Here is a 144,179-nt window from a genome sequence, read left to right as displayed (position 1 = left end):
GGAAGTGAATTGAGCAATTATGGTGGCCGTTTGGTAACGACGAACAGTTCTGTAAGCGCTCTGATTGGTGGAAACCAACTACAACGCGTGAAGTGTCAACTACCGAGTAATTTTTACACGACTTGTAGTGTAAGTGAGCTGTTTATGTTTTCTTTATGTAAGTAGGCTGTTTATGTTTTCTTATTGGCAACGTTACGTAGCGCTCTGTATGAAAATCACTGGCTGTGCTGTGTGCAGTCTGTGGCTAGTTTGCATTGTTGTCTGCCATTGTAGTGTTTGGCAGCGGCAGCTGGATGTGAACAGCGCGTAGCGTTGCGCAGTTGGAGGTGAGCCTCCAGCAGTGGTGGATGTGGGGAGAGAGATGGCGGAGTTTTGAAATTTGTTATACTGGATATTATGAACTGCTATGTATATTATGGTTTTTCAACACTATTAAGGTAAATACATTGTTTGTTCTGTATTAAAATCTTTCATTTGCTAACTATGCTTATCAGTAGTTAGTGCCTTCCGTAGTTTGAATCTTTTATTTAGCTGGCAGTAGTGGCGCTCGCTGTATTGCAGTAGTTCGAGTAACGAAGATTTTTGTGAGGTAAGTGATTTGTAAAAGGTATAGGTTAATGTTAGTCAGGGCCATTCTTTCGAAGGGATTTTTGAAAGTCAGATTGCGTTGCGCTAAAAAAATATTGTGTGTCAGTTTAAGCACAGTCTTGTATAATTGTTCAAAGGGGACGTTTCAGTAGTACGACCATTTCAATAGCGTGGCTCCACCGCTTGGAGTCGTCATCAATTACACTGGTAGAATTGTGACGGATTCACACGAAAGTGAACTGTAACGGAAATCTATGGAAGAAAACCGACGCTATCTATTGCGAAACGCTGTTGAGCAAATTTAGACAACCGGTGCTCGAGATGGTTATGCAACACGCCTGCTACTTGAATCTGTGAAGTCATTTTAGACGACAGGTGCTCAAGACGGTTATGCAATATATCTGCTACTTGAATCGTGCATGTCGCGTAAACACCACGGCAATAAGATAAGAGGGAACTCGCCGAAGCAGACAGACAGACAGTCGTTTCTTCCTCGCTCCGAAAGCGGATGGGAAGTCTTGGCAGTTGATAACATTGCTAGAGAGTACCCTTTCTCAAACACTGTACAGTGGTAGCATGCAGAGCTTGATTTTTCCGGTACTGTGACCTTCTGACCGGGAGGGGACGTGAAATGCAGACTACTTAAAATGTTACACTACTGGCCATTAAAATTGCTACACCACGAAGATTACGTTCTACAGACGCGAAATTTAACCGACAGGAAGAGGATGCTGTGATATGTAAATGATTAGCTTTTCAGAGCATTCACACTAGGTTGGCGCCGGTTGTTGTGATGCCTCGTGTAAGGAGGAAAAATGCGTACCATCACGTTTCCGACTTTGATAAACGTCGAATTGTAGCCTATCGCGATTGTGGGTTTATCGCATCGCGCCATTCTGCTCGCGTTGGTCGATACCCAATGACTGTTAGCAGAATATGAAATCGGTGGCTTCAGGAGGGTAATACGGAACGCCGTGCTGGATCCCAACAGCCTTGTATCACTAGCAGTCGAAATGACAGGCATCTTATCCGCATGGCTGTAACGGATCGTGCAGCCACGTCTCGATCCCTGATTCAACAGATGGGGACGTTTGCAAGACAACAACCATCTGCACGAACAGTTCCACGACGTTTGCAGCAGCATGGACTATCAGCTCGGAGACCGTGGCTGCGGTTACCCTTGACGCTGCATCACAGACAGGAGCGCCTGCGATGGTGTACTCAACGACGAACCTGGGTGCATGAATGGCAAAACGTCATTTTTTCGGATGAATCCAGGTTCTGTTTACAGCATCATGATGGACGCATCCGTGTTTGGCGACATCGCGGTTAACGCACATTGGAAGCGTGTATTCGTCATCGCCATACTGGCGTATCAGCCGGCGTGATGGTATGGTGTGCCATTGGTTACACGTCTCGGTCACCTCTTGTTCGTATTGACAGCACTTTGAACGGTGGACGTTATATTTCAGATGTCTTACGACCCGTGGCTCTACCCTTCATTCGATCCCTGCGAAACCCTACATTTCAACAGGATAATGCACGACCGCATGTTACAGGTCCTGAACGGGCCTTTCTGGATAAAGAAAATGTTCGACTGCTGCCCTTGCCAGCACATTCTGCAGATCTTTCACCAATTGAAAACGTCTGGTCAATGGTGGCCGAGCAACTGGCTTGTCACAATACGCCAGTCACTACTCTTGATGAACTGTGGTATCGTGTTGAAGCTGCATGGGCAGCTGTAACTGTACACGCCATGCAAGCTCTGTTTGACTCAATGCCCAGGCGTATCAAGGCCATTATTACGGCCAGAGGTGTTTGTTCTTGGTACTGATTTCTCAGGATCTATGCACCCAAATTGCGTGAAAATGTAATCACATGTCAGTTCTAGTATAATATATTTGTCCAATGAATACCCGTTTATCGTCTGCATTTCTTCTTGGTGTAGCAATTTTAAATGCCCATAGTGTATTTTAATGCTTTTCTGAGCATTTTAAAATCTTGAATAGAACATCTGTACCACTAAAACACAAAACTCTCATGTGCATTAACAATCTTTTACTACATTTTTTATCAATGAACTTAGCTACACTGATAGAAAAAAATCGCAAGACCAAAAATTATTAATGTAGAGTAATGAAACTTCGGGAATACATTTATCTCGGAAACACATTCAAGTGATTAACATTGCGAGATGACAGTTTAATGTAAGCGCGAAATAAGTCTTTGAAAGTGTGTAATTCTAATACATTAATAACTGATGTAACCGCGAGAATGTTGGATGTAAACACGCAAACGTGCATGCACTGTTTTGCACAAGTAATGGATGTCTGGGGGATGGAACTCCACGCCCATAGCACTTGATCGGTCAGTAAAGAGACGGTTAATGCTGTTTGTGGATGATGCTGGAGTTGTCATCCGATGATGTTCCATATGTGCTCGAATGGAGACAGATTTGCTGGTCGAGCAGGTCGGGGCAACATGTCGACACCCTGCAGAGCACGTTGGATTACAACAGAGGTATGTGGGCGAGCGTTATGCTGTTGGAAAACAGCCCCTGGAATGCTGTTCATGAATGACAGCGCATGTGATGACCTCAACACACAGGAAAAATAATTATCTAAACCTGAACTGTGAAGTCATCCAAAATTCTAGTTGGAAAACCACACTCTTTGTTATACTTCTCATTTGGTCACGATCCCACTTTGTTTATGAACTGAAACTCTAATATTCACGAGAAACTGCTCTGAAATTAACCTGAACCGACAAAATTGTGTATACAGGGTGAGTCACACCTAACGTTACCGCTGGATATATTTCGTAAACCACATCAAATACTGACGAATCGATTCCACAGACCGAACGTGAGGAGAGGGGCTAGTGTAATTCGTTAATACAAACCATACAAAAATGCACGGAAGTATGTTTTTTAACACAAACCTACGTTTTTTTAAATGGAACCCCGTTAGTTTTGTTGGCACATCCGAACATATAAACAAATACGTAATCAGTGCCGTTTGTTGCATTGTAAAATGTTTATTTCATCCGGAGATATTGTAACCTAAACTTGACGCTTGAGTACCACTCCTCCGCTGTTCGATCGTGTGTATCGGAGAGCACCGAATTACGTAGGGATCCAAAGAGAACGGTGATGGACCTTAGGTACAGAAGAGACTGGAACAGCACATTACGTCCACATGCTAACACCTTTTTATTGGTCTTTTTCACTGACGCACAAGTACATTACCATGAGGGGTGAGGTACACGTACACACGTGGTTTCCGTTTTCAATTACGGAGTGGAATAGAGTGTGTCCCGACATGTCAGGCCAATAGATGTTCAATGTGGTGGCCATAATTTGCTGCACCCAATTGCAATCTCTGGCGTAATGAATGTCGTACACGCCGCAGTACATCTGGTGTAATGTCGCCGCAGGCTGCCACAATACGTTGTTTCATATCCTCTGGGGTTGTAGGCACATGACGGTACACATTCTCCTTTAACGTACCCCACAGAAAGAAGTCCAGAGGTGTAAGATCAGGAGAACGGGCTGGCCAATTTGTGCGTCCTCCACGTCCTATGAAACGCCCGTCGAACATCCTGTCAAGGGTCAGCCTAGTGTTAATTGCGGAATGTGCAGGTGCACCATCATGCTGATACCACATACGTCGACGCGTTTCCAGTGGGACATTTTCGAGCAACGTTGGCAGATCATTCTGTAGAAACGCGATGTTTGTTGCAGCTGTTTGGGCCCCTGCAATGAAGTGAGGACCAATGAGGTGGTCGCCAATGATTCCGCGCCATACATTTACAGTCCACGGTCGCTGTCGCTCTACCTGTCTGAGCCAGCGAGGATTGTCCACGGACCAGTAATGCATGTTCCGTAGATTCACTGCCCCGTTGTTTGTGAAACCCGCTTCATCGGTAAACAGGTAGAACTGCAACGCATTCTCTGTTAATGCCCATTGACAGAATTGCACTCGATGTAATTGCTGATGTAGCGACACATGAAACGGGTGAAAGCGGTGACGATGTAGTATGCGCATGACACCACTTTGACTCAGTCCACCGGCTCTCGCAATGTCCCGTGTACTCATGTGTGGGTTCATGGCAACAGCAGCTAACACACCAACTGCACCCGCTTCTCCTGTGACGGGCCTGTTACGGACCCGTTTGCGTGCTACGACCATACCTGTTGCATACAGTTGGCGGTAGATGTTTTGCAATGTGCGGCACGTTGGATGCTCTCTGTCCAGGTACCGTTCTGCATACACATGCTTCAGCTGCATTTCGTCTACACTCGCCATAGATGAGTATCATCTCCACCTTTTCAGAGTTCGAATACACCATGTTCATAGTTCCTACAACACTACACTATCACAGACGTCTGGTAACACGGTGTACAACAGTTGGTCTGCGTGCGGAGACGAATGCAGAATAACAATAGCAGCAAGCGCCACATCTGGACACTGCGACAGCTAGACCAAACCACAACAGTCCACTACAGCCACACTCGTAAACACGGTCGTCATCGTAAACATGTCCCTGCAGATGCTGCTCGCCGACCGTGGCCCGTGTTTGTTACAACACGCAACTGAGCGTCGGAGGTTTCAAGCGTCAACTTTAGGTTACAATATCTCCGGATGTAATTAACATTTTACAATGCAACAAACGGCACTGATTACGTATTTGTTTATATGTTCAGATGTGCTAACAAAACTAACGGGGTTCCATTTAAAAAAACGTAGGTTTGTGTTAAAAACATACTTCCGTGCATTTTTGCATGGTTTGTATTAAACAATTACACTAGCCCCTCTCCTCACGTTCGGTCTGTGGAATCGGTTCGTCAGTATTTGATGTGGTTTACGAAATATATCCAGCGGTAACGTTAGGTGACTCACCCTGTATATTCTCTGAAACTTCAAAGACATCTGAGACAATATCTGAAAGGAAGTAGAAAAAGTGACAAAATTTCGTGAATCACACACAATACTGTTAACAATCGCATGAACACTGGGGGGTTTCACCATACATCTACCCACTTTTGAGTATAGCCAGTGTCTCTTAATACTACGACTCGTAGCAATACAACATCAAAAGCTTTTATTACTGGCTAAACAGTCCCTACGTGATTTAACAGCTGACATTTATAATTCCCACTCACATCAGGAAATGCACCAATACGGGAATAGCAGCTTTTATGTTATTGGTCAGAACGCAAACAATTATGGCGGTCGCCGTAATTTTCGCGCAAAGCCATATTTCGCGATAAAATACTCTTATTAGTCACTGTCATATATCTAATCTCATAACAATACATAGAACTACATAAAATAACTACAATAATTTTGACATGCAAGGAGAATTAGTTCTAATGAGAGGAAGAAGTTTATATTTACTGGTGTTTCAACAATGACTACCAGGCAACTTTTAATTCACTGATTGTAATTTCATTTTCGTTACCAGAAAGCAAACATAAACTAAACAAAGAATTTATTTAAATGGAGTCTGTAATTCTTATACTTTTAATATAGAAAGAAAGTTCCTAGGTCAGGGGATAGCGTTCGGCGAAATCTCTTAACTTTTTGTTGCATACGAAGCGTTGCGTTGGGCAGCACGATGTCGGCGGGTTACGATGATGAGAGCAGGATACAGGCAGTTCCGCTGGTTAATCTTCGCCGGCGAAACGCAAATAAAGTTCCGGCACAGCTGTATCATTAACCCCGTGGTGATTAACAAACCACAAGACGCCAGTATACGACCGTTGTTGACATGTCCTCTCAAAGTACATGACGTAGACATCGCTCGTTTTTACACTTTATGCACTGTCCGTGACGCTATCGCCCATAATTACACAGTTCGTCACATTCATATAGTCTTAGCCACTAATACACAGTTCATAGAATTGTTCTTACGTGTGAAGCACACCGTAAACAATGTCCACTGTGTTCTCGCATTTCAGTCTTCGACAACATCACTGAAAGTATTTTTATATTGCACAGTTAATTAAAGTCTTCACTCTCACGGCTTGATAGAATGTGATATACAACAGTTCCACCACCCAAAACCAATACCAGCAAAGTTCATTCGAATAAAAGCACAGTTCGTGTCGGCCACAACAGAGTAATGTTAGCGGCACTTTCACAGTCCGGTTTATTTGCTCTTAAAGTTCGCTGGCGATGGCATTACATACCGCAGTGGTAAAGAGAATTAACAATCTGATAGTTCAGTATCACTGTCCATACAATTGCGTATGCTTTTCATAAAAAAACAGTACTATTTTCCCGCGCGCGCTTCACAGACACACCATCCACCATCCCCTCTACTACACCACAACCTTTCGACTATCGATATCACTATCGCTGTCTCCTGTCTACAGATGTTATATCTTTATCGTAAATTACATAAACCTTTATAGATGTTATTGACTGCATTTTTCACAATTAATAATATTCCAAAAAAAACCTTTACCACAGGTACAAAGCAAGAAATATACTTATCCATTGGCAAATGAAATAATCACAATTACATATTTACAGTTAAAAACCACAGTAGAATGTTACATAAGCACAATTAGAAATGCCCATATGAACAAAAGAAAAAGAATAGAAATCTAAAGAAAATCACGAAAAAAATTTTATATGTGTAATTAGCAATGCCTTCGCACGCAACAGGTCGAATCACCAGACTGAAATACAAATGTGCAGTCAGGGTGCGAGGGTTAACCACGAGAATGCTGGTGCTGTCATACGAAATCGTACCTCAGGCCAGGTGTGGTCCAGTAGGTAGGTAGATAGATATCCAGAGATCACAGGCCCTGCAGACCACGCGCTGCTTCCACAAACTGCCTCCATTCCTTCGTGTTTTGTGCCCGGTTCCTCCAGGTGTCTTCAATTCCCAGGACTGCTAGGTCCTTCGCTAGGTCCATCCACCTGTGCCTTGATCGTCCAATGGGGCGTTTGGTGTTTGGTTCCCCCGCTAGTGCCATCTTCGCCTCCATCTGGCATACGGGCTACGTGGCCCACCCATTGTATTCTTTGGCTGTTTATCTTCTGTAGGTTAATTGGTTGTCACATCAGAAGGTAGATTTCCTCGTTTTTCCTCCTCCTCCATTCTCCGTTATCTAAAATTGGTCCCCGTATACTCATTACTCTTCTTTCAAATATTAATAGTTTTTCCCTTTCTCGCTTAGTCATGTTCCGTGTTTCTGAACCGTACATTACTGCTGGGCATATCACTACGCTGTAGATTTTCACCTTAGTGTTCACTGAGATCGATTTAGAGCCGAGCGTCTCTCTGAGGGAATGCACACATTTCATTCCCACTGCATTTCTTTCCTTGATGTCCATTCTTATGTTGTTGTCCGTGGTAAACCAAGATCCCAAGTATTTGAACTGGTGTACTCTCTTGAACATCTTGTCATCTATCTCAAGAAATTCTTCCTGCTCTTGTCTTCTTCCTAATCGCATGAACTCTGTTTTGTCTCGATTCACTTTCAGCCCTACCTTCTGTGCATAACTGTCCATTTTCTGGTACATTTCTTTCAACTCGTGCTCTGATTCACTTAGTAGTACTATGTCATCTGCATATACGAGACAATTGAGGTTACCGTCCATATGTACTCCAGCCCACTCCTGTTGCCTACACTCTTTTATTACCTTCACTAAGTTGACATTGAACAGAACACATGAGAGAGCATCTCCTTGTCTGAGGCCTGTCTCAATCTAGAATGTTTCTGATGTGGCTCCTCGGAAACGTACTGCTGCCTTTGACCCTACCATACAAGCATGCACCATTCTCACAAGCTTCTCGGGGATTCTGAAGTCACACATTGCATTGCTAGGCTATTCCTGTGGATACTGCCATATGCACGTTGAAAACGATGACCAGGCTGTAGATATCTTTATCATATTCCCAGTGTTTTTCAAACAATTGTCTTAGTGTGAAAATGTTATCTATTGTCGATCGGTTTGGTCGAAAGCCAGCTTGGTACTCCTGTATGTTGTTCTCTATGACTGGTTGCAATTTTCTGAGGATAATGATGGACAGTACCTTATACGTTACATTCAACAAGCTGATTCCTCTGTAGTTACTGCATTCCATTTTGCTTCCCTTCTTGTATATTGGACATATTATAGCCAATTTCCATTCTTCTGGCAGTGTCGCCTTCTCCCATATCAACTGGATCAGTTTATATATCTCTAAGTGTAAGCTTTCACCTCCCTCCTTGATTAATTCTGATGTTATTCTCTCCTCCCCTGGAGCTTTGTTGTTTCTTAGAATCGGAATTTAAAAGAGCTTTGGAGGACTTACGGTCAAATAAGGCAGAAGGGATAGATAACATTCCATCAGAATTTCTAAAATCATTGGGGGAAGTGGCAACAAAACGACTATTCACGTTGGTGTGTAGAATATATGAGTCTGGCGATATACCATCTGACTTTCGGAAAAGCATCATCCACACAATTCCAAAGACGGCAAGAGCTGACAAGTGCGAGAATTATCACACAATCAGCTTAACAGCTCATGCATCGAAGCTGCTTACAAGAATAATATACAGAAGAATGGAAAAGAAAATAGAGAATGCGCTAGGTGACGATCAGTTTGGCTTTAGGAAAAGTAAAGGGACGAGAGAGGTAATTCTGACGTTACGGCTAATAATGGAAACAAGGGTAAAGAAAAATCAAGACACTTTCATAGGATTTGTCGACCTGGAAAAAGCGTTCGACAATATACAGTAAAATGGTGCAAGCTGTTCGAGATTCTGAAAAAAGTAGGGATAAGCTACAGGGAGAGACGGGTCATATACAATATGTACAACAACCAAGAGGGAATAATAAGAGTGGAGGATCAAGAACGAAGTGCTCGTATTAAGAAGGGTGTAAGACAAGGCTGTAGCCTTTCGCCCCTACTCTTCAATCTGTACGTTGAGGAAGTAATGATGGAAATAAAAGAAAGGTTCAGGAGTGGAATTAAAATACAAGGTGAAAGGATATCAATGATACGATTCGCTGATGACATTGCTATCCTGAGTGAAAGTGAAGAAGAATTAAATAATCTGCTGAACGGAATGAACAGTCTAATGAATACGCAGTATGGTTTGAGAGTAAATCGGAGAAAGACGAAGGTAATGAGAAGTAGTAGAAATGAGAACAGCGAGAAACTTAACATCAGGATTGATGGTCACGAAGTCAATGAAGTTAAGGAATTCTGCTACCTCGGAAGTAAAATAACCAATGACGGACGGAGCAAGGAGGACATCAAAAGGAGACTCGATATGGCAAAAAAGGCATTTCTGGCCAAGAGAAGTCTACTAATATCAAATACCGGCCTTAATTTGAGGAAGAAATTTCTGAGGATGTACGTCTGGAGTACAGCATTGTATGATAGTGAAACATGGATTGTGGGAAAACCGGAACAGAAGAGAATCGAAGCATTTGAGATGTGGTGCTATAGACGAATGTTGAAAATTAGGTGGACTGATAAGGTAAGGAATGAGGAGGTTCTACGCAGAATCGGAGAGGAAAGGAATATGTGGAAAACACTGATAAGGAGAAGGGACAGGATGATAGGACATCTGCTAAGACATGAGGGAATGACTTCCATGGTACTAGAGGGAGCTGTAGAGGGCAAAAACTATAGAGGAAGACAGAGATTGGAATACGTCAAGCAAATAATTGAGGACGTAGGTTGCAAGTGCTACTCTGAGATGAAGAGGTTAGCACAGGAAAGGAATTGGTGGCGGGCCGCATCAAACCAGTCAGTAGACTGATGACCAAAAAAAAAAAAAAAGTCCTTTGGTTGCGATCTTCACGTCTTTTTCACTAACTTCCCATTCTTCTTCATCTTTCTTTTCCTCCGCAGTGTTTGAAGGTAATATCTCATCTCGGTCTGGGCGATTCAACAGTTCTGAGAACTACTCTTACCATCTTTCTACAATTCTTTCCTTGTCATTTATCAAGTATGTCTGGCACTTAGATAAGTTGAAGGCCCAACCAACGGGCACCACTGCCACCAAGACAGAACCAGCTTCCATCAGAAACACGAGAGACCTCCACTCTGCCCTCCAATGAGCTGTATCATGGCACCATTGAAGTCGCAAGTGGCAGTGTTTTCAGGTCAATGGAATAAAAGGTACAGGGGTCTGGCTCGGAGCAGTCCTTGAAATAACTGATTTTTGATACTTCGTAGTCTCCCTGTGGAGTAAACTGCTCCTCAAATTTCCGCTGCATATGCAGTGCGGTGCGCCAGAGCCGTACATTGAACACTATGGACTTCCCTCTCGGCAGTGTCACGTGGCCGCCTGGATCCCGCTCTTCCTGTGGCCGTACATTCTCGTGAGCACGGCTCCCGGCAGTCACGTACAGCGGCTACGTTCCCGCCATATGGAACTTTAGCCAAGAGTCCTGTTGTCTCTGCTATACTCCATGTTCTCCAACACAGAATATTTGCATCTGGAAATGCTTCAAGGCCACCGTAGTCACAGTGATTGCCCCACACTACAGCAAGTGTGAGCCATGTACTACCTCCAAACAGAGCCTGTACATCACATGTAACGTTCGAACGGAGGCCTCTAAACACATTAGGGCCTCCAATAAGCTGTTGTTTATTGAACTGTCCAGCCAGATCAATGTCTATTGCCTTCAGTGCACGATACACTGGAACGCTGTGCCGCAAGCGACGTCGCCAAGCACGTCGCCGAGGCATTGCTGTGGCACGTTAACACAAGTTCTGCAGTATCGCACAAGGAACAACCAGCTTCTCGTAGCTCTATTAGGCGACCTCGTTCAGACTCAGTGAGGTGCTGATAATGAAGTCTCTGTCGCCTCAAGGCAACATTCTCATTCAAGTGAGCAAAAAATAGGCAGAGTTCTGAATTTTTTTTTTCTAGACAATAAAAAGACATACAAAGAACCTGTTTGGGGGATTATGATGGATCATACTTTGAACTTTATTGTAGATTTGCAATACAGAGAAAACGGCGCCCGCAATTATGTTTTGATCAAGGGCCTGCGACTTTGAAGCACGTACACTGCGTGCAGGCCCCCAGGACTTACGTGAAATCAAAAATGGATAACACTAGTCAATACTACATTCAGTTCATCGGAAGTTATACCTAACCACAATGAAATAACCTTAAATTTAACAATATGGTGCCACTCGAACTACGATTTAGATTTTGGGGTCTTTTTCCATTTTCATGACTTTGCAAAAAACAGTCAATATTAACAAATTTCATTCACTACTGGCCATTAAAATTGCTACACCACGAAGATGGCATGCTACAGACGCGAAATTTAACCGACACGAAGAAGATACTCTGATATGAAAATGATTATCTTTTCAGAGCATTCACACGAGGTTGGCGCCGGTGGCGACACCTACAACCTGCTGACATGAGCAAAGTTTCCAACCGATTTCTCATACACAAACAGCAGTTGACCGGCGTTGCCTGGTGAAACGTTGTTGTGATGCCTCGTGTAAGGAGGAGAAATGCGTACCATCACGTTTCCGATTTTGATAAAGGTCGGATTGTAGCCTATCGCGATTGCGGTTTATCGTATCGCAACACTGCTGCTCGCATTGATAGAGATCCAATGACTGTCAGCAGAATATGGAATCGGTGGCTTCAGGAGGGTAATAGGGAACGCCGTGCTGGATCCCAACGGCCTCGTATCACTAGCAGTCGAGATGACAGGCATCTTATCCGCATGGCTGTAACGGATCGTGCAGGCTCGTCTCGATCCCTGAGTCAACAGTTGGGGACGTTTGAAAGACAACAACCAGCGTGTATTCGTCAGCGCCATACTGGTGTATCACCCGGCGTGATGGTATGGGGTGCCATTGGTTACACGACTAGGTCACCTCTTGTTCGCATTGACGGCACTTTGAACAGTGTATGTTACATTTCAGATGTGTTACGACCCGTGGCTCTATCCTTCATTCGATCCGTGCAAACCCGTACATTTCAGCAGGATAGTGCACGACCGCATGTTGCAGGCCTTTCTGGATACAGAAAATGTTTGATTGCTGCCCTGGCCAGCACATTCTCCACATCTCTCACCAATTGAAAACGCCTGGTCAATGGTGGCCGAGCAACTCACTCGTGACAATACGCCTGTCACTACTCTTGATGAACTGTGGTATCGTGTTGAAGCTGCATGGGCCGCTGTACCTGTACACGCCATCCAAGCTCTGTTTGACTCAATGCCCAGGCGTATCAAGGCCGTTATTACGGCCAGAGGTGGTTGTTCTGGGTACTGATTTCTCAGGATCTGTGCACCCAACTTGCGTAAAAATATAATCACATGTCAGTTATAGTATAATATATTTGTCCAAAGAATACCCGCTTATCATCTGCATTTCTGCTTGGTGTAGCAATTTTAATGGCCAGTAGCGTATATTATAGGTATAAGCTCCCAACAAAAGTGTTTGCTTTTTGTGGGTCAAAGGCAGAAGTTAATAGGTTGCTACATTTTTATTTTATGCTGCACGCAGTTTTGAAAAACTGTTTCTCGAGAAAAACATGTTTGAAGTTCAGGAAACACTTTTCAAATATATTATTAGTTCAATTTGTACAAAAACAACAAGTTATTAAATATTTTTGATGCCGCTGAACACAAATCTGAATTTATTTTGACCAGTTTTCACCCAAATTTGACCAAAAAAAGTGTTTTCGTTACTTATGTTTTATCTGCAATTCCAGGACCGTGTATCAACACTTCCTCTAACTCCAATTGTTCCTGGAGAGCAAAGCCTCCTTCTTCTTGGCGGAAAAAGACGATCTGGCTTAGATAGATATGCTACGTTCGGCAGCCTGCACACGTTGTTCATCAGGTTTTTCGGCGAGTAAGTTAGCATGCATGCTGCAATATAAATCATTTTGTGAAAGTGCGTCACGGCAAGACAAGTTTTCTACCTGGGGCGGGTGTCCCCGCTGAGAGCGTCACACGGCGCCCGCGACACTGCTTCGAACAAAGGGCGGTAGAAACCTTAGTAACGCACAGATTAAAAAAACACGTGTCCCAACATTCCAGACAAATACACCTTACAAAAATGCAATAAGAATCGAATTTTCAACCATTTTCAATGGCAACCTGGCCTTACAAGCATTCTGAACTAACATCATCTCGCCAACTCTAATCTGAAAGGTATAACTAACACCCACGACCATTACAGCGTGTATTTAAAGCAAACCTGATTTACATCAACATAGAGGTGCGAAAACTGATTAGACACCATCTTTCAGATGCAGAAACACGCCTACCAACTTTCGTTTATGTCGCGCAATTCCTTCTTGGTAATGTGATTTTTGTCCGTCAGTGTATTATTTCTCAAAAAAATGTTCAAATGTGTGTGAACTCTTATGGGATTTAACTGCTAAGGTCATCAGTCCCTAAGCTTAGACACTACTTACCCTAAATTGTCCTAAGTACAAACACACACACCCATGCTCGAGGGAGGACTCGAACCTCCGCCGGGACCAGCCGCACAGTCCATGACTGCAGCGCCCTAGACCGCTAGGCTAATCTCGCGCGGCGTATTATTTCTCAGTTCACGATGTTCTATAAAAATGAAATTACAGTCAAGTGAACACACTGAAATTCGAACTGTAAGATACTGAAAAAGGGAAAATCCTATATGTTTTAACTTTTTCTTTTTAGTCATCAGTCTTCTGACTGGTTTGATGCGGCTCGTCACGAATTCCTCACCTGTGCCAACCTCTTCATCTCAGAGTAGCACTTGCAACCTACGTTCTCAATTATTTGCCGGATGTACACCGATCTCTGTCTTCCTCTACAGTTCTTGCCCTCTACAGCTCCCTCTAGAGCCATTGACGTTATTCCTGATGTCTTAACAGATGTCCTACCATCCTGGCACTCTTCACTGCCGATTCAGCGCAGAACCTTCCCGTTCCGTACCTTTAGAGACCACCTAATTTTCAACATTCGTCTGTAGCACCACATCTCAAATCCTGCGATTCTCTTCTACTCTCGTTTTCTTACAGTCCATGTCCACTACGTACATTCTCAGACATTCCTTCCCTAAATTGAGGCCTATGTTCGCTACTAATAGAATTCTCTTGAGCAGGAATGTCAATTTTCACAGTGCTAGTCTGCTTTTGATGTCCTCCTTGCTCTATCTGCCATGGATTATTTTACTGCCTAAGTAGCAGAATTCTTAACTTCATCTACTTCGCGATCACCAATTCTGATGTTAAGTTTCTCGCTGTTTTCATTGCTGCTACTTCTCATTACTTTTGTCTTTCTCCGATTTACTGTCAATCCGTTCTGCACCCAACAGACTGTTCATTCCATTCAGCAGATCCTATTATGCTTATTCACTTTCACTGAGGATAGCAAAGTCATCAGCGATTCTTATCATTGATATCCCTTCATCTTGAATTTTAATTCCACTCTTGAACCTTTCTTTTATTTTTTTTCCATAATTGCTTCTTTGATGTACAGACTGAACTGTTGGAACGAAAGACTACATCCAATCTTACACCCATTTTAATCCGAGCAATTCGTTCTGGTCTTCCACTCTTCCTTGGCTCTTATTGTATATTACCCGTTTCTCCCTCTAGCTTACCCCTATTTTCCTCAGAATTTCAAACACCTTGCACCATTTGACACTATCGAACGCTTTTTCCGTGTCAACGACTCCTAAGAACGTGTCGATTTTACTCTTACTTCTATTATCAACCGCAACATCGTAATTGCCTCTCTCGTACCGTTACCTTTTCCACAGCCAAACTGATCGTCATCTTGTCAGAAACTTTCATGCTTGAGCTGTTAAGCTGATTGTGCAATAATTCTCGCACTTATCAGCTCTTGCAATCTTCGGAATTGTGCGCGATGCTCTTTTTCCGAAAGTCAGATGGTATGTCGCCGGACTGGTATATTCTACACACCAATGTCAATCGTCTCTTGTTGGCACTTTCCCCGATGATCTTAGAAATTCCAATTTAATGCTGTCCAACCCTTCTGCCTTATTTGATCCTAAATGTTCCAAAGCTCTTATAAATCTGATTGTAATACTGGGTCCCCTATCTCTTCTTAATCGACTTCTGTCCCTTCTTCTATCACGTCATCAGACAAGCCTTCCCCCTCATAGAGGCCTTGGCTGAATTCTTTCCGTCTATCCGCTCTCTCCGCTGAATTTAACAGTAGAAGTCCCATTGCACTCTTAATGTTACCAGCCTTGCTTTTAATTTCATCGAATGTTGACTTTTCTATACCCTGAATCAGTCCTGCCGACAATCATTTCTTTTTCGATTTCTTCACATTTTTCCTGCAACCATTTCGTCTTAGCTTCCCTGTACTTCCTATTTACTTCTTCCTCAGTGACCTATATTTCTGAATTTCTGAATTTTCCTGAAAATTTTTGTACTTCCTTCTTTCATCGATCAGTTGAAGTATTTCTTCTGTTACGGATGGTTTCTTTGCAGTTGCCTTCTTTTCAGCAATGTTTTTTTTCTTTTCAACTTCTGTGATTGCCCTTTTTATAGATGTTCATCCCTCTTGACCTGCAGTGTCTACTGAGCTATTCCTTAATGCTGTATCTATAGACTTAGAGAACTTCAAGCGCATCTCGTCATTCCTTGGTACTTCTGTATCCCAGTTCTTTGCGTATTGATTCTTCCTGTCTAATTTCTTAAACTTCAGCCTATTCTTCATCACTACTAGATTGTAATCCGAGTCTATATCTGCTCCTGGGTACGCCTTACAGTCCAGTATCTGATTTCGGAATCTCTGATCATGATGTAATCTAACTGAAATCTTCCCATATTACTTGACCTTTTCCAAGTATACCCTTCCTCTTGTGATTCTTGAACAGAGTATTCGCTATTACTAGCTGAAATTTATTACAGAACTCAATTAGTCTTTCTACTCTCCCATTGCTTGTTCCAAGCCCATATTCTCCTGCAACTTTTTCTTCTACTCCCTTCCCTACAACTGCATTCCAGTCCCCCGGTGACATATTTTCATCTCCCCCTTTCATACTGTATTATTCTTTCAATATCCTCATACATATTCTCTATCTTTTTATCTTCAGCTTGGGACGTGGCATGTACACGTGGACTATCGTCGTAGGTGTTGGTTTTGCTGTTCTGATACGAACAACCCTGTCACCGAACTGTTCACAGTGACGTACTCTTTGCCCTACCCTGCTATTCATAACGAATCCTACTCCCGTTATACCACTTTCTGCTGATGCTGACATTACTCTATACTCATCTGACTAGAAATCCTTGTCTTCTTTTCATTTCACTTCGCTAGCCCCCACTATATCTAGACTGAGCTTCTGCATTCGTTTCTCAGATTTTCTAGCTTCCCTACCACGTTCAGTCTTGTACGTTCAATCTTCTGACATTCCACGCCCCGAGTTGTAGAACGTTATCCTTCTGTTGGTTGTTCAATCTTCTTCTCATGGTCACATCCCCCTTGGCAGTCCCTTCAAGGACATCCGAAAGAAGGGCTATTCCGGAATCTTAACTTACAGTTTATAAAACTGTCCCTCCTCTCCCTCTTTCCTTGTTGTTGGTGACCACAGCGGAGTGCCGTCACGAAACAACCAGGACTCCTCGTACCTTGAAGCGCCACAACGAGTCTGCGGTGGACCATTCAACTTCAGAAAAAGCAGTGAAGAAAGTTTTTGTTAACAGAGAGATCCTAACGTCAGTAATGATCATATTCATTTGGCAAAACCCTCTTTCACGTTCACTAGATCACAATGGAATTGTTTTGACAGTAGTTGTCAACGGAATCAGACCTGTGGGATACTTTTTTTTTATTTCACAGCTTCCAGAAAAGTCCATGTAAGTGTCAAAACATCTGAAATGCTTAAACATATCCAGTTTGTCCAAGCGATCTGCAAGTGACTCAACATCTTTTTCACCAAAACTATTGTATTAAATGTCTTTGGGCCAAGTGCTTATGTCAATTACACGGGTTGAATTGGCCATAGTCACCTCCCACCACACGCCACTGCGCACTTTTTTTTTTTTTCCATCGGAAGTGTCGATACACGGTACCAGTACGTACCGTAATAAATCAAGCCCTGGCAGCACGACTCGACGCACTGATGCACAAGGGACTATGGATGTGGAGTGTTCCCGTAACTTATAACCACACAGCACCACCATTATAAACTGGATTTAAATATCACAAGAGAATAACAGTCATAACACGACTCTGTTGGATTAAGTTTGATGATGACTAGGTCCAGAGCCTTTGTGAAACTTTTAAACGAAATCATTTCGCTTTAGGCTCTTAAAACATTATTTATTGCGATTGCATTTTCGACACGTGGTCATTTTAAAGCATTTTCAAGACAATGGATGACAAGAGCGTCAAAGATGTAAACATGCATACAGTGCTTCGACCATAGATACTAGTAGACTGGCCTTGCTGTGCAGAAGCTATAGCGCTGGTGTGGCTCCAACATAAACCACGTGACTGTTGGCAAAACGTGGCGGGATTTCAAATCAGCGGTCTGCCATCCTATGTTTGTATCGTATTTTACCCACATTTCTCAATTGACTGCCAATCGCTTCCAACAAAAATTACTTTTTTATTTGCGAAAAATTATGTCAGAACTACATTTGACCTGGATTTCTTGACAGTACAATTTATAAAATCTAACAAATATCGAACGTCCCTTTGGTGGGCAGTGGGACGAAATTACTATAAACTATCAATTAAAGTAAAATGTCGTTAAAATTCTTTCAGAACAGTAAGAGTGGGCTCGTGTCAAAACTTTAAATATTGGATTCGCCGCGTTTTGAGCTCTAGTCACTTATAAAAGAAAATGGGATATGGGAATTATGTCAACTACAGGTGCCAAAATTGTCGACTTTAGGAGCAGGTCCATTTTAGAGTATCAATTTTAGGTGCACTTCAAAGGTTCAGTTCCTACTATTTTTACAAAAGTTTAAACTATAAGTTTTAAAAAAATGATATTTTAGATGAAAGATGAAACTTTGAAGTTTCAGAAAATAATTTTCGAGCCTACATTTATTTAATAGTGTTAGAAGGTAGAAAAAAATTCTCTTCATGTGTCGACTATAGGTCCTCTTACCTTACTATAATCTCACTTGTATATACAAAAAGACGCGTATGTGCAGATGGCTTAAAATTTCTCCGTTTCAGGGCCTGTATCCAAAGCTGCCTTCGGTTTTCATCCTTAGTGAACCTATGAGTAGGAACGGGAAACAGTTATACTTACTTCTGTAACCGAATTATCACAGATACTTTCCAAAATGTAGTATGAGTCTGACTTTACAGGCATCACTTTCAACACTTTAATTTACGTGATACTCTATTTCAAGTATAAAAAACATATAAAAGTCTCGTCAGCAGATTTCCATTAACGCATCTGCACTATCATAGAAACACACGTGAAATGTAATGCCATTTCCCCCGACAAAACGCTGAGTACAGCCATAAGCACAACACGAAACGACCATGTTTTGCCAACATTCACGTGACTTTAGCCCAGAGATGTTGGAGCCACGAAAATGACGTCAGGGCCAGTCTATTATATGTATGGTCGAAGATACAGTGTGAACTATGCAGTGGAAAGATGCTAATATGTGGAGTCGATATCCACAGACATACATTATTAGACTGGCAAAGACGCATCTTTTACTGAAGACTGGTGTGTGGTAAGATAAGATGGTGGCACCTGGAAGTTTGTGTAACGTACTATAACGATTTTCTGTAAAGAAATGACGTTGTAAGCTGTACGAAGCGATCTAACCAAGTTCTGCAGTTGAGCACATATTTGCATACTAGTTGAGTTTAACACACACATTGTAGAATCGTATTATGTGGAGAAGATCAAGCTACGTACACACACGTTTAAAGCGGATTGTAGCTTTCGTAAGAACACTCAAATGAATGAAGAACTTATTATTGACAAGTAGCACTTTCTAGTTATGGAACACTTTTCGAATAAAAGCCGATATCGATCAAAACTAGTTAAAACACGTCACTAAGCTACGTCTGTTAATACTTGATTTATTAAACCCCTTAAAACATATACAAAATGACAAACTGTCATGTAATTGTTTACGCTTACAGACACTACAAAAGTAAAAATACGTGAAATGTATCTTGCACCAAGCCAAGTTTCTTTCCTTGTGTCTTCCGTTCCAATACTTAAAAAATTACAGTCAAATACGACGCATATATTGACTACTGTGTCAAAACTCTAAAGGTAACGTAGTTACATCGATTTGTTTCCCTTTCTTACGACTGTTTTATCAATAAATAAACAGCTGTTTGTTTACACGTTCTTTGTGCTCGCCGCCGTATTGCAGTTCTAAAGCGACACCAATGATGCTGTACACAGTTTTGCCAGTCTAGTAATGTATCTCTGTGTCGACATCAAATGATTTGTGTGCGTAGAAGGGAGAAAATTGACAGCAATATATGCTACACTAAAAACTAAATCCACAGATGATACTGAGAATATGGATTAAAAGTAGTGAAAAAAAGATGAAGTGACTTTCAAGTCGCAATAAACCAGTACCCACAAATAAAATGTATAGAAGAGGTTCTAAAATCTCATATTCACAGGGTATGCCCGTAAGAGCGTGCAAAGACTGAACAGGACGTAGAGAATGCTTCACTGAACAATTTGAGGCAGGGAACCTGGGGTCGGACAAGCCAGTTTAAGGAGATAATTTGAATAAAATCACGTTACTGTGTAGCTGTTTATTTACATTAGTTAGTTACACTTAACTGCAAATACCATCATTGACACAATGATCGAACTATTTGTACTGTGTCTTACAAAATGTACTGAAACTGGCGGTCATCAACCTCAATGCAAACATGAGATTGGATAACAAAATTCTGATGCGCCCTGACAAATGTCCCTGGAGTGTTTCGAATCACATCACAGGCAACTACAATTCTGGCAACTAATTCCATCTCCATGTCCACTGGGGTCTTACACACAAGTAACTTTACATATCCCCTTAGGGAATAATCAAGAGATGTATAAAATGTAATAATCAAGGGATGTATAAAATTTTGTTTTAAACACAAATATCAACCGGTTTCAGTCATGGACTATCTTCTCAGATAAGAGTTAAAATGGTTTAAGCCACCACATTACATTTGTCATTACTTACATAATATGTAGAGTGAGACGCCGTGCTAAACCTGCAGGACAGGACAGGTAGTTTAAGTTGCGGAAAGGGACCAAAATAAGCGGCTGTCAGTTATACTCGAACTTACAACCTTTTATTTGATCAAACATTACAAGAGCCAAGAAAAAATTAAAAAAAAAACCAACACAGATTTAGTTTTGGAACTTAATTAGTGGCTGAATGCGCCGTACAATCTCACGCCTTAAGGGCAACACCACTTTAATTTAAAAACGGCTTAAGGCCAATAACTTGAAGCTCAACCAAGGCCTTCAGCCTAATTTAAGTACTGTTTTATGAAAAGCCTTTGGCATTTTTAAAATTGTCTGGAACAAAATTTCTACATACATACAAACGCAAACAGTTACGTAAATTTTCATTATGTTTCCTCTTAACCGAGACTTATTAATTTTCATAACAGAAAAAAATCTCTCACAAAAGTATGTCGAGCCCAACATTGACTATCTTCATGGCTTCACGATGGAGACGAGGAAACTGTTGCTGTGAAAAGTCGTGATAAAGATCTATTACACGTCTTGCCAAAAGGAACTTATCTCTCAGACGAGAATTACACTGTAGATCTATTAATTCCATTTGCAAACTGAGATGAATATCATCTACAGAAACCAGATTCTCTCGAGAACTATTCAAAACCTTGGGATAAGTAAGATATATCCCCAAATCGCTTGAGAAATTCCTCTTTTATTGCACTAAGAACGTCAACATACTGAAATTTATTATAATGGCGTTCAATATTAAACTTCCGCTCACCAGCGAGAATACTGTCACATATTATACATTTCCAATTTTCACGTTTTTCCACAGAGAACAAATGATTCTCCCATTCCTTTTTAAAAGATAGCAAATCTCCAATTCTCCGTTTCCTTGATTCACTCTGCATTTTCCGGTTCTTGAAATACAACGTTCACTACGTAGTGGTCGCTTCGCTTTAACGTCCGCAGCTTAGCCTGGCACTACACTGCCGCAACCTGCAGGCTGTCGCCACTGTCCCGTTCGACGGTTGCACGCGAGCAGCACACGTGCAGCGCTGTGCGCTCATGAGCCGCGTGCAGCGTTTGCCCGCCCCTGCCTTAAGGGCAAAACAACCTTAATCTAAAAATCAACTAGAGGCCATACAAGTACAAACAACAAAAGGCAGTACACCCAAGGGCTCTCAGAAGTTCCGAGTGTCGGCCTGGAATTGAAACACTAACGCTCGCTTAGGTGAGACAGGCAGTCGGCCCAACCATTGTCGATCCGACGGCAACCCAACCGACAGATAGTCAACAGACCCACCGAAAAGATAACCTCCGCTTCACCCGACCAGCACACAACAGGGAGTTCAATGGAACAACATAGAAGGTATTGGCGCCCACAACCAACCATACATTGAGCTGTCAAACTACACACCATGCTGGACAGCGACAACACGATGAGGAAAATACACTGCCTGAATTTACGTCAACGGCCAGGGCAGGTAACCGGAACGTTAACGGCCACAAGGCAGAAGATTCCGCTGGTGCACTTCAATTCAAATAACCAAGTACAATTAAACTCCACCGGAGGGTGGCTACAATTTGCCAACTTGAAAACACACGTTGTTGCTAGCGGGAATATCCCAACAGCCGACAACGAACTCCAAACGACACAATGTGAACAGTCGTGACTTACTGGTTGATTAAGGGGCTCCGGAACGCCCTATACTTGCAATGTTAAAATAACGCTTATAAATTACATCTTTCCTCACAAAGTATTTGAGGTAGGAAGTTGAACTTTTTACAGATTATTTATTGGAATATGGGCTACAACTTAACACAGGGATTTTACAAAATTTTAGTTCAGTCATTAAAGATGATTTTTTTTTTCAATTGTAATGAAAATTCACAACATTTTTTGCAATTTTTTATTTATATATTCAAAAATATACAGTTTTTTGGAAAAAGGCTGTGTTAAATTATGCAGAAGGTACTGTGTAACATTTACTGAAAGTTTGAAACAAATATGTTTGGAAGATCCTTAGAAAACATGTAATTAGTATGAGAAAATAAAAGTTTTGGGAATCGAGCGACAAAGATTGGATTAACTTTTTAGTGCATTCCAGGTCCATAGGATGGATTATCTTCATCCTCTGCAAACTGCTCCTCCAGCTTCCTCTTGTTCCTCCTCCTGTTTACTCTTGCTTGTATTTCTAGACTCTTTACAGCCCTGTCTGCAGCCCGAAGGCGTTCCTTGTCTAAAGCAAGCATCGCTCGTACCATGTTAGAATTTTATTATTTACAGTAATAACACATACCTTTGGCTTTCCAACATTTCTCCTTTACTTAAAAGCCTTCAGAGGATTTCTAATAACTTTACTTTTACTCATTATTATACTTCAACAAAACAGAGACTCAAGAAACAGAATTAATTACGAATATTTTCGAGATAACGACAGAGTAAATAAACATGAAACAATCGACAATCACACCAGCGATATATATTGAACCATCACAGGTTAGCCACAACACATACTGTATCTCACGTCACTAAAATGTACCTGATGAACACGGACATTAATAATAACACCATTTGACAGCAGTTTAACAGCTCCACAGTGGGTCACGCCCATGTAGAACACATTTCAAAAAAAATTTAAAAATAGTTGTAGTCTTCGGAATTGAATAAATTATATATCTATTAAAAGGTAATAGTCTGCAGATTCAGAAAACGCAAAAAAGTAAAAATTGAACTTTTCATGATTTTGAGCCTTTCCGGAGCCCCTTAAGTCAAAACTCAACCTTCGTGCCCAGGATCGGTGAGCCACGAACCTCTTAGCAATGGGAACAGCGCCACACACTCCGACACAGCATAGAGGCCGCCAGCGGGCCCGGCCAAACTGAGCGCCGTGGAGATTTACTCGCTGCTCCACGCCAACCGACCAACTGCCCACACACAACCCAGCCCGAAACTATAATCGCCAGGCCAAAGATATTCCAAGGTACGAACATCGATACACACCGCTGCTCCCACCCGCGGAAAGTGAGAATAACAGCATAATCGCCATCACCGCGGGAGACTAAACACAGAATAGCAACAAAGGTTTAATCCAACGCATAGCAAGAGCCAGGAATGGCTCATAGAGTATGTCATGAATATAATTACGACACAGGACTTCTAGAAGCAAACACATTAAATGTACACAGAACAGTACTGATGAGAAGATCAGGACTGATCATTTAGTCGAATTAAATCTCTTTCTTTGAATGTACGGAACAGCTGAAGATCGGAGAACTGATTTTTTTAGTCACTTGGGGTCACTTGAGCTGGATCGACTTTAGACATTCTTCTATATCCAAACTTAGGGATAATTATGGTAGATGGAGCCCAACACCTGAAATCTGCTAATTTTAATAATGGACAGGGCAAACGTGGCGGTGGCAAAAGATTAATTTGTTTTGTGGTATTGTGGGTTACTCATTGGAGCTCGGTTACAATAAATGCGTCGGTTAACTGACTAATAAATCTCGTGCTGCGTATTAATGTCAAAGAAGAATTTAAAATTTTTCTTATTCTCTCCGTAGTTAGATTCAGTAGACGTGTAGTTGCTTTTCGCCAACGGCCTTGCCGCAGTGGTAACACCGGTTCCCGTCAGATCACCAAAGTTAAGCGCAGTCGGGCTGGGCTAGCACTTGGATGGGTGACCATCCGGTCCGCCGAGCGCTGATGGCAAGCGGAGTGCACTCAGCCCTTGCGAGGCAAACGGAGGAGCTACTTGATTGAGAAGTAGCGGCTCCGGTCTCGGAAACTGACATACGGCCGGGAGAGCGGTGTGCTGACCACACGGCCCTCCATATCCTCATCCAGTGACGCCAGTGGGCTGAGGATGACTCGGCGGCCGGTCGGTACCGTTGGGCCTTCAAGGCCTGTTGGCGCGAAGTTTAGTTTTTAAGTAGTTGCTTTTCCCCATTCATTGTTGTTGTTGTGGTCTTCAGTCCTGAGACTGGTTTGATGCAGCTCTCCATGCTACCCTACCCTGTGCAAGTTTCTTCATCTCCCAGTACCTACTGCAACCTACATCCTTCTGAATCTGCTTGGTGTATTCATCTCTTGGTCTCCCTCTACGATTTTTACCCTCCACGCTGCCCTCCAATGCTAAATTTGTGATCGCTTTATGACTCAGAACATGTCCTACCAACTGGATCCTCCTTCTCGTCAAGTTGTGCCACAAACTCCTCTTCTCCCCAATTCTATTCAATACCTCCTCATTAGTTATGTGATCTACCCATCTAATCTTCAGCGTTCATCTGTAATTTCGAAAGCTTCTATTCTCTTCCTGTCCAAACTATTTATCGTCCATGTTTCACTTCCATACATGGCTACACTCCATACATATACTTTCAGAAACGACTTCCTGACACTTAAATCTATACTCGATTTTAACAAATTTCTCTTCTTCAGAAACGCTTTCCTTGCCATTGCCAGTCTACATTTTATATCCTCTCTACTTCGACCATCATCAGTTATTTTGCTCCCCAAATAGCAAAACTCCTTTACTACTTTAAGTGTCTCATTTCCTAATCTAATTCCCTCAGCTTCACCCGACTTAATTCGACTACATTCCATTATCCTCGTTTTGCTTTTGTTGATGTTCATCTTATATCCTCCTTTCAAGACAATGTCCATTCCGTTCAACTGCTCTTCCAAGTCCTTTGCTGTCTCTGACAGAGTTACAATGTCATCGGCGAACCTCAAAGTTTTTATTTCTTCTCCATCGATTTTAATACCTACTCCGAACTTTTCTTTTGTTTCCTTTACTGCTTGCTCAATATACAGATTGAATAACATTGGGGAGAGGCTACAACCCTGCCTCACTCCCTTCCCAACCACTGCTTCTCTTTCATGGCCCTCGACTCCTATAACTGCCATCTGGTTTCTGTACAAATTGTAAATAGCCTTTCGCTCCCTGTATTTTACCTCTGCCACCTTTAGAATTTGGAAGAGAGTATTCCAGTCAACATTGTCAAAAGCTTTCTCTAAGTCTACAAATGCTAGAAACGTAGGTTTGTCTTTCCTTAATCTTTCTTCTAAGATAAGTCGTAAGGTCAGTATTGCCTCACGTGTTCCAATATTTCTACGGAATCCAAACTCATCTTCCCCGATGTCGGCTTCTACCAGTTTTTCCATTCGTCTGTAAAGAATTCGTGTTAGTATTTTGCATCTGTGACTTATTAAACTGATAGTTCGGTAATTTTCACATCTGTCAACACCTTCTTTCTTTGGGATTGGAATTATTATGTTCTTCTTGAAGTCTGAGGGTACTTCGCCTGTCTCATACATCTTGCTCACCAGATGGTACAGTTTTGTCAGGTCTGGCTCTCCAAGGCCGTCAGTAGTTCTAATGGAATGTTGTCTACTCCCAGGGCCTTGTTTCGACCCAGGGCTTTCAGTGCTCTTTCAAACTCTTCACGCAGTATCGTATCTCCCATTTCATCTTCATCTACATTCTCTTCCATTTCTATAATATTGTCCTCAAGTACATCGCCCTTGTATAGTCCCTCTATATACCCCTTCCATCTTTCTGCTTTCCCTTCTTTGGTTAGAACTGGGTTTCCATCTGAGCTCTTGATATTCATACAAGTGGTTCTCTTTTCTCCAGAGGTCTCTTCAATTTTCCTGTAGGCAGTATCTATCTTACCCCTAGTGAGATAAGCCTCTGTATCCTTACATTTGTCCTCTGCTTAGCCATTTTGCACTTCCTGTCGATCTCATTTTTGAGACGTTTGTATACCTTTTTGCCTGCTTCATTTACTGCATTTCTATATTTTCTCCTTTCATCAATTAAATTCAATATTTCTTCTGTTACCCAAGGATTTCTACTAGCCCTCGTCTTTTTACCTACTTGATCCTCTGCTGCCTTCACTACTTCATCCCTCAGAGCTACCCATTCTTCTTCTACTGTATTTCTTTCCCCCATTCCTGTCAATTGTTCTCTTATGCTCTCCCTGAAACTCTGTACAACCTCTGGTTTAGTCAGTTTATCCAGGTCCCATCTCCTTAAATTCCCACCTTTTTGCAGTTTCTTCAATTTTAATCTGCAGTTCATAACCAATAGATTGTGGTCAGAGTCCACATCTGCCCCTGGAAGTGTCTTAAAATTTAAAACCTGGTTCCTAAATCGCTGTCTCACCATTATATACTCTATCTGATACCTTTTAGTATCTCCGGGACTCTTCCATGTATACAACCTTCTTTTATGATTCTTGAACCAAGTGTTAGCTATGATTAAGTTATGCTCTGCGCAAAATTCTACCAGACGGATTCCTCTTTCATTTCTCAGCCCCAATCCATATTCACCCACTATGTTTCCCTCTCCCCCTTTTCCTACACTCGAATTCCAGTCACCCATGACTATTAAATTTTCGTCTCCCTTCACTACCTGAATAATTTCTTTTATCTCATCATACATTTCATCAATTTCTTCATCATCTGCAGAGCTAGTAGGCACATAAACTTGTACTACTGTAGTAGGCGTGGGCTTCGTGTCTATCTTGGCTACAATCATGCGTTCGCTATGCTGTTTGTAGTAGCTTATCCGCACGCGTATTTTTTCATTCATTATTAAACCCACTCCTGCATTACCTGTATTTGATTTTGTATTTATAACCCTGTGTTCACCTGACCAAAAGTCTTATTCCTCCTGCCACCGAACTTCACTGATTCCCACTATATCTAACTTTAACCTATCCATTTCCCTTTTTAAATTTTCTAACCTACCTGCCCGATTAAGGGATCTGACATTCCACGCTCCGATCCGTAGAACGCAAGTTTTCTTTCTCCTCATAACAACGTCCTCTTGAGTAGTCCCCGCCCGGAGATACGAATGGGGGACTATTTCACCTCCGGAATATTTTACCCAAGAGGACGCCATTATCATTTAACCATACAGTAAAGCTGCATGCCCTCGGGAAAAATTACGGCTGTAGTTCCCCCTTGCTTTCAGCCGTTCGCAGTACCAGCACAGCAAGGCCGTTTTGATTATTGTTACAAGGCCAGATCAGTCAATCATCCAGACTGCTGTCCCTCTTCAGGAACCACACGTTTGTCTGGCCTCTCAACAGATACCCCTCCGTTGTGATTGTACCTACGCTGAGGCACGCAAGCCTCCCCACTAACGGCAAGGTCCATGGCTCATGGGGGGGGGGGGGGGGGGTCCCCATTCATAACAAGAATAAAAAAGAGAATATTGATATAGAGATAAAAAAGAAAGGAAAATACATATAACTTTTGAAAATAAATTAAATTTGTTCACAGTTTTCTTTTAATTGTAAGAGGTAGAGTGGTAAACAGAGTGTAGAAAAAATGCTCAATTGGAGATCGGCATGCATTCCTCGTCCAGAATCAAGACAAAAGTTTATCTGACAAAATCAGATCGGATGCTTTTTGAAAACAGATGAATGCAAACAAAGAACTGGCAACAGTCACATCGTGTAGCGCATAGGAACTTACAGAGGAACGTAAGCCATCGTAGCTTAGTGACACCCCTTTTACGTGGCGCTTCCAAAGCCGGGTTTCGTAAACCGATTTCCCAATACCGCTTCTGGATGATCATGTAAACACTCCAAAACCGGTTGTGGAAATCCGCTTCTAGCTGTCGGTTTTCCAATTCCGCAATCGATATTCGCTTCCATGTAAACGCAACCGGTTTTGAAATGTGTTTGGATTGTCAAGTTACGTCTTGTTTTCTGCATATTCCGCTAATATGGAATTATTATGCAGTGTAGCAGAGGCAGAAGTATTAGACTGTCTACCTGTAATATTTAAGTGAAGAGAAATAACGATTGTGGTCACTAAATCAGAAATTGGATCAGCTGTTTTCCTGGCGTTACGTTTTACTGCGCTAACAAATCCGCTTCAGACATGTAAACACGACAGCGAAAAACGGTTTCCGAAATTTGGTTTTCGTCTTTCGGAAGTTGTGTCGCATGTAACGTAGTGACCAGTTGTATCTGACTGTCAGTGACAAAATCCCCACGACCACTAAACTGCTTCGAATACAACTCACAAGAAGTTCCCAGCGGTGAGATTGATATTATCTATGTAGTGATGTACATTATCCCAGGTATCACACGCAGGCGGATCCCTGTTTGCGAGCAATAGACGAAAATAAAAAAAATCGAAATTGTGTGTGACACCCAATAGCGCTAAAACAGTTGCGTCACATAGAGTGTGTGGTATAATGGATAGGATAAGGTTGCGGGTTCGAATCTAGGCAGATGCACTAATTTTTTTAATCTTAATGGAAATTACTTCGATCATTATTTTTATTCAATTAATTGGTTTGAATGCAACGTTTTATTTCTATTCCATTGTCATAATTTTAATTATAATATCAACTTCTTCATTTGCTCTCAATTTTCTCCCCATCGTTCTTTCTCAACTTGAAACCTTTGTTCATGTTTATTTAATTAATTTTATGTATTAATTTCAATTTAATTTCATTTGTTTTATCACCCTGTTTTTTCGTCAACATTATTGCGATCATTATGTTTCTCATTTTCTTGAATTTTGTTTTTCTTATAAACCTGCCTTTCATTTAAATTTTCATTTGCGTAATTTTTCCCATACTGCAGTAGGTATTTAGGTTACGTTTTAAATGTTTGGGGACAATTACCGCGCAAAAAAATTGCGCATCTGGTAATAAAAATCCGTTTTTATTTCGTCTTAGTTTTCTAACTGACTGATCGGAATTTTCAAATAATTGAATATTATAATAGATACATATAATTAAATTCACATTAAAAAAAAATTCCGACGGCCGCGGTGAACGAGCGGTTCTAGGCGCTACAGTCCGGAACCGCGCAATTGCTACTGTCGCAGGTTCGAATCCTGCCTCGGGCATGGATGTGTGTGATGTCCTTCGGTTAGTTAGGTTTAAGTAGTTCTAAGTTCTAGGGGACTGATGACCTCAGATGTTAAGTGCCATAGTGCTCAGAGCCACTTTTTTTCAAAAATATTCCGATTGTAAAACGACTGATATAATGAAAAAATGCAACAAATGAAAAAGCTCATACGGTGATTTAAGTGATGTGACAAAGGAATAGAAATTAAAAATTTTATTTAAACCAATTAATTGAATAAAAATAAAGATTGAAGTACTTTCGATAATGATTTACAAACAAAAATAAAAGTAGTGTACATGATGAGATTCGAACCCACGACCTCCCGCGCGTGTGTCATCCATTATACCACGAAAGTAGATTACGTATTACGATATTTTATCGCTAGTGAGTGTCACACAAAATATCGATTTTTTTTTCGTCAATCACTCGCAAACGATAGCCAACGAAGGTGAATGGCTGCAATATGTAATATCGGGGATCTTAACCTAAATCACAGTATAGGTAGCTTCAAAAAATCGACCGCGCCACTGGAAAGCTCTCCATGTGAGTGCAACAAGCGCCTGCCACAAATACGGAAACGGTTAATCGCTCGCGCACAGATTTGTTTGCGGAGCAGCGGAGGGAATGTGGAACTTTCCCAGCCAACCGACTGGCAATCACCGATAAGACGAACGCACGCTATCTGAACGCTAGTGAATTGATGCGGGCTGACCGCCTGCGATACCCATTTACTAAACAAAATGCAGCACTATGAATGATCGGACACGCGTATCATAATCAGGGGAGCCCCACAACTGAGCTCCATTACGCGACTTAATAGATTATCGACGGAGCGTAAACGCAGAAACTATAGAAGAATCTCTTGCGTTGCTGTAGCTATCCCATGTAAGTGATGCAGGTGTATGAGTAGGAATAGAAGTCGGCAACAAAGGAAAAACAAGTAAACGGAATCATTGGGAAAATGAACACGCAGCAACAGAAGATTGCTTTTATTTAATTACAAGAAAAAATTCATGGAGAAATACATTTTAGTCAGCCAAGAGTAAACTTGACTTAATACAGTTTACCATTTACCATTACTAAAGGAAATTATTACTTCATGCTGTCGGAAGAACATGCAATCCTATTTATTTCTTTATTTCAATATTGTGGTGGTTCAAATGGATCTGAGCACTATGGGACTTAACATCTGTGGTCATCAGTCCCCTAGAACTTAGAACTACTTAAACCTAACTAACCTAAGGACATCACACACATCCATGCCCGAGGCAGGATTCGAACCTGCGACCGTAGCAGTCGCGCAGTTCCGGACTGAGCGCCAAGAACCGCGAGACCACCGCGGCCGGCATTTTTTTTTTTTTTTTTTATTTCAATATTGTGCACGTACACAACAAAGGCACTGATACCTGGCCAGTGAAGGCACTTTTGCTGAGAGAAAGGAAGGGGTATAAGGGGAAATGCGAGGTCCACTCAATAAATAAATAAAAACAAATAAATAAAAAGACTGGATAGACATTGGGGCTATGATCGAATCCTCGTCTGGCTCGTTTTTGCACTTTTCAGACCTTCGTTCCCTAGTTCTCGCTGTTTACAAGAGGGCATCGTTTTGTCACATGAAAATAGCTTATCACATGAGAATAGGATCCATTAATGTGCATGCATGTATCTACTAACAGCGCAGTGCACAACAATAACTGGTTCTGTCGAATTCATGTAGGGCGACTTCCCGGTGGAGAATGCAGACGGTGAATACGTCGATGTGCTTTTCATGCTGGGAACATCCGCTAATCAAGCTGCTGCTGCAGCTCGTGCGTATGCTTCACGGTATTCTCAAAGGCGCCATCCCGATAAGAATGTTTATCGTCGCCTGGAGAAACGCTTTCGGGAAGCCGGTAATCTCCGTCCGCTAGTGATGAACAGAGGTCGGCCAAGGACTAGACGTACTAAACAAACAGAGGACGCTATTCTTGAAACCGTTCACCTCTGAGCTCGGCGGATTACCCGTAATAGCCGGCCGTTGTGGCCGAGCGGTTCTAGGCGCTTCAGTCCGGAACCGCGCTGCTGCTACGGTCGCAGGTTCTAATCCTGCCTCGGGCATGGATGTGTGTGATGTCCTTAGCTTAGTTAGGTTCAAGTAGTTTCTAAGTCTTGGTGACTGATGACCTCAGATGTTAAGTTTCAAAGTGCTTAGAGCCATTTGAACCATTACCCGTGATATTGCAAGGCAGTTATCTCAAAGATTGGTTGTTGAAGCGCTGTACAGTGAAGAAATGCATCCATATCATTTACATTACATGGTAACACAACAACAGCATCCAGAAGACCACATTGGACGAGTACAGTTTTGTGAATGGCTTTTGCACCAAGTGGATAGAAAATGGAAGTGAGCGTTTGGCGTCATTGGCACGGGAGTCCCCTTACGGGGCAGGTCCGGCCGCCTTGGTGCAGGTCTTATTACATTCGACGCCACATTGGGCCACCTGCGCGCCGGATTGGGATGAAATGATGATGAAGACAACACCACACCCAGTCCCCCAGCAGAGAAAATCACCGACCCAGTCGGGAATCCAACCCGGGCTTGTAGGACGGCAATCCGTGACGCTGACCACTCAGCTATCGGGGCGGACACCAAGTGGGTGATAGTGTACATTTTATACAGGGTGTTTCAAAAATGACCGATATATTTGAAACGGCAATAAAAACTAAACGAACAGCGATAGAAATACACCGTTTGTTGCAATATGCTTGGGACAACAGTACATTTTCAGGCGGACAAACTTTCGTAATCACAGTAGTTACAATTTTCAACAACAGATGGCGCTGCAAGTGATGTGAAAGATATAGAAGACAACACAGTCTGTGGGTGCGCCAGCCATTCTGTACGTCGTCTTTCTGCTGTAAGCGTGTGCTGTTCACAACGTGCAAGTGTGCTGTAGACAACATGGTTTATTCCTTAGAACAGAGGATTTTTCTGGTGTTGGAATTCCACCGCCTAGAACACAGTGTTGTTGCAACAAGACGAAGTTTTCAACGGAGGTTTAATGTAACCAAAGGACCGAAAAGCGATACAATAAAGGATCTGTTTGAAAAATTTCAACGGACTGGGAACGTGACGGACGAACGTGCTGGAAAGGTAGGGCGACCGCGTACGGCATCCACAGAGGGCAACGCGCAGCTAGTGCAGCAGGTGATCCGACAGCGGCCTCGGGTTTCCGTTCGCCGTGTTGCAGCTGCGGTCCAAATGACGCCAACGTCCACGTATCGTCTCGTGCGCCAGAGTTTACACCTCTATCCGTACAAAATTCAAACGCGGCAACACCTCAGCCCTGCTACCATTGCTGCACGAGAGACATTCGCTAACGACATAGTGCACAGGATTGATGACGGCGATATGCATGTGGGCAGCATTTGGTTTACTGACGAAGCTTATTTTTACCTGGACGGTTTCGTCAATAAACAGAACTGGCGCATATGGGGAACCGAAAAGCCCCACGTTGCAGTCCCATCGTCCCTGCATCCTCAAAAAGTACTGGTCTGGGCCGCCATTTCTTCCAAAGGAATCATTGGCCCATTTTTCAGATCCGAAACGATTACTGCATCACGCTATCTGGACATTCTTCGTGAATTTGTGGCGGTACAAACTGCCTTAGACGACACTGCGAACACCTCGTGGTTTATGCAAGATGGTGCCCGGCCACATCGCACGGCCGACGTCTTTAATTTCCTGAATGAATATTTCGATGATCGTGTGATTGCTTTGGGCTATCCGAAACATACAGGAGGAGGCGTGGATTGGCCTCCCTATTCGCCAGACATGAACCGCTGTGACTTCTTTCTGTGGGGACACTTGAAAGACCAGGTGTACCGCCAGAATCCAGAAACAATTGAACAGCTGAAGCAGTACATCTCATCTGCATGTGAAGCCATTCCGCCAGACACGTTGTCAAAGGTTTCGGGTAATTTCATTCAGAGACTACGCCATATTATTGCTACGCATGGTGGATATGTGGAAAATATCGTACTATAGAGTTTCCCAGACCGCAGCGCCATCTGTTGTTGAAAATTGTAACTACTGTAATTTCGAAAGTTTGTCTGCCTGAAAATGTACTGTTGTCCCAAGCATATTGCAACAAACGGTGTATTTCTATCGCTGCTCGTTTAGTTTTTATTACCGTTTCAAATATACCGGTCATTTTTGATACACCCTGTAAATAACAGGATATGGATTGACGAATGTAGCTGCACTCGGGAAGGTAGTTTCAACCTCCACAACAGCCATTATGGGGCGTAACACAGCCTACGTATCAACCGTGAACGTGGGGTTTAGCCTCGCCGTGATATAAACCTGTGGGCTGGAATCGTGGGAAGAGTGTTTTTCGGCCCTTACCTATTGCCAGACAAGCTGAATACGTGCCTGTAACGGACATTTCTTTGCAATACTTTGCCTGACCCATTTGAAAACGTTTCATTTTATGTTCGGCGTTAGCTACGGTTTCAGCATTATGATGCACAGTCACACTTTGGAATGGATGTGCGAAACTATTTAAACGAAGCGCTTCCAGGTAAATGGATCGGTCGTGAAGGTCCAATGTTCTGGCTACACGTTCCCCAGACATTAATCCATTAGATTTTTATTTGCAGGGACACTTACAGGAACAAATTTATAGTGTGTGTGTGTGTGTGTGTGTGTGTGTTAAACAGGGGGCCTAGAAACGCCGGAGAGGCTTTGTCCCGCCGTAGCCCTCAGTGGTTCACAACCCCACAACAGGCCGCCACAGTAGTCCACCCACCCACCGCCGCCCGACACCGAACCCAGGTTTATTGTGCGGTTTGGGCCCCAGTGGACACCCCCTCCGCCCTCCCCGGGAACGTCACGCAGCAGACGAGTGTTAACCTCAATGTTTGCGTGGTAGAGGAATTACAGTGTACGCGTACGTGGAGCAGCAATTGCCGACATAGTGTAACTGAGGTGCAATAAGGGGAACCAGGCAGCATTCGCCGAGGCAGATGGAAAACCGCCTAAAAGCCATCCACAGGCTGGCCGGCACACGGGACCTCGAGCCCAATCCGCCGGGCGGATTCGTGCCGAGGACCGGCACGCCTTCCCGCTCTGGAAGAAGCGCGTTGGACCGCGCGGCTAGACGGGCGGGCCAAGTTTTACAGTACTTCACCCAGGGGTGTACACGACCTAAGGCCCGTTTCACACTGGGACACTGGTGACCGTCACCAGCGACGGTCACCGACAGAGATACATTCGTTTGAACTGAAGCATTCACACCGGGACACTACACCAGCTCACCGAGCCACTGAGACCCAGCAGTGACTCACCCTCGCCACATGTGACGGACACCGTCTCTGTGTTCACAGCAGTCACCGCCGGAGGTGCGTTAGTTTGAATTGGAGTGTTCGCACTGGGACACAGATCACAGGCACAGCGCTGCAGATTTGTAAACAGACTGTAGTTGTTTCTGAGACAGTGACGCGAAACATTCATTGTCTATTATACTGTAAACATTGTAGCCATGAGTTAAGATTTGATTAACACGGAAGACTTTATAAGTGAAGCAGAAAATCGCCCTGCTATTTGGCATGTCAAAATCGATGACTATAACAACAAAATGGTCAAAACGAATACTTGGCAAGAAATTGCAACGAAGCTTGTGCCTGATTTCAGTGAGAAGGGCAGGGATGAAAAAAAAATACCAAATTGTTAGGTTGTATGTTGTCTTTCAAATTTAATAGACTACCTTATTTTTCGGACCATAAAAGAGTAGCGAAATTTAGTTGCTACACCTGTAGAGGCTAGGAGGATAGTAACCTTCAAGCACATTTGCATCCCTCACCACTTTTCTTTTGCATTTATCAGTATTAGGTGTATCTTTACGCAGTCTTAATGCGATGAGAAGGGACAAAATGGATGAGCGTGGAAACCATGAACTCACCCCTACAGGGCGAATGAAGAATAAACCTAAAAAACATACTTATATTTCAAAATGTTCATAACAAAATTATGTGTGCGTCTTATCGCCTTAAGGCGTGCCTTATGATCCGAAAAATACAGTTAAATTATTATTCTCCATTCCTGTGATTTCTTCTTTCACTTCTCCTAGAAGATCATCAAATGAAGTTTTCGACACTCGAAAATACTAAAAAACTTCTTCTCATCTTGTCTTAGATTGACATAAAGAGTATAAAACAATATTTTCTCCAGCCGACCTCGTAGCAGTGGATGTAAGTGTAACGAATGTTTTGCCTTCATTCTCCTCCTCCTCCTCCTCGCTCGAGTCCATTTCACTTGTTGGCGATACCTGCGTTGCCGGACACCCGTGATCCAGGAGTGTTCGTTTCAATTAGCGGTGACCGTCACCGGTGACCAGCACCAGTGTCCCAGTGTGAAACGGGCCTAATAGTTCGCGTGAATGCCGCTTGGGCAATGGTGGATGCAGCTATGTTGCGCAGGGTCCAGTAAGGTATGATGCAGCGAGCGGCCGGCGAAGTGTCTGCAAGTGTAACGTAACAGCTTTGACCATCATCTCTATAGTGAACGTTTCTCGTACGTGTACGTGTATGTACCGGCTCTATGAAGATCAGCCTGGACGTCAAAAAGTAAAGAATGGAATTATTGTGCGTAGTAGAAATAATTCAAAAGCCAAGGTCGCTTAAATACTGTTTACTGGATGACCGGTTTCAACACACTTAAGGTGCCATCAACGGATCTGAATGTAGCTTAACATTTATAAACCATTTGGATATAACAATACATGTGACAGGCCAGCTGATATAAAATCATTGTCGCAGAAATGTTCAAATGTTTGTGAATTCCTAAGAGACCAAACTGTTTAGGTCATCGGTCCCTAGACTTACACACTACTTAAACTAACTTAACGCTAACACTCACACCTATGCCCGAGGGAGGACTCGAACCTCCGGCGGGAAAAAAAAAATGGTTCAAATGGCTCTGAGCACTATGGGACTCAACATCTGAAGTCATCAGTCCCCTAGCACTTAGAACTACTTAAACCTAACTAACCTAAGGACATCACAAACATCCATGCCCGAGGCAGGATTCGAACCTGCGACCGTACCGGTCTTGCGGGTCCAGACTGCAGCGCCTTTAACCGCACGGCCACTTCGGCCGGCCCGGCGGGAAAGCCCGCACGAATAGTGACTGGCGTCTCTAACCGCGCGGACATTGTCACAGAAATAAAAAATAAAATACAACTGCTCTCATGGTCATGACAATGATTTTATATCAGCTGGTCTGCCACATGTATCGTTATATCCAAATGGTTTATAAATGTTAAGCTACATTCAGATCCGATGATGGCACCTTTAGTGTGTTGAAACCGGTCATCCGATAACAAGTATTTAAGGGGCTCCGGGACGCCCTATACTTGCAATGTTAAAATAACGCTTATAAATTACATCTTTCCTCACAAAGTATTTGAGGTAGGAAGTTGAACTTTTTACACATTATTTATTGGAATATGGGCTACAACTTAACACAGGGATTTTACAAAATTTTAGTTCAGTTATTAAAGATGATTTTTTTTTCAATTGTAATGAAAATTCACAACATTTTTTTGCAATTTTTTATTTATATATTCAAAAATATACAGTTTTTTGGAAAAAGGCTGTGTTAAATTATGCAGAAGGTACTGTGTAACATTTACTGAAAGTTTGAAACAAATATGTTTGCAAGATCCTTAGAAAACATGTAATTAGTATGAGAAAATAAAAGTTTTGGGAATCGAGCGACAAAGATTGAATTAACTTTTTAGTGCATTCCAGGTCCATAGGATGGATTACCTTCATCCTCTGCAAACTCCTCCTCCAGCTTCCTCTTGTTCCTCCTCCTGTTTACTCTTGCTTGTATTTCTAGACTCTTTACAGCCCTGTCTGCAGCCCGAAGGCGTTCCTTGTCTAAAGCTAGCATCGCTCGTACCATGTTAGAACCTATCTTCATTCCCATATTTCTAAATACCTTGCACCTTACAATGTTGCCATCATTGAAAGTCGCAACAGCATCATACACACCAAAGTGAAGTGTTTCTATTCCAGTAAATACAGTCTTGGGGATTCTCGACCATATAACACTATTTACACTTTCATTGAGGTTTTGAGTTTTTCCGTGAATACACTTTTTCAACAGTTCAGGTGCTGCTAAGTCTCTGAAAATAGGTTAGCCACAACACATACTTTATCTCACATCACTAAAATGTACCTGATGAACACGGACGTTAATAATAACACCATTTGACAGCAGTTTAACAGCGCCACAGTGGGTCACGCCTATGTAGAACACATTTCAAAAAAAATTTAAAAATAGTTGTAGTCTTCGGAATTGAATAAATTATATATCTATTAAAAGGTAATAGTCTGCAGATTCAGAAAACGCAAAAAAGTAAAAATTGAACTTTTCATGATTTTGAGACTTTCCGGAGCCCCTTAAGCGATCTTGGCTTTTGAATTATTTCTACAACAGAGTGATCGCTCCACGGGACACTATGTGTTCACTGCAAAATATTGTGCGTAGCATAACGTGCAATCTAGTGTAATCTACTTATTGTGTTTTTTGTACCTCGTCGGATATAGACGATGGTAGTGTATCCACTATTGTTTTTTATTGGCTTTATTTGTGTCGTGAACGGAAAAAAGTGGCCGTTTACGTCTGAAAGTAGTTAATGTAACGTATTGCTATATAAATAAATATTTTCTGTTAAACCTATTGGCGAGACTAGGTTTTGCTAGATACACTTGTTCTGAAATGGCATGAGGAATCGCATACCGACCGCCAAGTGCGGAATTTTTCGTTCCATCTGCACATCACGATGACAACCGCAGTCAGATATGTGAAACAACGAAATTTTATGTTGCAAGAATAATTTATAAGGCAATAAACTAAAAAGATGTATGACATCAAAATACAGAAATATCAGCATATGGCTAATAAAGTAATACAGACACGAATTAAGTAATCGAAAGCTGAGCTGTTGCATCTCTGACTTTTGCGGTGATTTGATTTCTGTCTTTCTGCTACGTGTAAGAAAAGAAATAGCGCTTTATGAAATTTGACAACGAGTGGTTCAAATGGTTCAAATGGCCCTGAGCACTATGGGACTTAACTTCTGAGGTCATCAGTCCCCTAGAACTTAGAACTACTTAAACATAACTAATCTAAGGAAAGCACACACATCCATGCCCGAGGCAGGATTCGAAACTGCGACCGTAGCGGTCGCGTGGTACCAGACCGTAGCGCCTAGAACCGCTCGCCCACCACGGCCGACGGCAACGAGTGTTTTTACTAGCATCATCTAACGACAGTTTCCACGAAAGGTTTCAAACTAACATTTCAAGACGGAAAATTAAACTTGCGAGAAAAAAAAAAAAAGAAACGGAACACGTTTAATGAGTAGAGACAGGACGTTCATATTCACAGATATGTACATTAGTACTTTCCGCAGAAATGATGAGCATATTAGTCACCTCGTTTCAGTATGTGACCTGTTTGTTGTCTGGTACGCATCGGGTAGCCATGGGCCCTGGTAACTTGTTCCGTGCGTGACAGCATTACGTGCATAAGGCACGAATGGTGTCCTGTGGAATTGCCATGCATGCTGCATTTACAGGGTGTTTCAAAAATGACCGGTATATTTGAAACGGCAATAAAAACTAAACGAGCAGCGATAGAAATACACCGTTTGTTGCAATATGCTTGGGAGACAACAGTACATTTTCAGGAAGACAAACTTTCGAAATTACAGTAGTTACAATTTTCAACAACAGATGGCGCTGCGGTCTGGGAAACTCTATAGTACGATATTTTCCACATATCCACCATGCGTAGCAATAATATGGCGTAGTCTCTGAATTAAATTACCCGAAACCTTTGACAACGTGTCTGGAGGAATGGCTTCACATGCAGATGAGATGTAAAGCAATCACACGATCATCGAAATATTCATTCAACCACGAGGTGTTCGCAGTGTCGTCTAAGGCAGTTTGTACCTCCACAAATTCACGAAGAATGTCCAGATAGCGTGATGCAGTTATCGTTTCGGATCTGAAAAATGGGCCAATGATTCCTTTGGAAGAAAAGGCGGCCCAGACCAGTACTTTTTGAGGATGCAGGGACGATGGGACTGCAACATGGGGATTTTCGGTTCCCCATATGCGCCATTTCTGTTTATTGACGATGCCGTCCAGGTAAAAATAAGCTTCGTCAGTAAACCAAATGATGCCCACATGCATATCACCGTCATCAATCCTGTGCACTATATCGTTAGCGAATGTCTCTCGTGCAGCAATGGTAGCGGCGCTGAGGGGTTGCCGCGTTTGAATTTTGTACGGATAGAGGTGTAAACTCTGGCGCACGAGACGATACGTGAACGTTGACGTCATTTGGACCGCAGCTGCAACACGGCGAACGGAAACCCGAGGCCGCTGTCGGATCACCTGCTGCACTAGCTGCGCGTTGCCCTCTGTGGTTGCCGTACGCGGTCGCCCTACCTTTCCAGCACGTTCATCCGTCACGTTCCCAGTCCGTTGAAATTTTTCAAACAGATCCTTTATTGTATCGCTTTTCGGTCCTTTGGTTACATTAAACCTCCGTTGAAAACTTCGTCTTGTTGCAACAACACTGTGTTCTAGGCGGTGGAATCCCAACACCAGAAAAATCCTCTGTTCTAAGGAATAAACCATGTTGTCTACAGCACACTTGCACGTTGTGAACAGCACACGCTTACAGCAGAAAGACGACGTACAGAATGGCGCACCCACAGACTGCGTTGTCTTCTATATCTTTCACATCACTTGCAGCGCCATCTGTTGTTGAAAATTGTAACTACTGTAATTTCGAAAGTTTGTCCGCCTGAAAATGTACTGTTGTCCCAAGCATATTGCAACAAACGGTGTATTTCTATCGCTGCTCGTTTAGTTTTTATTGCCGTTTCAAATATACCGGTCATTTTTGAAACACCCTGTACCTTGTTTCAAAGTTAATCTGTGGTGACTGGCACTGGGTCACAGCGCTGTATCCGTCGTTCCACCACATCCCACACATTTTCGATTGGCGGTAAGTCCGGTGATCTTGCGGGCCAGGGCAAAAGGCTGACATCCTGTGACACCGAGAAGGCACGTGTTCATTAAGCAACATGTGGTCTTGCATTGTCTTGCTGAAAAATGGCGTCTGGGGTGTTGTGCAGAAAGGGTATGCATACAGGCCACAGGACGTCATTCACGTATCCCCTACTGCTGACAGTGCTCTGGACACACAACAGCTGTGATTTTTTGGTTGTACCCGGTAGGACCTCACACCGCAAGGCCTTAAGATGACACTGTGCGTCTTGTTCACATGCAGTCACTGTGGTGCCGCTCCCCCTGCTGCGACGAGCCAAAATGCGGTCATCGTTTTCAAACAAAAAGAACCTGGATTCGTCCGAAAACACTATCTGATGCCATTCCTCTCCCAAGTGACGTCATTCCATACACCATTACCGTCTAGCATGTTTCTGCACATTCGTCAAAGGTAAGCGGATAGGACGACGCGCAAGTAACCCATACCGTAATAAACGCCGATGGACCGTCACACCTAATAGTGTACGATTCTAATGTGTCGATCTTCTCGGGAGGGGGGCGGGGGGGGGGGGGGGGGGGGGGGGAGTGTCTGCGTCGTGCGACCTGACCCACCTCGTCGTGTTCCACGGCCTTCTGTGAACCATTTAGCACCCACCCATCGCACTGCCGAAACTTCGTCGCCGGCCGCGATGGTCTAGCGGTTCTGGCGCTGCAGTCCGGAACCGCGGGACTGCTACGGTCGCAGGTTCGAATCCTGCCTCGGGCATGGGTGTGTGTGATGTCCTTAGGTTAGTTAGGTTTAAGTAGTTCTAAGTTCTAGGGGACTTATGACCTAAGATGTTGAGTCCCATAGTGCTCAGAGCCATTTGAACCATTTTTTTGAAACTTCGTCCTACACAAGCAGTAATTTCCCGCATGGATGCATTACATTCTCGCTTGCCAATAATGCGTCCCCTTTCAAACTGACTGATTTGACGGTTCGCTTCGCGCATACGTCTGCTGTGCTGTGACTTTCTTTGGATCATTGATTTTCAGCAAAACAAAATATATTATGTTCTTGTTATTCTGGATCTGGCATTCTATTAAAGGAACATTGTTTCGTTACTGTAACTAGCTATAAAGTTCAACAATCTTCCTTACTTTACAGTTATTGAAAAGGGTACTGAAAATTATTTCTTTATCAATACTGATGTTACAGTACGCAATGTTTGTCCAACATCAAAATTTTGCAGTGGATTTTTGTTAACAGTAAAACACCAATAAGTACCACGACTAACACGAGAACATGAGACTATTATCAGAGAAACAAATGTTTTTACTATAATGTTTGCCAGACCAGAACTACGCACAGCAAGACTTCTTTTGTGCCATGAAGGTAAATTATCTTTTTGCACTGTTAATAATATATCATCCGCAGCCCGCGTCCACCTGTAAAACACATCATAAAATCTGCTGCTCTGCCCTGCAATCCCGAAACCTGAAAGAAATAATTTTAGTTCATTTTAGTTCACTATTACCTGTCCGCTTCTTTGCGGTATGATTGGTTTCATTTAATGCAGTTTGAATGCGCCGCGGTTATGTTATCTTCACAGAGCCGGTACGTATACGTGCGAGCAGCGTTCACATTAGAAAAGATGTTCAAAGCTACTACGTTACATTTGCAGACACTTCGCCACTTGCTGGGCCATACTTAACTGGAACCTGCGCAACACAGCTGCGTCCACTACTGCCGAAGACGCATGCACGCGACCTATTAGGTCGTGTACATCCATCGGTGAAGTACTGCATACTCGACATTTCAGTGTCCCCACTAATAAAAATCTAATGGATTAAGGTCTGGGGAACATGTATCCAGAACAATGGATCTTCACGACCGATTCATTTCCCTGGAAGCGCTTCATTTAAATAGTTTCACACATTCATTCCAACTTGTGAAGGTGCACCATCATGTTGAAACCGCAGCTACCTCCGAACATCAAATGGAACGTTTTCAAACGGTTCGGGCAAAGTATTGCAAAGAAACGTCCGTTGCACGGACGCATTCAGCTTGTCCGGCAATAGGTAAGGACCCAAAACCACTCTTCCCACGTCTCCAGCCCACAGGTTTATACCACGGCTCGCTTGAAACCCATGTTCACGGTTGACATGTGGGCTGTGTTCCGACCCATAATGGCTGTTGTGGAGGTTGAAACTACCTTCCCGAGTGCAGCTAGATTCGTCAATCAATATCCCGTTATTTATAAAATATTCGTTATCATCAACTTGGTGCAAAACCATTCACAGAACTGTACTAATCGAATGTGATTCCGGCTGCTGTTGATGAGTTTACGTTTAATGTAAATGATATGGATATAGCTCTTCATCGTGCAACGCTTCAAAAACCACTCTTCAGGATAACTGCTTTGCAATATCACGGTTTCAAGAATAGCGTCCTCTGCCTGTGGAGTACGTCTATTCCTTCGACGACCTCTGTGCATTACCTGCGATCGCAGATTACCGGGTTCCCGAAGGCGTTTCTCCAGGCGACGATAAATATTCTTATCGGGATGTTCCTTTGAGGGTACCTTGCAGTATACGCCCGAGCTGCGAAGCAGCTTGGTTATCGGATGTTCCCAGCACGAAGAGAAAATCGATGTATTCATCTTCTGTACCTCGTCGGGAAGTCTACCTACATGAACTTGACATGACCAGTTATTGTCGTGCAGTGCACGGTTTGTAGACACATTCATGCACTTTAATGGATCCCATTTTCATGTGACAGGCTACTGCGATGTCACAAAATGATATCCTGGTTATAAATGACGAAAAGTCGGGAAGGGACGCTTAAAAAATGAAAGAGAAACCTGACGAGGATTCGAACCATGGTGGATGTAGTGGGTTCAAGGTCCCAGCAGTATACTGTTTTCTTTTATATATAGCCCCTTCTCTCTCTCTCTCTCTCTCTCTCTCTCTCTCTCTCTCTCTCTCTCACACACACACACACACACACACACACACACACACACACACGCACTCATCAAAAGTGCGTTCATTGGCCAGGCTTCGGTGCCTTTATTGTGTACGTGCATATCCAGATGATAATAAGATTATAATATTGAGATGAGGTAATAAATAGGATCGCGTCGTTCTTCCGACTGCGTCAAGTTATAACGATAAATGATGATCTGAATTTAGACACGTATTACTCTGACATTATGGAGGAAAGTAAAAGATTTTTTTCTTGTAATTAAATAAAAGCAATCTTCCTTTGTTGAGTGTTTTTCATCTTCCAAATGATTCCGTTTACTTCTTTCTCCTTTGTTGCCGACTTTTATTACTACTCATACTTCTGCATCACTTACATGAGATAGCTATAGCAATATAAGAGATTCTTCTACAGTTTCTGCGTTTACACTCCGTCGATAATCTATGACGTGACGTAATGGAGCGCACTTTTGAGGCTTCCCTGATTATGATATGCAGCATATTGTCGTCCTGCGCCATCCGAAAACATTCCCCTTCAGTGTAGGACAAGTATTTGGGGAACATTGCATCTCGGTTCTCAATAACGTAGGTGGTTGCATGTCCGATCATTCATAGTGCTGCATTGTGTTTAGTACATGGGTATCGCAAGCCATCATCCCGCACCAGTTCACTAGCGTTCAGATACCGTGCGTTCGTCGTATTAGCATGGGTAGTCGGTGGCTGAGAAAGTTCCACATATCCTCCGCAAACAAATCTGTGCGCGGGCGTTTAACCGTTTTCGCATTTGCGGCAGGCGCCTGTTGAATTGACATGGAGGGGTTCCCAGTGTGTGATCGATTTTTTTGAAACTACCTATACCGTGATTTAGGTTAAGATCCCAGGTATCACATGTCGCAGCCATTCACCTTGGTGGGCCCTCGTTTGCGACTGACGAAAATAATACTAAATTTTGTGTGGCACTTATTAGCATTAAAATAGTTGTATTACGTACTTTACTTGCGTGGTATAATGAATAAGATGGCACACGTGCAGGAGGTTGTGGGTTCAAATCTGTCCATGTACACTACTTTTTTATTTTTAAATCTTTATCGAAATTACTTCAATCGTTATTTTTATGCAATTAACTGATTTCGACGATATTTTTTTTAATTTCTATTCCTGTGTCACATTTTGATTACCGTATTAACTTTTTCATTTGTTTCAGCTTTTCTTTATACCATTATTTTTACAATCAGAATTTTTTAAATATGAATTTAATTATATTTATTATGATATTCAATTATTTGAAAATTCCGATCTGTCGGGAAACAGAGAAGAAATAATCTATTTATATCTGTGCAGTAATGTGAAAAACGTATTTTTGTTACCACATGCGGAATTTTTTTGCACGGTAATCGTCCTCAAACATTTAAAATATAACCTAAGTAACTACTGCAGTACGGACAAAACAACGCAGAAGATAATTTATATAAAAGACGGGTTTGTAAGTAAAGAGAAATTAAAGGAAAATGAAAAATAGATACAATGATCGAAATAATGTGGACGAAAAAACAGATTCATAAAACAACTTAAATTAAATTGCAATTAATACATAAAATTAAAAAAAAAACTAACAAATCTGTGCATTTGTAAGCGAGAATTTGTCAAAGTCGACCTGAATACCGAAGGGCTCGTTCCTGGTCGATCCTCCGCGACAACGGCCCAGCCCACAAAGCAAATATCTTGCTCAATTATTTGGCCAGCAAATGGATCACAGTCCTGGATCAGCCGCGATATTCACCGGATTTGACCTCGGCCAACTCCTGGCAATAAAAGGACACCATTACGACGCAATCAAGAAAACTGTACAGCAGTACTAAAGGCAATTCCAAGAGATTACCACAGGGACTCTTTCAAAACACTTAAAATGATTTCAGCTGTGCATTGATTCAGGCACAGGCCGTTTTGAATAAATTAGTGATTTTGTAAAAATGATCCCTTACTTTTGTTTTTTATAGCCACAGCACAAAAGGAAGCTGGACACATGTGCGTATTCTATATAAAAGGAAAGATTATACACTGGATTTTTGCTTCAAAAGTCACATATTAATGTTTGTGAGAGGATTGTGCCGTGCCTCATTTAGGAAGAGCAATGGCTATCAGCACATGTCGATATCCAATAATGGCAGGATTGTTGCCAATCAAGAATGCATTTTATCACATGCTGTATTACGGCTCGCATCTATTGTGACACCACAACTGTTGTGCAAGTGTAAAACTGGTTGGTGAGGATGGCCATACTCAAAGCCACACTACGTCTCTGTGACACACATAAAGAACAGAATATTTTTCAATCCTGCACACAGGATTGTACAGCCATATTTGCATATCCTGAGTTAGAAAGTTGGCTGGTTTTCAATTAGAAGTATCAACAGGGACAGTGTGAGCAGTCTAGAGCACCACAGTTGACAATGACCACTGTTGGAGCTTCCCTAGATGTGGCAGCAGAAGGGCCATGCAGGACACGGTGTCTTTTGGAAGGGTCCCGGTTACGTGAACAGTACCACGATGAACATATCTGTATGTGAAGGATCTGACAAGAAGTAGATTGGCCAGACTCCATTTACAGCACCTGATGTGATGGTAGGGGCACCATAATCACCCCTGATTCACACAGCCAGCAACTTTTGACAGCAGCCATTATATCCGTAATGCGTTAAGGCCAGTGGCCACGCTACATCTTTTAGGTCCCCATAATCTTACCTATTGACAAGATAACACAATACTGAACGATGCCTGTTCAATGATACAGAGGGCGTCAAACTGTTGCCCTGGCTAGCCTGTTATCCAGACCTCTCCCTCATTGAAAACGTCTGGTCACAGGTTACCGAGAGAGACTGGCCTACCACTGCTTCCAAGCCACAATATTTGATGAACCTTGCTGGGAATGACACCACCGTATCTCTCATCGAGCTCTTGTTCCGCTCAGTGCCCAGCAGAGTTAGAACCACTGTTGCTGCCAGAGTTGGCGGCTGACTGAACATAATTTCACTCCCTGTATATAATCTCAAATCATTTACCAATTTAATGGTGTATTTTTCCTACTATACTGCCTGCACAAATTAACTTATTACTATCCTTCCTAGTACTGTAATTTTAATGGCCGACAATTTACATAAATTTCAACAGGTCCCCTACAAAGTTACCAAAATACACTGCCAAACAAACCCATCTAATCAATTTTATCATGATATTAAGAGGCAGCTCAAAATCGTGATTTTTGAAAGCACAAACCACAGGTCACAACAGCATAAACTCTGCAGTTTTGTATGTTCAGGGACTTGGTATTGTATTGTCCTGATCATTTGCCCATTGGCGTGCAAGTGAATGAAATGGTGTCAGACTAGTTGGCTAAACAATCCCAGATAGGGTATTCTGACCAAAAACATCATACGATCATTATAACCAAATCGCCTACTTTGGATTTAGCAATTTTAGAATCTACCATCTTGATCTTATTATACACAGTAGACAAAAGACTGTTACCTTTCACATCAAAAGATTTCACAATAATTGTTCTGTATTTTGTGTATTTGTGCTGAATTACTAGTTCTTCTACATCATCATTATCTTCTTCTCCTTCTTCTTCTTCTTCTTCTTCTTCAGTAGCGCTACAGCCCTTGGTGAGCCTTGGCTTCTTCAACAATCTTCCTCCACACTTCTCGGTTATGTGCTGCTCTTTTCCACCTCTCGACTCCCATACTGGTGATATCCATTATTACCTCGTCGATCCATCTTCTTCCAGGTCTCCCTTTTTGCCTAATTGAATGGATCATACCTTTCATTTTATGCTGTTGTGACCTGTGGTTTGTGCTTTCAAAAATCACGATTTTGAGCTGCCTCTTAATATCATGATAAAATTGATTAGATGGGTTTGTTTGGCAGTGTATTTTGGTAACTTTGTAGGGGACCTGTTGAAATTTATGTAAATTGTCGGCCATTAAAATTACAGTACTAGGAAGGATAGTAATAAGTTAATTTGTGCAGGCAGTATAGTAGGAAAAATACACCATTAAATTGGTAAATGATTTGAGATTATATACAGGGAGTGAAATTATGTTCAGTCAGCCGCCAACTCTGGCAGCAACAGTGGTTCTAACCCTGCTGGGCACTGAGCGGAACAAGAGCTCGGTGAGAGATACGGTGGTGTCATTCCCAGCAAGGTTCATCAAATATTGTGGCTTGGAAGCAGCGGTAGGCCAGTCTCTCTCGGTAACCTGTGACCAGACGTTTTCAATGAGGGAGAGGTCTACCCTCTGCCATTCTCTCCAAGTGTCCTAGCCATCGTATTCGCTGTGATTTCACAAATTTTACTATGTCCCTGCCTCGTATTAACTCTTGTAATTCAACATTGTAGCCTATTCTCCAGCCTTCTTCCTCCCTTATTGGCCCACAGATTTTGCGTAGTATTTTCCTCTCAATGCATTTTTATCGTTTTCTGTCAACGTCCAAACCTCTGAGCCATATGTGATAACTGGGCGGACTAGGGAATTATATATTAGCAATTTAGTTTTTCTTGTAACAAGGCTATTTTTGAAAAGTTGCATATTTGCAAAGTAAGCTGTGTTTCCTGCTTGTATTCTTTGCCTTATAGCCTTTCCAATACTGTTATCATTTGTTATTACGGCTCCCAAGTAGTTAAAAAGAGGACACTCTTGTGAAGCATTTCCCATTGATGTTGAGGTCTTTGGGGTTCCTCTGGCCTCAGATTGTGTCATTACCATATATCTTATTCTGTTTTCATTTACTATATGGCCAATTTTTAAGGCTTCTGTTTCCATTGCCCGGTATGTTTCTAGGAGTGTATTGGTATTTCTTCCTGCTACAGCAATGTCATCAGTGTATGCACATATCTGGCTAGTTTTCATAAATATTGTGCTTCTTTTGTGGATCAAAGCTTTCACTTGTTCTGCGAAGGACCTTTACTTTTCCTCTTGTCTCTGTAATTGTCATTCTGATTAGTCTTAGTAATTTAGCACATATACCAACTTCTTTCAGTACTCTGTATAGTTCTTGCCGATTTATGCTGTCAAAGGCTTGTTTGAAGTCTATGAATAGGAAATGCATTTCATAGAACTTTTTCATCATTTGTCTTATCACAAATATTTGATCAGTTGTTCCTCTGTCTGGTCGAAAGCCACACTGATATTCCCCTAGTATGCCTCTACTACATCCACACTCCACAACCCACTGTATGGTGCATAGCAGAGGGTACCCTGTATCACTATTAGTCATTTTCTTTCCTGTTCTACTTGCAAATAGAGCAAGAAAATAATGATTGTCTGTGTGCCTCCATGCGAGCCCTAATCCCTCTAATCTTATCTTCGCGATCCTTACACAAAAGGTACATTGGTAGGAATGGAATCACTCTGCAGTCAACCTCAAATGCCGGTTCTCTAAATTTTCTCACGAGTTCTCATTGAAAAGAATGTCACCTTTCCTCCAGGAAATCCCAATTGTACCTCCATAATATTTGTGTGTTGTTTGAATGGTAACAAACCTATGAGACCACCTCTGAATTGCATCGATGTCATCCTTTAATCGGACCTGGTGCAGACCCTAAACACTAACAGTACTCAACAACGTGTCACTCTAGTATTCTACACTGAAGACCCAAAGAAACTGGTACACCTGAATAATACTGTGCAGGACCCCCATGAGCATGCAGTAGTGCTGCAATATGACCTGGCATGGACTCAATTACTGCCTGAAGTAGGGCTGCGGAACTGACACCATGAATCCTTCAGGGCTATCCATAAATCTGTAGTAGTATGAGAAGTTGGAGATCTCTTCTGAACAGCACATTGCAAGGCATCCCAGATATCCCCAATAATGTTCAAGTCTGGGGAGTCTGGTGGCCAGCAGAGGAGAGTTTCTGGAGCCACTCTGTAGCAATTCTGGATGTGTGGGGTGTTGCATTGTCCTGCTGCAATTGCCCAAGTCTGTCAGGCTGCACTAAGGACACGAAAGGATACAGGTATCAGACTGGATGCTTACGTATGTGTCACCTGTCGGGTTCATATCTAAATGTATCGGGAGTTCCACATCACTCCAACTGCACACAGCCCACATCATTACAGAACCTCCACCAGTTTGAACAGTCCCCTGCCGACACACAGGGTACATGGATTCACGAGGTTGCCTCCATACCCATACACATCCATACGCTCGATACAATTTGAAATGAGACTTGACCAATCAAGAAACATGTTTCATCAGTCCAATGACAGTGTTGACAGGCCCCGGAAAGGCGTAAAGCTTTGTGTCGTGTAGTCATCAAGTGTACAGTTCCAAAAGACCGTATCGATGATGATTCATTGAATGGTTCGCATGCTCACACTTGATAGCCCAGCATTGAAATCTGCAGCAATTTGCGAAAGGGTTGCACTTCTGTCATGTTGAACGATTCTCTTCAGTAGTCATTAGTCCCATTCTTGCAGGATCTTTTTCCAGCCACAGCACTGTCGGTGATTTGACATTTCACCAGATTCCCGATATTCATGGTACACTCGTGAAAAGGTTGTAAGGGAGAATCCCCAATTTCTCTCTACCTACGAGATGCTATGTCCCATCTCTCATGCACCAACTATAACACTACATTCAAACTCACTTAAATCTTGATAACCTGCCATTGTAGCAGCAGTAACCGATCCAACAACTGCGCCACATGCTTGTCGTCTTATATAGGCGTTGGTGACTGCAGCGTCGTATTCTGCCTGTATATATATCTTTTTATTTGAACGTGCATGCCTATGCCATTTCTTTCAATCTTCATTGTATATGCAATCTCCTTTTTCCTAACATTCTTCCAGTAAATGGAAGTCGACCATCCACTTTCCCTTCTACAATCCTTACACGGTCATTCCATTTCATACTGCTTTGGAATGTTATGCCTCGATAATTGACATGACTAACATGCAGCTGCGTTCGAACATTATGGTATTGTTTTCCTGCATGCAGCTGTGTTCAAACGTTATGGGTTTGTTTTCCTAATTCTGCCATAACTGACATTTTCTGCATTTACAGCTAACTGCCATTCATCGTACCAACTAACAATTTGTATCCTTCTACAGTTCTTCAATGATGACACCTTCCCATACACCACAGACTCATCTGCAAATAGCTGCAGATTGCTGCTTAACCTGTGCACCAGAACATCTATGTATATAGAAAATAACACTGGTCCGACAAACTTCGCTGTGGCACTCCTGATGAGACCCTCGTCTCTGATGAACACTGGCCGCTGGGAGAAGTATATTGGATCCTTTTTCTTACGAAGCCTCTGAGTCACTCAGATATCTGTTAAGCTATTCCAAATGCTTGTACCTTCATTAACAGGCACAGTGTGGCACCGTGTCAAATGCTTTACAGGAATCCAGGAATATGGAATCTTGCACCTCATCAATCCATTTGAAAGAAACTTGAGCAGTGATACATTTAAACATCATACCTGAAAGAGTTATACTGAATCGTTCCACAAGTGAAGCTTTGAAAATACAAAATGATTAGTTGGAGTTAATGTCTTGTATCTGTATTAGATTCTGGAAATATGTGCTGTAAAACTCCTTACCTACATCTGTCTGTAAATGATTTGGGATCCTACTGTTTCTTCTGTATAATTTTCTATGTGTACGTGCAAGCTTTAGTCTTTAGAGCAGCAACCTATGCATATTTGTAAGTCACATCATTTACTGTTTTACATAGGAGAAGGAATCCGGCATGGTTGGAAACAAGACAGAACAATATTTCCTACAAGCATTTTAGGGAAACTATGAAGTAGGTAAATCATGGTCATCATACAGTGATTCGAAATCGAGTCTTCCAAAAACTAAATCCTGGACTTCCACCACTTTGCTTGCTCAGGTATAAGTTAATGAAGAAGAACACATAAAGCAAATATATCGAAACATGTACCCCACCATGTCAATATGAGTACCATTAAACAGTGGAAAGGTGCCTGCAAGGTCCGAAGAAGAATGAAAAAATGGTTCAAATGGATCTAAGCACTATGGGACTTAACATCTGAGGTCATCAGTCCCCTAGACTTAGAACTACTTAAACCTAACTAACCTGAAGGACATCACACACAGCCTTGCCCGAGGCAGGATTCGAACCTGCGACCACAGCAGCAGCACAGTTCCAGACGGAAGCACCTAGAACCGCTCAGCCACAAGAATGAAAAGTAGAAATTTTCTTCTTATGTGCTTGCATTGTTATCATTAGATTATGTGCTCTTTAAAATATATCCGACAGTTTCTGCTAATTTGCCCGATGTGGATTTTGTCACAGCCATCACATCTAATTATGTCTGTGACTAACTTATTAAATGCGTCATTTATAGGTGATACCTCTTCCAGTATTACCATTATTGTTTTCAGTGTGCATGCCATTTTGATATTTGTAAGTTTGGCTATCTTATTAGAAACATTTCCATTATATGGCAAAACTACAAATTTAGTCTTGTTTGGCTCTCTCTTTCTCAGGAGTAGTTTTGCATAACTTTTGGTTTTTGTCTGTATATTTCTTTAATTAACTGTGGCTCAGAATAATGCACCTTGATTAAATTTTCTACCATTACTATTCCTTAGATAATCTCATCTTCATCAAGTTGAAAATTTATCATTCTCCGTATCACTGAGAGGAAGTATACCTACTATAGATTACTGGGTGGCATGATTTATTGATTAATGTGTCTGTAGTGACTAGTTTCCAAAAAATTCCAAATGTGCATATAAATATTATTTATATACGGAGATAGTAACTGTTCTTGAAAGAACAGATACCATTGATGACCGTGCAGCTTCTCTAGAATAAATGGTAATTAATTGAAACCCTAAGCTACCGACAGGTGTTGTTGACATATCTCGATGGGGACAACTGAAAACGTGTGCCCCGGCCAGGACTCGAACCCGGGATCTCCTGCTTACAAGACAGACGCACTATCCATCTGAGCCACCGAGGACACAGATGAATAGCGTGACTGCAAGGACTTATCCCTAGCATGCTTCCTGTAAGACCCACATTCCCAACTGTCCACAATCTACATACGTAATGTTCCCAACAGATAATTTGCTCAGCCACTCGTTACTCATGCCCACTTAAGTTGACAATTCCGGTAAGCCGTCCCCTTCAAGGTATGTCAACAACACCTGTCGTCAGCTGATAGTTTCAATTAGTTATCATTTAAATATTATTTGTTATGCAGTGCGGATTGTCTGTTGTCATTACTTTGTGACCAACTGATTGATGTGCGAGAGATGAATTTGGGCAGCATGGAAGAATACAGGAAAATAACTTGCAGCAGGGATACGGACATAGAAGTAAAAAACTGACAATTGAAAAATATAAATATTTTTTTATAAATAAGTAGAAAACTTTGTACAAAACAATAACAGCATCATTTAACAGGCACTTGTATCACAGTTTTCCTGATCGTGAACTAAATGGAGCTTACAGTCCCTGTCAAATTGCAGTCTCTGCAATCTCCTGTCTCGTCTGCATTCAAGTAATGGAAGTATCTGCTTCAAACAGTGCAGAGTGGCTGGAACAAAAGACAAAACACGCATCAGGCACTTTCAGAATATAAAATGGTAGAAATACTGACCACTGCTTTGCAATACATCCAACTTCACTATACGATCAGAAAAACGCACGTAGATAGTGCGCAATTGATCAGTATATATCCCGAGAGGTGGACCTGACAGAACAAAAGGTGGCAGGGAGTACTGTGTTGTCACTAGAGAAGCAGTAACAGTAGAGTTGGTCAATCATAAGAGCTCAGAAACTTCGAACGTGGGCTAGTCGCCGGATGTTAGCCGAATAACAAACCGTCTACTGCATTACGACCCCCCAAAGCTGCACAAGTTGACTGTGATCCGATTGTGAAATCGAAATACAGAGGAATAACCACAGCTATTCCGAGACCAGGCGTACCTCATATACTGATCGGCAGGGGCAGTCTAGCGTCGTGAAGAGTGGTTGCAAAAAATCACACAAAATCAGGGGAAGGAACTACTGGCAGCAGTCCAGCTAGCACAGCTGCTGTGCACAGTGCAATGGGATAGAATGGTGGAGCAGTTCGTCATGAGTCACACATGTCTGCAGTCAGTGCTAAATAACGCTCACGGTGGTGTAAAGACTGACACCACTGGAAGTGAGTTACGACTGGGTACAAGTGGTTTGGAGTGTCACATGTAGTGGTAGCAGTGAATTACGCAGGAAATGGAGTTATGGTATGGGGGTGAATTTTATGACACACATTGAGCTATTCACTCAATGTGTGCCATAAAACTCCTCTTCCATCCGACTGGACTCGGAAATATCTTCCGACCTTGCTGTAGAGGTGTTATTAATTTTGACTGGTGTGTCTTGTCTGAGATAATCTTTGAGTATTACATAGGTGGTTTTGTGTGCTGCCGTGGCTAATGTAGTATTCTAACATCACAGCTGCACCTGCCTGAGCACATTACCTCCTCTTGCAGCTTCACCCAAGAAGTCGGCCCTCCAGGGCATTGTCTGCATACACCACTACCTCATTGACAGTTTCCCACAAAGAGGAGAAACAGCAGCAGTCCAGTAGTTAGGTGTCTGAAGATAGGACCTCTTGTAGAGCCTTTCAGGCAGGCATTAGTAAGCTTTTAACTACTTTTTATTTCTGTGCATACCATTCAACAGTATGTCCAACACAATCGTGGAAGCTTTTATGCAGACACTCTAGGAACTGAAGATACCTGAGACACTGAAACAATGAAAATTAGGCACAAGTTTGTGTGAACCAGCACCACAAATTACAAATTGCCGTCACATGCCATTAATGCTTACCACAAAGTTATCTTCAATAACGGGCTTTGCAGGGAGTTTGTGGGTGCGCTGGCTGCAGTTCGAGAACTACTGGTCCATCCTTAGATGAGCACAGAGAAGCACAATCCTCAGGCTTACCGGAGCCTCAGGTGCAACACCTGACAAGGCACTACTGGCACTACCGTGGATCTGCCCCACTGACTTTCAAGAACACTTTAGAGCAGCACCCTGCTGGTTTAGTTGAGGCAGACTCTCGAGAGTGAAAGTGATAACAGGTGTAAATGCCAATTACGCAGTCCAACTCCAGTACTGGAGAACAGATGAACGGCAGTGTGAGAGGAATTTTAGGATCATCAGTTTTATGTCTAAACTTTTCATATGCATCAGAGCGACTGTTGCACCTGGATGACCTAACAAAAGAAATTGTGTGCTTAATCACTGGACATATTCCTTGCCCTCTTCACAACAGAGAACAGGGAGACAGGCAACAGTTCTGTGACTGCAAAGAAATAAGGAACTTGGGGTGCTTCACTGTAATTTACACCACGTTGGACAGGATTGGTAATGCAGCAGCAGCAGCAGCAGCACAGAACAACCATCCTGACAAGGTGATTAACTAGAAAACAATGAGGAGGAAAGCTCATGCAACATTCTAAGTTCAGATAGAAATGATGATGATGACGACGACTTCAGTCCCAATTGCACATTTTTAATTACATGACGTGTTTCAGTTTTTAGATCAACTTCAGATCTATGAAGCTGCATCAGCAACCCATCTTGCCTCTGCCAGATCATCATATCAGTATCCTAATTAAAAATGTGCACCTGAGGCTGAACAATAAATAAGATTTGTTTTAAATATGAACACACTTGCCGATTCTCTTGGGGTGTATATGTTTGCAAAAATAAGAAAAAATAAATAAAATAAAAAAATAAAAAAAATTATCACAGTAAAAATGCCAAAGACTGTGATGCAGTATTTGTCCCTTACTGTTCAACCTGTACATTGAATAAACTATGACAGAAATAAAGGAAACGTTCAGGAGTGGGATTAAAATTCAGGGTTAAAAGGTATCAATGACAGGATTCAACGATAAAATAGCTATACTCAGTGGAAGCGAGAAAGAATTACAGAATCACTGAACGAAATGAACAGTCTACATATCACAGAAAAGAGACTGGGGAAACCAATGAAAGTGATGACAAGTAGCAGGAATGGGATTAATGATAAATTTAACATCAAAATTGGGGACCACGAGGTAAATGAAGTGAAGGAATTGGGCACCTTGGGAGCAAAATAACATGTGGAAGACTCAAGGAGGAGATGATAAGCAAACTAGAACATGTGAAGAGGGCATACCCGACTAAAAGAAATCAACTAGTATCTAACATCAGCCTTAATTTTAAGGAAGAAATTTCTGAGAAGGTCCATCACATTGTACAGAAACTGAGTTATGGGGCCTGATCAAAAGAGTATTCAACTTTTATTTATAAAATCAACTTTTATTTAGATAATCATTTGACACCAGTCAGCTTCAAAGTAGTCCCCTTCAGCTTCTACAAACCTCTCCCAATGCTGCTATCCTGGTGAAAGTATTGTTGGAGGGTACTGTGCGCAGCTGCTTCATTCAATTTGGCATCAAGCTTTCCCTGCTCAAAAATCTGGTCCCTTAAGTCACTCCAAGATAGTTCAGAGGAATAGGGAGAATGACAAACCAGTCATGATGCGTGTGGCCAAAAGGCTCTTAACTAACTGAGAACACTGAGCAGGTGTGTTGTCATGGTGTACTTGCCAACAACCCACTGACCGAAAGTCCAGCCATTTGTCTCTCACTGCTTTACAAAGGCAATGCAGAACCCCTTGATAGTACTTCTTATCAATGTTTGTACCTTCTGAGGTGCACTCGTGATGGACCAAGCTGCCGGAGTCAAAAAATACAGTCAGCACGTCTTTCACATTGCTGCAGACTTGCCTCACTTTTTTCGGTCTCAGGGATGATGGGTGCTTCCATTGATGATAAACTACTCTGTTTAAATGATTAATGGAAAATCTCATATAAAGATGTGAAACAAATACTAACAAAGAGATAGAGGGGCTGGCCAGTACTTACCTCAGCTCAGTACAGCCGATAGATACACATAAAACAGAACCGAAAATTTACATTCCTAGCTTTCGGAACAAATGTTCCTTCATCAGGGAGGAGAGAGGGGGAAGAAGGGAAAGGAGATTCAGTTACTCACAACCCAGGCTATGAAGCAACTATGAAGAGATCTTTAACCAGGGCAGTGTGGTTGAATTTAGGTGTGGGGCTAAAGGTTAAGCCTTTTGATAGAACAGATGTCTCTGGAGGAGAGAGGGATCTGGATGAGAGGTTTAGGACTGAATTGGGACTAGTGATATGTGGCATTTGACTGTGGTTATAGTTGAGATTTGGTCTGTGTGGGGTATGTGCTGGGATGGGGAGATTGAGTAGGGTCAACTGGAAACATCACTTCACTACCCAAATGCAACTGGAAACATCACTTCACTACCCAAATCAACTGGAAACATCACTTCACTACCCAAACTAGCCACCCTAGCCGCTCCACAACTGTCGTACTTGACCGTGTGGAGTATGTGGCAGAAGGACTGCGTCAACTCTCCGACACCTCAACCTACAACCTACAAAGCTGTTACCCAGGATCCCATTCCCTCCATCCAGACTGAGCTGCAAAAAATCCTAAAAATCCAAGGTCCCTCACAAGGCCTTCCATAGACTTACTCATTCCACCTGAGCCACGTACCCCTACCTTCTACCTATTACCCAAAATCCACAAAGAGAACCATCCTGGCCGTCCCATTGTGGCAGGCTTCAAAGCCCCAACCGAACGTATCTCAGCTCTGGTAGACCAGCACCTCCAACCTATCACCCGCAGACTCCCATCCTACATCAAAGACACAAACCACTTCCTAGAACGCCTCAAATCCATTCCCACGCCTCTCCCACCTGAAACCTTTCTTGTCACCATAGATGCTACATCCCTTTACACAAACATCCCACATACCCATGGTCTCTCTGCCCTTGAGCACTACCTCTCCCAACGCCCACCCGAAGATCTTCCAAAAACCTCGTTCCTTATCACACTTACCAACTTCATCCTCACCCATAACTACTTCACTTTTGAAGGCCAGATCTACAAACAAATCAGGGGAACGGCCATGGGAACCAGGATGGCTCCGTCCTATGCCAACCTCTTCATGGGCCGCATGGAGGAGGCTTTCCTGAAGACCCAACAGCTGCTTCCCTTGGCCTGGTATAGGTTTATAGATGACATCTTTGTGGTCTGGACTCATGGTGAAGAAACACTCCTTAATTTCCTCCATAACCTCAACTCCTTTTCGAATCTGAATTTCACCTGGTCCTTCTCCAAAACCCAAGCCACCTTCCTGGATGTTGACCTTCATCTTGTTGAAGCTCACATCCACACCTCTGTCCATATCAAACCCACAAACAAACAACAGTACCTTCACTTCGATAGCTGCCATCCATTCCACATCAAACGCTCCCTTCCCTACAGCCTAGGTATTCGTGGCAAACGCATCTGCTCCAGTGATGAATCCCTCAACAATTACACCAATAACCTGACCAGTGCTTTCCTCTCCCGCAACTATCCTGCAGACCTTGTCCACAAACAGATCTCCCGAGCAATACATTCCTCCCCGTCCAACAACAATGTTCCTACCCCCAGACCACACAGAAGCATCCCCCTTGTCACCCAATATTATCCTGGCCTCGAAAACATCAACAAATTACTCCGCCAGGGATATGACTTTCTCAAATCAACCCCTGAAATGAGATCATCCCTTGACAAAATTCTCCCCACACCACCCAGAGTTGCCTTTCGTCGCCCCCCTAACCTCCGTAACATCCTTGTTAAACCCTACAATATTCCCAGACTACCTTCTCTACCCAGCGGTTCCTACCCCTGTAACCGACCCCGCTGCAAAACCTGCCCCATGCATCCCCCCACAACCACCTACTCCAGCCCCGCTACTGGTAAAACATACACAATTCAAGGCAGGGCCACGTGTGAAACTACTCATGTCATTTATCAACTGACATGCCTGCACTGCACAGCCTTTTACATCGGCATGACAACAACTAAACTGGCTGAGCGCATGAACGGACACAGACGAACTGTCCGCCTAGGAGATGCCCAATACCCAGTAGCGGAGCATGCCCTCCAGCATAATTCTAGGGACCTAGGAACCTGCTACACCGTATGTGCCATTTGGTTTCTCCCACCCAACACCAGTCCCTCTGAACTGCGGAGATGGGAACTTGCACTCCAACACATCCTCTCATCCCGCCATCCCCCTGGACTGAACCTACATTAAACAACCTCACTCCCATTTACTCTTCAGTCTTCTCCTCTTTCCCTTTCATCTTTAGCCATTCACGCATCTTTTCATCCTACATAGTTGTGTTTATCTTTATACTATATACTTCTGCATGCATCCTCTTTGGTTTGAAGCTGGCACAGTACTTACAGTAGAATATCTTTGGCTTCCCTCTGACAACCATGCATCCATCCTTGCTACCCTCCCTATTTTCCTTTCCCTGTTGCTTCATAGCCTGGGTTGTGAGTAACTGAATCTCCTTTCCCTTCTTCCCTTTCTTTCCCCTCTCTCCTCCCTGATGAAGGAACATTTGTTCTGAAAGCTAGGAATGTAAATTTTCGGTTCTGTTTTATGTGTATCTATCGGCTGTACTGAGCTGAGGTAAGTACTGGCCAGCCCCTCTATCTCTTTGAAACTACTCTGTTTCTGTGCTACATCCATAAGCCCAGGGTTCATCACCGGTGTTCATTGTGTTAAGGTTGGGATTACTGTTCAAAGTATCTTGCATATCTGGTGTGATCTCCAAACTAAGTTTCTTCTCTTCAGTTGTTACCGAATTTGCTGAGAACCTCCTGAAGTCCAAATGCTCTGTTAAAATGGAATGAATGGATCCAATATTAACTTTAAACTTGTCTGCAATTTCTCCAATTGTTATTGGTTTTCCCTGAGTCACCAGAGTTCTTACATGCCTAATAACAAGCTCACTTGCAGATGCTGAGGCCCTGCCTGAATGTGCTTTACTCATCCCTGAGGAGCAGCCATCTTTGAAGCGGTTTTACGACTCTTTCATCTATGTGGTACCCATTGCTACGTCCTCCAAATACTTTAATCTTGCAGACTGTTTCAACCACAGAATCACCAGACTTTAAACAAAACTTGCAATATCACTGATCCACTTTTTCTGCTATTTTCTCCACAACATATATCCGAGGACTACCACTTACACACGCTCATTAGTCAATAGCTAGCCAGCAACTGGTAGTTTCCACAGTTGTAAAAAATCAGGAATGTACACTAAGTATGTCTGCAAACAGAAAGCACGTGCACCCTGATACCACTGTTGGTTTCAACAATAAAGAATAAGGTCCAATACTTTTTGAACAGCCCTCGTATGTAGTGTGAGAAAAATGGAGAAGAAGAAAATGAAGGCCTTTGCTGTGTGGTGTTAACCTTCCACTGTTGTGGGAATGTATATATGTCCTGCTATGACTTTCCTCAGATGATGTGGATTTGTACATGTGTGCCGCTTGGATTTCTCTACAGTGCAATGGACATCTGAACACATCCCGAGCCGCTAATCTCTCATTGCTGCAGAAGATTTACTTCCAATGTTGTTGAATAAATAGGTTTTCAGCATTTATTACACAACATATGTGCGTCATTGTGTGCTGTCTTTTGCAAGAAAACCCTGTTTCAATATCTTGAATCGTTTACAGAGTATGACAATTGTTATAACCACGTGGTTTGTGACATGCATGGACATGAATGGGCACACTGTGCGTGATTGTGCTAATGATACAAAACCTTATAACTTGAGAGCAAAATGAGATTTCCTTCTTCTTGCAATTATAACTAAAGTTTCGATATCTTATTTATGTTTCATTTACTGCAATGTACGAGCTAAAACGAGGTTTCTTGCAAAGGGTAGCACACAAAGAGGCACATATGTTGTGTGATATTTATTGACTGAGACAGGAAAGTAACTCATCTTCAGCTCTGCAGCAGTGAGAAGTCAATGAAATGGGATGTGTAAACACATCAGTAGCACTTCCGGATATCCCATGGGCCACATTTAAAGACTTCCTTAGCATCTGGGAAGTGACAGAGCACGATGTGTTAACTCGTCCACCGCAGTTAAAGGGTTAAAGAATGCCATGTGGAAAGGACATTTGTAACAGAAGAAGTGAGAAGCCTAACAAACATAATGGACAATAATAAGATAAGGCAAGAGAAATAACCGCGTCAGTAGGTGGGTCAAGCCAGGAGCTTGTGGGAATTATTCATGCAACGACGGCTACTTGATCCATTATACTGAAAGCATTTAAGAGGTGGAACAGCACCCATTATTCATCAGAGGGCAATCTCTGAAACAGATAATAGGCTGCAGTAGGAAAAGGGGCTGACTGCACCTAAAAGCAATTAGAAGAGTGTAAAACAGGTATGACAAAGGCAGCTGAGTGAGGAGGTAGCATTGAGGGTCATTCAGACCCAGCATGTGGCAAGAGACAACCCAATCTTAACCACTCAGCCCCACCTTGAAAGTGGTTTAAAACGTTATATCTGATACTGAAAATCTCTTCTTGGAGAAAACAAAGATTCAGACCAACTGTCTGAGTTGTCTGCCTAAAGGTAGAGAACCCAGATGCTCACAACTCGTGTTGAGAGCCAGATGGAGCGGGCATTCCACTACTATGTGAGTTACTCTCGCCAAGGCTCCATAACCACAAAACGGGGGTTATTCATTACGTAAGATAAAACTATGAGTTAATCTTGTATGACCAATGCAGAAGTGGCATATAATAGTGGATTCCTCCTGGGAGGAATGGAAGGAGCACCGTGAGGCTGTGGTCGCCTGATAGTGCTGAGTTTATTAAAGCAGGGAGTAGCCCACTAGACATTGTTCCATCACTGGCTGAGGAGAGCTGCTGTTTGCACCCACAAATCTGTCAGTGGATGTTGGGGCAAGTGATTGCTTCTCTAGGTAAATCCTCCAGGACATCCACACCACTTGGGAACCAGAATAAGGCAACTGAAGAGGTTGTACCAACTACGGATTTAGAGAAAATCATTAATAGCAGATAACACATGATTACAAGAGTACTATCTATTCATAGCCTGGAGGCTACTCATTGAGGAACTACATATTAAAACACAGTCTAGGGAGGCCTAGTTAATAAAATGTAGGGCTCTGTTAATGGTTATCACATCCACAATAAAAAATGCTACACGCTCGCGGCAACAAATGTTGTTCTTGATCAGCAGGAGATGTGAAAGCATATTCCATTCTATCCATGCTTTATGAGCATTGAAATGACAATAGCATCCTGCTATTCCTGAAGAATTGACGTCGAAAGGGCATGGGGGCGACAAACTTCAGGTCATCAAAAACAGATTGGTCTTAATTCTGTAAGTGAGCGGAAATTGTTACCGGTGGAATTGAAGAAGTACGATCTCCATTTCAGGAGACTGTTTACAGGACTAGTCTGGGAGGTGCCAGTGGCCATTCTTACTCCACAATAATAGGCTGGACCCAATAATTTCATAGCCACTGTGCCACAAGCCTCACAAACATTGTCATATCATGACAAAACTCGGAAACAGTAAGCAGAGTTCTGGCTCAGAATATAGGTATCATCAAAAAATAATGGGAATTTTTTAGTTTAATGGGCTTTAAATACTCAATTTTCAATGTGATGACAGCCACAAAGGTTGTGTGTGTTTTTGAGTGCTCATAGAATTTTTACTTTTGAAGAAGATGGCTGAAAGAATTTGCATTAAATTTTGCTTGAAAAATGGAATAAAGCGCAGCACCACATTCAAAATGTTGGCTGTGGCTTTCGGCGAATCTACTATGAGGATGACAAGAGTTTACAAGTGGTAACTGCCTGAAGTGTCAAGACCAAAAAAGTTCGACAAGTACGATCACATGTGAAGGTTCTTTTCACCGTTTACTTCAATTACAATGGGATAGTGCATCACAAGCCCCTGTCTTATGGCTGAACAGTCAGTAAGGAATATTATCTGGAGATTATGTGCCATCTGCACGAGGCAATCTGACAAAAATGACCAGACTTGTGGTAAAACCACTCGTGAAAATTACATCACGATAATGCTCCCGCTTACACATCAACAGTTGTTCATAATCTTTTTCTGGCAAAAAAGGAAACCATTACACTGCCTCAGCCACTGTATTTGCTGGACATTGCTAAAGAGAACCACGGAAGGACATAGTTTTGCCATCACTGATGAGACAAAAAGAATCACTGAAGGAGCTGAATCCCATAATGAAAAGTGAGTTCCAGAAGTTCTTCCAAGTTGACAAGTGTATTATATGAGAGAGTGATAGACTTGCATTTTCGTGGGAGATAATTGGAAAAGGTCTCAATTCGAGAACCCAGCATATTCATTGGGCTACCATCCTTTCACAAAGCTGGCACAACACAGTGAGGCTCATCAGTTGCTATCTGTCAACGGACATGAGGGTTTCTGCTGTTTAAGAACAGAGATGAAGACACTATCTCGTCACTGTGAAGGCAAAACACCCTCTATCCAAATATGGTTGAAGACCCTGAGTACCGTTCATGCATTGGATCATCTGATTATGAATTTAATCAAGGTCTTGGGCCATACTGTGTGTGATGAGTCAACAGCCTGAAGCAGTTCCCAGTCAGTAATAGGTTCATTATATAAGTCGACATGACAGAGGAGAGGGGAGGGGTGGTGTTAAGGATAGGGAGATGTCTTCAACTTGTCTTCTACGCATTTGAAAGATAGCCTGTTAGAAGTGGACATTGACGATGTGGCCAAGAGGGTCGAAAGCTGTACAGCAAGAACCAATGCATCAATACAAATGCCACTCTGAAGGAGGAGACCCAGAAAAGCAGCTCTACAGGCTATGGAACTTTGGGATGAAGAGGCGCACATTCCAAGGAAGAGATGTAGTGCTCCCAGCATGCCTTGTTACTGCATTTAGTTAGATAGCAAGCCTTAGTGGAGAACTGCTGATAAGTGGTGAGGATGGTCTGTGAAGAGTATCACTCGAAATGTCGCACGACCATTCAACAAACAAGTATAGTTGTTGCAATGTCTTCTGGTCTACCACGGCTCCAACTGACTGGCAGTGGAGAGGAGCCTGTCGAAAGGGGAATAGCAGATCCAATGAAGACAGTGATCGAGTCAGAAATTTCTCCCACAACCCTGTCAGTGCAATCGGAGAGAGGGGATAAAGGTGACAGCAATGCAATACAACTGCCACATGGCTCTTCAAAGACCCCAATGTGGTAACTGATCCATCAAGCAGTGACAAGGAAGTAACAGTATCACCAGAAAATGATGACTGGCACAAAAATGTCAGAGGCCACGGGCTCCACTGAAGAGGGTAGGAGTACTGTCACTGAGGAGGAGGAGATTAGTGTTTAATGTCCTGTCGACAATAAGGAAATTACAGATGGAGCACAAGCGACTCCAATTAGGGAAGGATGGAGAAGGAAAGTGGCTGTGCCCTTCCAAAGGAACCATCCTGGCAGTTACCTGAAGTGATTTACAGAAATTGCTGAAAACCTACAACCATTTCCGACCAACATGTACATACTTCTGTTGAATGACTTCTGTCATTTGAATGCGGTCGCACTGTGGGCCTGTGGGAAGCTTGACAGACGTACTGACAGAATGCTGTACATATTGGGCAAAATGTATCAGTGGTACTTCATTGTTTTTAGCAGTGGTCTTCCCAACATTTCCACAACCACATACTACACACTGGGTGCCTGCATAGTATATGCACACATCAAGACCACTGTATTACGTGAGCAGCAGTGGCCGACTGAACACTCAGGGCCAAAATCCAGCCACATGTGGCATCTGTTGTGTCACGGGGGAACATTGGGAACCATATGCTTGCTGCAGCACTAACATCATGTGTGCCTCTGGCCAGGGTAGCACTTACATCACCACACTACCAAGTGTGGTTATAATGATGTCATGAAAGAGTTGACTGGATAGTGGAATGGCATTCTGTTTTCATCAGTGATGAGAGTAGGCTCTGCCTGTACGTGAGTGATGGATGCACATGTTTATGGCACACACCTGGTGCGATGCTTATTCGAGACACACAGGTTCCACCCCAGGATTGACGTGGTGGGGACACAAGTTGCAGCTTGCAGCCACTTCTGGTGTTTCTGCAGGGTAAAGCAATAAGTGTCCACTAAATTGCACAGGCTGTTTGGTGCTACTGTCATTTCTTTAGCAAGAAGGTAATGTGCATTTCCAGAAGTGCAACAAATGTTCATCATAGTTGCTGTGATGCAAAGTGCTCTTTGTGGTGTAAAACAATTACCCTAGCCAGCAAGATCAACAGCTCTCTAACCAATTGAACACATGTGGTACACTGTGAACAAGTAACTTACACATTCTCCACATCTGAACAGCAAAAAAAGGCACGAGATTCTTGGAACAACCTTTCTTATCATTTGCATGTGAGAATACATGCCTGGTTGCTACCAGAGGGGTGTAAACTGTGTACTAATGTGACTGTAAACCCTTTATTGAGAAGCAAGTCTGAATTTGTTGTTATATAGTCCTATAATGATGACCTATCTGTCATCACTTGTCAATAAAATGGTGTGGCATACTTTTTTTCCTCCCAATAATTTATCACGGTCAGTAAGAAGCTGGTCATTCAGGAAGCTCCTATCAGACAATGTTGTACATCGCCACAGGCAATGGTGCACACTGAAGTCCCCAAGTAAGGGAAACAGGGAGAGGCAGGCAGGCAAGGGAGTTGGACTGAGGTAATCTTCTCAAAGTAAGTTCCTGACCTGGAGATAAACAAACATACATATGGTGACCACTGGGTTCATCTGCACTTGAATTGCTTTTGCTTCCAAAACAGTACAGAGGGGAATAAACTCGCCGACATCTGTGCGAAGTAATCCACAGACCCCTGGAGATGTTCTCTCAGGACCAGTAGATTTGGTAATCTCGGTGGGGGAATGGTAATCTGAATTGTATTTCTCGGAGAGTGACATACATCACAGAGCAATTGACAGTAACATCCACTACAACTCCATTTACTGCCATGTTAATCGTACCCTGATTAGGTGTGAAAGGGCTGGGGGAACAGGTCATGCATCAGGATCACTGTATATCACCGTCTCAATAATATGAGGAGGACAGTTGCTACTCACCACATAGCAGCGATGCAGAGTTGCAGATGGGCACAACAAAAAGACTATCACAATTACAGCTTTCGACCATTCGCCTTCGTCAACAACACACACACACACACACACACACACACACACACACACACACACACACGACTGCTGTCTCAGGCAATTGCAACTACACTGCGACCATCAGCACCAGTGCATCATGGGAGTGGCGACTGGGTGGGGGTAAGGAGGAGGTTGGAGTGGGGAGGGGGGGGATAGTATGGTGGGGGTGGTGGACAGTGAAGTGCTGCAGATTAGACAGAGGGCAGAGGAGAGGTGGGGAGGGGGGAAGGGGGGAAGGAAGTAGTTGTCTGTCCACATGAATGGCCACTGACAAACTGTGACCAAGAAGCAAGTGGACCACCCTGTTGCTGAACACGCTGCCAAACATGATATTCTTATTTCAATGACTGCTTCACAGCCTGTGCCATACTGATCCTTCCCACCAACACCAGCTTTTTCTGAACTGCACAAGTGGGAACTTTCCCTTTAATACATCCTACGTTCCCGTAACCCTCCTGGCCTCAACTTTTGTTAGTCACTGTCCTCATCCATCCAGCCCCTTCCCTGCTCCCATTCTAGCAATACACAGCCGTCATTCAACCACCACATACAGTCTCTTTATTTCTCACCTTTTCCACTACCTCCCCCCCTCCTCTCCCCTGCCCTCCGTCTAACCTGTCCATAAGCCCCACCATACTATCCCTCCCCTTCCCACCCCAGCCTCCTCCTTACCCCCACCATGGCGCCACTCCCATGATGCACTGGTTGCAGTGTGTGTGTGTGTGTGTGTGTGTGTATTGTTGATGAAGGCCAATGGCCGAAAGCTTTATTTGTGAAAGTCTTTTTGTTGTGTCTATCTGTGACTCAGCATATCCGCTATATGGTGAGTAGCAACTTTCCTTCTCATAATACTGTTACTTTCCATCCTGGATTTTCCATTGGTTGTTTATCACTGTCAGTCACAGTGGGGATAGAACAACAGCAATTAACACTGGTTCAGAGTGCAAGGCATGTGGATATTCTGGAGAGCACACTGGCTGACCGTTTGGCTAGAGAAGCAGTTACTTACCAAACATTCACTTTGATAATCTGAAGTGCAGATTTGTGGGTGCAAATAGCACCTCTTCTCACTCTGACCTTGAACAACATTTACTAGGCTACTGTCTGCTCTAATACACTACACACTATCAAGGAGATTACTGCCGCATGGCGTTCCATTCCTCTCAGGAGAAATCCACCGCCCTATACCGTTCTCCATTAATCATATCAGATTAGTTCATAGTTTTAACTTATGTAATGTATCAACCACATTTTGTGGTTATGGAGCCTTGCAGACAGCAGCTCATTCCTTGGTGGAATGCCCCCTCCTCCTGGTTCTTCACACTAAGCTTGGCTATCTGGATTCTCTACCTCTCATGTTGGCAAAAACTTCAGATAGTTGAACTGGTTCTTAGTTTTTTTCCAAGAAAAGTGGTTTTCATTCTCATACATAATGTTTTAAGCTACTTTTGGGTTTGGGGCAGGGCAGTTAAGTTGGGACATCTCCTGCCACATGCTGGATCTGAAGGACCCTCAAACCTACCTCCTTTGCCAGCTGCCTTTGTCAATTCCTTTTATCCTTTTTTAATTTTTAGATGTAGTTAGCCCTTTTTTCTGCTGCACCCTATTATCTGTTTTACAGAGTGTCCTCCAATGAAAAGTGAGTGCTGCCCCCCCTCTTCAATACTTTGACTGTAATGGGGAGATCTGGCATCTTCAGGGTTACTGGACTAGCCTTCTGAGATTTCTCCTTCTTCTCTTTCACTGCTGTTGGCAGTTATATATCTAGCAAACATTCACATAATGTGACAAATATTATGAATGACTTGTTACACTGTAAGAAACCCGTGCAGGTATAATTAACGTAATACAGACACAGTTGGCACAGTTTAGTCAAATAGAACCATCCCTGGCATTTTCTGTCATTCTTATGGATGGTAAGATGGCTCCTACAAGGTACGAGTTATGCTTATCGGAAATGTCTTAACTGTGAGTGGAATAAATGAACAATCGGATACCCATTTCATGGTACATACTTATGTATAATAACACCACCTGTACATTCAATCACTGCAATGAAAATACAATATATTTACTACTGAGTTGTTGAGATATTCACATTTCATGAACATCTATTAAGTATTAGACTGTTAAGCATAAAGTTCTAGAAGTAGCGTAAAATACCTTTAACTTTGTGCCAATATTGCTTTGGCACCCTACGTTGCACTAGAGAGTAGAAAATCACTGCAAGGAACTCTCCTGTGACACCTTCATCGTATGCCTTTCCAATTTCTTTCCACCTTATGTTCTGCCAGTACTTTATCTTGGCTTTCCTTAACCTGGAAAGCAGTTGTATGTTAAGAGTACCAAAAGCTTATCATGTAAAACAGGTTACATTTTAATATAACTTTAAAAATTCACTTTACACTGCATGTACAAAATCACTCAACATTAAGAAACTAATCCCTCCCAATACAATCTCAGTTCGAGAATACCAAATGATGGTGAACTAACCTCCCAGCAAATACACCGAGAAAAAATGAGACCATGAAGGAATTATCCATATAGGACAGAAATCTGCAGATCTGATGTACATGTACAGACAAACAAATTATTGGTTTTAGAAAAAATTGACAATTTATTCAGGAGAAAGAGCTTCACAAATCGAACAAATCAGTAAGGCATTGGTCCACCTCTGGCCCTTATGCATACAAGTATTTGGCTTGCCATTGATACAGTAGTTTGGTGTTCTCCTGTTGGTTATCATGCCAAATTCTGTCCAATTGGTGCATTAGATCATCAAAATCCCAAGCTAGTTGGACAACAATGTCCATAACGCCCCTGAAGTTCTTAACTGCTAATTGGCATGCATGAAGACAAGCAGTAGAAGGTCTTGCTATGTGGGGGAGGGCATTACCTTACCGAAATGTAAGCCCAGGATGGGAAGGGTAACGAAGCGGGGCACAGAATATCATCGACATACTGCTGTGTTGTAGCAGTGCCACGGATGACATCCAAAGGGGTCCTGCTACGAAAAGAAATAGCATCCAAGATCACCATTCCTGGTTGTTGGTCCGTACGGTAGGTGACAGCCTGTTTGTTACCCCACAGCTGTCCAGGGCATCTTCAGAGAAGTCTTTGCTGATCACTGGGGATCAATTTGATGCAAGACTCATCACTGAAGACAATCCTACTGCAGTCAATAAGATTCCAGGCCAAAGACGTGTCTGGAGACATGCCAGACAGCAGTGGGATACCAACCTGACTCACCTGTCATACAGCCCAACAATCACGAGAGATGGTCTGGGGAGCCATTTCATTTCACAGCAGGATCCCTCTGTTATCAGCAGCATCTTTACAGCACAGCAATACACTGACAATATGCTACTAACTCTTTTGTTGCCCTTCACGGCAAGCCAATCTGGATTTACAGTTCAGCAAGATAATGCCTACTTGCATGCACAAAGCAAGAGTTTCTACTGCTTGTCTTTGTGCTTGTGAATCCCTACCGTGGGGTTGCCGGATCTCTTCCAAACTGAGAACTTTCAGGGCATTATGGGCAGGGCCATCCAACCAGCTCAGAAATTTGATGATCTAACACACCAAACTGGACAGAATTTGGCACAATATCCCTCACGAATACTTCCAACAACTTTACCAATCAATGCCAAACCAGATAACTGCTTGTGTGAGGACCATAGGTGGACCAATGAGTTACTGACTTCCTCAATTTGTGAAACTCTCTCCCTTGAATACGCCATCAAATTTTTCTGTCATTGTAATCGTTTGTTTGGTTGTACTTGTATATCAGATCTACCAATTTTTTGAACCATTCAGATAATTCATTCTTGGTGCGTTTCTTTATTGTCTTAAGAGGTATATGCAAGGTAGCAGAGGGTTTTAGTTCCAACGAAGTCTCAGTACTTTTGAAACACTGTACTCACTCTGGCAGGGTAAGAAATCAGCTATTGCACAGTTGAATGAAGAAGCCCAAAATTAATTAGAGAGAATTTACAGGAGCTTAAAGTGAGATCACTAGTACAGAGGGATCAGTACTCTTCCTAAAATAAAAAGAAAAAGATTAGGGTTTAACTTCTGTGACAAGGTCATTAGTAAAGCCCAGATTTTTATGTAATTACACGTTCTTTTCCTTCGTTCCTGCATATATGAAAAATGTAAATGTTTACGTATTATGTTGCTAGCACTGAAATATTTCATTGTAATGTTACATATTTTTTATATTTCTGTACGATTACATGTTTTACATATACTGCATGAAATTATATATTATTGGTTTTTTACCCTTGTTCATATTTCCCCAGAGTCTCTCAAGAGGCCAGTCCCTTGGAAAAATATCCACATCTGACTTACCACAGAAGTAAATAAAGTACTTTCATACAGTATGAATGTATCTCAAAGCCCCCCCATCATGTTTCACTAGCGCTAAATTTAGTGTTGTCCCAAATGACTGTCCAAATGAAATGGGATATGTGGATCAAAGCTGTTGGTTTTTATAATGAACTTTTGCACGCCATGTAATCAATGCTTGATGATTACTTTCAAAAGGATCTTCAGTTCCAGTACAAAAGGCAAAAAATGCTTTCACTGAACTTAAAACAATAATGCTCTGGTATACAACAATAGCATTTTCAGCTTCCTTGCTAACAACTTTAAAGAATTAGAGTCTATCTTGTTACCTTTGCAGAAATCATTAGAAATTGTTGAAATTTCAAATGCAAAGTGACAGACATTAGAGGTGATTTGACCACAAGGTAGTGAATGAGTCTGACACTGTTTTAGTTAGAAATCCAGACAAGTCAACTTTTGCTACTATTTGCTGTATTATCAGTGGAGGAGAAGAAGACAGTCCACTGGACAACATTTCATCTCCTAAAATTTTCACCATCAACATCCTCTGATGTGGAAAGACAGTTTTACTCCTACAAATTAATTCTTTTGATTGGTGACATTCAACAACCGAAGAAAAATCTGGAGAAGTACCTCGTTTATTGCCCTTCCAACAAGAGATAATGCACTGTATGCAAGCAATTTCAGTGAAGATAGAAATTTTAGTAAACAGAAGTGAGCAAAAATAATTTTCTTTTATTAGCACAATACAGACTTCCAAATTACAAATTAAGTAACATAAAATTTACCTTCTTAATGTACAATTCATGTTTCTGGTATGTTTGTAATACAATAGGTTATGGTGTACTTGAGAAGCTGATTTCAACTGAAATTGTTTCTGTTGTTCATTGCATTCAACTGGATTCTGCCAACATCTGTCATGCAAAACCCAACTCGCTCTTTTCTCACACAATATCATGAAGCCGTGGTTGAAGGTTATAAAGTGCATTAATTATTTTTGGACTTCTTGGAAGTATATTAGTCAGTACCAGATCAACACTTATTAACAGGACTGCTATCAGATGGAGTACCATATGAAATCAGTCAGATATTGAGGTAAGTAATTGCAGAATAGGAAATCAGCTAAAACTGTCCAGCAGAGGAAAGACAACTGGATCGGATGAGACACATGTGGGGTTATACAGAGATTATGAGATAGACTTCAGTCCCCTTCTGCCAGTAATTTAACATGGTTGCTGGAGCAATGGAAGGTAGCTAGCAATTGGAAAAATGTGCAGGTCATTCCCTTGATCAAGAACAATCATCAGGTAGACGTGCATAATTGCTCATCTACATCGCAGACGTCTGTCCGTTGTATGATGCATGTCCAGGAAGTAAGTACCATTTCATTGTGACGAGAGCACTAAGCGTGAGTAGTGCTAAGGCTGCATGAGTCATTCTAGGATAGTGCACAGGCCATGTTTAGTGTTAAAGACAGTGTGCTTTTAATTTTACTTGAGTAACTTATGATTTATTCTGTGGTGTCCATTTGAAGGGGCTGTGACTTAGGTGTCTTGTATTATGGGTTTTTATGATCTTGGTTAGGCAGACTTGATGCCTTTTATTGACGCCTGCCTGTAAAAGTAAAGAATTACGAGCTGTAAGAAGTGAATAAGTTTCCATGCTATTTGTTTGAGGTCTTGCATGTGTTAAGGGTATTAAATTTAAAGGGGTTGGCATATGTTAAAGTGTACTATGAGCAGCAGGCACAATCAGTTCCAGATTGACTAATACAAGGGGTGGCACTTTTATTGACGTAAGTCCGGCAGTTAGCTCGGCCAGCTACATTTTGGAAACGCTCGGCGCTACTGGACTGTATCCTGTCAGTCGCTGCTCACCACAGTTGTTGACAGAAGTTAAGTATTCCCTCTTGTAATTATTTGGAGATTCTTCTCGTTAAAATGTTTGGGCTGTGCCAAGATGCGTCCCATTCCAAGTATGGTAGTTCGCTCACTCTTGTATTAGGGTGGTCATCCGCTGGGGTTGTGCCCGCTGTTGCATGGAACTTAAACTGACTATTAAGATAACTGTCTTTTCTGCCTAAATATTGTTAAACTTGAAAGGGATTTCATGAGTGACTTCAGTGGAATAAGTCACTATATAACTGGTGGAATTCCATTGTACTAAAGTTCCCATTGGGGAATTTGATCTTTTACTTAAAATTTGTTATTTAATATTCTGTAGTGTTGCTTGTTTTACCAATGGGCATTTAGTCCCAGTAAATTCCTGTTAAATTTGTGGGCAATTATGCTTGTCATCTATATTTATCTGGGGCTATTTGTTATTTAGTTAAAAGGAAGGATCTTTATTTTTTTCATTCCATATACTGTTGTAAAGACTGAATAAGGTTTTTAATTATATTTGTTACTGGTGGCTATTGGAAGGCCAGTTTTGTAAAAGATTTTTTAAAACTGTTTTTGGGGATATGAGTAATAAATCTTTGTGAACTACAAGTCTGTGTTTGCGTTTTCTTGTGATTACTCTTTGTGACTGGTGTGAGGATTGTAAATTTTACATCACAGTCGCCAAGATGAGCAAAGGCTTGATCAACACCAAACTCCACCGTATCTAACTCAGAGTCCACTTCACCAAACTTGTCTTGAATGTTTTCCATCACGGGGCAGTGAAAGTGTCCCCGGCAGTCCTGCTGCACACCACGTCGTGGGGAAAGGGGGTGCACTTCAAGCCAGTGAGCCCTGCTCTCCTTCCAAGACATAGCCAGGGAAGGGAAGAGTATTAGACGCAGCACTGAAAGATCCACTGCCAACAAAACAGACTGCAGTAGAGACAAAACCAGTTTTTTGAAGCTTAATGTGTTACATATGCAATGTGTCTGCCCTGATACCATCCACTCCAATCAGCAGCTCTCCCTATGGGTGCCATCCAGAAACAACAAGGGCCACCAGGCACAGCAGCCATTGCCAGTTGTTCCGATGCACCAGAATGACAAGCAACCGCTGCCAGGCATACATGGGGAGATATCAGAAGTCTGATCCCTATATTGTCCGGGTGCTCAACCAAGAGAGTACATAAGAACACCACCTCACAGTCTGGCTACCATGCTGGCTATACAGCATTAAAGGACAATGGGGTCAAGGGAAAGATGGAAGCAGCAGCTCTTCCGCAGTTTGTCCACACTACAGAGAGAAAATTTAGAAGAGATGGTCAAACCCCAAAGGGGGACCAAAACCGTCAAAAAGGAAAGGTGAAAAAGAATATCAAAAGGAATAAAAACTGGAAAGAAAACCAGAAACCAGGAGGATAGCCAGGCCAATCTAAGGAAGTTGCGAAGCAACTCAAATCGCTTGATACGGGCAAGTCTTCAGGTCCAGATTGTATACCAATTAGGTTCCTTTCAGATTACGCTGATACAATAGCTCCCTACTTAGCAATCATATACAACCGCTTGCTCACCGATAGATCTGTACCTACAGATTGGAAAATTGCACAGGTCGCACCAGTGTTTAAGAAGGGCAGTAGGAGTAATCCATCGAAATACAGACCTATATCATTGACGTCGGTTTGCAGTAAGGGTTTTGGAGCATATACTGTATTCAAACATTATGGATCACCTCGAAGAGAACGATCTATTGATACTTAATCAGCATGGTTTCAGAAAACATTGTTCTTGTGCAACGCACGAAGTAATGGCCGCTATCAACAGGGGATCTCAAGTTGATACCGTATTTCGAGATTTCCGGAAAGCTTTTGACACCGTTCCTCACAAACGACTTCTAATCAAGCTGCGGGCCTATGGTGTATCGTCTCAGTTGTGCGACTGGATTCGTGATTTCCTGTCAGGAAGGTCACAGTTCGTAGTAATAGACGGCAAATCATCGAGTAAAACTGAAGTGATATCAGGTGTTCCCCAGGGAAGCGTCCTGGGACCTCTGCTGTTCCTGATCTATATAAATGACCTGGGTGTCAATCTGAGCAGTTCTCTTAGGTTGTTTGCAGATGATGCTGTAATTTACCGTCTAGTAAGGTCATCCGAAGACCAGTATCAGTTGCAAAGCGATTTAGAAAAGATTGCTGTATGGTGTGGCAGGTGGCAGTTGACGCTAAATAACGAAAAGTGTGAGGTGATCCACATGAGATCCAAAAGAAATCCGTTGGAATTCGATTACTCGATAAATAGTACAATTCTCAAGGCTGTCAATTCAACTAAGTACTTGGGTGTAAAAATTACGAACAACTTCAGCTGGAAAGACCACATAGATAATATTGTGGGGAAGGCGAGCCAAAGGTTGCGTTTCATTGGCAGGACACTTAGAATATGCAACAAGTCCACTAATGAGACAGCTTACACTACACTCGTTGGTCCTCTGTTAGAATATTGCTGTGCGGTGTGGGATCCTTACCAGGTGGGACTGACGGAGGACATCGAAAGGGTGCAAAAAAGGGCAGCTCGTTTTGTATTATCACGTAATAGGGGAGAGTGTGTGGCAGATATGATACGTGAGTTGGGATGGAAGACTTTTTTGTCTTGTTGCGAAATTTCAGTCACCAACTTTCTCTTCTGAATGCGAAAATATTTTGTTGAGCCCAACCTACATAGGTAGGGTTGATCATCAAAATAAAATAAGAGAAATCAGAGCTCAAACAGAAAGGTTTAGGTGTTCGTTTTTCCCATGCGCTGTTCGGGAGTGGAATGGTATGGAGATAGTATGATTGTGGTTCGATGAACCCTCTGCCAAGCACTTAAATGTGAATTGCAGAGTAATCATGTAGATGTAGAAAAGGGGGGGAAAGAGGGGTTGGACCATGAAAGATCCTTAAGCCCCAGACAGGTGGTGGTGGTGGTGGTGGTGGTGGTGGTGGTGGTGGTGGGATTGGGGGGGGGGGGGGGGGAGGGTTGCAGCACTCTGTTTCTCAGTCACTGATAGATCCTCTAATGCTTTTATTCCTAATGTTATTTTATTTATACTTTTGTAAGGTTGATCACAGAAACTTCATTTCATGTGGCTATGACTTGCTCAAACCTGCCTTGTTAATTATTTACATAGAACTCCAAGCTGTATGGCACAAACGGTTGGAGATAATGTTTTAAAAATGATACATTTGGTTCTCATAGGAACTCCTTGTCCCATACAAGGTTCTGCACTTGCTGAAAAAAATTAGAGCCCTTTCTTAAAATGTTTTCTACTTCTTGTCTGGCAGTTCCATTTCTTGTTATTCTACTTCCTAGATAACTGAAAGTGTCCACACATTCAATTTTCTCTCCAACTCTAATCATGTTGCCTTGGGCAGATACCCTGCTCATAACCATTTCTACAGTTTTGCTCCTGCTTACTGTCAGCTGGTGCTCTTTAAACTTGGAGTTCCATTCCAGAAATGTTTAGTACACTATTTGTGACAAATTGCTGGAACAGTAATTACTATAAAATACCTAGGAGTTACCATCTGAGGCGACCTCAACAGGAATGACCACATAAAAGGAATTTTAGGAAAAGCAGATGCCAGGCTGAGATTCATTAAAGGAATCTTACGGAAATTTGACTCATCCACGAAAGAATGTCTTTCCAAACATTTATTTGACTGACTCTGTACCCTTACCAGGTGGATTAACAGAAGAGGACGTCTAGCAGACACAAGAACCATCGCAGGTCCGTGCAACCTCTCTCTCTCTCTCTCTCTCTCTCTCTCTCTCTCTCTCTCTCACACACACACACACACACACACACACACACACACACACACATCATTAGTCATTTATCAAAAATATTTAGCATTGCAAATACTTTTTGGAAACCATTATTGTTCTCACAGACAACATTTAGTACTTTGTTCAAAGCAGAATGTTAGTTCACACCATAGTACAATTGTCTATAACTTGATATAAAGTTCTGAGTAACTGCTCTATTAGCACACAGCCAGATCGCTGTTGTTGTAAGCAATGATTACAAGCAGTCACTGATTACATAGAGACTGGATGAGCGGCACAGTGCTGCGACATGAATAACTCTCCGGCTGTGGCAGTGCAAGAAAATAAATGGAGGAATGTCTACACTGATGCCTCCGATTCACTGACGCGTCTGTCACCAGCTGTCTTTACTTGTGGTGCCATCGTGAGGTACCAATTTTTACACAAAATCTCAGTCTGTGGACACCACCACAAAAATGTGGTGCCATTCATCATGGGACTGTTTACTCTGCATGAGTGCATTACTCAACATACTCCAGCAGCAGACACTAAAAAAGAAGCATTGTCCATTTCGGAGAGGTTTACTGTTTGTATTTTAAAAGAACATTAATGTTTTTCCTCCCACCTACAAATCGTGAAATGACCACCATGAAAAGTCTGAGCTCTACAAGCTTTACTAACAATCATTTTTCCCATGCTCTATTTGTGAATAGAAAAAGAAAAGAGAGAACAGACACTGGTAAAAGAAATACCCCTGAAACACATCATAATGTCGATTGTGGAATACAGCTGTAGACAAATCTTGTAATCAGTTGCCTGTCTGATTCTTACTGATTTTTAATCTTTTATTTGAATTCTACATTTATTATCAAATGGAAACAATAAATGACAAATTTGAAAAGTATGTTTTACAAGAAAAATGCTTTTCATTTATAATTACCAATCACATGAAAATGCAAGTATTAGCAATAAATTTAAATCTGGAATAAAAATGCAGATCATCAAAAAGAAAATGAAATACTTTAATGCTCGTGATTGAGCAGTACTACTGACATTAATTGACAACCAAAACGAGTAAGCACCCAAAAAGGTTAGGAGGAAACGGAATCAAGAAACATGAGTGTAGAGGATATATGACACTACTTTAGTGGTTACAAAACTTAGTCAAATTTACAAAGAACTTGCAGTATGAGCCCACTTCTCAGTACGATGTAGCACCCCCTCTCACCTGGATGCATGTTAAGATTCAGTTAGGGGGAGTGTCATGAAGTAATTGGACTCACAGCTGTTATAAATTGTCATGACATACAGGAATGAAGATGGAGTTTACCTCTGAGCTGGTCTCGCACGTTCTATTAGGGGACAAATAAGGAGATCTTGCTGGCTAAGGGAGTACCTCAATATTATATAGACAGTTCATACATATATATGCCACATATGGACTATCATTGTCCTGTTGAAAAATGGCAGAGCCAACATCAGGACACAGGATGCCCACGACTAACAATTGTGGTGTCAAAGACTAACAATGCTGGTCCTCTTCAAAACACTGGAAGAATGAGACCTGTCAATGTCGCTGCTATGCTGACTGGTAATCCAGTGCAGTGCAGAACTGCGACACATCATTGAGCACAATGCAATGCCATTCATCAGCAGTCCATTCTTCCCACTCATGCCACTATTCCAAACGGTGCCCTTTGTGTCGCGATCTTAATGCCAGCCAAAGTAAGGAAGAACACTGCCCTTGTCCCGCAGCTGCTTATCTCCAACCAGTGGTGTGGGACGATGTAGAATGTTTTGAGGAGTCCATTACTTGTTTTCGGATGTCAGGCAGACGCGAAAGTGTCACAAAGTGCTTAAGGTCCTTTCAAACTCTCATGTGTCAATAACATTGTCTCACACGAGTATGTGGCACACATGTGTCCTTGACAGTGACCATTCAACATCTGATGCATTCCATACAACTTATACTACAACTTATACACTGACGAGGCAAAACATTTTGACCACCTACTTAATAGCGTGTTTGTCCATCTCTGGAATGAAATATATAACTGACTCTGCATATCAGGAATCCGGCAGTTTGTTGGTAGGTTCCTGCAGGTATTTTGCATTATATGCCTATGCACAGGTAGTGTAATTCGTGTAAATAATGGTCCACTGATTTGCGTATTCAGTGACGGCACCTGACAGCAATCTGGCTGGGTTCCACAGGATTTACTTTAGGTGAATTTGGTCACTGAGACATCACTGTGAGTTCACTACAATGCTCCTCAAGCTGCTGTAGCACAGTTCTGGCTATAAGACACACACACTTGTACTGCTGAAATAAGACACACACACTTGTACTGCTGAAAGACGACATTGACATCGGTAAAGACATCAAGCATGAAGGGATGCAGGTGGTTCGCAGCTGTCAGCTGGTCCCATGCAAGCACAGAAAAATGTGTTTCATAGCATAATACTGCTCCCAGCAGCCTGCGTCCGTGTAGTGTGCCGCACATATCGAGCTGCTGTTCACCTCGATGACGCCGTTTTTGGAGACGACCATCAACGTAGTGTAGCACAAATGTGATTCACTTGAAGAGACAACATGTTTACACCAATTGATGGTCAAATCCTGATGGTCCCATGCCCACTGCAATCATAAATGACAATGTCGCTGGGTCGACATGTGAACGCTTAGGGGATGGTACGCTGTTGATCCCCGTGTTCAACTATGACGGTGAACAGTATTCTGCGAAACAGTTGTGCATACACCAGTATTGTGCTCTTTCGGCAGAGATGCCGCAGATCATCTATCCTACTTAACAGAGCAGACAAGCCTCCGAACTCCACATTCTGTGAAGAGTCGTGGACGTCCAACCATTTAGAGCCTAATGGTAGTTTCACTGTCCTCCTACCTCTTTCTATAGATGCTTATGATAGTAGCATGTGAACATTTGACCAGATTCACCATTTTCGAGATACTCGTTCAGAGGCTCTGCGTAATAATAATCTGCCCTTTGTCAAAATAGCTTATCTCAATGGATTTCCCCATTTGGAGCCCATATCTTCCCTTGAGTGATCCCATCTGTGCCTGCCCGCTTTACATACTTTTGTTACCATGTCACGTGCCTGCAATGCCATCAGGCAGATTCAAGTGTTGCGGTGGGCAGTGATCATAATGTTTTGGCTTATCACTGTATACCCTACCAGGCCTGGCTAGCAATACTAACACTAATGCATTATTGTGACTGTTCTACACGTCCCAGGGGATTGCAGCTCTAATGATTTACATACCCAATGATGAGTGTATGTGTACAAAGTTACAATACTATCTGACAATGTCTTTGGGGTGCTTCACTTTGTCAGGCTGTGTATATATTTTCTTCATTTAAAAATAAGACATTTCACATTTACGTATCAGATATTAATTGATAATAAACAACATTTTTATTCTGGTAAATGTGTTTCGGGTCTCCTCATAAGCCCCTGGATCGGTTTCAACCAAATTTGGCACACAAACAGAAAACTTCGTAAGTATCAGCAATGTGGGGTTTATAACCTCTTAGCTCTGACAGAAGCAGAGATGTGGGCAAAAAAAAAAAAAAAATAAATAAATAAATAAATAAATAAAAATAGACTGCCCTGTATGACAGGCATGTTGTGTGGGAATAGTATCAGCTTGCTTTACTGACATGCTTTGCAGGGCAGCCTATATATCAGGGGGGCAAGAAAAGGTTTACTAGCACCTGATGTGCATGCTACCTTGCATAACAGGTGTGTTGTGTCAGCAGTATTGACCTGTTTTACTGACCTGTTTTGCAAGGGCTACAAGTGGGCATGGGCACAGCTGGGAGAAAAAAGAAGGAAGATTAAGGTTTAATGTCCCATCAACATCGACCTGTGAGAGGGTGGGGTAAGGTTGAGATGGATATAGTAGATGGTGGACAGAGAGGGGGGTGAGGAGACAACGGACATAGAAAGGGGATGCTGTTCATAGGAGTTAAGCGCTACATGCTTGGCTACAGATGACTATCAGCACTCTGGAAGGCTTTCGTGGCCACTTGTTGACAAACTGCCTATTGGCTTCTGTCTCGGGTTCTTCAGCCGACGTTCATCTAATGATTTTTCTGACGTTTCGCCAGCACGAGTGGCTGGAACTCTCACTGCTGACAAGACATCACCTCTTGCAGAACTTTGGCTGGAACCAGTTTGACTCCCCCTCCCATACAGCTCTGATCTTACCCCTAGCAACTTCCTTCTCTTTCTGCACATGAAGAAGTTTCTTGGTGGTCAAAAATTTCAATAACGATGAGTTCAAAAAACTTGTTACAGTAAAAAACACACAAACACACACACACACACACACACACACACACACACACACACACACACACACACAAATTTCAAGCTTTCGCAACCCAAGGTTGCTTCATCAGGAAAGAGGGAAGAAGAGGTAAAGACAGAAGGATGTGGGTTTTAAGGGAGAGGGTAAGGAGTCATTCCAATCCCGGGACCGGAAAGACTTACCTTAGGTATACTTACCTTAGGTATACACTCACACACATATCCATCTGCACATATACAGATACAGGCAGACATATGTAAATGCAAAGAGATTTCAAGCTTTCGCAGCCCTTTGCAATTACATATGTCCGCCTGTGTCTGTATATGTGCTGATGGATGTGTGTGTGTGTGCGCGCGAGCGAGTGTATACCTCTCCTTCCCCCCCTATAATTTAAGTCTTTCCGCTCCCGAGATTGGAATGACTCCTTACCCTCTCCCTTAAAATCCACATCCTTCCGTCTTTACCTCTCCTTCCCTCTTTCCTGATGAAGCAACCTTGGGTTGCGAAAGCTTGAAATTTGTGTGTGTGTGCTTTTTTTTATTGTGTCTATCAACATACCAGCGCTTTCTCGTTTGGTAAGTTACAGCATCTTTTTTATAATATAGCAGAAATTCCATCCCACCACCAGAGAGAATCCAGAATCTAAATAAACCTGAAACACAGTCATGAGCCTGTCTTCCAAAAGTCTCGGTCCCGCAGAAGTATCAGCCCTTTCCAAAAGTCTCAACTTTTGTCCCACACCCAAATTCAGTTCAGAAGGACCTTGGATAAAACCCACCCTCCTCCTCCTAATTCCTACAGAGGGTACATTTTTCATCACCAACTCTACCAATTGGACTTGATCCAAATACAATATTGAACCCTGCCTGACTCACTTCACTCCGCCATCATACTGTGATTCACCCTCCTGCCACTGAACAATCCCCATTAGCTTTCCAGAATTTCCTAGCCTACAACCTTGCCTCACCACGATCCCCAAATCCCTCAAAATGGAAACCAATCTTAAATTTGCAGAAAGAACTGCACTCCACCACCTAAAAACTGATCTCCACCAGTTTGTGCCCCAGTGATCCAAATCCAGAAATACAGCAGGATCTCCAGTCCCTTTTCAAACCCTTATGCTCATCCCAGAACTTCCGCCCCCCCCTCCCCACCTCCCTCTCCCTTCCCCCACCCCTACCGCTCCCCACACTCTTATCTTCTGCATGCTGTCCTCGGTCTATAACACAACCACCCAGGATGCCTATTGTGGCTGGTTACTGTGCCCCCCTCAGAAAGAATCTCTGCTCTCTTAAACCAACACCTTCAGCCTATTACCCATAAGCTACCTTCCTACGCAATGTGATCAAAAGTGTCCGGACACCCCCCAGAAACATTTGTTTTTCGTATTAGGTGCATTGTACTGCCACCTACTTCCAGGTACTCCATATCAGTGACCTCAGTAGTCACTAGGCATAGTGAGAGCAGAATTGGGAGCTCCGCAGAACCCACGAACTTCAAATGTGGTCAGATGACTGGGTGTCACTTGGGTCATATGACTGTACACGGAGATTTCCGCACTCCTAAATATCCCTAGGTCTGTTTTCGATGTGACAGTGAAGTGGAATTATGAAGGGACACGTACAGCACAAAAGTGTACAGGCTGACCTTATCTGTCGGCTGACAGAGACTGTCAACAGATTAAGAGTGTCGTAATGTGTAATAGGCAGACGTCTATACAGACCATCAGACAAGAATTCCAAACTGCATCAGAATCCACTGCAAGTACTGTGACAGTCAGGAGGTGAGAAAACTTTGATTTCATGGTTGAGCAGCTGCTCATAAGCCACACATCACGCCGCTAAATGCCAAACGACACCTTGCTTCGTGTAAGGAGCGTAAACATTGGACAATTAAACAGGGGAAAAATGTTGTGTGGAGTGATGAATCACGGAACACAATGTGACGATCCAATGGCAGGGTGTGTGTATGGCGAATGCCCGGTGAATGTCACCTGCCAGCGTGTGTAGTGCCAAAAGTAGAATTTGGAGGCGGTGGTGTTATGCTGTGGTTGTGTTTTTCATGGAGGGGGCTTGCAGCCCTTAATGTTTTGCGTGGCACTATCACAGCACAGGCCTACATTGATGTTTTAAGCACCTTCTTGCCTCTCACTGTTGAAGAGCAATTCAGGGATGGCGAATGCATCTTTTGCCATGATCGAGCACATGTTCATGATGCATGGCATTTGGTGGAGTGGTTACATGACAATAACATCCCTGTAATGGACTGGTCTGCACAGAGTCCTGACCTGAATCCTATAGAACACCTTTGGGATTTTTTTGGGACGCCAGCTTTGTACCAGGCCTCACCAACCGACATTGATACCTCTGCTCAGTGCAACACTCCAGCACTCCATGAAGAATGGGCTGCCATTTCCCAAGAAACCTTCCAGCACCTGATTGAATGTATGCCTGCGAGAGTGCAAGCTGTCATCAAGGCTCAGGGTGGGCCAACACCATACTGGATTCCAGCATTACCGATGGAGGGCACCACGAACTTTAAAGTCCTTTTCAGCCACACGTGCGGATACTTTTGATCACAGTGTATATAAGATGCCACAGTTTCTGTTCCCTTACCACTCAGCGGCCTTCTCATTACTCCTGATTCCGCCTCCCTCTACACTAACATCCCCAATGCCCATGGCCTTGCTGCTGTTGAACACTACTTTTCCCAACAACCGACTGTCTCCAAACCTATAACGTCCTTCCTGGTCAGCATGACCAACTTTAATTTCACTCACAATTACTTCTCCTTTGAAGGCATCACTTACTAACAAATCTATGGTACAGTAATGAGCACTCACATGGCACCATGCTATGCCACCCTATTCACAGGCTATCTAGAGGAATCCTTCCCAACCCTCCAGAATCCCACACTCCTCACCTGGTTTGCACTCACTGATTATATCTTTGTGATCTCGACTGACGGTGAAGACACCCTATCCACATTCCTCCAAAACCACAATACCTTCTCCGCCATTAGCTTTGCCTGGTCCTCCGTAACCCAGCAAGTTACCTTCCTCAACACCCGCCCCTGGTAGCTGGGTGGTCAGTGCGACAGAATGTCAATCTTAAGGGCCCACAGAATGTCAATCCTAAGGGCCCAGGTTCGATCCCCGGCTAGGTCGGAGATTTTCTCCGCTTAGGGACCGGTTGTTGTGTTGTCCTAATCATCATTATTTCATCCCCATTGACGCGCAAGTCACCGAAGTGGCATCAAATCGAAAGATTTGCACCCGGTGAACAGTCTGCCCAAAGGGAGACCCTAGCCACCCAACATTTACATTTATTTACCTTCCTCAATGCTGACCACCTCAAGGATGGCTACATCAGCACCTCCATCTCCATCAAACCTACCAAACACCAGCAATACCCTCCACTGTGACAGCTGCCACCCACTCCATCCCAAGAAATCACATCAGAAATAACATGAGAGAGATTGAATTTAATTGATGAAAAGAGAAAATTTTAAAATGCAGCAAATGAAGCAGGCAAAAGGGAATACAAACGTTTAAAAAATGAGATCGACAGTAAGTGCAAAATTGCTGAGCAGGAGCGATGAGAGGACAAATGTCAGGATTTAGGAGTAAATTTCACTAGGGAAAAGTTTAACAGGGCTTACAGGAAAATTCAAGAGGCCTCTGAGGAAAACTGAAGCAGCTGTATGAGTACTAAGAGCTCAGATAGTACACAAGTCCTAAGCAATGAAGGGAAAGCTGAAAGTTGGAAGAAATACACAGAGGGCCTATACAAGTAGGATGAACTTTAAAGCAATACTATAGAAAGGGAAGTAGATGTACATGAAGATGAGATAGGAGATATGATACTGCAAGAAGAATTTGACAGAACTCTCAAAGACCTAGGTCTAAAGTAGGCCCTGGGAGTAGACGATATTCTTCAGAATTACTGATAGCCACAGGACAGAAACCCATGACAAAACTCATACATCCGGTGTGCAAGATGTTTGAGAGACAAATTTTTTACAGAAGAACAGAAAAACTGGAAGAAGCCAATCTTGGGGATGGTCAGTTTGGATTCCAGAGAAATGTGGGAATATGCGAGGCACTACTGACCCTATCCTTATCTTAGAATATAGGTTAAGGAAAGGCAAATCTACATTTATAGCACTTGTAAATTTAGAGAAAGCTTTTGACAATGTTGATTGGAATACTCTACTTGAAATTCTGAGGGCGTAAAATACAGGGAGCTAAATGCTATTTACAGCTTGTACAGGAAACAGACAGCACTAGTAAGAGTCGAGGGGAATGAAAGCGAGGCAACAGTTAAAAAGGGAGTGAGACAGGGCTGTAGCCTAACCCCGATGATGTTCAATTTGTACACTGGGCAAGCAGTAACAGAAACTAAAGAAAAATATGAAAGGTAGGAAGTCATTTCTGAAGGAATTTGTCTGGAGTGTAGCCATGTATGGAAGTGAAACACGGACGATAAACAGTTAAGATACAATGAGAATAGAAGCTTTCGATATGTGGTGCTACAAAAGAATGCTGAAGATTTGGGGAACTAATGAGAAAGTACTGAATAGAACTGGGGAGAAGAGAAATCTGTGGTACAACTTCACCAAAAGCAGGGATTGGTTGATAGGGGACATTCTAAGACATCAGGGGACCACCAATTTAGTATTGCAGGGGAGTGCATGGGGTAAAAATTGTAGAGGGAGTCCAGCAGATGAAAACTGTAAGCATATTAAGAAAGATGGAGACCACAGTAGTTATTTGGGGGTGATGAGGCTTGCACAGGGCAGAGCACCATGAAGAGCTGCATCAAACCAGTCTTTGGACTGAGGACAACAGCCTAGATTCCCATGGTCATCGCATCTGTTGAGATGAGCAGTCCCTCTCCAAATATGCCGAAGGTCTCACCGAGACATACACAGACTAAAATAACCTACCAAACCTTGTAAAGAAATAGATCTCCCATGCATTGTCTCTCCTGTCACCTCCTTCCTCCCACATACCCATTGTCTCATCTCTTGACTCAAGTTCCACCCAGGAATCACATTCTCCACTAGAGTTTCAGCTACCTCCCGTCATGCCCTGAAATGAGGAATATCCTACCCTCTACTCTTCCCATTCCCTCCACAATGGCACCTATGGAACATCCTTGGCCATCCCGACTTCACTGCTGCTCCCAAACCCTTGTCTCATAGCTCATACACCTGCAACAGATGTAGATGCCAGACCTGTCCCCCACACATTGTCCCACTAGCACCTACTCCAGTCCACTCACAGGAATCTTCTCTCCCATCACAAGCCGAACTCCCCCTAAAAGCAGCCATATGATCTACAAACTAAGCTGCAATCATTGTGCTGCTTTTCATGTGAGCATGACAACTAACAAGCTGTCTGTCTACACGAATGGTCACATCGAAATTGCAGTTACAAGGCAGCTGGTCCATCCAGTTGCTGAACATCCTGCCCAACACAATGTACTTCACTGCAATGACTGATTCACAACATGTGCCATCTGGATCCTATCTACCAACACCAGCTTTTCAGAACTGTGCAGGTGGGAACTTGCCCTACAGTATATCATTCATTCCTATAATCCCCCTCGCATCGACCTTCGCTACCCCCAGTCCTCCAGCTCCCCTTCCCTGCTCTCCTCCATCATTACACACACCTTATATTATGCCAATGCATCCACTCATCCCTTTCCTGCTCCCCCCCCCCCCACCTCCCCAACACAGAATCCCAAATGGGGGGCAACTAACAGCCCTATCCTGTCTACACCACATCCTTTCATGCTCTCGCAGGTAGCATAACACCTCCTGTCACCTCTAGCTTCCTATACCTCCCCAACCCACGCCGTCTCCCTAGCCACCTTAGACTGCTGCTCGCAGCAGACACAGTCACAGTCCGGCCACAGTGCCCGGAGACTGGCCGTGTGTGTGTGTGTGTGTGTGTGTGTGTGTGTGTGTGTGTGTGTGTGTGTGTCAATTGTGGGAATGTGGAATGTGAGTGTGCTTTTTATTTCCAAAGAAGGCTTGCAGTCTTTTGATTGTGTCTGTCCGCAACTCAATGCCACCTCTATGTGGTGAGTAGCGACCCATCCTCTTCATAATGTTACTATTTCATTCTAGTCTTTCCATTGTCTGACATTATCACAAGGCTGACACACACAATGCAATGTTCTATGAGGAAAGCATACAAAGGCATGTGCCACACTATGACAGGTGCCTACAGAACTTCCTTTCTGGATGGGGCTTGTGTGATTTTCTTACTAATGTACTATAGATGCACTTGAAATTTCCAATGTTTTGTTTCCATCTGCAGAAGATCCCTTCAGAAGAGCAGAGGGAGCTGTAGGAGGATGAGGTGATGTGGAGAAGGGGAAGGATAGGTGGTTGGACTGTGGCTTTCTACTGTCATAGACACAGCCAAATGCACTTGAATCTCAAGATTAAGTGACATCACATCTACGTATGGATGTAGACTAATGGGGAAACACTTCAATGAACAGCACATCACATTATGCTGAAGTCATACCTTGAAGCCAAACACCTCTCCATAAGGGATCCTCTGTAGATGGATATAAAATGCTAAGGCATAACAACTGAGACTGAGTAAAATTCAAACTGAAATATACAAAAAACATACTTTTCTCGCATATGTGCAGCTTACCAATTAATTATGTGAATGGATACACCATTACGAGTGATGGGTCTCTTTGCAAAAATCTGTGTATATAGCTTGCACCTCCAGAAGCGAACTAGACGAGCTTTCGGTAAACCCATACGAATGCCAACAAGATCCCAAAATTGATGTTTGATATTCAGATGTCCACGAAATTCCTCCACATGGTCAACACCACAGACAGTTACCAGCAGACGCACCATTTCCTCCACCTTTTCGTACGTCCAAACAATTTTTTCTGAAAAACAAAAATACAGTTTCATCAATAATGGGAGGGGTAGTGGTGGCAAATGACACAGATTAAGTATTGGATGGAAAAGAAAAGTCACTAAGTGTTTTAGTTTCTGCCAACATATAAAATGTTTAAATAACTTATGGGACAGTAGCCAGGTGATATTTACAACAACTGCTGACATTTCAACAGGTACACATCACCACAATCAAGGCATAAATACAATAAGAGAGCAGTGAGTGAGGAAATTTAAGCCCTCAGTAGATACGGCTATTCCAACTAAGAACCGTAACACACAACACGGGCGCAGGCGCGCACAGTGAACTACTAGCACCACCACAAAACCTAAATAACTAGCACCTGCACACGCAAGATAGATCCAGAATCAAAAGTTATTGATAGCTAATATCAACTACCAATGTGTGAGGGAGTGGAATTAACTTTACCCTCTGTATGGACAGAGAAAGAGCAGGACAATGAGCAGAAATTGGGCAAAAACCTCCACCTCTATTTACAAGATTCCTTGCTAACTCACTCTCAACTGCATCCTTAACAACTCTGTCCCAGCAACCGGAAGTGCATAACAGGAACTCTATTATATTCCATAAGATGTCTGGTACCAATGCAATGTACTACAATAGCAGATTTTCTCGGTTGTTTTCAGTGTGTGTGGCACTTAGAAACAATACACTGGACCTCCACGGTCCTGATGGTCTGACCAATGTCGTGACATGCCAACACTGCAAGAATATGATAGACAGCCACCTAACATAAACTGAGATCATCCTTTACAGAACCTTAAAGGCCTCTAATCTTAATTGGTGGTCAGAAAACACACTTCAAACTATGTTTCTGCAGAACAGGAGAAAGTCTGTCAGCAATGCTATCTTCATAATGCAAAAAAACTGTAGACTTATGTGCCACCTCATTATTTTCATCACACAGCTCAGACAATCACCCAGCATCGGCCTGGTCTTTACCAGGGTGTACGTGCAAACCCTAACTGTCTACTTGTGGTTGAGAATTACGCATTACCCAGTCACCTGTTACGCGTCAAATATGTGGGACCGCTTTCAGGAGTGCAAAGGGAGGAAGCAGAAACAAAGAGAAACCTCAAATGCCAAAGCATAGAAAGGGGAGAAGATGGAGAATGAAGAAAGAAAGAAAGAAAGAAAGAAAAACATATGAGGGACTGTTGCAATGCCAGGCTATCTAAAGTGCAACAAGCATTCCTGAAAATATCCAAGACAAGTTCCCCAAGGAGGGGAAAAAGAAGAGCAAGAGGATGGATACGCAGCACAGAAAGGGAAGACGTGCTTCAAAGGCTAAGGGCCCACGGTAGCCAAGCACGAACTCACCAAAGCACTGTGAGCTAACAGGGGGCAACAAACACTGTCTGGGTGGTGCAATCGTTAACTCATCTGCCTAGTAAGCAGGAGATCCTGGGTTCAAGTCCTGGTCGAGCTCCAATTTTCACTCATTGCTTCTGACACTGTATAAAGCCCCGATGCAGCTGACATTAGTTGCTTCTCTTTCCTTTCCTCCCATCCACATTCAGTTTACATAATAGTGGATAGTGTCTTGAGGAGAGATTGTAAAACAAATTCAGTAAAAGTAAAACAAGGGTAACAGAATGTTGTCTGATTAAATCGGGTGATGCTGAGGAAACTGGAATGGGAAAAAATAGAAAGTAGTAGATGACTTGTGCTATTTGGGCAACAAAGTAATCGAAGATAGCCCAAGAAGAGAGGATATAAAATGTAGATTGACTATAGAAGGAAAAAAAATCTGAAAAACAAGGATTTGTTAATATCTAACGCAAGTTTACATATTAAAAACTCTTTTGTGAAGGTATTTGTCTGGTGTGTAGTCTTGTATGGAAGTGAAATGCGTACAATAAGCAGTTTAGACAAAAAGATAGAAGCAGCTTTTGTCATGTGGTGCTACAGAAGAATGTTGAAGATTAGATGGGAATATTCAATAACAAATGAGGTACTGAACTGAATTGGGGAAAGAAGAAATTTGTGCCACTACTTGAGTAGTACAAGTGACTGGTTGAGAGGACACATCCTGAGGCATCAAGGAATTGTCAATTTTGTATTGGTGGGAAATGTACAGCATAAAAATTGTAGAGGGAGACCAAGAGATGAATACAGTAAGCGGGTTCAAAAGGATGTAGGCTGCAGTAGCTACTCTAAGATGAAGAGACTTACACAGGTTTGACCGGTATGGACAGCTGCATCAAGCCCTTTTTGGACTGAAGACTGCTACTACTAGAACATCAATTTTTTTCTACTAGAGAAGTGACAGGTCACCATACATGTAATCTGCCCAACACCTTACTGGATAAAGGCAACAAGTGAACAGCAAGAGAATCTTACCTGGAATTTCTCCATTCTTCGCCAGAAGCACACACCTCCTGTAGACTGACATCCTATCCCTACCAAGGATTTTTGCAAGTTCCTTGTACTTATTTTTTCCCTTCGTCTCCATATACATTTTTATTAGCTTGTCCTCATGCTTTGTGAACCTGTGGACAGACACGAGGCAGTTTGATTAGCACAAAATATTTCTCAAATCATCAAAATGTGTACAATGTAGATGGAAAAGGATTAAATGGCAGTTCTAAGAGTGCTAAAATGTGTTATTTCCAATTAGTCATCCAAAAAGTTATGAAATAGGTACAAATATATGGCTTCACAGTGATGTGTACTGATAAAATTCTCCTAAGCTTTTAGCTGTGTCAAATAGTTAGAAAGCCATGAGCTTTCAGCTGAGTGCTCCTCGGCCATTGTCAAGTGATGACTGTCACGAAATGTTGCTGCTGACCTTAGGCAGCAGTGCTACTGCCCGACACATCATTGAGGCCATGTAAGGCAAAGTTTTCATTGCAAGACTGCCACACCCTCTTCAACCAGCTGCAGGATTTATTGAGGGAGTTTCAGAAACTTTAACTCTGATGCTTTTTTTTTAGGACACTATCTCACAAACCATTTTTTCCATTTAATGAAAGCTGCTGCGTCATAAGCAATCGGGTGCTCATTTTCCAGAGCATGTTTTGCTACTGGTGACATCTCACGACACAGTAGGTAAAAACACTTCTTGTATTCTATATTGTACAGCTCAATAATGTGCCATGTATGTTCAAACTGAAACTGTTCACATTCATACAGTATTTTGCGTAATACTGGTGCTCTGATGTCTATATTGTGGAAGGAGATGGCATAATCCTATAAGCGTAAGTGTTTCCTAAACCAGTATGACACAGTTCTGAAATAAAAAATATAATGAAATAAGCATGCTTCACTCAAGTAAACTTTATAGTGGAATTCTGTATTTGCTAAACAAAAGTCAGCAGAACCACAGCTGCCTTACGTGAGTAAACACTCTAGTGCAGTTTCCATTTATCAACATCATTTTGACTGTTAAATATTATGAAATATTGTAATTAACAAAAAATCTGAATAGTTATGCATCAATCGATATGACTACACTTATGTCTAGTGAGTTGGCCAGGTGTGGCATGGAGTTATATATCTGCCAACACCAGGTAATGTGGGTGAACAACAGCAACATGTCTGAAGCCTGCCCACAGCATCAGGTCTCACTCGTCTCAGCGCCCTGATGTGTACTTTGTGATCTTTGGTGGACTTATTTATGACAATCTGGAATACTTAGCAATTTTCTTGACAATGGTTTGGACTGTTATTCCCTGCCATAACCATTTGGCTCACAGATGAGTATGTCTACTTCCCTAATGTGGTGCTGTCTTCATTGTCCTTTTGATCACACATTGCATATTCCGTGAGCAAACTGACAGTAGTGTGAGCACTGACAGAGTGGTCCATATTCGAGTGTTTACTAGTCTGATGAACTTACAGTGTTCTCCAGGAGTAATGTTTGAGTTACTCACTAAATCTCCAGAGCACTTTAACGGCCAGAGGTAGCCACCTCCAGAAATCTTTGTTTCTGGTTATTTCAAAATAGTAAGGATCTGTGTTATTAAAGAAGCAGTCTAACAAAAGTACTAATATACAGGGCATCCATAAAGTCCTATTATTTCAAAAAAATCATAACCTGCGATCTATTAGAAACATGATTGGCTGTAAAATGTTTAGGAGCTTAAAAAGAGGTTTTTGTTTCTTTGTCTGTTAAAGATTTGGTGTGGACTCCTTAAAAATGGTAACAGAACATGAGAAGGCACAATGTGTCATGTGGTACGCAGACTCCAAATCTGTGAATACCATATTGTTGAATTATTGACAACAGTATGGGAGGGAACCACTACCAAAAACTAGTCTAATAAGACAGTTCAAGAACTTAGGAGGCAGGTAATGTCTAAGGCCTCCTTCAAAGTCGACGTCCCCCATCCCCATATCTCAAGCATGCACTGACAGAGTGCAAGCTCCATTTCAACACAGCACACAAAAGTAAATTCATCGTGCATCATGTGAATTGCAGGAAGCAAGATCGATTGTCCATAAAATGGATGGGCCATGATGTTTGAATAGCAGGACCTCCACTCACTCCCAACAACCCGCCACCAGACATTTTTTTTGGGGTTACATCAAGGACCACGCGTGCAGAACGCCAGACAACAACATAGCTGTCCTCCGTGCAAGAATGAATGAAGCAATCAGAACTGCTAATGTTTCAGTGCTCACCCATATATGGGCAGCACTCTAATATCGCATTGACGTGCAACAAGCGACGAGTGGGACACATATTTAAATTCTGGTAAAACCAAGAGGAACTTTGACAGCTACTAAACATTTTACAGCAAGCCACAATGCTCTGTCTCTAATAGTTTCCACGTTTCACTAGTCCCTGTCTTTCAGTTACCTCTCCCTCCTCCTATTCCCACTCCAGCACAACACAGCCTTTTATTTGACCAATGTGCCCACTAGCCCTTTTCCCTTCTCCATCCCCACCCCCCTCCAAACTTCACAATTGCACTTAGTAGCCCTATCCTGCCCCCCCCCCCCCCCACGCCACTGCATACATTCACAAGCAGCACTATAGCTGCCCCCACCCCACCCTGTTCTCCCCCTTCCCCACCTCATGCTGCCTCCTTACCTGCAAACACCCTCACAAAATTGCTGCTCCCATCAGGCACAGTTATGACTCAATCTATCCACAGTGGTCACAGACAGTGGTCATGTGCCTGAGCGGTACAAGTGTTTCTACTTCATAAGTGAACCTCTTGGCCAAAAGCTAAAAAGTATGCCTGCCTGCAACTCAACATCTCCCCTAAATTGCAAGTAGCAATCTATCCTCCTCATAATATTTTAGTTTCCTAGTTGAGATTTTTCAAAATGACAGTGGGACTTTATCAGCAATCTATAAAGCAATTAGCATATAAACAAAGATGATGTGACTCACCAAATGAAAGTGCTGGCAGGTCGACAGACACACAAACGAACACAAACATACACACAAAATTCAAGCTTTCGCAACAAACTGTTGCCTCATCAGGAAAGAGGGAAGGATAGGGAAAGACGAAAGGATGTGGGTTTTAAGGGAGAGGGTAAGGAGTCATTCCAGTCCCGGGAGCGGAAAGACTTACCTTATGGCGAAAAAGGACGGGTATACACTCGCACACACACACATATCCATCCACACATATACAGACACAAGCAGACATATTTAAAGACAAAGACTCTTTGTCTTTAAATATGTCTGCTTGTGTCTGTATATGTGTGGATGGATATGTGTCTGTGTGCGCGCGCGAGTGTATACCCGTCCTTTTTCCCCATAAGGTAAGTCTTTCCGCTCCCGGGACTGGAATGACTCCTTACCCTCTCCCTTAAAACCCACATCCTTTCGTCTTTCCCTATCCTTCCCTCTTTCCTGATGAGGCAACAGTTTGTTGCGAAAGCTTGAATTTTGTGTGTATGTTTGTGTGTCTGTCGACCTGCCAGCACTTTCATTTGGTAAGTCACATCATCTTTGTTTTTAGGTATAGTTTTCCTACGTGGAATGTTTCCTTCTATTATAACCATATCATTAATTTGAACCCAACAATTACGTTTGTTATTGTCGCCTTTGCATTTCGAAATCTTTCCTGTCGTCTTATTTCTCTTTATTTTCTCTTTCTGTTTTTACCAGTAGTTTCACTTTGTATTCACCTTCCCCTTTTACCGTAATCTACTATACAATTTTATCCCGCCTATATATGCTCAATAATACGTAACCCACTTCCAAACCATAACCAAAAAATTTTATTTTCTGCTTTCAACACTACCGCTGCTATAAAATCCACCGTTTCTAGTTCAATAACAGCTGCTTTCACGTATTAAACAACCATTTCGGCTAGTTCTAATAACTTTAACTTTATTTCCACTTCCATTTTTCGCACATCACTGATCATTTTAGCCGCTCCCCACAGGTTTTAACATCATTATTTCTACAATTGTTAGCCCCATTTTCGTAATCTTTCACCACAACACCACTCCTTTTAATACGTTTTTTCGAAATTTTCCCGAATTTCTCCATCCTTTAACGTGATTTAGCGGCAACACAACCACCTAACCTTTATGCACATCGCTGTCTACCAACCCAAGTTCACCACAGGATCAACTTAACCAACACTTTTTCGCCTTTTTTCATACCAGATCACCAGTTGCTTTCTAGTTCACCTTTATCTCTCCCCATATATTTCTATCTTTCTTTTTCATTTCAACCTCATGTTAAACTTTCCACCTTCTAATACCATGTCATCCTCACAACACCCCCACAAACGACCCCATTAGGTTTTATTTACATTCCCTCCGCAAACATGGTCTTTAAATATGTCTGCTTGTGTCTGTATATGTGTGGATGGATATGTGTGCGCGCGCGCGCGCGCACGCGAGAGAGAGTGTATACCCGTCCTTTTTTCCCCCCTAAGGTAAGTCTTTCCGCTCCTGGGACTGGAATGACTCCTTACCCTCTCCCTTAAAACCCACATCCTTTCGTCTTTCCCTCTCCTTCCCTCTTTCCTGATGAGGCAACAGTTTGTTGCGAAAGCTTGAATTTTGTGTGTATGTTTGTGCGACTCTCTATGTTCAGGAACAGCACCTTGGCTTTAAGTGTAAATGGGGGATCCAGCCTGACACCCAGGTGCAGGTACTTATACAACTGAAATTACAATTTCTGAGAACATGGACAGCCCGAGCAATTCTGTTCATGTGTAAAGGGGAATTTAAAGTAGACTGAGGTGACAGTAAGAATTTTGATTGAGGAGGGAGGTGTGCCAGGGTAATCCGTGTAGTTGTGTGAACAGCTGCACCAAGGTGGCTTAGTGGCTAATGCACCTGTCTAGTAAGCAGCAGACCTGGGTTCGATTCCCAGCCTTGGTAGAAATTTTTACTTGCCGCTTTGGTATAGGTACACAGTTGTATCTGTATGAGACACTTACGTCTTTGAAATTGTGTCATGTTATTCAATACAAATACCACATTCAAATTAATACAATATGCTCCTGTGTAGTTGAATCAATTTCATAAATCTGAAGCCTGCCACAAGCCGTCAGAAAATGCAGCAGTTTTAATTTATTTTCATAGTGATCTCCAACACTTATTTCTCCAAATTTATACAAAAGAATGCCTGCCTTGAAAAATTTTCATCAAATTGAAATCTTTGTGCTGAAGTCAGTTGCAAAGCGAATATTACTTAGAACCTGGGATACAATGAAGCAAGAGCACGAGATAGAAATAATAGACAAAAATAAACACACGCACGCACACATACACACATGAAAGCCAAACAGGTGAAAAAAAGAAGTGACATGGCCTACTAACCTTCCTACCCATTTTGCTCTATACAGATTTATAAATCTGGTAAATATGCTATACAGTCTCCTCTTGGGTAAGCCATGACCAAGATACTGCACAAATTTCACCTTCTGCCTTGGCTGTAGGTGTTTAAGTGAGAAGAACAGTTGTGGATCTTCAAAATGATATATCTGCAACATACAAAGCAATGAAATAGTCAGAATGGCAAAACAGAAAAAATTAATAAAACTTTGGTCAACAGGGTATGAGAGATTTTCCAAGAGAAACTGAAGCCAGGAACTGAACTGAAGAGGTTATTTCCAAACTGATGTAACTCCATCTCAGACTAACATTCAAAAGCAGTTTGACAGCATTGTCTACATTTTTTCCTTCATACTACTTACTTTTTTCTTTTCAATGTACCGTTCATCCTGTTAAAAAGGCATAAAAAAAATCAGTGTTTATCGAAAGTGACATATTTCCTTTGTGTATATTTCCAAATTGTCATGTTTCTGCGAATCCAGCAGAAATACTTTTGTAAGTAATATGTTCAGTATATTGTAGGGCTCCAACAACAGTTTATTGTTCACTGCCTAGGAGACTGGTAAAAGTCAAACCTGTACTGTCAGTTTGAGTTTTGTGTGATATGGGCATATTTGAAGAACTACATGAAATATCAAGGTGTTATACCAGAAAGAGGCCATGTAATCCATCAGAATGCCACAAGGCCAAAGATACAAGGGCTTTCAAGAAAGTAACAGACATTTTGATCTATCATGGCAGTGGGCAGGACCACAGCTGCCATTTTGGTGCTGTGACATTCCTACACTCAGTACTCATCCAGCGGTGGCAGCAAATGGTCTCTGTCTCTGCTACTTTGCTTTCTGTGGCATGTTAAAATGTATGCTGCAATAGAAAATCCTACCACTTGTGAGGTTCATTCTGTAATTAGGTTTCGACAGGCAAAAAACTGGAAACCAACTAAACTGTATTGTAACCCTTGCGAGGTGTACAGAAAAGCAATAACGAGAAAGCCAAGTGAGGCAATGGCGCATTGATTTTAAAGATGGTTGGTTGGTTGATTCGGGGGACGGGACCAAACACTGAGGTCATCGGTTCCATCGGATTAGGGAAGGAAGCTGGCCGTGCCCTTTAAAAGGAACCATCCCAGCATTTGCCTGATGCAATTTAGGAAAAGCACAGAAAACCTAAATCAGAATGGTCGGACATGGGTCTGAATCCTCGTCCTCCTGAATGAGAGAACAGTGTGCTATTTAAAGATGGTTGTACCAACGTTCACAATGAGGACTGCAGCTGTAGGCCTAAGCCTTGTTGACTTGACTGACTGACAATGAAAAAAATGACAAAAATCAGTGAAAAATCGTCATTTCATGATTTCTGAACTTTCACAACATTTTTCCCAAATTTCAAGGAGTTTTATGTGTGAAACTGTGGCTGAAAACTTAGTTACCAGAAATTTTGTGTAGGCTTGGTTCCCAAAATCCTAACAGAAAACTATAAAAAGACTCGTGCAGCACTGACTTTCCTCTAAGATCACGAGAAAAATGGTAATGAAGTTATCAATTTTATCTTAACTGGGTACAAAACTTGGGTGAAGCATGTCAACTGCAGAACAAAAAGGCAGTCAAAGGGATGGGGACAGACAAATTCTCCCAAGATACCAAGGAAGTGTTTGCAACCATTATCAGTAAGAAATATCACGGCTACTGTGCTAAGGGAATGATTCTCTGGTTTCCTTGAACGTGACATCACAACTCAGAGGTATTGCTGAACATTGACAAAGATAAGGCAGGCGATACAAAACAGGCATTGGGGGGAACTTTGCGCAAAAGTTTTGCTTTGCACGATGACAAACGTTCACACACAGCCAGTCCAACCCGACAGCCAAGGAGTTCTGGATGGAAGGTATTCGATCATCCACCATCGAGCCCAGATTTGACACCGAGCAACAATGATCTCTACCCAGCAATGAGGACATTGATTGCTACGCAACACTTTGATGTTGACACCAAACTGCATGCTGGTAAAAACCAGTGGTTTCAATTACACGCAGCAGATTTCTAGAGACAGTATTGAAAAATTTGTGCCATGATAAGTGCCTCAATTTGAATGGTAAGTATGTAGAAAAATAGTCGAAGCGTATACCTTTAAAATGTATATAATAAAATTTGATTATCCCATACTGTCACTGTTTTATTTCGAAACATTTGTTACTTTCTAGATAGCCTTTGTAAGATGCGACGACGTGCGTGCTTGTGATGATCACCAGCCTGTGCTGTCTTGTAAATGTGATGACAGCTACTGTTAGACAGTCAAATCTTAACAAGAAGCTTACCAAGGCTCTAATTCATTGTTTTTCAATCAGGAAGATAAATGTTAACACTTCTGTTCTGATACAGAAAACTGCAAGGGTAAGAGGCAACCACAATCAGCAGTGACAGTCTCTAATGGCATACTTCACCCAAACACCATGTGGGGCAATGTAAAAATATGTTGTGCTACCTTATGCACCATACTTAGAATTATAGAAAACAAGTGACACGTTTAGCTGCATTTCAGTTTTCAAATGGCCATACAACAGGAGAGCAGCCAGTGCACATATCAACCACAGGACTTAATGAATAACATTTTATTTTTTATTTTTGGAAAGTCAAAAGTTATGTGAAATGGTCTGCCTAAAAGTAAGAAATAAAATACATTAGAAAAAAATTTGATGCACCTTTAAGTGATGCTCAAAAATAATGTACAGCAGCTGAGATACTCAGCCATCAATGGTATGAGAAGACCACTGAGTGAAATTCCACCAGACAAATATACTCTAATACACTCTAGAGTCTAAGTTAAATACCAAACTTTAAATTCTCAACTGGCATTTCATTTTCTGTACATGATTTTGAGAATCATTCACACATATGTCAAATGCTTCTCTATTTTATTTCTTACTTTTAGACAAATCATTTCACAAATCATTTGACTAGCTTTTTCAAAAGATGCTATTTTCAAGTTTTGTTCATGAAGCAAGAGACATGTTTAAATATTGGTCAGTATTATTATTATTATTATTATTATTTATTATTATTATTATTATTTCTATTTAAGGTCTGGTTAAAAATGGAAAGTGACGCGGACCTTCATCAAGCGTGACTTCCTTTTAACTGTACGGTATATGTTACATTGCATTTAGGAACTTCCGGGTAATTGAACATGTATCAATAATTACAGATTTCTGTAATTGTATATATACGTTTGCATGTAGCTGTATTGCGTTGATGTACTGGTGGATATTGTGTGGTATGACTCCTGTAGTTGATAATGTAATTGGTATGATGTCAACTTTATCCTGATGCCACATGTCTTTGACTTCCTCAGCCAGTTGGATGCATTTTTCAATTTTTTCTCCTGTTTTCTTTTGTATATTTGTTGTATTGGGTATGGATATTTCAATTAGTTGTGTTAATTTCTTCTTTTTATTGGTGAGTATGATGTCAGGTTTGTTATGTGGTGTTGTTCTATCTGTTATAATGGTTCTGTTCCACTATAATTTGTATTCATCATTCTCCAGTACATTTTGTGGTGCATACTTGTATGTGGGAACGTGTTGTTTTATTAGTTTATGTTGTATGGCAAGTTGTTGATGTATTATTTTTTGCTACATTGTCATGTCTTCTGGGGTATTCTGTGTTCGACAGTATTGTACATCCGCTTGTGATGTGATCTACTGTCTCTATTTGTTGTTTGCAAAGTCTGCATTTATCTGTTGTGGTATTGGGATCTTTAATAATATGCTTACTGTAATATCTGGTGTTTATTGTTTGATCCTGTACTGCAATCATGAATCCTTCCGTCTCACTGTATATATTGCCGTTTCTTAGCCATGTGTTGGATGCGTCTTGATCGATGTGTGGCTGTGTTAGATGATACGGGTGCTTGCCATGTAGTGTTTTCTTTTCCAATTTACTTTCTTCGTATGTGTTGATGTTATGTGATCTAAAGGGTTGTAGAAGTGGTTATGAAATTGCAATGGTGTAGCCGATGTATTTATATGAGTGATTGCTTTGTGTATTTTGCTAGTTTCTGCTCGTTCTAGAAAGAATTTTCTTAAATTGTCTACCTGTCCATAATGTAGGTTTTTTACGTCAATAAATCCCCTTCCTCCTTCGTTTCTGTTTAATGTGAATCTTTCTGTTGCTGAATGTATGTGATGTATTCTATATTTGTGGCACTGTGATCATGTAAGTGTATTGAGTGCTTCTAGGTCTGTGTTACTCCATTTCACTACTCCAAATGAGTAGGTCAATATTGGTATAGCGTAAGTATTTATAGCTTTTGTCTTGTTTCTTGCTGTCAATTCTGTTTTCAGTATTTTTGTTAGTCTTTGGCTATATTTTTCTTTTAGTTCTTCTTTAATATTTGTATTATCTATTCCTATTTTTTGTCTGTATCCTAGATATTTATAGGCATCTGTTTTTTCCATCGCTTCTATGCAGTCGCTGCAGTTATCCAACATGTAATCCTCTTGTTTAGTGTGTTTTCCCTTGACTATGCTATTTTTCTTACATTTGTCTGTTCCAAAAGCCGTATTTATATCATTGCTGAATACTTCTGTTATCTTTAGTAATTGACTGAGTTGCTGATTTGTTGCTGCCAGTAGTTTTAGATCATCCATGTATAGCAAATGTGTGATTTTGTGTTGGTATGTTCCAGTAACATTGTATCCATAATTTGTATTATTTAGCATGTTGGATAGTGGGTTCAGAACAAGGCAGAACCAGAAAGGACTTAATGAGTCTCCTTTGTATATTCCACGCTTAATCTGTATTGGCTGTGATGTGATATTATTTGAATTTGTTTGGATATTAAGTGTGGTTTTCCAATTTTTCATTACTATGTTTAGGAACTGTATCAATTTAGGATCTACTTTGTATATTTCCAATATTTGTAGTAACCATGAGTGGGGTACACTATCAAAAGCTTTTTGGTAATCAATTTATGCGTAGTGTAGCGACCTTTGTTTAGTTTTAGCTTGATATGTCACCTCTGCATCTATTATCAGTTGCTCTTTACATCATTGTGCTCCTTTGCAACAGCCTTTTTGTTCTTCATTTATAATTTTGTTCTGTGTTGTATGAGTCATTAATTTCTGTGTAGTGACTGAAGTTAATATTTTGTATATTGTTGGTAGGCATGTTATGGGGCGATATTTTGCTGGGTTCGCTGTGTCTGCTTGATCTTTAGGTTTCAGATAAGTTATTCCATGTGTAAGTGTACCAGGGAATGTGTATGGGTCTGCAATGTAACTGTTAAATAATTTAGTTAGATGTGAATGTGTTAAGGTGAACTTCTTTAGCCAGAAATTTGCTATTTTATCTTTTCCAGGGGCTTTCCAATTGTGCGTAGAATTAATTGGTCAGGTGACTTCATGTTGCAAAATTATCACTTCAGGCATTCGTGGTATCATCTTGTATGTGTTTGTTTCTGCTTGTATCCATTGTGCATGCCTGTTATGTTGTACCGGGTTTGACCCTGTGTTGCTCCAGAAGTGTTCCAAGTCTGTTATGTTTGGTGGGTTGTCTATTTTAATGTGTGTGATATCTATTGTCTGATAAAATTTCTTTTGGTTCGTGTTGAATGTTTGGTTTTGTTTCCTTCTATTTTCACTTTTTTTTGTATCTTCTAAGTCGTTTAGCCAATGCTTGTAATTTCTGCTTCTTTTCATCTAATTGCTCTATTGCTTCTTGTGAGATTTTACCTAATTTTTCGATTTATTTTTTCTCTCTCTGATATTTCATTTTTTATAAACTGTGTTAGCTGTCCGATGTCTTTTCTCAGTTTTTCTATCCTGATCTGTAGCCTGTGGCCTGGTTTTTTGGGTTTCTTCTGTGTGTTGGTTGGTTCTGATCTCTGCCTAGTGTGTATATTTAGTGTAGTGAGTGCTCCTATATAAACCAGTAGTTGTAACTCTTCCATAGTTGTATTTTCATTTATTTTGTTGTGTATGATTGTGTTGATAGTTGTTGTTGTTGTTGTTGTTTCGACTTGTGGGTTATTTGGTGGTCTATGCAAGAATGGTCTAATGTCTGTATTTGTGTCTTTGTATTCTATATATGTTAGCTGAAATTTTTCTTCTATATCTAACATGTGTGTCACTTCGTGTTCTATTTGTGCTTGTTCTTGTGGCTGTCTTAAGATGTCGTTTTCCTCTGATTGTTTAATTGACGCGTTTTGTTCTTTGTTTGTTTTCTCTGGGATGTTTGAGTCCATTACTGTATTTTCTTCTTCTTCTGATTGCACATTATTTTGTTCCAGTATTTGAAGTACTTGTTGTTTGATGTTTTCTAATTCTGACTGGGGTATCCTGTTATTTTTTATTATTACACGGATCTGATCAGCTAGTCATTGCTCTGTTAAAAATTTTAATTCTGGGTATCTGGTAATAAATTTTGTGTACACTTGTGATCTGTATCCAGTTGTGTTGGTTCCTAAGTTTGTTGCTTGGTAATAACAGAACATGAGGTGTCGGTTAACTTCATCTGACCATCTCATCCTCTGTCTTTGTTTTCCTTCTAGAGTGGTTGCAGGAATCATATCCTGCAAAACACCTCTATTTGGAAACTTCCTGGCAGATTAAAACTGTGTGCCCGACCGAGACTCGAACTCGGGACCTTTGCCTTTCGCGGGCAAGTGCCCGCACTTGCCCGCGAAAGGCAAAGGTCCCGAGTTCGAGTCTCGGTCGGGCACACAGTTTTAATCTGCCAGGAAGTTTCATATCAGCGCACACTCCGCTGCAGAGTGAAAATCTCATTCTGGAGACCTCTATTTGGATTTAAATCATTTTCCGTGTGGCTAGCAGTGTCATTACCATTGTGGACGGGCATAGGGTTCAAGCGTCATCCCCGACCATGACAGCACTTGTCTGAGGCTTCATTAGTTCTGTCCTGAACCAACTAATCACACTAAAAGGGGGGGGTTAGCCCTATTAGTAGTTTGTTCTTTTCATCGCCTTTTACGACTGGCAGAACATACCGAAGGCCTTTTCTTTTCCCGGGCCTCCACGGGGTTTATTATTATTATTTCTTTCTATTCTCAGACGTTATGTCTGGTCAAAAATAATAATAATAATAATAATAATAATAATAATAAACCCCGTGGAGGCCCGGGAGAAGAATAGGCCTCCGGTATGTTCTGCCAGTCGTAAAAGGCGACGAAAAGAACAAACCACTAATAGGGCTAACCCCCCTTTTAGTGTGATTACTTGGTTCAGGACAGAACTAAAGAAGCCTCGGACAAGTGCCGTCATGGTCGGGGACGACGCTTGAACCCTATGCCCGCCCACAATGGTAACGACACTGCTAGCCAACTGGAAAAGGATTTAAATCCGAATAGAGGTGTTTTGCAGGATATGCTTCCTGCAACCACCCTAGAAGGAAAACAAAGACAGAGGATGAGATGGTCAGATGAAGTTAATCGACACCTCATGTTCTGTTATTACCAAGCAACAAACCTAGGAACCAACACAACTGGATACAGATCACAAGTATACACAACATTTATTACCAGATACCCGGAATTAAAATTTTTAACAGAACAACGACTAGCTGATCAGATCCGTGTAATAATCAAAAATAACAGGATACCCCAGTCAGAATTAGAAAACATCAAACAACAAGTACAACAAATACTGGAACAAAATAATGTGCAATCAGAAGAGGAAGAAAACACAGTAATGGACTCAAACATCCCAGAGCAAACAAACAAAGATCAACACGCATCAATTAAACAATCAGAGGAAAACGAAATCTTAAGACAGCCACCAGAACAAGCACAAATAGAACACGAAGAGAGACACGTGTTAGATATAGAAGAGAAATTTCAGCTGACATATATAGAATACAAAGACACAAATACAGACATTAGACCATTCTTGCATAGACCGCCAAATAACCCACAAGTCGAAACAACAATAAAAGCTATCAACACGATCATACACAACAAAATAAACGAAAACACAACTATGGAAGAGTTACAACTACTGGTTTATATAGGAGCACTCACTACACTAAATATACACACTAGGCAGAGATCAGAACATACCAACACACAGAAGAAACCCACAAAACCAGCATGGCAACACAGGTTACAGATCAGAATAGAAAAACTGAGAAAAGACATCGGGCAGCTAACACAATTTATAAGAAATGAAATATCAGACAAAAAACGAAAAAGGTTAGGTAAAATCTCACAACAAGAAGCAATAGAGCAATTAGATGAAAAAAAGCAGAAATTGCAAGCATTGGCCAAACGACTTAGAAGATACAAAAAAAGTGAAAATAGAAGGAAACAAAACCAAACATTCAACACAAACCAAAAGAGATTTTACCAAACAATGGATAACACACACATTAAAATAGACAATCCACCAAACATAACAGACATGGAACACTTCTGGAGCAGCATATGGTCAAACCCGGTACAACATAACAGGCATGCACGGTGGATACAAGCAGAAACAGACACATACAAGATGATACCACAAATGCCTGAAGTGATAATTTTGCAACATGAAGTCACCCGAGCAATTAATTCTACACACAATTGGAAAGCCCCTGGAAATGATAAAATAGCAAATTACTGGCTAAAGAAGTTCACCTCAACACATTCACATCTAACTAAATTATTTAACAGTTACATTGCAGACCCATACACATTCCCTGATACACTTGCACATGGAATAACCTATCTGAAACCTAAAGATCAAGCAGACACAGCAAACCCAGCTAAATATCGCCCCATAACATGCCTACCAACAATATACAAAATATTAACTTCAGTCATCACACAGAAATTAATGACACATATAACACAGAACAAAATTATAAATGAAGAACAAAAAGGCTGTTGCAAAGGAGCACGAGGATGTAAAGAGCAACTGATAATAGATACAGAGGTGACATATCAAGCTAAAACTAAACAAAGGTCCCTACACTACGCATACATTGATTACCAAAAAGCCTATGATAGTGTACCCCACTCATGGTTACTGCAGATTTTGGAAATATACAAAGTAGATCCTAAATTGATACAGTTTCTAAACACAGTAATGAAAAACTGGAAAACCACACTTAATATCCAAACAAATTCAGATAACATCACATCACAGCCAATACAGATTAAGCGTGGAATATACCAAGGAGACTCATTAAGTCCCTTCTGGTTCTGTCTTGCTCTGAACCCACTATCCAACATGCTAAATAATACAAATTATGGATACAATATTACTGGAACATACTCACACAAAATCACACATTTGCTATACATGGATGATCTAAAACTACTGGCAGCAACAAATCAACAACTCAACCAATTACTAAAGATAACAGAAGTATTCAGCAATGATATAAATATGTCTTTTGGAACAGACAAATGTAAGAAAAATAGCATAGTCAAGGGCAAACACACTAAACAAGAAGATTACATATTGGATAACCACAGCGACTGCGAAGCGATGGAAAAAACAGATGCCTATAAATACCTAGGATACAGACAAAAAATAGGAATAGATAATACAAATATTAAAGAAGAACTAAAAGAAAAATATAGACAAAGACTAACAAAAATACTGAAAACAGAATTGACAGCAAGAAACAAGACAAAAGCTATAAATACTTATGCTATACCAGTATTGACCTACTCATTTGGAGTAGTGAAATGGAGTGACACAGACCTAGAAGCACTCAATACACTTACACGATCACAATGCCACAAATATAGAATACATCACATACATTCAGCAACAGAAAGATTCACATTAAGCAGAAAGGAAGGTGGAAGGGGATTTATTGACGTAAAAAACCTACATTATGGACAGGTAGACAATTTAAGAAAATTCTTTCTAGAACGAGCAGAAACTAGCAAAATACACAAAGCAATCACTCATATAAATACATCAGCTACACCACTGCATTTTCATAACCACTTCTACAACCCTTTAGATCACATAACATCAACAGATACAAAGAAAGTAAATTGGAAAAAGAAAACACTACACGGCAAGCACCCGTATCATCTAACACAGCCACACATAGATCAAGACGCATCCAACACATGGCTAAGAAACGGCAATATATACAGTGAGACGGAAGGATTCATGATCGCAATACAAGATCAAACAATAAACACCAGATATTACAGCAAGCATATTATTAAAGATACCAATACCACAACAGATAAATGCAGACTTTGCAAACAACAAATAGAAACAGTAGATCACATCACAAGCGGATGTACAATACTAAGAAATACAGAATACCCCAGAAGACATGACAATGTAGCAAAAATAATACATCAACAACTTGCCATAAAACATAAACTAATAAAACAACACGTTCCCACATACAAGTATGCACCACAAAATGTACTGGAGAATGATGAATACAAATTATACTGGAACAGAACGATTATAACAGATAAAACAACACCACATAACAAACCTGACATCATACTCACCAACAAAAAGAAGAAATTAACACAACTAATTGAAATATCCATACCCAACACAACAAATATACAGAAGAAAACAGGAGAAAAAATTGAAAAATACATCCAACTGGCTGAGGAAGTCAAGGACATGTGGCATCAGGATAAAGTCGACATTATCCCAATTATACTATCAACTACAGGAGTCATACCTCACAATATTCACCAGTACATTAATGCAATACAGCTACATCCAAACATATATATACAACTACAAAAATCCGTAATTATTGATACATGTTCAATTACCCGAAAGTTCCTAAATGCAATATAACATATACCATACAGTTACAAGGAAGTCACGCTTGACCGAGGTCCGCGTCACGTTCCATTTTTAACCAGACTTAAGTCTGAGAAAAAAAATCAATAATAATAATAATAATAATAATAATAATAATAATAATAATTATTATTATTATTATTAAGGGTGTATGGATCAAGAAAAGTACAGAAGTTTCAATTTACACTGTGATCTTATATACTGACACTTCATTGACATAGCTAGCTGCAGCTATTAAGAAGTATTTCAATTTTCTCTCAAATCACAAAGTTTTTCTAGAATACCCTGATTTCTTCCAATCAATTAATTTTATTTAATTAGTTATTCCTTCCAAAACTAGATCTCACACTGCTCCTTTTGATAGTCCAGCTTCCTGTATCCCACTCTTCTTTTGGCTATGTAAGTTCACACGAAAAGCCATTGCGTAAAATTTTCACTCCACTTGAACATTTGACCAAAAGAAACATGTAAGCATATCCAGATGTTCAAATGCACTTGAGGACAGAGTGAAAGAGAAAAGGTAGCCAGCTTGTTAACACTTTGGAGACCAGCCTAGAAAACTGGCCATTTATGCCATTACTTGAAGCAATGCTGGCACATATGCAGGCTAATGTAGGTATCATCAAGAGTAATAAATACTAAAAAAAGATTCAAGATTTATTTTTAAATTTACTTTAGCTCTTTGGCAGATTACAAAGTGGAAGGTGATTTATTAAGCAATTTTTCTTCTTGAGCTTCCAAAATTTCTTGCTCACTCAACAACCATGATGTGTTTGTAGCAAAATTACAGCAAACTGCAAAACCTAATGAGCACTCAAGTACCAACAGCTAATTCAGTTTCCAGAAGTAATTTTATTAAATTCTTCTAAAAATTTTGAAGATTTTTTTTTAACATGCAACTTGACATAAATTGCCTGACTTAAATAAAACTGGACCCAGATGTTATTTTAAGTGGAGTAACTGCAACAGACCCACATTACACACCTCAATCAAGTTGTCGATCTTAAGCAAGTTAAGTAATAAAAAATGTAGTCGTGACAGTTGGTTACATTTTAAGTTGGGATGAAATTTCTCAGGGCAATCATAGGCTGCACACACTGATGCACAAAATACAAGACACAGAAATAAGACAAGTGCTGCAGATTTTCAATTTGGAAGGCAAAATTAAGAAATACAAAGTCAACCAATGTAATCAAATAAAAAGACTGCAGCAACACTTGCTTTAAAAACAAATGTATTTTTATACAAATATTTTCTTTTCATCATAGTAATTACACCACCACCAATATGAGACAACAAAATAGTAAACATCCAAATTATAACATTACAATAGCTGCACCTGTCATTGCACTGCAGTAACCAGAACTACTGTTACAGCTGTACCAGTCACTGAAAGCAGATGAGAATGGAAGAACAAAATAGAGATGTTATTAGAATAAGACTGACATTTTTTTCTGTATAATAATGGAGCACAATAAAATACCAACTAATGGATATAAGAAGACAGAAAAATTTAAAAGTGGAAGTAGCAAACAAAAATTCTTTTCTTTTTAATCTCATCACTTTCTTCTTATTCATCATCATCATCATCATCATTTCATGGATTAAGCACAGAGATTGTTCTGTCTTGACAAATTGTCTGTCCATCTCTTCTTAGGTCTTCCTGTCAGTTTTAAAGTTAAGGCTAATTTGGAAAGTCTTTTACTGCTCATTCTTTTACATGCTTGTACCAGGCATTGCAGCATTTGGTGATTGGCTCTACTTTTAGTTTTTGCCACACTGTTTCGTTTTTATGTGGTCTGTTCTTATGTAGTCTCTTTCTTCTGAAAAATCTCATTTCTAGACTTCACACTTTATCTAGTCTCTTTTTGTAGCCAGCACTCACTCCCGTGAAAATGTGCTGGAAGAGTCACAGTTTTACAAAATTTTACCATTTCTTGTCTGGTCTTGTTTAAAAACATTATGAATGGTGCCACACATTTCCACATCTTTTTTACAATGAAAAAAAAAATACTGTAACCTATTTTACATCTAGATACAATACAATACAATGCTGAAATTTCTAAAACCAAGGCTTTCTGGGCTTCTGATGGCTTTCTGAGGCAAAGACCTGTTCCAACTGAAAATCACTGTGGATAATGTGATTATAGAGTAAGTGTTGTCCTCCATTACTTGTGAAGACACATTGGCCTCAACAGTAATAACGTAATAAATTGTACAGTACAGTTTTTATAGAATAAACCTCAAATGCTGCATTATAGGCTTTTAGTTTGAAAATTGTTTTATAATTCTATTTTTGGAGGTTGGTTATCCCTGCTAGGACCTGCATCACAGGTTTACGTCAAAAGTCTTTGGGTCCTAAATACTGCTCTGATTCTGAAACTACATTCTGTATTTTTTGTAAGACAGATGGATCCACATAACCTAACTTCCAATGTTCAGTGTTTGACAGAGCAAAGAGACATTACGTTGACATTCTGCCTAGTGTGAGCGAAATTCACTTGACGGTGCCACTACATTCTATAGACATCTCCTGTCAATCAGGTTTACGCCCTTCTAATTTTACTGTTCCGATCATTAGGCAAGAGACACGTTGGAATAAAATGAAATTTGAAAACAGTCAAATATTTTTTAGTATTATTTGTCTAAAAGCAAGAAATAAAACAGACTAGAGAAACATTTGACAAACCTATGAATCTTACTCAAAATCACGTAGAGCAGCTGAGATACACTAGTGACATAAGGAGACCACTGAGTGAAATCCCATCCGACAAATTCTCTAGTACTCAACCTTCTGAGTTGAATATTCAACTTTAAATTCTCAACTAACACTTCATGATTTTGTGCATCATTCACTTGTAGGTTAAATGTTTGTCTAATATATTTTATTTCTTACTTTTAGACAAACAATTTCACAAAACATCCAACTGGTTTTCTTCAAATTTCTTTGTTATTTTCAAATTCTACCCAGACAGCATGAATTACAATATATTTACATACCAATTGTTGTTGTTATTAAAATATGTATAAGAAGAGGAAGCAGAAAAGTTTCAATTTCTGCTGTGATCTGATACTTTTTGATACCTCAATTTGCATAGCTAGTTTCAGCAGCTGTTCATGAAATATTTCAAGTCTCCCTCAAATCTATAATTAAGTTCACTTCATTACCCTGATTACTTTGAAACAATTAAATATTTTTTTTCCAAAACTACATTCCATGCTGGTCAATTTCACACCTCATTTCTCCACACCCCACTCTTCATTTCACTGCCAGAATTCAGACAAAAATCCATTGTGTAATTTCTGAGTCTTCTCACTTTCACTCTGCTGAAACATTTACTGAAATTTAATGTGATGGCAAACTCATACCGGAAAGTATCTCCTAGGAATTTTTATAGAGCAAAGTTCTCCGTAATGTACAATGACTTCCTCGTAGTGTGTCTCACTGGAATTTGTCGATCACTTCCGAGTTTTGTGGCAACTAGAAAAATGATTATGAATGGTGCAACTCCTCCTTGAATCTTAATTTAACTTGCGTAGGATTTGTAACATCCACGAGATAAAGTGCAGCGAGAGGAAATTATGCCTCTAATAGTTATAAATGTTATCTATCCGACATATGAAAAAACAGTGAAAACGATGATTAATATTAATTATTTATACAATATTCTATGATGCAATTGGACATATCGATGTGTATCATACAAAGACAATGATAATTGTAAATTCCTTTTATGATCTGCGTTTGTCTTCCTTTGTTTTTACCTTTTGTTGATTGGCTTTTGTAGATTGTGGACGCATATCAAACTGAGGTCTGTTAAGAAATTGTAATTATTTGTTAATTATTACTTGAAAATAGAGTTCATTATTATTATAAATATGAGTGAATAATTATTTGTAACTTTAATTCCTCTCTCAGTAAGCATTATCTGTGTTAATTATTTCTTTCCGCTGCAAGGAGTGCAGCCATTGACGATAGCAATTTGTATCGCGTTTTTGTCTGTGTTTTCCTTAGAAACAAATCAAATGTTTGTTTGATGAAGTCTAAATAGTGCACAATACGAAAGTAGAGTTTATAGAGTTTAATAAGCATTTCAAATACTTACTTATTTGTTCTAACAATAGAAAGTCTCTATCAACTGTCTGCTGCTGCTTAACAATTATCTCAGCGGCAAATTCAAATTACGCAACTCTGCAGACGTAAATGCCAAACGTAATACAAATATGTAAAAATAAATGTGCACTGGTGGTCCCGAACTCATTTTAATGAAAATGATTCGAATCAGATTGGTTCTTTAAGAACGGTGCTCATAGCACAATCCTTATAACAAACTTTTCTAGCTGCTGTATGGAGCCGAAATTAATTACGCACGAGTTGCGAAGAATATTGTTTCAGGTAACATACGTCAGTGTTGTGCGCGGCTGATATTCGGTGGTTTTAATGATCATTTTGCTGAAGATAACTGTTTCCATGTTGTATGAACTGTGATTTAGCGAACACTTACACAACTTAAAGTGTTGTCTGTAACACGACGTTAACTTTGAGTTCTTTAGCAACTTGACCAAATCTTTAGCCGGGAGAAAATTTATTTAGTAATTCCTCGATGTAATAAAATAAGATCATCATTTTCATTTACAAATTAGTTAAATACCAAACCACTGAATAACACAGTGAACACCACAGATTCTAGACCAACAAACAATATTCAAGAACCAGGCAAAAAGCCGTGTCTTAAGTGATCTAAAATGTAGACAAATTACACTTCCTTAAGATTCTTTTGATATATCTGAGACCGTCAACTACCTTCCCACCTCTACAGAGTTATGTACTCACTTCGGCTTAAAATGCTCTGAACATAATCTCATGTGCCAGTATTAGGTGTGGCTATAAACATAATTTTATTTCAAATTCATATATTTTGTTACTGTCACCCTAAATACACTCCCTCCCCTATCCCTTTAACACTCCAAGCCAACTTTACACTGATGAAAAAGGTGCAGGAAGTCTTCCTATGCGAGATCCTTGATGACGCGTGCAACTTTTTCTTTTACAGCTTCAATGGACTGAAATCTTGTTCCTATTAACGCATATTTGACCTTGGCAAACAGATAAATCATGTGGTACTAAGTCAGGCAAATAATACGGGTGGTCTAACACTGGGATGCCATACTTCACTAGAAACCTCTAAACAAGACAATGCCATATGAGACAGTGTGTTCTCTTGATGAAGAACACATGACTCTTTCTTCCACAATCTGGGTCTTCCTTTCGTGTTTTCCCCGCAGAGTTGAGCAACAGTCTCAAGGCAGTAATGTTTTTTAATAGTTTGACTTTCAGGAACCCAGTGAAGAAGCACATTTATAAGAACATTGAGAAAAAAGATGGGGATAGGTGTGTGTGTGCAGTCTGAAAGGAATGTGGGTGCTCCTGTGTTAAGGCAGAGGAGGTTAAGTTGACTGAGAAAGGTCAGCCAAGAGCGCACCTCTCAGGCAGATTCTGAGAGAATCCCAAAGAGGATGGTGCGCATCAAAGTCATCGAGCAGCAGAAAAGGGTGAAGTAGCTGCCCAATGAGCTGGAAGAAGTCTGTCCTGGTGACATATAATGGCAGGGGGACAAACGGTACAAAGGGAAAAGTTCAAGTGAGGAAGGTAAAGGTGAACTGCAACAGCTTGAAGGCAGGTAGTCAGGGAGATGAGTTGACTATGCTCATCATCCCGTATGAGCAGCATGACTTCCACACGAAATGGAATGTCGTCCTCAGAGGGGTGGGGGTGGGGGGAGGTCAGAATGGGCTGGAAAGAAAAGCGAGTGTTTAAAGCATTCGCGAGGACGCACTTTTGTTTCCTGAAGGCAGAGAACAAGTGGACACTACAATTCTAAGAACAGTAATAAAACCTCATAAATCCTCTTTGTTGGATCCAAGACCGCAAACATTCCATTGGAGGAAAGTCATGACTAGGAAAGAATGAAGGGGTGTCACCTCTGTGCCTACTGAGTGCCTGCCTTTGAAGACTCCCTGCTACAGGGCACAGAGGCAGGAGGATCCTGCTCCATGAGGTCCACAGAAGCAATGCCATTCTTGTGTCAGCCTGCAGAGTCCAGGGCAGAAAAACGGATGGTGGTGAGTACCGGCAACACGGAGGTCAGCCAGTCGAGAGTAGCATGTGGCGACACTAAGAGGATCTTCGAGCTGGCGAAGGAGATGACTGTTTGCCTTTGTTTGACTTCTTAGAGCCTTTCCAGACTCAGATGCTGGTTTCTTTGAGGGACATAGGAAGTGTTCATGGGACTATTCCTTCTGTCCTTTCCAGCGTGCAGTTGTGGAGCTGGTGACTTCGCCCCGTGAGACGAAAGTTTGGTGGCATGCTGCACAGGTGAAGGAGGAGATGGGGACACTACCAATATGCTGGGGGATTTCACAACTGCAGTACTAAATTTGAGGTTGCTTGTCTGCACGATCGTGTCTTTCGTGGAGCGAGATGTAGCAAAAACAGTATTGTAGGTGCCAGATGGTAGAACGCGGGGTTTCCGACTAGCCAGAAACCCGCAAGCGACCGGCTAAGGCTCTTTTTCCTTTATATAGATCTCCTGGACAGCCTGCTCATCGAGATACACGGGACAATTGCGGGAATAGGCAGCATGGTTGCCATTGCAGTTGATGCAGCAGGGAGTAAGAGGCAGACGATCGCCCTCTTGAGCATCCCTACCACAGGTTACACATTTGGCTGGGTATCGACAGAACTCTCGAGTGTGGTTGTAACAATGACACTGGTAGCAGCGCATCAGATTCGGAATACACTCCTGGAAATGGAAAAAAGAACACATTGACACCGGTGTGTCAGACCCACCATACTTGCTCCAGACACTGCGAGAGGGCTGTACAAGCAATGATCACATGCACGGCACAGCGGACACACCAGGAACCGCGGTGTTGGCCGTCGAATGGCGCTAGCTGAGCAGCATTTGTGCACCGCCGCCGTCAGTGTCAGCCAGTTTGCCGTGGCATACGGAGCTCCATCGCAGTCTTTAACACTGGTAGCATGCCGCGACAGCGTGGACGTGAACCGTATGTGCAGTTGACGGACTTTGAGCGAGGGCGTATAGTGGGCATACGGGAGGCCGGGTGGACGTACCGCCGAATTGCTCAACACGTGGGGCGTGAGGTCTCCACAGTACATTGATGTTGTCGCCAGTGGTCGGAGGAAGGTGCACGTGCCCGTCGACCTGGGACCGGACCGCAGCGACGCACGGATGCACGCCAAGACAGTAGGATCCTACGCAGTGCCGTAGGGGACCGCACCGCCACTTCCCAGCAAATTAGGGACACTGTTGCTCCTGGAGTATCGGCGAGGACCATTCGCAACCGTCTCCATGAAGCTGGGCTACGGTCCCGCACACCGTTAGGCCGTCTTCCGCTCACGCCCCAACATCGTGCAGCCCGCCTCCAGTGGTGTCGCGACAGGCGTAAATGGAGGGACGAATGGAGACGTGTCGTCTTCAGCGATGAGAGTCGCTTCTGCCTTGGTGCCAATGATGATCGTATGCGTGTTTGGCGCCGTGCAGGTGAGCGCCACAATCAGGACTGCATACGACCGAGGCACACAGGGCCAATACCCGGCATCATGGTGTGGGGAGCGATCTCTTACACTGGCCGTACACCACTGGTGATCGTCGAGGGGACACTGAATAGTGCACGGTACATCCAAACCGTCATCGAACCCATCGTTCTACCATTCCTAGACCGGCAAGGGAACTTGCTGTTCCAACAGGACAATGCACGTCCACATGTATCCTGTGCCACCCAACGTGCTCTAGAAGGTGTAAGTCAACTACCCTGGCCAGTAAGATCTCCAGATCTGTCCCCCATTGAGCATGTTTGGGACTGGATGAAGCGTCGTCTCACGTGGTCTGCACGTCCAGCACGAACGCTGGTCCAACTGAGGTGCCAGGTGGAAATGGCATGCTCTGTTGCCTGTGTCTATGTGCCTGTGGTTCTGTCAGTGTGATCATGTGATGTATCTGACCCCAGGAACGTGTCAAAGTTTCCCCTTCCTGGGACAATGAATTCACGGTGTTCTTATTTCAATTTCCAGGAGTGTATATGATCTGACTGTGATAACTTCATACCCTGCTTTGATCTTTGATGGAAGTACCACTCTATCAAAAGAGAGAAACAGAGTGTATGTGGACACTAAGAAGGCATCTACTCTTTTCATCACCCAGATGATGATGATGATGTTTGGTTTGTGGGGCGCTCAACTGCGTGGTTATCAGCGCCCGTACAATTTCCCAACCTTTGCTCAGTCCAATTTCGCCACTTTCCTGGATGATGATGAAATGATGAGGACAACACAAACACCCAGTCATCTCGAGGCAGGTGAAAATCCCTGACCCCGCCGGGAATCGAACCCGGGACCCCGTGCTCGGGAAGCGAGAACGCTACCGCGAGACCACGAGTGGCGGACTTTCATCACCCAATGGACTGCAATGACACCCTGACCAGAGAGGTACATTTGGGTTTCTGCCTTGGTCAGACCACCAAGCAGCCTAGTGTAAATAACACCATGGGAAGAATTCAGCATCCGATGGGCCTAAACATGAGCAGGACAGCCATGGAGGGGTGAAGCTGCAAGCAGTTGTACTTGGGAATCAGAAGTAGTCTCCAAAAGCAAAGTGTCATTGTGTAAACGAGAGCTGGATTTCACATGGCCAGCAATGGCATCAAGAATAATAAACAGATTTACCGTATCAAAAGACTGACTCTTCAGTATGTGAAATCACAAGGAACTGTGGTGCAGCTGGGAGGGTCTTTGAATTGTTAGCCTCATTCCATTTACGTTTCATAGCTGTTGACTGTGAAGATGATCGGCTCATTGTGAGAAAATCGCCATGATTGCCAGAGTCTCTGACAGTGCACTCCTTCCAACTGGGGACCCCCCTTCAGAAGGGGGCAGACCCACCTTAGGTGATTGTTCATACCTCAGGTCACACTTCCCGAACACCTGAGAGAGGGACGAATCGGCAATTTGGGAAGGTGAGCAGCTCAGGCAATCACCCCTCCTTGGCCTGACCTGTACAAGGGGAGTATGTGGGAATCCTACCTGTCGTTCTGGAGCTGGGAATTACGCGGCACTCAGTTACCTTTTGGGTGTCGGACATGGTACATGTAGACCAGCCTTCAGGACCACACATGGAGGAAGAAGAAAAACCTCAAACACCAAAGCAGAGGAAGGATAGGAGGTGAACAAAGAAAGATAAAAAGAATGAGAAACAGTAGGGAGTATTCTGACACCGACTACAAAAAATGCTGAATACATTGCCAAAAACAGCCCAGACATTTTCCCCATGGGAAGGAAAAAAGAACATTAAGATACACATGCAGCACATATGGGAAATGATGCTGCGAAGGCTGGGGCTCCATGGTAGCCATGCACGAACCTGCCACAGATCGGCGAGCCCCCTGGGGGGGGGGGGGGGGTCGTCAATTGGTCTTGTTTGCACCATGGTAAAGACAGCAAATGTCAGTCACATATTTAAGTAATTCCAATTATCTACAGCTGTGGTTACCAAACTTACGAAGCTTCTGAGCAACCATAGCCATTTTTAAATCCTACTATGAGCTACCAAAAGAAACTAGGATAGAAGCAAGAAATTAAAAAAAAAAAATATTACATTTGTTTATTGATCATAAACTTACATTTCCAGTAGATACGTAATTATAATTTTATTTATTTTTTGAATCTATCAAATAATAAATCTAAAGCTTCTTAACAATGCAGTTTTTATTAATCCATAGTTTCTTATTCTGTATAATAATTTTTGAAATTCTGAATGACGCCTCAGGTGCTGCTTTATTCTTGTCCAATGGACTTAAAAAGTGATTGTTGGGCATTAAGTTTGGACGATAGATGACTTACCTTTTCTTTCCCTAAAGCATAATCCAGTGGAAAATCCTTTTCATTCCCTAAATGAACAGTTTTGAAATAGCACTTGCTTGGTGTTTCCTTTCTTCTCAACTAATATACTTACATAGCACAGTAAACATATATTTGCCCTTTTCCTGGGTAAAGAAATAATCATTGTTCCATGCTAAACGGAAGTAATAAGTTTTTTTTTTTCTTCTTTTGCTAAAATACGTCATTATTACATCAGGTAATATTTGACACACACACAAGAAACATAACGTGCACAGTGTCACGTGTATACAATCAACTATTAGGCTGACAATGTAGTATTCTTGACTGACAAAACGCAGTTGCGTGGAGGAACAAGCAGTTGCCATGAATACATTCTGAGCTCAATGGAGCAATCCAGCATTACTGTGATCTATCGACCATGTGAGCTACTAGCAGCTCGTAATTGATGGTTTGCGAGTCACTGATTTTCATTATAGCTTTTTAATTTTTGCATAATAATTAAAAACTCTTGTTTTTGGATTAACAAGTCACCTTTGCTGTAACATCTTTATCATGCTATGACTAAAAACTGTCTTCACTTTGGTCTTGAGTACTGTCAACAGAATCCAATTCACAATATGAAACAGGAAAATCTGTTCCCCGATATAGTATTTCAATACTTTCCTCCATTTGGGAGCACATCTGGTGCCTAGTGAACATAGTGAGCCATTGGCACATTCTTTTAAGTGTGATGTCATAACACGTTTCACGGATGGGGTCTGGAGGGTTTCTGTTTGTGTGTTTCAGTTGCAGATGTTGGTTGTATGTTCTGATTGCAATGTTTCTTGAGACTGGTGGATTAGATTGTGTTATTTAGTACACCTACATAGATCATAACTTAAACCCTCCAAGTTAATAGGCCATGGGTGATGTATAAAATTTTCTTGTAACATTTCCTCTCCAACTGTGGTAGACGTCTTCAGATGTAAAGTGGCGTACTCCAACCAGAACTCGAGGGAGTGCCAAATATATGGCCAGTGTAGAGGGCACCACAGTCCATCACGTGATGTCAGCTACAAGAGTATCTCTGGTAGTGCCAACATACTCAACTGAAAAGTAATCTATCATCTTTCTTACACTGCAATGCTGACATCCAAATTTTATCTAATTTAACACCTTCCCCTTTTCTATTAAAGTGATTATGGTGTTAATAAATCTCAATAGCTTCTCTATACAAAGAGACATGATAAAGCGATGTTTTTGATATGACACTTATCTCAATGAATTTTATTTCATTATTACCCTATTGGTAAATATGTTCAGCTACAGTCAATTTATCTGTATGTCCCAGGCAGCAATTCCTCGTGTTCAACCAGACGAGTGTTAAAACATTTTGCGGTATCTTGACAAGCCGGACCGTAACTACACGTTATTTTATATACAACCAGTGTGACCAAAGGATATCATATCATTTGCAAATCTTAAATGTTCTTTTATCTTACTAGTGAGTCTGAAGGTAGTTTCGACACCATACTTGCTCAACACATTCCCAATGCGATGTGTAATCATGCTGATGAACAGAACGAAAACTTCCCTATTGGGCGGATGTTGTTCCTTGTCAATCCTGATTCCCTCCCAAGGACGAAGTGCTCAACCTATCTCCTTGTTCGAATAACCGTTCTTCTTGAATGTCAGCCCTACATTATCAACCTCATCTTAAGTATAAGTCAGGTCACAAATTTTGTGCGCCCTGTCTACCAAGGTTTTATTAACACCTCTTTCTTGTCTGGGGTGGTGGTTGGAACCTTTGTGCAGGCAATGGTCAGTATGTGTGGTTTTTCTATATACCCTATTGCCGAATGTCCTGTCCTCTCCCTTGATAACAGACACATCCAGAAATTCAGTTTACCATCATTCTCCATCTCCATAGTAAATTGTATTTTTTGATTGATGCAGTTGAATTGTATCAGGAAGGCATCCAATTCCTCTGCGCCGTATGTCCATACTACGAATGTGTCATTAACATAGTGGTACCACCTGGCTGGTTTTTTGCTGGCACTCTGCAATGACCATTGCTCAAAGTTCTCCATAAAAACTTGGTCACAGCCAGATTAAGAGGACTGCTGATATCCACCCTGTAGATCTGTTCATAAAAATCATTATTGGACTGAAAATAGGCCATCATGGGGCAGTGTCAGAATAACTGCACAATATCCACTATGTGACAGAGCTTTGTCCACTCTAATCACGCTACGGAATGACAACATCAAAGCTAAAAAGGATATCACTTTGACCCACACACATTTCTTTTAATTTGTCAATGAAATTATTTGAATTTCTAATGACTGACTGTTCCACCAACATAAGGTTGCAGCAGTGAGACAAGTTGTCTAGCTATTCATGGGTGGAACGCCCTATAGTACCCATAATAGGCTTCGAAGGAAACTGTTTTGTGCTTCTTGGGTAACCCATAGAGCCTAGACAGCTACAGTTCCGTTTCACAGAGTAGCATTGTATCATCAAAGGAGAGAAGACACTCTCACCATCAATTAGTGATTTTTATCATCATCCTAGTCAGATCCTTCTGAAGTGTTTTGTAATGGTGGGATCCAAAATATTGATCTTTTCATGATAGTCCTCACTCATCAGGACCGTGGCACTGCCTTTATCTGCAGAAAGAATGATAAGGTTCTTATCTGTACTGATATCCCTCAGTGCCTTTCTTTGTGCCTGAGACAAATTACCGTTAGGTGGTTTGTATGTACGTAAAATTCTAGCTGTTTCCATCCTAATTGTAACAACTGACTGCTGTGGAAGATGAAAGACCCTGCCTCAATCTTTGCTATAATAGCCTCCCTGGGTACTTTTAAAGGCATCAAAGCGAAACTGTCTCCTTTGGCTAGAACAGAAATTTCAACTTCAGTCAAATCTTTATCAAACATGTTAATAACAGTTCGAGAATTATCCTCAATAGAAGATACAGACAAGTTGTTCTGTAGACTAACAAACTACTATTTGTTTATTAACTGATATCTCTGCATTAATTTCCACAGTCCTGAAAATTAGACCGACAACCTTATTCCAGACAAAACACTGCTGAGTATTACTAATAAATAAGTGGAGCTGTAATAGCTTACTGCTAGTTTCAACATCTGGTGATTCCTCTCTCGTAGCATTGCCAATTCCATACAGTTGTAAGATCACCGAGTCTATGCCGAGCAAAATACCCTCTTCACCTTCAGAAATTTCTGAACAGTCACAGTGTCCCTGCAGCATAACAGGAAGGTGAGCATACTGAGTTGTCGGGCTTTCTTTTTGAGCATTTCCTCAAATCACCAAATCGACGCTGAGATATCCTCCCTGTAGAGGTGTTTGATCATACAATGTGAGCTTTCATGGCTGGTACTTATATCACTCTAAATTTTCAGGCTAATAGGCTGTGGTTGATGTATAAAACTTGCTCCTAATATTTCCTCTTTGACTGTGGGACCCATCTTCAGAGGTAAAGTGGCAAACTGTAGCCAGGATTCAAGGGAGCACCAAATATAAATGAGCAGTGTAGAGGGCACCACAGTCCACATGTGACGTTGGCTATGAGATTATCTCTCCTACTACCAACATTCTCGGCTGAAAATAATAGATCATCATTCTTATGTTGCAATATTTACATCCAAATTTTATCTAATTTAACACCTTCCTCTTTTCTGTTGAAATTATTACAGTTGTATACATCAACCATGGCCTATTAGGCCAAAAGTTTTAAGTGATGTCAATACCAGCCATGAAAGCTCATACTATATGATCAGGTCTATACAATTGTCAAAGATAGTCAACCTTTATGGGAACAATATTTGGGATTTTGTTGTATGCTAGATTTTTTACACAGAGTGCAGACACAGACTGCACCAGAGCATTGCACAAAGTCTGTGTCATATCGGAAGGTGATAGCTTGAAAGAGATGGGGAAGCCAACAAACATCACAACAACTGTTTTCATATACATGTAATTTACAGCATTATTTTGTTACTGCCTATCTGCTTGATATTGCATTTAATTAATCCTGTAAACTGGAATCTACAGCTTCTCAAATTTGGGGTTACTAGGACTGCCCAACACCGTGCAGTTCTAAATAAGTAATTCAATAGATTTTCAAATTGGGTCAGACTATTATTTTTGTAGCTATATCAACTAACTGACAGAAGTACAATACACAGGCATGCTATAAACTTATAAAAAGTCCTACCTTAGAAAATGACTCCCAGTTTCTTTTTATTATTTCATCTTCACTCGGGTCAAAGTACCCACGTTTTATTTCGACTCCCAGACTCTCGAAACGCTCGTCCTCACTTTCATTGGGTGGTCTGTCGAACCTATGCTCAATGCAGTGTGTGTCTGGGATGTCAAAGGTCAACAGAATCTCCAGATGTTTCAACCTCTGCAAAATGCAACCACAATGTACAACGAACCAGACGACACACAATTTATCAACTTCTGAAATACCTTGCCCAAGAGCATGACAATATAATTTGGTTGTACACAAAGAAACAATGTGTTTCAGGCATTAAAAATTAAATAATAAAGACATACGATTGCACAGAGTATTTGTAAATATAATTGGTTTGAGGAATATTTGACAAGTAGAACACAGTACGTTATAAAGGATGGCGAATGTCCTCAGGAATGAAAGTGACGTAGGGCAAACCCCGAGTGCTAACACTGAGATCACACCAAGGAGATACAATATGCTACACAATACATGACGCGACCTGTGTTACAACAAGCAACAAGGCAGTATGAACCATGTTTCTGGCTCAGTTGCAAATCATTAGCACTTCTGAACAGGACATTACTGTAACTTATTATTTAAAGAACAAACAACTGAATAAAAAAAGGAAGTACTGGGTGCACCCATACAGTGCTATTAATATCAAACATAGTTCAGATGAGGTGTTTTGTTACCTCTCAACACAACCACGAACTCCAAGAATTCTACAGAATTTTCCACTTTCTGGAACCACTACTATCAGCTGTTCTGAAAAAACAGAACACAAATTTTCAACTTACTATTTCTCCTGCTGAGAAGAGAAGTTGGTGATAGTATGAGAATGACATTAAAAATGCCACCATCAAAAGTTCATTTTTAGTAAGGCCATCAAGTGTGGTAACTTGTTCAGTGAAGTACATATACAAATAATGGTTAAAATTAAAAAGCTACAACCATTCAATCTTAATGTAGAATGTGATTAAGTTTCAGATGTCTTCGCGAGAAATGTTGCCTCACTAAGATCAGTTGCCGTTGCTGACAGTGGCTGTGAATTCTGTGCAGGGGTAGACAATGTATGTGTAATGGAAGTAGACCATGATGAAGAGGAAAATTCCAACATCTACACCTCACTTTTGTCCAGCTGCTCATTCAAAAGTAACAGGAATTTTGCCTTTGGAGCTCTTCCACACCTGTCACTAAGTTTCTTGAAATTCAGGAGCATGGACTGAGAAAACATCCAGGTGTCCTTTCATCTAATTATGTTTTTTAATTTCCAGCCAGCTGTCAAATGCTTTCTCAGCACCACCCTTGCTGGCTTCGTCTTCTGTTTTGGGGGAGGTGGTTGTACAACGACATCACATTCAACCACATTACTTGTCTCTTCTGATGTTTGACAACTTTCCACTTCCTGAGGGCCCGTGACAAACAGTGTTGTAATAAAACTGCCATAACGTCTTCATTTTACGTAAGTGGCAGTACATGCCCAGAAGAGCAAGACCCCTTTACGTATGGGTAAAGAAATGAAACTTGGGGGCCAAGGGGGGGGGGGGGGGGGGGGAGGGGGGCAGGTGGTCCAGCATAACCTTAAATAGCAGCTGTTCCACTTCTGTGTTGAATGAAATAAATTCCTGAGAGCAAAGTTGTAGGTTTGCTATCTGCATAAGAAACTGCCACAATGAAAATAATGAGTTAAAAATGATGGTACAGTTTTCACAGCAGTTTTAAATAAATTTCTCTTATTTCTGTTGCTATCTCCCTCCACACCAAGCTGGCCATCATCTGCCTTCAAGTACAGAGTAATTGCGCAATTCCACTGACAAGGGCTTGTTTCAACAAGCTGGACAAAAAAGATCTTCAACCAGTCCTCTTGTGTGAATGACATTTGACTACACATCCCCACAGGAAGAAACGCACAGGTCAAGACGTGTTTCCCGCTTGAAAGCACATATGTGAGTGAATACTTTGGCTTGTATTGGCAGCACATGAAAAAGAGAAACACAAGGTAGCTCCACATGGCGCTACACGTCGCCTTAGTAGTGTCGAGTGTGGGACGTCTTAGCTCGTTGTGGCCAAATGTCAAAATGTATCACATATTTACTCGATACCCGAAAGAATTACAGCTCTCTTTCCAGCATTAAAAACAATTTCAATATCTTAGCTGCATTTCTTACCCAGCAATATGTGCTGTAAAATGCACCAAATATAAAGTACCCAGTGACTATATTTTTCATTGAACTTTTCAAAATATTCACAGTGTTCTTTAACCTCTACATATCACATTAACTATGGGCAATAGCATAAATAAAACCAATTCATTATAAAGCTGTGATATCTGCCTATAAGATGTGAATTTTTATTTTTTTACTGAATAGTTTCCTCACAATTTAATGAAGATTACACTGTGAAGAACACCCTCTAAACCAAATACAGAGGTTTTGAATTTTTTATGCAAAAAGTAAAGGTTTTAATGAGAAACTGATTACAGAAATGGATGTAGCTTTTCATCTAGACAAAACATCTTTTCTTAGGTGCATTGGATGACCTGAGATTTCCCTTCCTGTGTACTGAATGATACAACTTGCTTGGCCCGACCAGCATAGCCTGTTTCACCAGGAAATGCAATGGACACTTGTCAGCGCTTTATCACTGTTGTCCCAGTATGAGTCCATTAAGTCCCTTCCAGTATATTTTTATGCATTCCACCAAAGTGGTTTGCTTCTGTGTCACATCGTGTATCACAACGCCTGTGTGAAGTGCACCTAATATGACCTCTAATGTTTCCACTACACATAAACAAGATTTATCAGAAAGGATCAGCAGCAATTAAGATCATTCACTGGCAATGATGTACACAGGGAAGTATTGTCCTTCAACTTTAAGGAATTGCAGGAAGATTGATAAAATATCCATCTGCCGCACTGAATAGGGACACACTAAATCTGGACAAAAGCAAAATAATACCTATAACAAAAACGAACAACCTGATAGTATCTGGCTATGAGATTAATGGCGAACAACTTGAGCACGTCATATCGTACACGCATTTAAGGGTAATACTAAGAAGGTATATGAAATGGACAATCTCACAAAATCAGCATTAGGGGAGGCAAATTGAAGAGTTAGATATGCCAGAAGGCTTCTGGCAAAACACAGCACAGCCATGAAAGAAAGCATGCACAACACACTAGTACCAGATGGTTATAATTAAAGTCCAACTACTCATAGAGGTCCAGTATGGGTTGTAATTATCAAATGGCACCAAACTTTTCAGGTATGCTAATGTGTTCATCTGGAACCTATTTACACTGGAAAACAAATTAGTTCCAAATGTGGCCGCCAGATGCAAATCTGGCACTGTACACTGCATGGCATCCATACTGTAATTTGACAAGCAATAATGTGAGTGAATAGTGTGGCCAACAAGAAGAGATTGTGCACTGTTAGTGAATGTTTTATGTGAATGGCAGCAATTACAGTGCTGCATTGAGAGACTATCACTGACTGAAAGGTCTGAGGGAGAGGCTTGATGTAATTACATGATTTAACCCTTTTGCGGGCACATTTTTTGTAGCAACTGAGCTAAGAAAATTTTTTTGCTATCCTATTATAATTATGATCAACTGACTACATTTATTTTTTGATAATTTTATTTTTGTGATTTAGGACCAAAAACAGTGGTGATACATATACCACAGCACCTTTGTGAGGTATTAAAGATATGGTGGGAAATAGATTTCCTCTTCCCTTTTGCGAGCTGTGTTGCCATTAAACGTAAAAAAACAATGAACATAATTTTCCATTTTTATTTTATGTTTTTTCACTTTATTAAAAAAGTTTACTTACCAAAATGTGAAAACAATTCTAGAAACTATCACACAATAATGGTACGAGCTGATACAGGTCACAATGTATATTGCAGAAATGAACAGGACAACTGTAGTGATCCCACTACAAACAGAAACTGACTGTTGTAGCAGTTTTCATGCACCTGATATCATCATTTTCATCATCATTGGCTCACAAGTCACCAATGTGGAGTCACCTAAAAAGGACTTTCAATACAGTGACCGAACTCCCCCGAATGGCACCTCCTGGCCAAAAATGCCATACGATCATTTCATTTCATAGGCAGAGGTGGTAAGACGTATTCTCAAATGCTTTGGGATATCCCTAAGTTTGTGGTAAATATGCTTCCAAGGATCACGAAGGACAGATTAATTCTGTGGTAAGTATACCTCACAAACACCTTCCAGAAACTACTTTGATGGTAACAGTACTTCCCAAGAAGCATTAAAACACCATTGTTTGGTAGGATATCCATTTCCCACAGTCTTGAAGGCTGTATTTCATAACAAACAGAAACTACTGCTGATGCAATAGACTGCCACTAGATGCCAATATCGTACAGAATGCTGTAAAGTAATACATTTAGTGGGAAGTATATCCCTCATGACCTGTGAAAGGATTAAAGAAGATAATGAAATTTGAAAACACGAATGAGCCTGTGTGGCACATGGATGAGGAAGGTGTGTGAAGTTAATGATGTAGCTGTTGCTATAAATGATTGTGAATCATGTGTCCCAGGTAGTGCTAGTGTTCATGCAGTGTCAGTAGAATTTTACATCCCATGGTTAACAGTATGGAAAGTTTTGTCATTTATTTTACACTGGTACCCATACACAATTCAGACACTGAAGCAACTGAAACCTCATTAACTGCAGCAACATTCTGAATTCGCTCTTCAGATTCTGGCATGGTTCGAAGTTGATGACATGGCCGGGCAATATTCCATGGAGTGACAATGCATATTTGACATTACAGGGTGCAGTGAATACATAGACCTGCCGAATTTGGGATACTGTTGAACCACGTGTTATGCACAAAGAGCCACTATACTCACCATATGTGACTCTGTGGTGCAGATTCACGAGCACCTTTGGTCTCGGTCCATTCTTCTTTCAAGAAAATATACCCAGAGGCCTGTCAGGTGTTCCGTGACATTTGCACATTATCAAGACCACCTAGTGCAGCATGTGATTCCTGCTAGGGGACAGCATGAACTGCATGAAAACCACTGTTTTCATACAACATGCAGCAACAACTCATGTCGTTCACCCTGTGAAAGATCTGCTTAATGCAACCCTCCACAAACATGTTATTTCCAGACTATTCCAGATGCATAGTCTGCAAGATCACTTGATATGAACCCATGTAACTTTTCTGCTGTCAATCACGCAGTCTTGTGGATGCAGCATCTTGTCACTGTCTCCAGTGCTCATATTAAACAAATTGTGTAAGCAGCAGTTAGTAATAAAATCAACATTATGCCTTTCTCACTAGTTTGACCTCTTCTGTCCACATCTTGTTCCTCGTCCATTATATAGGGAAACATTTCTATACGTCGTCTTGACTTCATAGTGCCAGATTTGCGCCTGGTGGCCTAAATAGGAACTAATTAACACATTAGAATATCTATCAAGTTTTGCTGCATACAACAATTACAGCCCTCACTGGATCTCTGAGTAGCTGCACTTACTTTATAACGACCTAGTATGACCATTTGTTCCTGTGTCAAACTCTCATTGAGTAGGTGTGAGAACTGCCAGCAAAATAATTCAGAGATACGCTGCTAGGATCATAGAAGGTCAGCAAAGCTCATACAAAATTGCAATAAAAATGCTCATAGAACCTAAATGGGAATCCTTGGAAGAACACCAGCATAGTTCTGACAAAATCCTGTTGGAAAATTTACAGAATCTGTATTCATTCATCCATCGTGTACCAAATATCTCATTAAGGAGAACCTTCAAGGACATGGGAAGAGTGAAGATATACACTAACAGATGAGGACATAATAGAAACAAACTGCATATGGGACTAACAATAAATCATCATTATCTACTGCTTAATGCTATTCACACATACACTACCTAAATTTAATTGAGTAAATTAGTACGAAGGCTATTTTGGAGAATAAAAAACTGCTGCTTACACAGTTTTACTATATAGTGCTGTCTATTGCTATTAGTAGCTTAATACTGACTTGATACACTGGTATTTTTCAAAGAAACTATTTTTTTTTTTTTTTTTTTTTTTTTTACATCTGTAGGTACTGAGACCTATTTATAGTATGCTAGCTGTTACCTGTGGCTGTGCATGCATACTGAGCAATGGTGATTAAGCAAGCTAGTAATTTATAAATATCTGGGTATGTAGCCGCAAAATTATGAAAAGAATAGATTGCTATTCATCATAAAGAGAAGACTGGGCCACAGACAGGCGCAGCAACAAAATGGCTACTATACATTCAGCTTTCGATCAAAGTGACTTGTTGCAAAATAGAAAAAAAGCCCCCCCCCCCCCCCCCACACACAAGCTATAGGTATATATTTATGTAGACATTATGTATGTCTTTACGAATAAATATGTGTAGTACCGGTATACAGGTACATAATGAGTATGTTTATTATTTTACCTTATGTCAAACTGTAGCTTAAAATATTTTAAAGTACAAAAGTTTTTCTTTCTTATTAATTATTTATGGCTCGTTGTTGCTTCTTTTGCAAGGTCGTACAAATTTTTCGAGTTGAATACTTGCGAGCATGCCACAGAGTTGCCCACAAGACGAGTATGTTTTTTCTATATGCATACTGGCAAGTTTCCTTGCTCTTGTTTTTCATTTAAAGTCATTCTAAAAACAAATTTTAGTGGAAATTGCAATCTTCTGAACTGAAAATACAAATATGTCAGTATCATTAGGATTTGTGGAATCAAAATGCTTTCTCCTTTAGCTGCACCACTAACTGTTACACTCTTGACAATGTTTCGGACCTATACATGTAATTTGTAGGTGTGAACTGTTACACAATCTGGTCGCATCAAGATTTCACTTTAAAGGGAGCAGAGCACCAACTTCTAACCTCAGTTTATGTGGTGATTTGCTCACGTTTTTGACAGGTAGATATTCTACATTATCTTCTACTTTTCACTGTTTCTTCAATTATCAATCCTACATTCTCATTAGTCAGCAACTTTTCTCACCAGTTGTTCTGTATCGTGAAAAATATTACAGAATTCAGCTCTAGTATAACAATGCCATTAGCACCTGTATCAATACGATCTTCATCAATTTTCAGAAAAGTGTCCACATATTGTCCCGATACCATGTCATGCAATCGCACACACATATTTGTTGTTAAACTAAATATTTTAACATTCTCCCATAAGATTTTCTTTCACCTCTGGCAATGTTTGTTGATTAACTCACAAAGGAATTATAGACATTGGTTGCAAGTGGTACTGATTTAAATCAATGAGGAAAGTTTAAAATTTTTGCTGGACCAGGATTCAAAATGGATCTCCTGCTTACTATGCAGCTCCTCTGACCATAAGCCATCCAGAGACAGTGCTCTCCATAACTGCAGGGACTACCATAGCATGCCTCCTGTCAGACCCAAATGCTCAACTTATCCACACAGTACTAATGTAGTGGCCCTTGTCCATTATCTTCACATTACTCATGGCATTTTACCAATTCCTGTAAGAGTTTGAGCCTGGTGTGCATCTGCACTCTCTTTTAGGAAATTCTCAAACGAATGTGGTTGAAGTGTTAAAGTTCTGTGACTTGACCAATGTTTTTACCAAGATTTTAGGACCACACCTCAGAACAATGTTGTGTTCAAAACAATCTTCAGAATGATGACAGTTTTACTACAATACGACTGATACCTTTTAATATGAAATTATTTCATCTACGAATGTCCCATTAGTTACTACAAAAAGGGCATACAACTGCAAGCCAATAATATGACCTTTCCACCTATGAAACTTAGATCACTATTAATATTCTGCATGGTACAACTTAGTGCTATACATCATTCAACAAAATTAGTAATTTTTAACATGGTTGATGTTCACTGATGTGAACAAGCTGTTCCATTCCCTGCTTCACCCTCTCAGTAGTCAATTATTTTTACCCTTTGTAAAATAGCTTATGTTCTTTCTCAGGGTTCGTGCAATCTCCATACCAAATCTCATCAAAATCTATTCAGCAGCTTAGTCATGAAAACACAACACAAAGATTTAATTTTGCATTTATAATATTAGTACAAAAAGTATGTATGGATTATTACACCGGTACTTGCCAAGTAGCTAACAACTTTTCAATCCCTGAATCTACATATCCAAACAATTTGTTAAAATAGCAGCTTTTAATTTTATAATAAATGAAGAGCACCAGTTTGCTTTTATTCTACAGTATTACTTTCATTGTGTTAACTGGTTTCAAGCTTACAAGACCACCTTCAGACATTTACTGAGTATTGTCACCAAAGAAGTTACAATGTTTGCAAACAACATTGGAAGAGGAGTAACACGTCTAGACTGAAGCAGAAACATACAGTAAGTAACATCTTTGACAGTGTGGTGGTAATGCAAAGAGGATGTTAAATCACAATCAATTCATGCAAAAGCATGAGTTTGAAGCAAAACTTAATATGAACCCAGTGTCTCCTAGAATGTATGGGCTTCCTAAACTCTATAAACAAGAGGTTCCTATTCGTTCAGTTTTATCATCATTCACTGCTCCATCTTACAAACTAGCAAGTAAACTGGATGTCCTAATTAAGAGCAAGACTAAATTCAAACCAAAGCATGGTATTTCAAACTCTGTGGGCCTAGTAAATAAAAGGTATATCTGTCTCACACAGTGATAAATTAGTATCCTTTGATGTCTGCAGTTCGTTTTCCAACATACCAGTGGTGGAATTCATCGATATTCTGACAGAGCTGATGCACAAGTCTAATGTCAATCCTGTGGAACTGAACAACTTCAGACTGGCCACTCCGACATGCTTGACACAGAACTATTTCCAGTTTCAAGGGACTCTTTATAAACAATTAGATGGCTTAGCTATGGGTTCCCCCCTCAGTCGACTGTTGGCTGAAATATTTATGGACCATTTGGAACAAAATTTTCTAAAAACAAAACCTTTGACTGCAAATATCAAATATTGGTTTAGATATGTAGATGATGTCCTGTGTATGTGGACTGGTAATACACGACAACTCAACATATTTTTGAAAAACCTGAACAGTCAACATAAAAATATTCAGTTCACAAAGAAGATTGGCAACAAATCCATGAACTACTTAGATCTAACAATTGACATCAGTACACACACACACATATTATTTAAAAATGTATAGAAAAACTACAACTAGAGACACAGTAATACCTTCTTTCTCAAAACACTCCATAGCTCACAAACGTGCAGCTTTTCACTCAGTGGTACACCACCTCATATCTGTCCCCATGTTCAGAGATGATTTCAAAGAACAGTTAGATACAATAAAGCCAATGGCTTATTGACCACATCTTGCACAGGAAACAAAAATGGAAAATTATACCCCTCCTCCATACCCCACCTGCTTCCCCATCCATTGTCTGCAAGAAATGGTGCACAATACCATATCTAGGTCAGGTATCACAGATTGTAGCCAAAGCACTGAAAGCCTGCAAGTGTAGGCTTTCCTACTATGTTAAGAACACAACAGCCCAGTGTATTTTTAATAGTAAAGATAAGATCCAGTTATTAGCTAACAGTGGGGTATACAAAATCACCTGTCCTGATTGTGACAAATTTTACATCGGTCAGTCAGGTAGAGACGTAGCAACTAGGCTGGCTGAACATGAACGCAGCTGGACGTTGCAGAATTCTGACTCCGCTTTTGCTGAGCATGTACTGAGTGAGGGTCACAACTACCAGCCAGTGTCCCATTTACTTCACTTAGCCAAAAAAGGCCATAAACTCAACCTGCTGGAAGCCCAGGAAATTAACAAACATCTAGCTCACAGTCCAGATCAATTCCTAAATGACCAGACACAGCTCAACACTTTCCCTCTCCTAAGCTTCATATGATCAGCTCTGTTTTTCATTACTTCCCACACTGTCTTTTCCTACATATTCCCATTTTCCTGTATTCATTAAGTTCTTCTGTTTTATTGAAGTTGTCTATATATTCCATATAGACTGTAGTTTCAATTGTTAAGGCTTTCTTTTATCTGGTACTTGTATTACTGTCCACGTTTAACACCTTTTGTAGTTGTCTCATCAAATATGGTTTATATTTTCCTTGGTTCATTTATGTAATGCAGAGTGTTACATAGCCACAGTTTTGAATATAATGTTAATGGTAAAATGCAGCACCACCACACTCTCAAAGACTGTATTTACCCTAAGTTCCCTCAAACTCCTCCATTGTCCTGCATTTATTTATTTATTTCTGTTTATCTTACTGATATTACTTAATTTCCTTATGTATTCTGTAGTTTCATTGAAAATTTTTTCTTCTTTTAATTGGATTGTGTATCATTCTCGACGTTTTATACCTCCTGATGTAGTCTTGTCTTATTTTATTTTATTAGTTTTGTTTATTAATAGAAACTTATGTAGGCATGCTGTTCCTATTTTGGGTTAAAGTTTTTCCTGTCAACTCCATTTTTATTTATTTACTGTTCAATTTTTTACTTTTTCATTGCATTACCACCATACTGTCAAACATGTTACTGTATGTTTCTGCTTCAGTCTAGATGTGTTACTTCTCTATATAATAGACTATGTTTGTTTGTAATCAAACTTTGTTATATTAGTAATGTTTGTTTACAATTATCAACGTTTGTTATGTTAGTGATTTGTCTGATTCTTTCTTATGTGTCTGTATTGCCATATGATAAATAAATAAACTTCTCTTCCAATGTCATTCACTTCTTTCGCGACAATACTAGTAAATGTGTGAAGATTGCCTTGTAAGCCGAAAACCAGTTAACACAATAAAAGTAATACTGCAGAACAAAAGAAAACTGGTGCTTTTTACTTATTATAATGTTGTTCTACCGAGAACCGACAGAAGATTCTGTTAACATTTTTTTTTGACGGGAGCTAACTGAGTATCTTAATTTTACTGCCAAAGTACACAACTCTGATAAACTCCAGTATGCAATTCGACTCATAAGCTTTGACCTCTAATACTAATATCATACTGGAAAGATGCAGCATGTACAACTTTCAAAATGCCAACCAATACTCGTAAATGTTTTCATGGTTCCAAAATGTAATGATGAATTATAGAACTGCAGGAATTGTTAATAATAATAGAAACTAACATGACAACCATGGGAAAACTCTGTTCTGGGTGGGGAAAACTAAGGTGTAACATAAGAATCTTACAAACACAGTAATAGTAAAATAAAATCAGTCCATGTGCAATCTACCAATGACCAGGTTCTTGACACCTCAGATTTTTATAATTTTTTTAAAATATTTATAGTACTGTAGTAGTTTTCATAAAAAACCCTAAATTAAAAATTCTGTTGGGACTTTCATTTCTGAATTACTAATTTATAAAACTATCAAAATTATGTGTGTTAGATTTATTGCACCACCAGTTTGATTCTATATTTCTATATGAACATCCTCGGGTGATCATTGGCACAAATGTGCCAGTGTGATTATTTAAAATGCTTGATTTTTCCAATAAAACATTGAACTGCACACCATGTTGGGATACAACATGTACAATATTCATTCCACTGTGTTGGCTGTGCTTGGTACTTGGCATATTCCAACAGGTGCCTTTCAAGATTAAGTATTTTAAATCATGACACTGGCATTTTTCTGTCACCTTATCACCTGAGCCCAAGGACTTAATGAGTTACACATGCATGCAGCAACCTGGTCCTCTTTCCTTCACCAGTGCTTTGCTAATTTTATCTTAACAACTAAGCTCTACTGGAGTGAATTACTGTCAATACAAGTGATTGTTTTTGTTTCATTATACGAGGATAATCCCAAAAGTAAGGTCTCCTATTTTTTTATAAGTACATAGACCTGTTTTTTTCTGCAATGGTTTACATCAGTTTACACATTGAACATTTAGCTATTTTTCGACATAATCACCTTTTCTGTCGATGCATTTTTGTAGACGCTGTGGCAGTTTTTGTATGCCTATCTCATACGAGCTCGCCGCCATGCTGTTCAGAAAGTTATGAACCTCTTCTTTCACCTCATCGTCGGAGCTGAATCGCTTTCCGGCCAAATGTTCTTTTAACCTGGGGAACAGGTGAGAGTCACTGGGTGCCAAGTCAGGACTATACGGTGGGAGGGTGATTATGTTCGACAGAAACTTTTGCAGGAGAGCAACGGTTTGCCGAGCGATGTGTGGGCGAGTGTTGTCATGGAGAATGTGTACGTCCTTGCTCAACATTCCTCTTCTCCGGTTCTGAATTGCCCATTTGAGTGTTTTCAGAGTCTCACAGTACCTGTCAGCGTTAATTGTGGTCCCAGTGGGCATAAAGTCGACCAACAACACCCCTTTCTGATCCCAAAAAATGGCTGTCATGACTTTACCGGCAGACTGAAAACACTCTACACCACTTACGAACATTTTTGACATTCATGCGCGACTCACCATACACTTCCGTCAACTGGCGATGGATTTCAATCAGCACAGTGCCCTTTGCGGTCAAAAACCGAGTAACTGTGTTCAATTCGCACTTGGCGGTAACATCCAACGGGAGCTCCATTCTCAACAACTGCCATGCCAAGACTGAGCGTCTCAGCACAGCGTGCACATGTTTACACATAGTGCGTGAAGCACTCTTCATAACAGTGTGACCAACTGCCACACAAACAGAGTTCTGTACTTATAAAAAAAAGAAAAATAGGAGACCTTACTTTTGGGATTACCTTCGCATATTGAAAATATCTATTCCCTTTTTGTTGATCCACAACTATAAACCACAATTACTGTATATTAAATGTTATATAAAATGGCAAAAGGCATTGCGTCCCTTACAATACTTATGTTAATTGTTGGACAGCATGGTTTAGTAAAAACTTTAAAATGAAAAAGCAAAGTGTGCTTAATTAATATTCAATCATTTCACTTTAACTATATTTTTGAAGGCCAACTTGCAAACCCAAGTGCACTTAAGGTAGACTTGGCACTGCATATAGCAGTAAAATAAAATTATTTCCACATGTTCCCTTTGGAATAACATCATGACATTTGGCACACAGATTAACAAATAGTGTATAACACATCATGTTTTTTAAAAAACTAAAAATCAGGTTTCTGAAATTTGTAGAACTTATCAATTTGTTTGGGAACATTTTGCATCTTCATGAATTTGGTCAAGCAGCACATATTCTTGGAGACATTAATGAACACAATAAAACTGTCTAAGTTGCAGGTCTGTATGTCAAATACTTTGAGACTAGCCATTTTTAGGTTTCCAAACACTGCAAAAATTACACAATTTCGGGAAACTTTAAAAATTAATAACACAAAACAAAATTTCCAAAAAATCTGATTGTGGACTGTCTTATTTTAATACAATACAATGAAAAAAAATTAATAAATTATAAAATATCAAGGTTCAAGTTTATTTTGTTGTTGGTTGATTTCATATGAAATGGCCCAATATAGCAAACCAACTGACACAGGAACAAGGTATGGCTAAAAAAATCATGAAAAATAATGAAACATGGAATTGACAATTAAAATTAAGCTATTTAGATCAAGTAGACACAGCAATGCAAAATATAAGTAAATAAATCTTAAAAGAAATAGTGCCACATTTGGGGGAAAAAAAACAGGCAAATATTTGTGAAAATAGAACTTATAAAAATGATTACTACCAATTACATTTGCAGCAGTTTAAGTTGTGCTTTTAGATTACTGCCTAACCTAACCCTCGAAAGCCAGGACATACTCTGAATAAACAGTATGGTTTATGCCATTTACTAAGACAATCACAGATAAGATTTAATAACAGGCCGCTTACATGCTTTGCATTGTAACCTCATCACGTCATATTACATCCTGACTCAAAGTGAAGAATTGGAATCAGCACACTAGAATTGACCTCTTAAGTCCATTCTGAATCCTGGAAAAGAAGACAAAGTCTACATGAAAATGATTTGTCTCTCTCTCTCCTATTGTCTACATCTACATCTACATCCATACTCTGCAAGCCACCTGACGGTGTGTGGCGGAGGGTACCTTGAGTACCTCTATCTGTTCTCCCTTCTATTCCAGTCCCGTATTGTTCGTGGAAAGGAGGATTGTAGGTATGCCTCTGTGTGGGTTCTAATCTCTCTGATTTTATCCTCATGGTCTCTTCGCGCGATATACGTAGGAGGGAGCAATATACTGCTTGACTCCTCAGTGAAGGTATGTTCTCGAAACTTCAACAAAAGCCCGTACCAAGCTACTGAGCATCTCTCCTGCAGAGTCTTCCACTGGAGTTTATCTATCATCTCCGTAACGCTTTCGCGATTACTAAATGATCCTGTAACGCAGTGCGCTGCTCTCCGTTGGATCTTCTCTATATCTTCTATCAACCCTATCTGGCATGGATCCCACACTGTTGAGCAGTATTCAAGCAGTGGGTGAACAAGCGTACTGTAATTACTTCCTTTGTTTTCAAATTGCATTTCCTTAGGATTCTTCCAATAAATCTCAGTCTGGCATCTCCTTTACCAACGATAAAGGATCTTTCATTCTATGTATTCACAGCACATTGCACTTGTCTACATTGAGATTTAATGTGCAAGTCCCTGAACCATTCGTCAATTCGCTGCAGATCCTCCTGCATTTCAGTACAATTTTCCATTGTTACAACCTCTTGATATACCACAGCATCATCCGCAAAAAGCCTCAGTGAACTTCCGATGTTATCCACAAGGTCATTTATGTATATTGTGAATAGCAACGGTCCTAAGACACTCCCCTGCGGCACACCTGAAATCACTCTTACTTCGGAAGACTTCTCTCCATTGAGAATGACATGCTGTGTTCTGTTATCTAGGAACTCTTCAATCCAATCACACAATTGGTCTGATAGTCCATATGCTCTTACTTTGTTCATTAAATGTCTGTGGGGAACTGTATCGAACGCCTTGCGGAAGTAGAAACGCAGCATCGACCTGGGAACCCGTGTCTATGGCCCTCTGAGTCTCGTGGACGAATATCACGAGCTGGGTTTCACATGATCGTCTTTTTCGAAACCCATGCTGATTTTTATAGAGTAGATTTCTAGTCTCCAGAAAAGTCATTATACTCTAACATAATACATGTTCCAAAATTCTACAACTGATCGACGTTAGAGATATAGGTCTATAGTTCTGCACATCTGTTCGACGTCCCTTCTTGAAAACGGGGATGACCTGTGCCCTTTTCCAATCCTTTGGAACGCTACGCTTTTCTAGAGACCTACGGTACACCGCTGCAAGAAGGGGGGGCAAGTTCCTTCGCCTACTCTGTGTAAAATCGAACTGGTATCCCATCAAGTCCAGTGGCCTTTCCTCTTTTGAGCGATTTTAATTGTTTCTCTATCCGTCTGTCGTGTATTTCAATATCTATCATTTTGTCATCTGTCCGACAATCTAGAGAAGGAACTACAGTGCAGTATTCCTCTGTGAAACAGCTTTGGAAAAAGACATTTAGTATTTCGGCCTTTAGTCTGTCATCCTCTGTTTCAGTACCATTTTGGTCACAGAGTATCTGGACATTTTGTTTTGATTCACCTACCGCTTTGACATAAGACCAAAGTTTCTTAGGATTTTCTGCCATGTCAGTATATAGAACTTTACTTTCGAATTCATTGAACACCTCTCGCAAGGCCCTCCTCACATTACATTTCGCTTCGCGTAATTTTTGTTTGTCTGCAAGGCGTTGGCTATGTTTATGTTTGCTGTGAAGTTCTCTTTGCTTCCGCAGCAGTTTTCTAACTCGGTTGTTGTACCACGGTGGCTCTTTTCCATCTCTTATGATTGTGACTATGTAAATCACAGTTTAGGTTAAACTGATTATCATTAGCAACAAAAACCAGTTAGGAGGATTTAAATGATAAACAGTAAATTACTTAACACAGTATTTGGCATTACAGAAGCATCCGATTCCACCCATCTACTTTGACCCATGATGTCATCATCAATACAGTAGAAACTCCTACTTTCAGTATATCCAATATGGCAACTATGACGTCACTATGTACACACACAAAATAATGCGAAAGCACATAAGTAACACAATATTGCCTCACTCCAAAAACAAAATGAAACTAACATGACAATTGCGGGAAATTGGGGGTTTCGGGCGAGGACAAGCTAAATATACAGCAACAAGAAAAAATGCCGCAGAATCCCAAAACAATATCATGAGGGGGAAAAAAAAATTACAGCATTCCACAACACCAACAAAAACCGCAGGAATCTGACATTTCCCTTGGCCTATGTAGCTGAGCCACAGCTGTTGATACCAAAAAACCAACACTTACAACTACGAAAAATAGAACCAGAAGCCCAGTACCTCAACAAACAAAAAATCAGGCATTACTACATCAATTAAAACGCAATCAACCTACCTTAATACACAAAACATAATAATTACGTAAAGCCAAAACAAAAATTGCTTAGTGACAACAGGATCCAGCGATACAATCTAGGTTGGCCACCCTAAACACTACAAAAACTTCCTAAACCACCCACAACCTACCACCCACAAACCAACCCTAAACCACCCACATCAACCCCCCTTTCAAACAAAAAAATAAATAAATAATAAAAAATAATAATAATAAATAAAACACAAAATAAACCAAAATCAAGCACACCTTACAAATCAACAAAAACTGCCACCAAACTGGTCCTCTAGAATATAATTATAAAACACCCCCCTCTCCCCGACCCCACCCACAATCTGCCTCGTTAACTCAACAACCAATACCCACAACCTCCCTCCCCCAAATGCCACACAAACGTAACCCCAAAAACTCACCACCCTCATCCTATACATCTTACTCACACTCCTTAAAAAATCGTGAAAAAATACAATAATCCCCAACGACACTTTTCAGTCATTATTACCACAAATGCTACACCTAACGCACTGCAACCAGCACAAATAAATGCAGAAATTTAATAATAGACATCATGTCATCACCCATCTTGGCACGCATTGATGCACTATTAAATTTCACTGTCATGTCCATACCTAACAGAAACCATACAACAAATTAAACTTCTTCCCGCACAACAAACACCAAACCAATATGGCCTAACAAATTGTTCAAATGGCTCTAATCGCTACAGGATTTAACATCTGAGGTCATCAGTCCCCTAGAATTAGAACTACTTAAACCTAACCAACCTAAGGACATCACACACATCCATGCCCGAGGCAAGATTCGAACCTGCAGCCGTAGCAGGCGCACGGTTTCCGGACTGAAGTGCCTAGAACCGCTCGGCCACAACGGCCGGCAAGGCCTAACAAAAAACCGTTAATAACTCACTGAAAACACTTCCAAACCATGTAACACCACAAACTATGTACACTCACAGTGATGTTGCAACTGTTAACACCAAACCTCAAATGAACCCAATATAACACATTACACTAAGTATACACAAATACACCACCAGAGAGACCCACCAAACAAAAAACAACATCTGCAAACAAACAACCAAAAACTCTGTGCTGCAGTGACCTCACACACCACAACACCATTACACCATGGGTCAAAGCAGATGGGTGGAACTGGACACTTTCATTGACCCCAATATTCTTTCCACATACTACTTCTGAACAAATGCTACTTCCTACTTTATCTGCATATCACCACCATATATCTCAGATAGGGATTGTGATAAAAAGATAAGAAAGATTAGGACACGTACAGAGGCATACGGACAGTCATTTTTTCCGTAACTCAGTACACTAGTGGAACAAGAAAAGTAAATGATAAAATTGGTAAAATGTGCCCTTTGTCATGCACAGTAGGTTGTGGCACATTTATGTAGACGTAATAGTAACACATCTTAAAATGATTCATAATCAATGTAACAGCATAGCCTGTCACTGCTTGACAAAATGCTACCATATTCACTGGAGCTACAGTATTTTACAATGTATGTTTTTTTTTTATTCCCTAGATTTGCACTTGACAGACAGTCCTATGGTGGACTAAGAAGCTGAATACTCATACAAAAATGTTGCTAACTTTTAGATGAGATCCATCTTCAGAGCTAAAAGAACTGTACAGCTATACTGTTCCGGTCTACTACACAGTAGCTTGGGCGGAAAGAAGGGATACTGATGGACAGAGTCCGCAGGGAGAGAAAGGAGGCAGGAAAGGTGGGAGGGAAGGATGACTGACAGCTCATTGAGATGGGGCACAAGTGGATGATATAGGACTGCAGCCCAAGCAAGCTAACCCTGCTGTAGACAGGGGAGAAGTTGTGTATGGTGCACAGTGATATGGAAGAGTGGATTGGGAGGGGGAGGTAGGACACAGGAAGATGGAGAGTAAGGAGAGGATGGTGTGAGTGTAGAATGAGTGACATGGGAGGCACAAGTACAGGGGCCAGCATATACACTGATGAGCCAAAACATGACCACAGCCCACAGCGATGTTTGATGTCGTCTGGTGGCATTACGGCCACATGAAGTGGTAGCGAAAGTATGTAAGTTGAGCAGACATGTACGGGGGATAATCCTAGTGAAGATACAGGCTGCAAATGGGGAAATCCACGGAGATAAGCGACTGACAAAGGGAAGATTATTATTATGCAGAGCCTGTGAACAAGTATCTCGAAAATGACAAAGCTGATTGCAAGTTCACATGCTAATGTTGTGAGCATCTACAGAAGGAGGTAGAAGGACAGTGAAACAAACCAGGTGCTAAATGGTCGGATGTTCTCGACTATTCACGGAACATTGGGCTCCAAGGCTGTCTGCTCTGTAAAGTAGGATACATGGTGGTCTGTGGCATCTCTGCCGAAAGATCACAATGCTGGTGCATGCACAAGTATTTCAGAGCATACTGTTCATCACACATTGTTGAACATGGAGCTCTGCAGCACACCACCCCCTATGCTTTTACATATTGACCCAACAACATCATCAATTATGACTGTAGTGAGCACGGGACCATCAGGATTTGACTGTCAATCAACGGAAACATGCCGGCCCTTCAGATGAATCACAGTTTTGCTACGCTACATCACTGCTCATCTCCTAAAATGCTGCCATAACCATGCTACAGTGGTTTGAGGAGCATTGTCATGAACTCAAGATGTCTCGGCGAACAAATTCACCTGATGTAAATTCTATGGAACAAATCTGGGTTGCTATTGGGCGCCATCACTACATAAGCAATCAGCAGGCTTTTACGTACACAGATTACAATACCTGTGAATAGACATCTAACACCACATACCTCCACAACCTATCAACTGTCTGATTCCTGATATGAAGAATTATTGATGTATTTTGTTCCAAAGACAAACAAGCTATTAAGCACAGGTTTATGTTTTGGCCCATATTAATAAACTATAATAGATTTTCCATATGTTTGGCATTTACCTTTTTCACATGCCACTACTGTCATGTACCAGCTGTGTGTGTGTGTGTGTGTGTGTGTGTGTGTGTGTGTGTGTAAAAGGCATAAGCTAACTGAAGCCTTCAATAGCATTTCAACAGCTGATAACCCGACTGTAACTTATCAATCTGGCCTAGACTTCAAGCTATGCTTCGGATCAATGTGTCTCCACATCTATGATTTCATTGTCACATTTGTTTGCTTTGCCAATTAAGAATGAAACTCACTTTCCTACCTACCCTAGAATCAAGAATTTTATTCACCGTAGATCATTTTACAATGATACTGGCTTTGTCATATAGGATGTAGTAGTACATACATAATAATAAACTAATGTCAGTACTTTGTAGTATACATTTTACACATGGCACTGTACCAAATTACGCCAGGATAGTTTCTAAAGTTAATGCAATAAACTATACTATAATATAATATTATATGGTATTGCATAGTATATTCTGTACATAGTGAGTTGTATACACAAAGCACCTACACACGACTTAACCACAGTACACAATAATATGTTTAACTACAGAAAAATTTTAAATGGTAATATCCTCCCCAGGCATCTCAAAGAATTCTTTGGTGTCATAAAATATGATGATCTGACAGCTAGCTGTACCACTTAATAAAAAAAAAAAAAATGTATCCATAGACTGAACTTGAATTGGCAGTTTACTAAACATTCGAGTGGGTTTACTTTGTGAGAATATCCTGTTCTAACTAATCTGTGGCGTCGTATGTCTAAATTACCCTTAGCTCTGGTGTTGTGTTCATGCATTTCCCCTCTCATAATACATTCTGAGATACTATTTTTAATATAGAGTACAGACAAAAAATGGCTCTGAGCACTATGGGACTTAACTTCTGAGGTCATCAGTCGCCTAGAACTTAGAACTACTTAAACCTCACACACATCCATGCCCAGGGCAGGATTCGAACCTGCGACCGTAGCGGTCGCATGGTTCCAGACTTCAGCGCCTAGAACCACTCTGCCACTCTGTCCAGCAGAGTACAGACACACAAATGTATAAATTTATAATTGTGAGTATTCCAAGTCCGGAAAAAAGAGGACTGTAGTGTTCCCTATGACCTCTTTTACATATTATGCACAAGACTTTTTTTCGTAATTTAAAAATGTTCTTGATGCGAGGGGGCGCACCCAGATAATCTGAGCATATGAAATATGGGACTGGAACAGCCCAAAGTATGTCAGCCTAAGGTACTCCAAGCTCACTACCTCCCTTAGTTTCATGATAAGGTATGCCACCTGGGATATTTTTTCACATATGTGATTGACGTGTCCCTCCCAACAGAGTTTTGAGTCAATCTAAATACCTTACAGTTTTACTGACTTATTGCCTACTTTGAAATTCCCAGTAAAGGTTGTTGGGTTTTATCGGGATTGCACAGGAACTTATTGGCTGCAAACCAGTCCAGGGCCTTATCCTATAGTTCAAGTTACCTTACAGATCAGCCTGTCACAACACACATTCCAAAAACTAAGAAACAAAAGAAATATCTGTGTTCAGTTCTCTTTAAAACTTGCATGGAATCACATGTCACCACATCATTAAGTTACAGGGACAAAGCATACATCCGATGTCAGTATGTTTTGTAATTATTTTGGCAGATCGATTCGACGTGGTGTCAGAAGCAAGTTCCCCATAGGTTACACTATCTGATCAGATTATACGCTTTCTGTACAGATGAGATTAATCTCCCGGAATTATCACAACTATATTTGCGCTTTGATACTGCATACGTTAATTCGTCTGCCTCAGATCTGTCAGTATGACCAAGACTTTGGTGGGAATCATCAACAAACACTCCAGCCAGATGTTACTCCCTCAATTAAGGCAAGAAACCAGACTAACAGACAATGTGATGTCACATGACTGTAACTATGTCCACGGTTTTCTATAATGTATCGTACGCTTCCCAATTGAGGATTCTGCATTATACACTAAATGGTGACAATGAAAATACAATGGTATCCATTTTTGGATTAAAAATGAATGTAATTATGACCAGATTGTTCAGGTATAACTTTCTAACGCTACGGTGTTGTGTCTACATAAAATATTCGAGTCTCGTACGCAACACCAGTTTCGTTATTAATTTGCAAACACTTCGAATAATTTACATTAATTTTGATATAAAAGCACATACCTCAATCATTAAGGGGGAATATCTCTCATCGTCTAAACGTTCAGCTGTGTCAAGCATTTCCACCAGCTCCTTTTGTATTTCTGTTTCATCCTCTGAGTGTTCCAGTTCATCGGAGCTACTGCTGTAAATCACAGGTTCTTACGGAATATACACATTGTTAACATGTAAATCAACTTCAGCACATAATCATATGATCAAAACAGGTATTACATACCTGTCACGAGTTTCACACTCCATACTTGCGCATCCAGCTTATTCACTGTCTGGTTAGAAGCATTTGAAAAACTAAGCACGCTTTTATTTTCGAAATACGTAAACACTAAACACAAAGATGAGTTAAGGAAGAGTCAAAGATGTTACTAAACAAGCGAAGCAATAGAAGTCGTCGTCATTCATTCATTCGAATGATTCGCTCAAGAAAGTGTTTTTCCAACATCTCAAATGTATTTACTTCCACGAAAATGAAATGCGATTTTATATGCTTTCCGTGGAGCAACTGACAGAGAATTTGCTACAATTTTCAACACTACTATCAAGTAATCGGCAACCGGTTTCGACGTTACATTTTATCATCAGGCGCTCTAAATATATAATGGTTACATTTTTTTCGAAAGATATCAGTCAGAAAGACCCGCTTGAAAATTACGTGTACCTGCATCAGCTCTTGTAGTAAACAATAGCGCATGGACTACTGTTAGTGGTGTCACTTGTGTGGTTACTGTAAGAGCTGATACAGAAAGCGGTCATTTTCACGCAGGACTTTCTGACTGATGGCTTTCGGGAAAATTCAGCCACTGTGTATTTAGAGGGCCTGATGATAATGAAGCGTATCATCGAAACCGGTTGCCAATAAATTTATAATGAAATTACAGCTGACAGTAGCGTTGAAACTCATAATATTCATATCGGCTGTGGTCCTCTCCTCCTACTAACAAGGATAGATACGCCGATACAGAGAACTTCATCGTAAGGCTTTCACGATTTGGAAATGTGTAAGACGGCATCATATTCGTTTATTTCAAATGAATAAAAGAATGGGTACCACCGACAAACGTAACTTCAATGTTTTTAAGAACGTTGAAACCTCACTGTCAATGTCGATCTCTCATAAAACTAAGTGCGGTGGAGTTATTTGCTAGTTTCACAATGTATCAGTTTTGATGTAAGAATAAATTGTAACAGGTAATTCAGTAGAATTACTCGACGCTGACCTCATTCACGTACATTTACGTCTGCAATCCGAATCCACATTGTCACCATATGTCGTGTAATCAGCGATTCTTAGTATCTGCGGCAATTTGACACGCAAGCGGATTGGCTAAGAAACAACTAAGAGACAGCTAATTAGAATAATTACTCCACGCACAGAGGCATTCAAAAAATCGCTCTCCATACGTGAATGGAACATGAAGAAATGCTAATAACTACTACAATAGGACGTACCCGCTACCAGTGGTTTGCAGAGTATAGATATATAGTTTTCATTTAAAGTCCATTCCTTTTTAACCATGAGTGCCCTCTTCACCTGCTTGATAAAGATTAACAGTCAACTTCCGCAGACGCGCACTAATAGAAACTATATACGCTGCAGAGTGAAAACTTCATTCTGAAAGTATCAGATTAAATAATCACAGAAATTAAGACACAATGGAACCACATACATTGGCTGTCAGCGGGCATTGATTGAAGTAAGTGGGGACAGATGAAACATTGTGCCAGACATGTATTCGAACCGGAGTTTGAATCCTAGTCCAGCACAAATTTTCAACTTTCAACAATTGATTTCAGTTAATGCCCACTCACAATCAATGTCAGCAATTCCTTCGTGTCTTAATTCATAATGGCTGCTGAATTAAAATGTCAAAAAAGAAGAGACACCATTTTGACCTAGAAGGTAATGAGATACTGTTGACATGCAAGAGGTAATCAGCAACTGCACTGCAATTCTTCAGGCTTTCCCGGCGACCTGTAGACATTTTGAAAAACGAGACTTATGCCGGATGTTCGCGTCGTTATCGCACGATATTTCGATGGCATAACTCGCTTTTTTCTTCAGGTGCTACCCGAAACGACGCAAACATCCGGCAGAAGTACCGTTTTTCAAAATGTCAGCAACTACACTGTCAATACCCGAAATGTGTTTGATGAGTGTGGTGAATTGGGCTATGAATTCTAGGTGGTTATACAGGGAAGATGAGCAATTATTCTATCCGTTAGAAGGCATGATAGGTCCGGATGGTGACTTCTCCTGCTTCTAACTGTGGTTGAAAGCATTTAACTTCTTTGAACACAACAAGAGGCACACAGTTGTAGGCACTCCACTTTTCCTGCGATGGTAACAGCGTGTGTGAATAGTATACAAGTACTTGCCATGCGTCATCTGGCTAATGTTGGAACACTGCGTCCACCACTATCATGAAGAGTGCATCCAGCCTGTGGTGCACAAGATGTGCAGTGTTAGCCATACTCTGTTTTGTGGCTTCAAACGTAGAGCTCTCATTGCATCAGTTCACCAAAGTGGGTATTCTCCCCAACTTTCAGGCCAAACAGTGTTGTGGTTAATGGTCGCTGTAATTCCACTGGATGTAGTAGATGCCGGTGATAAAAATTCGACTGCCCCAGAAACAGGTGCAATTCCTTAATG

General features: G+C 41.2%; 1 protein-coding gene and 1 pseudogene across 3 annotated transcripts; one reads left to right on the top strand and one right to left on the bottom strand.

The window, feature by feature from the left end:
- The first annotated feature begins 24,339 nt into the window (after positions 1 to 24,339).
- On the top strand, positions 24,340 to 24,457 carry LOC126107111 (5S ribosomal RNA; annotated as a pseudogene).
- A 28,585-nt stretch (positions 24,458 to 53,042) lies between these two features.
- Positions 53,043 to 141,870, bottom strand: LOC126106767 (uncharacterized). Of its 3 annotated transcripts, none has more exons than XM_049913145.1 (8): positions 141,750 to 141,870; positions 141,536 to 141,656; positions 119,899 to 120,090; positions 94,951 to 95,114; positions 89,551 to 89,699; positions 86,926 to 87,175; positions 68,047 to 68,201; positions 53,043 to 53,248 (listed from the first exon to the last, which is right to left on the bottom strand). In XM_049913145.1, exons 1-8 carry the CDS (start codon positions 141,770 to 141,772, stop codon positions 53,109 to 53,111), a joined length of 1,194 nt encoding a protein of 397 aa, XP_049769102.1. In that variant the 5' UTR covers positions 141,773 to 141,870; the 3' UTR covers positions 53,043 to 53,108. The 3 variants fall into 3 exon arrangements, with proteins under 3 accessions (XP_049769102.1, XP_049769103.1, XP_049769104.1); XM_049913146.1 differs by having other exon boundaries at positions 141,536 to 141,653; XM_049913147.1 differs by lacking the exon at positions 119,899 to 120,090.
- Positions 141,871 to 144,179: the final 2,309 nt, after the last annotated feature.

This window comes from Schistocerca cancellata, chromosome 10 (assembly GCF_023864275.1).
Source record: "Schistocerca cancellata isolate TAMUIC-IGC-003103 chromosome 10, iqSchCanc2.1, whole genome shotgun sequence".
Classification (NCBI taxonomy): domain Eukaryota; kingdom Metazoa; phylum Arthropoda; class Insecta; order Orthoptera; family Acrididae; genus Schistocerca; species Schistocerca cancellata.
The sequence above is the reverse complement of the archived record's forward strand: the minus strand, read 5'-3'. Positions and strand labels throughout refer to the sequence as shown.

Coding starts and splice junctions, on each gene's coding strand:
- LOC126106767 (XM_049913145.1), bottom strand. CDS start 141,772: ATGGAGTGTGAAACTCGTGACAG. Junction 87,176..89,550: donor GAAGAATGGAGAAATTCCAG/GTAAGATTCTCT, acceptor TTTGTTTTTCAG/AAAAAATTGTTTGGACGTAC. Junction 53,249..68,046: donor ATATTGGCACAAAGTTAAAG/GTATTTTACGCT, acceptor CTTTTGTTCCAG/CCACTCTGCACTGTTTGAAG.